The following is a 141,945-nucleotide window of genomic DNA, read 5'->3' as shown; positions in this document are numbered from 1 at the left end:
GAAACTTAAACTTTAACAGTGTAAAACCCAAGGAGCGAGACTTTTCTCATTCGAATGATGAGTGCTCTCCTCTGAGTAGAGTGCATAAACACCAGAACAATGAGGCACAAAAGACATAAAACAAAAAAACCTCTTGGAGATTATTATGACTTGAACATTTCAAGGCCCACACTCAGCATTTCACAAAGAGACGACACATTTTTCAGCTCTGACCTAATGTAAGGCTCAACAACAACAACAACAACAACAAAAACGTCTGATGGTTTAAAGCTTGGTTGGTTGTTGATTCTTTGGGGTGGCCTTGACCAGCTCGCCAATGCTCAGTCATCTTGATCTGCAGGCGATGCCTCTGCTTCCTCTGATTTGCACTCATTGTTTCAACTTCATCCAATTACTATGGTGAGTTGATGTTGCAGGAATCACCGGAGATGCCTTATTTAAATGTCCATGTCAGTTTATGTTCTGTTATATAAAGGGTCTACACATATTTCTTGTTTTAAAAAAAAAAAGTCCAATCTCGGTGACTCATGAAGCAGTTTATAGTTTCTCCATGCCTTTGGTGCATGAATACTCACTGGAAAACCCACTGGATAATGAAAAAAAAAAAAAAAAAATGCACTGTCACTCCACCAAAACAGTTTTTCTCAGGCTGTGAAAAGTTGACATTGGGGAGAAAAGGCTTTTTGTCCAGAGCAGGACGAGCCATAGAACACGTCAAGGATTAAAGTTAAAGTGTCAGAGCTGCCGTTGAGCTGTTGTCAGGGGGCCATTGGTTTGGTTTTCGAGCCTGTAACATTTGTGACATGCACCTCATTGCCAGAAGTTCCAGCCTGCAATATACAGAATCCAAAAGATGTGAAATCATCATTTTTATACTCACATTTCTGTCTCCAAGAATCTCTTCATTTGATAATGGCATTTTCCAAGTTTGTGTTGAATCTTCGCTCACCTCTCGTTTTCGTGCCACATTTCACCCGACTGTGTCACTTTTCTTGATCATGAGAAGTGACTTGACGTTTCCAGCCCGTGTCTCATGTCCCAAGCAGACAGGTAACCTTAACTGTTTAACTAGCTCGGTTTATTACACAGATGATGGCATTAAAATTTTAACATTAACGACAAGATGTGGCGGAAAAAAAAAAAAAAAAAAACTACGTAATTTCAACTTCCTAACAACATTAATTCAACTTAATGCTTCCGGAATCGTAATTTATTTGACGATCCTCCTTTGATACACATTTCAATGACAGAAAGAAAAAATACTCTAACCCGTCTACACCATTGAAAATTTGCAGTTATTCGTCACACCTGTGCAAGTTGCGCGCACACCTTAAACTGAGATTCAAAGTACAGCACCGAGAAACTTTCTGCCTTCAGGAGATGAATGTATGAACATCTCTGGTGTCAAACTCTGTGCATTAATCACTTTGCACAGTGAAGCTCAAACATCTGAGCGACGCAAAGCACATTTTTGGGTAGAGGTAGACTTTAATGTCGAATACTATGGCAATCCATGGTGAGGGTCCTGTCAGTCTGCAGAAAACCTTGCCTTGTACGCTTTGAAAGCTACTCTAATACGCTGTCATTATAGTTTAGCTTTTTTCTGAAGAATAGGTTATCGAATTTTTTGTGGAAGCATGGCATTCTTAAAATGTATTTCTGGCATCTTTTGTCTCTTTTGACAGCAGAACGCCCAATCTTTGGTGTTTTGAAAAATAAATCTCATTTCCTTCCAGTCAAGGTGCTGTTTATCTATTATACCATGCTGTTACAAGTCATTATCAGTTAGCTTAGCTTTGTAGTTGTAAAGCCTGACCTGTTGCAGGGGCCGCCGTCCCAGTCCAAACATCTGTTTCAACTTGAAACAAGCTGCAGCTGGAAGAGCTTTGTTTTCTGACGTTTCCATCTGCAGCGTGACTACAGAGCAAAATCGCTCTTTGAAATGATCAGAATTTTAACTCGCTCTGTCTTCACAGGGTGTGTGCTGACAAAGGGCATTTACAGTATCGAACAATAGCAATTAACAAAAGGCGGTAAGGAAGCAGTGCGGGCTGAGGAGGGAATGTCTTAAGGAGAGATGAGAGACCCTTTCTCCTCATCAGTAAATCCTTGCTGACGGGCAGGAAGGATTCTCTCTCTCTCTCTCTCTTTCTGTTTTAATGAGCACACACACTTTCACACACCCCCACATGCATACACACATCCTCCCTATCTCCATTCCTCTCCCCGTGTTTGTGCCTTTCTTTCTCTCTCTCTCTTTCTCACACACACACACACACACACACACACCCTGAAGAGCAGAGATTGCCTCATTCTATCATCATTGGCCTTATTTTGAGCAAAGTCTGCATGGGCATGTACTGCAGAAGAGCATAAGTCAGGAGGAGAGGCAGCGTCTGGTTTCTATCAACAAAGCATCCCATTACATTTGGAACCACCTCCTCTGTTTGGTGTTAATCTAATGGCCCATTACCCTACCTGTCATCGCGAGAAAAAAAAAAAAAATCTACCTGACGCCAATCTCCCACAGCTGAATGAGGATGAGCATCTTCCTGTCATTGATGTGTGTCTGTGGGTATTTATGCAGGCATGCGTGGTGCTGTTTCTGTGTGTGTGTGTGTGTGCAGAGAGGAGGGGATTGTTTTTTTTTTTTCCTGGCAAGCACAACTATCTAAACAGTCTAAACAATGCCACTTTAAAAAATCCCCTTGACGCACACACATGCAGGCGTACGCACTCGCACACTGTTTGTGATCTGGCATATGATCTGTGAGAACAAACCCCGGAGTGGACACTGCGACGGGGGTGATAGCTCTTGTTTATCTGCCGCTCGGGCCAAATGTTTACTGCAGTAACCTGCAGGTGCGTGCACCCATATGCAAGTGCGCGTTGTGCCAGTGACTGAGTGTGTATATGTTTGTTCATCTGGATGTATGTGCGTTGCACTTGCCTCTCATGGACCAACTCAAGGCTTTAGGTCTCCTGGCAACGAGATGGAGAAACTTGTACCTACAGTAAAGTGATGGCACTTCCATGCCGACGACACCCAAAATAACCAAACCTGAGCAAACGCACCCACCTTCGCCCACACACACACACACACACACACACACTGTACAAAGCACATTCATTATGACAACCGGGATTAACAGCATTGTGACCTTTGTTTTGATTATGTGTGTATTGTGCATGTTCGAATCCTCTGCAAGATCCAAAATAACCAAAGCTGTGCAAATACAATGACATACACAAATAGCACACACACAGATGTAAATGAAGACATCTCGATTAAGTATGCCAATTGCGAATTATATCCTGCAAAAAGCCTTTCATGGAAATGTGTGTGGCCACGCACAGCGAATGTTGCCTTTTTTGTGCATGTCGATGCTTAAAAGTGGCTTAGGATGTTTTCAGTGTCATCACTTCCTGGCACGCAGCTAAACAGACATACATACACACACACACACACACACACACACACACTACACACAAAAATTGTATGTGAAGTCTCATTTCTGCAGCCCTCCATACAATCTCGTCTGTCGCTTCGCCCGCCACCTTTTGATCCCCCGACTTCCATTGAGAAAATAAATGCAATTTATTATCATTATAGACAAGAAGAGATACAAGGACAAAGAGAATGAAATTCCTCGCATCGCTTCTTTTGACACATTCATCACAGTTGTGACGAGTAGGATAGGCAGGCAGTGTGTCTCACTTCAGCGGCTGAGACAAGACCGGGTAAGACTTGGAGACCAGAGAGGCTTGAAGTGACGCCCATGCTAATGTTCTAATCTTATTCCAGGGCCTATATTTGGAACCCACCCATGTAAATTTAGCTTCACGGATGCCTCGACACACCCAAGGCGCTGCGGTTTCTATCTCACATTTGAATAAGTCTGTTTTTCATGAGCAAATCTATTCCACGATTACACAGCGAATAATTACCTACAGCTGAATATGGAGGATGAAATCATTATTCACCGTCAGATTATTAATCACTACTCCAGACCTGATCTGGCTCCTCAGCTGTGAAATTATAGTTCTACTTTAGCAAACAACAATAATGGACTGTACTGAGTCGAACAGGGTGAGAAGGAGGGAGCGACAGAGAGAGCGAGAGAAAGACAGAGGGAGAATCCGAGAGACTGAAGAGGTGGAGGAAGACAGGGATGGTAGAGAGATATTGATGCGAGAGGGGGAGAAACTCAGGTGGAAAATGACAGCTAGATGGAGAGGCAGAGAGAAAGAACATCAGGGAAATGAACATGCTGAACAGTGTGCTGGAATCCAGAGTAATAATTACGGCACTGCTCTTTCCATTGTGTGTCCTGGGAAGCAGAATTCAGCCACAGCCAATTTCAATTCATCTTTACTGAAGCTATTGTCAGCATACTGGTTGGCAGAGAGCAAAGAGAGAGAGAGGGAAGTGGGACAGAGAGAAGACAGAGAGGGACAGTCGGTATGAAGCATGAGAGGACGTGGGGTTTTCAACACCTGACAAGTTTCCCTTCTTTTCAAACTGCCTACATGGACCCCATGACGACAGTGGCAGGTTTACTGCCCGGAACATATATTTAGCAGTGGGTCTTCAATTTTACACAGAAATAAACAACAGCAGTTGGCTTTATTGTATTTATTTATTTTGTATAGTCTGTCATTTAAAAAATAAAATAAAAAACTGCGTGGACCTGGAATGCGAACTTCCCAACACAAGGCCGGCTGTCTAGCTTATGTTAAAATGTAGCTGTCTAGCGCAGGTAGTGAGACTTTAAGCAGAAGGCAGTGAGAGTCACGGTAAGTGGAAATCATTTCCTGTGCGGGCAATAGTGTCATGGCGGCGCAAGGCAGCACGCCCGTTGGTGCTGAGTCTTCATCAGTGCGGGCATCAGAAGCTGTTTAAATCTGGACTTTATGTTTATGAGCTATGATGCAGTTCAGCGGAAACCAATCAGAGTAGAGGCGCTCTGCCGTAAAAGGACACAATCATGTAAACTTTTGTTCCAGTAAACTTCTCTCACCAATTTTACTTTCATGTGTTCTGCTTTTGTAAAAGTAATACAAACAAGGATACCACATGTCAAACTCCATAAATGTGTGACAGTTGCTGAGATGTAATTTGCGAGCTTTAGCAGAGGGTGTGTTGATGCAAGGCAGGATGGGGTGAATACGTGTGTGCCGCTCAGTGTTGTTGATCATGCGTGTGTCTAGCGTACACATATCTGCCCACATCTGTTTCTCCTCGTGTGTTTTCACTGTTGTTGTGTTATTTCTGGGAGGCTTGCTTGAAGCCATGACAAGCGATGCGTCCCAGAGCAATAATATTCAGGGGGTAGTATTTTACAAAAACCCTTCTCTGTTTGTATTGAAGCCCTTGAAACATTTCTTTGCTCATTTTCATACATATTGCCTCTTCTGTCTCCTTTGGATGCGTCTCTACCAAGATCCATCATAGAAAGAAAGTGTTTTCTTTAAGACGTATCTTACCGTAGTCAACACCGCTGAAATGCCCCTTTTGAAGCCATTTTTCACAGCGAAAGAATGTTTTCAGTGCTTTTTTAAACACACACACCTCCAGAGGAACTCAGGAGCAGTCAACCTACAACAGTAGAGGCCTTGGGAATTAGCTGTACCCACCAGCATTCAGGCTTTTAGTTCTTTTAACCCCCCCCAAACAAAGAAAACATGCCTGCTTGTTATGAATGAGCCTACACTGAAAAATTGTGCGCCCTTTTCCAGTAATATGTTTCTATCTATATATATGTATGTGTATATATATATATATATATATATAACATGTATAAATAATAATACTTCAAAGTAAAAGCAATCAAATATTGCTAATACCATTCTGCTGTGCATGACCTCCTGCAGAGATGTGTGTGCTCAAATGTGCAAAGGGAAGCAACTGACGCCAACTCGCACAAAAATAACTGCTGGCATGGAAGCGATTTAGATTCTCATCTCATGTGAAAGTCACATTTAAGAACCTCTGCTCAGACAAAATTGACAAAGAAATGTTTAAGATGATGGCTTGACTGGGTGTTGGAGTTATTAACAGGTCACATAAACAAACTTTCCTAAACGGGTTTGTGGTGTTTTGGAAAAGCGCCGAAAGGTGAAGAAAGAAACTCCACTTTTAAGGATCATTCTGTTGAGATTAAGAGGAGAAAGGTTACTGACCTTATTTTTATGTAATCCACTGGAAAGCCTCGAAGTATTGTGGAAGACGGCATATAGGAATACTCGGGTGAAGGATTATAAGGTGTTATCAGATAACCAACCCACACAAACCATGAGATGAACTACTGGAGACGACATCCCAGCCGTCAACTCTCAACCCCTCGGGCCAAATCTGTGGCTGCAGATAACAGTGCTCCCACTGCAGCCCTGCAGAGGGTAAGGGGAGAGGTTTTCACTTGTCTCGTATGAATTTAACCAGTAAAAGTAACCGTGCTGTTAGGAGATCCTTATCCCTAAATGCCCGCTCCACTTGGTGACATTCATCCGTTGGCACAGAGCCCAGCACTTGAACTGTTAGCATGTGGAGAGGACATCATTGGCCTGACCTGGCATGACACTGCAGTGGGGGGAAATAGATAAAAGGTGGGTGCGAGTCTTTGTCCAGCTAAACACTACCTTGCAGTCTGCCTGACGCTTTGGCAGCTCCCACTGTGTTTTATTTAGATGCAGCAGTTATCGCTAAAACAGAGAAAGGTATTACACTGTAGGGAGCACACTCAAATTAGACTGAGAGAAGAAAGGGAAAAAACAACAACAACAGAAAAACACAAAGCACTTAAGATCAGGCCACTAAAAACCGCAGACAGGAGGAAATTAATGAAGCTACTCTGTTTTTGGAAGTTAGCATGCTCATGTCAATCAAACAAGTCCGCCGCTGCTTTAAATGCTGACAGTGCAACTCGCTGGTGCAACACACACACAAACACACACACACACACACACACACACACACACACACACACACACACCTGCATGTTATTTTAAGTCCTAAAAAAAATAGCCGTGACAACCCCACACAGAGTAAGGAGCTGAATCTGTAGATCCATTCGGCTTTATGGAGCTACACGGCCGCCGTCATTTAGCCACGCCGTCTGGAACTTCACTGTTTCCCTCCGGTCCCCCGACTGTCATGTCATTTTGGCTTGCAGCAGGCAGCTGTTCTCAGTGAAGGAGCTCTAAAAACCCACCGTACTGTATGCTACCTACTTGGCACCAAACTGCAGGCAGAGCCAACTTGCAGCTATGCGATAAGCACTGTGTACATCTGAACAGATAGACACTTCCCTCAAGACTTGATAGAGACCAAAACTGAATTATAATGTTGTAACTGTAACTGCTAGAAGTCAATATGTAACCTCTGGCCAACAACTCTGTTACATAAACATACAGGCGGAAAGATGTTGTGTTCATCTGTTGGACTTTTTGTCCACCATTGTCTGAAGTGTATGAATATTGCATACTTTACCTTTCCTGCAGCCTTAAAGCCCAAGACAAGACATAATTTAAACTAAATCACCTACATAACCGAAATCAAATGCTATCTACTTTCACATCCGGCTATAAATACACTATTGATACAGTATATCTCCAGCCTCCCATATAAAGCAATGAAGCGGGAGAAAAAGAAGATTTACAAACTGCGCAGCTCAGATAAAAATGGGACTTCTAAAAACATTTCACCCTCTGTTAGTCTTGACTCCTGGCTCCCTGCTTCCTACGCTCTCTAAAACATGCCTTCCTTCCAATCATATCACTTAAAATTGAAAAATGGACAAAAATTTATTTTTAGAGCCGCAGACGCTGAAAAAAAGTCAATAGTAGAAGCCAAGAAGGAGAAAAAGAGCTTCAGTCAAAACACAAACTCTTTCTAATCAAATCTTTCAGGTCCCAATAAGATTTTTAGATTTTATTGACATATTTCATGGCATTCTTGCATTACAAGTTGTGCACATTGGAAAGAGGCAGAAACGGTGTGAGGAAAGGCAGTCGAAGTATACGCAGAGGGAGGATAAATTGTACTAAAGGTCAGGAAACAGATTTAAACCCACAAAATTATAGGGGCACAAGGCTTACTCCTGCTGAGCCCTCTTGATCCACCAAACTGACCTTCCATCGGTTTTGGGCAACAGGCAGGCATTTGTAAGTTGGCAGCCATCGAGGCCGAAAAATGTCTTCCAGTTCCCCGACAATCAGCCCAGCAGAGAGCTCTGACCAAAAGCACAGTGGCATGATGGGCTCGTCCGACTGTGCTGCCACCACCGGGCTGTCGGGCTGTTCGGTAATCAGTGAACTGTCTCGAACATTAGGATGCTTTGTCAGCCGGGCTGTGAACACGGGAGAGCACGGTTCCTCCGGAAATGAAGATGATTTGAAATACACGAGAAAAGCCGTGTCACTAATCCCGCCAGAGCAGGAAACACAACGAGAACTGTCATCTGAGCAGCAGAAGTACAAGATGAGATCATAGTGGCACTGAAACAACAGAGTTCACGAGGCTTTTCCGGAAATTACTGATTCACTAATGCCCACAATAAGAGAGGCCTTATTAGAAGCTCTCAAAGGCTTCGTATTTACAGTTTCTCCTTAATCTGGAGGAAAAATAAAGTGGAACATTTAACTAGTGCTCATGAGCAGGTCTATAATCCTCATCTAAATACCTCTAATTCTGGACTGTGGAGCACGTAGATTTCCTCCAACAGCCCTGAAATGAATTTACACATGCAAGAGTAAAATAAAAACCAATTATTCACTCACTAATCATTGAGGTAATAGAACAGAGAATTGAAACAAAATGTGAGTTTTGCCAAGCTTTCGAATTCTTGAGCCTCATTCCTTTTGTTTGTTGTTAAGTCTGTAATTACTGACAACAGTGCATAAAAAAATTGTTATTCTCAGGATGACAAAAGGCCTCATTATGCTGTCTTTATATTGACAAATTTGGTTGATGAGTGAGTACTTAAGATAAAGAAAAAAAAAACAAACAAACTTTTTCACAATATAAAAACAAAAACAAAACAAATACAATTACATCTGTATTATGGAAACTGAGGTTTGACTTTGTGCCACTGACTGACATATTCTTTGCCAGGCTTTGTCTTCTATACAAAATGTTACTCAAAGATGACATTCAGAGCAAAATATCAAACGCAATCTCTACATATTATTTGTGACTTGAAGGCTCAGTTTTTGTTTTTGTTTGTTTTGTTTTGCTTTTTTCTTCAGACAAGCTCATCACTGTAGACAAATAAGGCAAGGGGACATGAAGTCAAGTCTGCTTAAATATTAGGGTGCAACATATTACTTTGAATGTAACGTTACTTCCAGAATTTTGCACACAGAATAGACATATTAGATTTTTCATCGTGTTTGCACTTTGACAGGAAGAAAGCTACGAAAGAGGCAGTGCAGGAGGCATGATCAGCAACGTAGCCAGTGACATGACACGACAGAAAAACGGGAGGAGAGCATTTCATCTGATGGGCTCGGACCAACGGCAAACCCTTTCCATCATGCTGTCCGAAATGTTTTGTGCTGAAGCGGTACGGATGTGATGGTAAGGTCCCTGCATGTTCGAGCAGAGTACGCACTTATATATGGATCACAAGCATTTTCACCATGATGCCGCCCCCCCAACACAGTAATCTTGTTGCCATGTTGCCTCCCTTTACAAAGGAAGGTGCAAGTTTCCTGCAGTTCTTTACGATGGCCAGAGAAAGCCTGAAAGAGGCAAAAGGATATGGTGCTCGCCTTGATACACAGAGTCTCATGGGGCTTGACGAAGACGCACTAAATGATCAGTTTGAATTCAGAAAAATGTCGTTGTGCTTACATTTTAAATATTGGGTTAGGTATAATGAGGGAGACGGACCATCTAAGCCTCTTGTAATAATTTTAATTGCTTAGAAAGTCGTGACATTTTAGTGTTTTACAGATATTTGTCACTTGCCTATGGCTGCTGCTGCTCTCATTATCTGCTAACATCAGTGGCCTTGCATGCTTCCAGTGACAAGGCTAGCAATCCTGATGTGCAGCAGGTGATCACGCTCTCCATCTTAGTTTAGTTTGTTAGCAGGCTACGATTTGCAAATTGGAATTGTGCAGGATTAGAGCCGAAGGAAGGAAGTGTTCATTCTTCTACGAAATAAAAATCTGATCAAAATGAAGTGTGAGCCACAGACAGAATTCATCCCGAGGAGGCATCAACACACTCAGGACGTTTCAAATTCATGTCAACGTGAGATATGTTCATGGTGGCATTTCATGAAATCACAGAAGGAGCAAAGATACCAAGAACATCATCTGGAGACTCGAAACATCTTTCCACAATTTCATGGCAGCTCAGTCCAAAATGGCACAACCTCAACAAAATTCCCCAAGTGTGTTTCAAACTGTGTCTGCATGTCCCTGTTGTGCAAAGCTCCCTTATTACATGTTACACCAGTTTCACAAAGTGAAAAATGAGTTCAGCTGACACGGTCAATCGATACGTCACTTAAATTAAGAGGTCAGATCGATTTTACAAGCTGATATAATACAGTACATCCAGATATCACACAGTTGGTTTATTCCGCTCAGCTGCCGCAACGGATTGCTGATACTCTGAGGGTTTTGCAGAATTTATTATTGTTCACGCCATGTGAAATCTCAGCGTTAGCCGAGAGAATTATCACTCTGCTTGGACCTCTCTGTTCGTTTTAATTGATCTAAAGCATTTAAAGAATGAGTCGCTTTTGAGGTGTGAGTGGGTGAAAGGGGTGGAATCGTTATCAGGACCTTAAGTGGTATTCTTCTGGCATCGATCCATAGCGCAATATGACAAATGTATTCAGAGAGTCAAACAACATAACAAAATGAATGCTCACAGCGACGGCCTTTTCTCAGGCCTGGAGCAACAACAGCAATGGAAATAAGAATGTAGCTGTTAGTCAATTTGGTCGATGTCTTCCATATCGACTTCCAGCTCTGACAGCTGTGCGTGCTATTGTGCTATGTATGTTCCATATGTGAATATTGTCATCTCTGGCCACACTACAGTGGCTCCATGCCAGATGGAAACATCCCAACAACTGTGGGACAAATCCCTATGAAATTTCCTCATCACAGTTCCCAGAAGGTCGATGCGACAGATTTGCGGTTTGGTGCGATATGCACCAAGAGCTGTGTAATGGATTGCCATGAAACTGGGTGTTGACGTTCATGTTCCCCCACAGAATGAACTGTAATATCTTTTCCTATTGCACAGTAATCAACCCAAAATTTCAGCGGGCTACTGTTAATAACTGCTAATGATATCCCCATCAGGCTCAGCCGCACAGTGTTTTGTGTTAATTATTACTTTAGGATGCTGATGTGCTAAAATAAGATTGTAAACAAAATACTCATTATACCTGCTTAACATAAGCAGACTAGCATTATCACTTTTACCATCCTGACATTTAGCATCTAGCTCAAAGCTTTGCCCTCAGTGGAAACAAGAGTTACTTTTCTTTGTATGTGAGTTTACTATCTCCCTCTCAAAACCTAAACTAAATTACAAACCTTTATTCCACGATGATTACATTAGCTGAGACTTCAGTAATGTATTTTATTAATTACATTTTAACAATACCCTGTCAAGTAGCATTAATTTGTAGATGAATGGGACACTGCCATAAAAGCAAAATGCAATGATTTTTAAACAGCAGTACAAACTGCAGACTAAATCATAAACAAGTTAAAGAGCTGCCAAACCTAATTGTTAATATATATTGCTATTAATATTTGTGGATATAAAAATTGCAAACTGTGTCAAATCTGCCCTCAGGCAAGGAGGAGAGAAATGGTTTTAATGAGCACCTCTGACAGCCAGTATAGGTTTTTCTTTAGAAAAAAAAAAAGAAGAAAAAGAAATGATGTCATTTACACAGTTTCCCGTTGCCTGGAGTTATTAAACTCATTGGACACACAGAGGAGAGTGTCTCCTATCTGGAATTCTAAACATTACGGAGCATAAGCAGAGATATGTCCCTGTTATCTTCTCACTGTTATCTTCTAGCAAGTGGTATCACGACACCCGGGTTCGGATCCCACTTAGAGAAGCCGCTGGCGGGAAACAAAGCCACCAGCAACTTCTCATTCCTGTTTTAATGTTTTGGTCCAGCAACAGCCCACCAAGGCGCCTCCTGGCACCCCAGCTGGCTGCTCAGCTATTGTGCAGGAGTAATGGCCACGAGGCTCCTGTTAGCTGCACAATATACCCCGAGTTTCTCCCCGATCTGTGGACTCCCCGTGTGGCCGCTGAGCCATTTTAAATCATGGCCTCTGATACTGGAGAGGTATCAGGGAATATAAAGCAGACTGATGCTTAGGCAGGGAGACAGCGGCAGGGAGAGGCAGACGGACACAAACACGCACAGAGACTCACATATATGCAAACACGCACACACACACACACACACACACACACACACACACACAGACTCTGGCCACACTGCTGTGAGTTTGAGTGAAAGCATGACTGTGACAGTTCTGCTGTGGGGTTATCAGTGGCCAGCAGAGCAACACCACACACACACACACACACACACACACACACAATCCTGAGGGCTCTGCAGTCACTATTATGTATAGTCGGAGCCTGATGGGAGCAGAATTTGCCTTTTCCTTGCCTGTCATCATCTCTCCTCAACCTTTTTTATACACCGTCTTGTGCCACTTTGCCCCCTCCTTTCGCCTCTCATCCACACATCTGCTCCTTATCACTCAGCCTCCCACCCCTCAACCATCCCCCCAACCCCTTCTCTGCCTCCTGTACCTCTCCTTACCCCCCAAGCCATATTATCCTCTTAAGTAAAACACCCAATCGTTCTTCCCCATCATCTGCAACTTTACTGCTGAGGTCACACAGACAGACAGACGAGCTCTGTGAGCACGTGCACGAGCGTAGGTGCCCCCGCTTATGCTACCGAGGCAAATAGGGGTGTCATCATTTGAGAGATCATACCGCAAGAACAGGAGTGTCTGTCTGGCTCCCTCCCTTCGATTTTTCTCTCCCCTTTTCTCTCTGCAATAACAGTTTCACACTCTCCTCTCCTCTCCTCTCCACTGGGAGACAAACATTAAAGAGTCTTCTCATAATGAGAGGAACTACAGAGAGAAGACCTAAACTACACACACACATCCACATTTTCAGACCCCCATCCGTGCACACACACACACACACAAACAAAGGAGCGTGTACACGCACATGGAAACGTGTGCGCGTGTCCCATGGTTACGTAAAGGTTACGTAAAACACATGAATATTAAAAAAGAATGCCAGTGCTTTGGCTCCCATTAAAAATGTACATTCAGCTGTGTGTGATCGTGTGTGTGCGCACACATTCGCTCATGTGGCTAACCGTCATTAAAGCACCTAATGCTTCACGAGGGAGCTGGACGGATAAGATCCTGAAGCAATTAAATTAGAGCTGGTAATGCAGGGAAGGTAACTCCAGACAGGGGCTGATATTGTAGACAAGCCCATCCTCAACCAGCCGACAGCCGCTGATGCACTTCAGCAGGATGTGCACTCGTAATAATAATAATACATTTTATTTAGATGGCAAATAAAAACACAAAGACAGAATAGTTTGTCTTTGAAGATGGTCGGTTGCACAAGACAGGTCCAAGGAAACAATTTTGACAGCACTAACAATAAATATTAGTGCTGTCAAAATCACCCCAGCTATGAATTCTGGGCCTGGATCTTCATCCCTCCCATTTAATACGAAACGAACGAGTAGTGTACAGTGATGCTGCTCCCATGGGCGTGACTGATTTGGTGTCATGCTCCACGCCCATGAGTGAGAGTCCACCGATCAAAGGTTCACTAAAAAAAGTTTGCCTTCGGCATTAAAAGGAAGAAACTGAAAGTCTCTTTCAAGTAAATATTAATGGGATGAATTTGTCCTACACTGTTGTAAAAAGTTTTACAATGAGTAAAGTTACATATATATAAGATTTTATTATGTGAATTTCCAAATATTTATGATTTTTATACATTTTTACTGCAGACTGTAACGACTTTCAGCCTAATGCAAGGCTGCAAGGAAACCATGCTTTCAATAAAACATGAGCCCATCGTACTCCAAAAGGTAGTGATAGTATAATATTTACAGTTATTACAATGGTGCTTGCTCTCTTTAGCGATACAGAGTGCAGTCAGGGGACAGACTTCTCGTTGCCTTTTGGGAACCATGTCGACGTGTAAGATGTAATACAAACAGACACTTTGGCTGTAAAACAAACAGCAGCTTCTTTTTCAGCAGGTGTTGCTCCCACAGAGCGCTTCCTCTTACCAGACTCCTCTAGCTGCTGACGCTGACCAAAAAAAAAAAAAAAAAAAAAAAAGAGGGTTAATGAGCTTCAGGTCCTGCTCTTCATTTCTTTCTACTTCCCAGCCACAGCTCCAGCCCAGCCCTGCCCGCCACATCCACCTCGACACCGACCAAAGTTCACGCTGCAGAGAGCAGGGACTTTGCCGTGGAAGTGAAAAGAAGAGACTTCAGCATTTATCTACAATCTTAAGGAAACAAAAAAAAAAAAAAGCATGCAGGAGTTGGTGTAATATTTTATGGGTAGACATGTGGCCTCTAAATCTCGCCTTTACTGCACCTAGCCTTTTGTCCTTTGGCCGTGTTTTTGTCCAACGCTTCACTGCTTGAAGTCAAACTTAGTACGGTACAGTCTGATGTAAGATGGATCTGTTCACCGGGCTTATTTGAGGACATTGTTTGCTTTCAGGTTACACTCTGATGCATCCCAGTCATGCCAACGGCTATGTGGAGGTACGTGTTGTAGTTCCACAGGCTTTATCCTCAGGCGATCAGGAATATCTTCATAACATTTTCTGATAATCTAACCAGTAATGGTTATAATATGAACATGGGCTGACAGCACAGTTCTTTAAAGCCACACAGCTGAGAATATCAGAAATAATCGAAAAACGAAAAACTAGTCGGCACTTGTAGAGTACGGCTTCCCCAGTTTTTCACTTAAATTGTCTACTTAATGTACAATCTTAACCTCAGGATTTGGATTCAAGGTTTTACCGGTTTTGGAAATGATAATTATTTTATTGTGGACATCCCAGATATGGATTATCACCAAAATCCTATCGGTTTTTCTTGACCCAAGGCCTGCCTGTCCTGCAAATTTGATGAAAATCCTTTCATCTTTCTTTAAAGACATCCGGCTTTGGTGGGAGGTAATAAAAAGATGATTCTATTAAATATCCATGAAATATTATGCAAAAACACATTCAGACAGGTCTGTCCGTTCAGCTGTTTGCACCAAACGAGCCTTGAGCTACAGCCATTAAACTTCTTCCTGTTGTGTCAGAGATTTAAACTGCATATTAATTATTGTTCAAATGGTTGACAGGTTGTAATTTTTGTATGTTGTCAGGCAGGTTTTAAGACGGATCAGCTTGTTTGCAAAATTAAGCAGCACTGCTTTTATTCAGTGGGAGTGTGCGCTGTCACCTACTAAACACATTTAATCTGAGATATGACCAGAACATTTAACAGTCCCAGTGAAAAGTTTGATATTGAAATTAATAGGACGGTGTGTCCAAGCTTTTGACTGGTAATGTATAGAGCCAGAGTCAGAACAGTTGCTGAGAGAGATGCTCTCTCAGGCCCAGAGACTGAAACCTCCAAACCTCCAAAACTGTGCAGTTCATTTTGAAAAATAGCAAAATTGTCTGTTTATTTATTTTTTTGTTTGTTTCATATCAAGATTTTAAAATTGTTGTCCCTTTACACCATTATTAATTATTAGAACCCTCATACAGGGAATATCGCTGTGAGCCTGAGACATGAAAACAACAAAGGCCTTAACGCACTCCAGTGATGTCAGAGGTCAACGATTTTTAAGTGAAAAGAAACTTTTTTTTTTTTCCAAACTGTGGAGTAAGAGCTGATATTAGAGCTAAGATGCTCTCTGGAGACTGAACCCATATGCCTGAACAAACCAGAAGCTTCGCTGCTTTATGGATTAGCAAGGTCGGTTAGAGAAAATGAAAGCCCGGCCCAGTATGGATGGACTGAGATCACCCATGAGATCCAGTGTAGACAAACTCCAGAGTCCAGTTTAGTTTATTATTTATTTATTTTTTTAAATATATAGTGTTTGATCTTGAGTGCAAGAAAGCGCATGGCTTCAGACGTGCGCCTTAGAAAAGAAGTGAAGTAACTGAAATGAGGCGGATGGAAAGATGGAGCGTGTACGGTTCAGCGTTTCTCTGTGGCTGAAATGGGGGAAGAAGAAAGAAAACTCAGAGGCAGTCAGGTGTAATAAAGCAATAATGGAGTGAAGAAAAATACTGGTTTGACAAGTAAAACTGTGGGATCATGGAAACGGAGTAAAAGAACCTTCTGGACCTGCCTTGTTTCTTCCATGACAAGTTCTAAAACTAAACTGTGTGCGCGCGTGCTATTTGGTAACGAGCTCATTATTTGAATAGACGGGAGAGATTTGGTCTACATGCAGAGCTGTGGACGTGCTAATGCTGCATTTACATTGCAACATTTAAAAAGCCCTTCTGGGTTGGAATGAGTTGAACAGAGCAGCACATTCTGCTCTGCTGAGTCTGCTCAGCTGTGCAGTTTTCCGGCAGTTTGCTGTGTATTTATTCGATTCAACAATTGGTTATCCACAGCCTCCGAACCACTTGGAAAGACGCAGGGTAATCTTACTTATAATTGCAAATTTCGCTGCCATGAGAAGTTTTGTCAAACTTGGAAGCTGAAGAAAAGAGACTGATGCAGCATTTGGTTGAAATCTGGATGGCTTAATGCATTTTGAAATGATTTACTGCGCCCTCTTCAACTGCTGCAGCCAACATCAGCGGCGCCCCGGTCCCCCATCGTCTCTCATCATTGTGGGAATGAGTGAAATTCATTTTGCCATCAACTGTCCACATGTGGCTGGAGTAGATGAGAGCAGTTTCTATAGAGGCAGAAACAGCAGGGGGGGGGTGAGGTGCAAAAAGACTGTCCTGTGGAGTGACGAAATGAAAGTGGAAAATAAAAATGAGAGGAACAGTAGACTCTAAAAAGCATTTCCAAACAGGTTTTACACCTTCCAAAAACACCTGTGGCGTGACTCTAATTCATCTTTTCTCATTGAAACAACTGGTAAACTTAAATCCATCGCATCCTGAAATGCGCTCTCGTGCTGAAACACTTTTTCTATGAAAAGCTCCGCTAAAAATCATAGAAATTGTCAACCGTTGCAAAAATCTGTTAATTATTCAACAGATTTATTGTGCAAAAATGCCAGATGTTTGCTGGTTGCAGCTTCTCAAATCAGATGATTTGCTGATTTTCTCAGTTTTATATCAGTGTACTGACAAAAACAAAACTAAAAACTAAAACTTTTGGCACGCGGTCAGATAAAGCAATATTTAGTGAGACATTACGGTTCATTTATGTCATTGAGACCCTCAAACTTCAAGCTCTTTATGGCAATTTTTTTCAGTCAGGGTGGATTTGGTGACGCTCGTGGTTACTGTGCACGAGCAAATGCAATTTGATCCTGCAGTTGGAGCAGCTACTCTGAGTGAGATCTGTTATCTGGTTATTGTGCATTTCCCGTGGCCACTTCGCGTTAAAAGCCACCTTGTCTTTGTGCCAGTAGCCTACTTTAAATGTGAAGCAGCAGCAGCTGATGTATGGTTTTGATTGACACTAACTTTACGCGGGTCTGACACAGTGCACAGAAGGCCAGCAGTCAACAGTGAGGCTGTTATGGGTTGGATAAAATTGGGATGGATTTAATGCTGTATTATTTTCATGTGTCTCTTTTGTACTCAGACAGGCAAGCTGAGCCCAGTGCAGTTATCACTATATGGAGAGTTAATGACTGAAATGCTAAATGCACTAAATGGATAGTGCAGAAAATGCCAACCATAAATAGCATCAAATGAGGTTTACTCTCATGAAAATGTTATGAATTACTAATTTAAATTTCCACCATATACAAATAGTTGATATATTTCAAACCACTTTAGCGGCTTAATGGCCATGATTTTTTTTTTTTTTTTTTTTCCTCTGGCCTCTGAAGATGGGCATGACAGAAAACATTTAGCGTTTGCTAAAACAGACAATAAATAAATAAATAAAATGCACAGAATAATCAATACTGAAAGTGATCCTTGTGTTGCAGCGCTATGCTCGGTCATTAGGAAACCCACAAAGACAATGTCCAATACCAAGGTTTCAATATTCAGTTTCAGGATTAAATCAAGTCATCAAACTGAATCAGTCACAGATTTGTAAGGGAATTGGCAAGAAAGAGTTGCCTGAGGTGGAAATCTGCCGAGGCAGGAGCAACAACAGCAGTGAGTCAGGCAGCACACTCATGAACTGTGAAGAGTCACAGCTTCTGGGTTGTGTTTGTTATTGCAGCCCCGGATCTCATTGCCCCACCATTGTTAACGATAATGTCAGCAGTGATGGGTGTGTGTGTGTGTGTGCAGAGCGCGCTACCTCATGTGTGCACTGTGTTGGAGTGTATCAGAGCGGTGTGTTAGTGTGTGCATGTGACCAGACTTGACCCAGTGGTGTCCCTGCTGGTCCGGAGCAGGGATAACACCCTCTGGAGGCGATGCTCATTAATCATCCCATTCAAACACGGAGAATGCTATCCATCCTCCAATCCTCTCCTCCTCCTGCTCCTCCTTCACTCTCCTCCTCTTCCTCCCCCGCTCCACGGCGCCAACGCATTGTAATGGGGTCAGTGCTCCCATTTAACAGAGACACACGGAAGAGAGAGGAAGGAAAGAGGGAAAGGGATGAAGTAGGGTGGAGGGGCAGGGGCGAGGGGGGGTGATGTGAGATTAAATAACAAGTAACGAACGGGGGAAAGACAGCGAGGGAGGCAGGAATAATAAAAAGAGAGGGAGGAAGGTGGGGGGAGAGGAACAATGTAATTACAGAGGGAGGTGTTTAAAAGTAGAAGTGATTAAGAGGAGAGGGACAGTGAGGGAGAATAAGTAAAAAAGGTGGGTGGGTGGAATGTGGAGTTAAAATAATGCGCTGAAAAAAGTCTTTACCCCTGATTAATGTGGTGCAAGAGAGAAGCGAAACATTGTGTTCTCTGGAAATGTGGAGAAGAATCTGCGGAATATGCCGCTGTGGGGACCCAGCACTAATTATGTGACTGTGTGTGTGTGTGTGTGTGTGTGTGTGTGTGTGTGCGTTTCATTCTGGAGCTGGAGGACAAGCATGTGTACATAACCAGCACACACAGAGACGCACAAACGCTGGTAAGAGGCACACAGGCAGACACAAACACACGCCAGCTAGCGAGCAACGCCAGGGGACTTCGGTAGAAGTAGGTTCCTCCTCCTGCTGCATTATTCTCTTTGGAATGTTGTTTTTATTTCCTGGTTCGAAAACTGCGTGCATTGCCCCCGGTAATGCACCATAACACACACACACACACTCACACTGGAGAATTTCACTCATCCTCATCCCATAACCACTATTGAGAAAACTGCCTCTGACAGATGCCCCGAACAAAAAGACAAACTAGAGGCCAAAAAACATCTGAGCCTGACAAAAAAAAAAAAAAACCCAAAAAAACCCAACAACAACAAAAAAGAAAAAGGCTTTCTCTCCTTTCCCTGTGGCTACCACCAAAATAACAAGTTCAGTCTGTTTCCTGGTGGACTGTGGCCCCCGGAGAGGTTGGTGTCTCTCAGCACTCGCAGCAAAAGTTCAACATTTTGGGAAACAGATGACAACATCAATCCTCCTCACGCATCTGCATGGTTTATATAATCCTGTGAAGATGCTGAAGGAGGTGAAAGGCCAGAAGTGAATTGCGGTATTCTGGTAACAACAAAAAGTTGCTCATTGTAGTCTGGCCTACAGCTCCAGTCGCCGAGCAGCCGGAGCAGCTATGACACGTGCAAATAGAGGCAGTTAAAGTGCTTTAAAAAGCTTCCATGGCGCCTGATTAGCAGTGAAAAATAGCACACCTTCTCCGTTGTAACTCAAACTCAAATCTGGAGGCTCAGACGTGACGGATATTTGAATCACTGTGACTTCCAGTTTCAGGAGGATATTTTTTTCTCTTGTCGGAAACAAAATAAATCCACGAATCTGTTCAGAAGTCTTTCACAAGACTCCACAACTTGATAGAGTCATCGCAATTCTTCTTTTCTTCTTGAAGCTCTCCTCAACATGTATGTAATCCAGTGATAGCTTGTCTTTAAACCCACGAGTACACCGAACAGCTAGTCCAGCATACGTCTATTGGTGCCTGTGTGCGCACATGTAAACAAGCATAGGTTCAGAGGAATTTTATTGCATTATTTCAGATTCAGTGAGTTTGAAAATGTATAGTCCAATCTGTACAAAAATCAAGCTAAATTAAATCAAATTAAATCCTCAATTCAGGTTCAAGTGTTCAAGTCAAGCTGTGGAGAAAGTTATGGTGTCTGGCTAGGAAAAAGTTCAAAATGACCCATTAACCAGGTGAACTGTCATTTTTGCAAGCCAATCAAAAGAGGTGCAAATAGTTGATTACTTCGTCTCTTGGTAGAGGTACAAAGTTGGGCTGAGCCCATCTCGTGGTTTCAGTCAGTTTAGTTTTTGTGCTGAACCAACCAGCCGGCGTCTGTGGACCAATTTCCTGATCTCATAAATGCATTTCCCAAAATATCTAACTTGTCCGTCACCAGCAGCCCAGGAAAGCATCACGGCTGTTTCTTCGAGTTGCTGTGAATCCACCCAACTCTGAGCATAAAGGTCCTGGGCATTTGGTGTTGGCACAGAAAGCTCCGTCTGCCGGAGAGGAGGAAGCTAATTTATATAAGAATGGGATGGAGATTAAGACCTCTGCGGGTATTATGGATTTAGGGAATTAAGCATAATGGATTTCATGTTGGGCTTTCTTTTATGAGTACCCTATTGGAGAGAGGTAAATAGTCTTGAGAGCAGATCGGATTCATTCCATGACTGCAGAAATGGGCAAAACACACATGCACAGCTTCTTTGGTTTTTGTTTTTATTTTTTTTTTTAATGCCTGTATTCATATGAAGAACATCTTCCCGGGATGAGCAATGCATCCCAAACTGTCTAAACTAAAACACCTTTTGTCAACCCCAAGCATAAATTTATGAAGATTACACTTCTATTTCACACTGTGCTAGTTTTTGAAACAGGGGAAGGGAGGGAATCATCAAATCGGCAAACAAATCAAACGCACAATACGCAAGTGCTCTGTTATATGAGACAAAGAGTAGCAGGAATAAAATTAGCCAGTCTTTTTTTTTTTTTAACAGCCTTAAAACGGTCTCTCCGAGATGGATTTTGAGGACTGTTGAAAGTACAAATCCAATAAGAATGCAGAAACACCTGGATAATTTCATGCTGTCCAGTGCAAAAACATCTAAAGCCACAACTTTAGACATTGCAGTCGAAACGATTAACTGCATACTGCGGGTTCAGGTTGAGGACGGGTGTAAAATATAAATATTACTATTAAACATAAAATGTCACCATTAATTATGACTATAAAATTGCATTAAAGTTGCAATGATACAGCGTGTGCAAGCATACTGATTTTAGCCCCCGTTCTGCTTCATCTCACACATTCTGTTCTCCGTAGAGTAGACCAGATTAGGGAGAAGATGTTCTGGACATTTTGTTCTTTCTGAATTCACATGTTTTCTTGTAACCTTGTATTTTAGTTTCATCATATTCTTCAGATTTCCCCTCAAGGCTGACCTGTTAATTTTTTATTAATTTAAGAACTGATTAGATGTTGCTCGTTACTTTCTGGTTGTTTTAAAGTACCTTTTCAAGGATTAAAGATGTATTCATTAGGGTTATTTATTTATTTATTTATTTATTTATATTTATTTTTTTTTTGACAACTTGGGTGCAGTGGAATGGGCTGGAATCAGAATCACAACACCAAAGAGGCAGGCTGTAAAATTAAAACTGAAACCTACTAAACATGCTGAGTTGTACGGTTCGCCTCCCTTCCCCTTCATGAAACACATGGTAAATTGATTCATTGTCAATATAAAAGTATTGACCGGTGCAGCGTTAAACATGCTTGGTGCAGCCTTCTTAACTCTTGTTGTTGTCAATATCTGAAGTCAAGTCCCTTGTTCCTGCAGTGTGAATGATAGGTTGATTAAGAACCAAACAGCATTCAGTGCACTGAAAGCATTTTTTGTCCATCACCTGTTTTTCTGTGAATGTCTGCCAGAGACACTTTTTGATATTAAATTTCTGACTTTCATCAGAGCAGCCTATAAATCTGAGATGCGCATATGACCAGAATGTCCCAGTATCTCGCAAGTTATCTCCCACTCTGCGTACATTTCCTGTCTTCCCCTAATCTGGAGGTTATTAAAATAAAGGAGAGAGAGAGAGACGGGACTTTGGGCCCGAGAAAGCCGGGATTTGCCTTAAACGAACCCTGGTTGGTCATGTTCACAATGGCATTCAAGGAACCACCTTGAAAACTGCATGATTTATATGAAACTCATGTGTTGCCCCACCTGTTTCATCTTAACACATGTGCCATCAGAGTTTCTCAACGGCGAAAACTTTTCTGTAACTGATCGGGAAATCAAAATGTGTGAACTCTGCTTCATGGCTGGGTGAATTTAGAGATTTGACGCAATAACTCTGGTGATGAAAAAGTAAAGTTAGGGCTCAGGATTCCCCTTTGTGCACAGCACCCATAAATCTCTGTTACACCCCTGCATCCAGACACATAAACACCATCACACCCCCAGTTTCAGTGCGGCACTTGGAAGGAGAGAAGATATTCTGGGTTATCTCTGTGAACGGGTGCCTTCCCCTGGCTCCCACTCCACTTGCCTTCCCCGCCAGATAAACATGTTGTTCCAAACACTGGTTCAACACACAGCAACGGGCGGAGATCAAGCCCGACTTAAGTTTATCATAAATGAAGTGCAAAGTCGACAGCTGTGTGGCCCACTGCCTCTCAATACTGAAATCACCAGCTGGGGTATTTAGGAGGTGATGGGAACTGTGCAACAGCAGCCACCGGGCATTCCAGCGCTGGGGTAGGCTTTAATCCTCTGCTCCTGGCTGGCTCCTGACAGGGGAGGAAACAAATCGAAACAGCAGGGAGGCATGTTCGCAGATCAGAATTTACAGAACGATCAACACTGTCTTGTGTTTCAGTGAGACATTGATCCCGAGGCTTTGTGTTTTGTTTTGGGTTTTTTTTTTTTTTTGTTGTTGTTGTTGTTGTTGTTGTTTTTTGGGGGGTAGCTCTCAATCCAGTGAATAATCGGCATATAGTGAACATAAAAAAAAGTGGAAAATTGGATCAAAAGAATATGTGATGCCAATATCTGAGTGCAATCAGATTTCAAAATGCTATTTCTAGCATGAATCCCTTTTATTTCACTCATTGCCTTTTCTTTTAATTACTTTGAGGAATGCACGATCAGCAGGTCTGCAATTTTTTTCTTCTGGATTCCGATTAATGGTGATTGAGGTGAACAGCGTCTTCTTACTCCATTAAACAACCCCTTTTGGATGTTTATGGATTTAAAACGCTGGTGTGAAAATCTGTTGAAAGTGATTTACTTCCATCAAAAGTGCCCCCCCCAACCACCACCACCACCAGTGTTTTCTGTATAAATCTGAAAATCCATATTTTCCCTATTCTATCTGATCTTTCACAGAAACTGCAACACAGGAGGTGTGATGCTTTCAACGTCAGACGGGCCCCATCCCTGCCATCTTAGTGTCTCCACACCAGCTTACTGAAATGGCAGGATGACAGAGTAACAGACACATGTCAGCTTAATATAATAACACCTAGGCAACATACTGAGTAATCCGCCATTTTGCTTCACCGCACTGTAAATAAGTATTGTCATGTTACACTAGGAGGCACGGAAATCTTCATCTTCTGACCGTAGCTGCGTGGCAGACGCGTAATTGAGCTCCGAGTCTTTACAGAGATCATGTGGGTGGCGTTGTGCGCCTGAGAGCAGACACAAAGCAAAGGCAGCCAGAAATGTGTGGATTCATCACGGTGAATATGGTATCCATGTCTGTTTCACACATCTACTCAGTACTTTTTTTTCTCCCATCTTCCTTGCTGCCTTACTGTAACCCTCCACTTACGCTCAAATTAACAAGTCCTCGAGCTGCCTTAAGCCTGGAAACACCCGCTTGCTGATCTTTCTCCTTCTTTTCATCTCCTCCCATCCTCCCTCAAATCTCCCTCTGTCCTCTTTAGTCCCCCTTTCCCTCCCTACCTTCTCATCATCATCTTCCTTCCAGCATCCTCCTTACCCTCCCCTTTCTGTCCCTCTCTCTACGCCTCTCGCTCTCTCCGTAGGTATTTCCCTTGCTGATGTTGTCCATTGAGAGCCAGTGATTGTCTGTGGGTGAGAGCAGAGGAGAAAAGTGGAGCCGATTACTGCAATGCAGAGCAACCAAACATTACGGTGCTGCAGCAGGGTTGGGGTTAGGGTGTGTTTGCATGCGATCTTGTATGTACAGTCTGTGTACATATCTAAGTGGACTTTGTTTGCTTGTGCATTTGAACTTGCACGTAGGTGGAGAGCGTCCACACGTTTGCCGCGCTGAAATGTTTATGTGTGTGTATCTGTGAGCGATGACCAGCTCAACCACAACTATTTGTCATGCCCAAACACCAAAGCTTCTGCAGCTATGCACCATGACTTTTAAATAGATCTCTTTTCACTGACATCAAGCCATGCCCAACTGTGCATTTTTAATACCCTTCCATGTTTATGCAGAGAAGAATATAGTTTCATGCCTTCGCGCACACACAACACACACACACACACACTCAGGGAGGATCTGCCTATCGCAGCTCGGGCGAAATCTTTTATGCAAAATGACAGTGTTTTAATCAGGCTAATTGTCCGGCTCCTCACTATGTCTCTTCCATCTCTTCTAAACCAATGCCACAGTTGCACTGTTTTTTTTTTATTATTTTTTTTTTTTTTTACAAATGACACGGCGGTGGAGCAAGAGCGAGAGGCAATCTAAGCCACAGAGGCCCACAGGCGTTTGAAGTCTAAAGACTCTTTCATCCTCGACTCTGGGAAATGAATGATTTTTTTTCACACAGTGACAGGACAGCTCTGACAGGACCCAAACACATGAACCATGGCAAAGCTGTCAGATAGTCAAACACACACACACACACACACGCAGCTGGAGTGAGTCCAGAGCACCGAAGTTTTGCAAAAAAATCTGCCACTCTGTGTTCGTGGGCAGGGGAGTGAGAGGCAAACGTCAAAAGTGAGACAGAGAGAGAAAGAATAGGACAGAGAGAATGATGCTATAATTAGTCGTTTGTTGCTTTAACTGGCATTTAGTTTTAACTGGGCTTCTTTGTCTGGAGACACAATGGGGCTGATGTGGCATGAGTGAACTACACAGCTTAGAGGATTAAGGCTGGACTGAGGCTGTGGCGCTGCACTCGCACTCTCCGTCACGCGCAACAAACAGACACTCAACTTGCTGCACAAACACCCAGCTTCACACACATTTTCTTAAACACACAGACACCTACAAACAAAGGCAGACCCCTCCGAATACACACACAGACACACACACAAACACACCCACAGGGGGATTATCTGTGCAGCAGAGTTCTGAACAGTGAGAGTGAGGAGGCGTCTGAAGAACCACACTCATCACCGAAGGATGGAGAGAGCACAGCGGAAAGAAACAAGAAAAAAAAAAAAAACAAAAACGCACACACACGGGCACACACACACCTAGACCCACTTTAGTGTGAGCTACCTGTGTGTTGAGCAGCATATAGAACAGCATCTCTACGTGTCCGTCCTGTGAGGCTGAGCTGACAGCCAGAGCAATGAGAGGGAAAGAGAGGGAAGGGGAAATAGGGGAGGATGGAGGGAAGAACAAAAGAGGGAAGGTGAAATAAAAAGCCAGAGAAGAGAGCGAGCACATCAGATGGAGAGATGAAAGCAGAGGAGGCAAAGAAAAAAGAAGGAGAAAATCATTAAGACAGAAACAGAGCTGGAAAGAGATGGAGCGACTCACAACCTTGGCCCCTGGGGGGCCACCGGCCTTACATGTCCCCATTTCACAAATAGAGTATATTGATTTTATACCATTAATGTGGTAGATTTCGCACTATTAGCTTCTACCGCCAGTCTTTAGTGTGTGAACAATCCTGCAGGCGCTCAGCTTTGCTCAATTCTCATCTGATCTCTCTAACATGCTGTGCGGACAGGCTTACAGGCTTAGCATACCTCGAAATGTTTCTTTCATGCGTCATTACAGCAATGGAAACAGAGGGAGAGTGAGTGTGCATTTATGGGGGTCAGGGCATATGTGTGTGTGTGTGTGTGTGTGCGTGTGTGACATATTAAGTGCCATTGCAAAAGTTTTATGTAGCACCCTTTATTGTATTTTGTGGGTCGGCGGTAAGAAGGCTGAACCAGATGCAGAATCATCCTATACATTAATATAACATGATCCCTTACAGGAGAGCTTCACACGCAAAAACTAAGAATAAATATATTCACAACTGCCTCTACTATTGGTAGGAGATGAAAGCATAAAAAGGTACCTCCGTAAAAGATAATAATCGATAGTTGATAGAAGTGTCTGTCATTTTTCTCTTTTTTGACCAAAAAAACAAACAAACAGAAAAAAATGCCTTCACATCCTGGAAATTTTGTCCCTTTTCTTTTGCCCATTCCAATTTCCTCTGAGAGATACTTAAAAATCAATACAATAACCTCAGTGCCTTTGTCCAATGAAAGAAAAGGTGGAGCAGAGGTCCTTGTGGCCCCATTAAGTCTAGCTGATTAAGAAATCCAAAATGCATCCATTGTCACAGTGTCCTTCTGTACGTCGGCCTTCCTTTGTTTTGTCTTGCATTCAAAAAAAGAAGAAAACATTTCTCTATTCTTTCCATCATTAAAGCAGAAGCTTTGTTTTAAAATACTTTCAGACAGCACACTGCAAACCAACTGTTCAGGAAAAGTCCCTCATCTAGCCCTGTAGAAATTCAACTAGATAGGCAAATTAAGTTAACTGGATGAGATGAAAATGAACTGAACCGCATACAAACAACTCCTTTACTAACTGGGTATATCATTATTTTTTTGGCTCATCCAGGGAATGCAATTATTCGGCGGCTTTGATTGGTTTTTAGTCTCAGCTGTCCATCAGTGTCCCATCCGTTGGTAGTCAAACCTCTTTGTTTAGATAAATAGATCTGTATTCATAGAAAAATAAGCATTGACCACGCTGCTGGCTGTTCATTGCTAAGGCACTTGGCTGTTTTCAGTCATTGCTCTCCCTCTCACTTTGTCTCTGTCGTTTCCCCATCTTTTGCACGTCCGCCCAGCTCGCTCCGCAGTTTATGACTCTGTGTTGGATGTTGCAAAGAGCTGGTATGTTTCACCTGCACCCAGGTCCTTTCAAAGTGATAACATGAACATTAAGGCCCACCGACATGCTTTCTCCCACTCAAATGTGGCGCTGAGTGGGAAAAAGAAGAGCCTTGGTTCTTTTCGATTGTGAGGTGTAATGGGGGAAAAAATATACTGTAGCTGCAGCTGAAGTTTCGCCTCCAGGCAGAGATCTGGGATCAGCTAATCCTTGCCAAACCTATATGCCAGTAGTGGGGAAAATACAAAAACTGGCCTCAGCTCGTTATCCAGGAATAAACATAGTGTGTAGAGTAGTCCCACTCCCCCACAGGCTCCTCTCAAAGCCACGCCAGCCTCTGTACAGGAGTCATTGTTACTGGATGATTCATCACCAGAGAGGGAGATGATGAGGAGACAAGAGGGGGAGGAAGAGGGGGAGGACTGTTAGAACTGGTAAGAGCGGTCCAGCACCTCCATGTAGTCTGGTGTGGTCCTCAGTCTGGCTCTCTGCTCTCCTGCTCCCTGCTCGCTCTGGCTGCTGCTGCTACCGCCCGCTGTGGAGCTGACGGCGGTGACCACGAGCGTTTGATCAGCCCTGGCGTCCTGCTTGGAGTCCTGGGGGTGGGGGTAGCGGGGCGGCGGCCTTGCATACCTGTCTGGCAGGTCTCTGAACTCTGGGGTGGGGAGTCTGAAGAGGCAATCCACCAGTTCCACTTTCGGGGTGGGGCCCTGGCTGTCGATCACGGTGGGGCAGAGGATGCCATTCCCGTGAAGGCCGGCGAGCGGCCCGATCGCTCCTGTAACAGTGTTGATGGGCGACGAGGACACCTCCAGAGTCCACTCCCTCTCCTTCTCTGCGTTAGAGCAGTACCCTCCCTCACTGTCTTTGGAAGCTGCAAAAGTCTGCTGCTGCCGTGGTCGCTGTTTCACCGCCGTATCCTGCTCCTCTTTGTAGACGGGGTTGCTACAGATGAGCGAGGCTGCGGCGAGGTCAGGGCCTTTTGACGCAGCCTCCGGGGGGAGGATGGTGTCGTAGACGTGATTGTGTTCAGGTGGAGGCAGAGGAGGTGTCTCTGGGAGGCCGTGGTGATGATGGTGGTGGTGGTGGTGGTGTGTCTGCTCGGTGAAGATCCCACACTCCATTTGGATGCCGGCCAAGTCTACCTCTCCCTGGCGACGGAACGGCAGCTTGTCCCTCCTCCTCAGGGCGTAGGCGATTAGTGCTGCTGCTGCAAAGAATGCTGAGACAAACAGCACCAGCAGGCTGAGCACTAACACCGACAGAGGGATTGACTCCTTCCCTGGAGGGATCAGGGGCCCCACTCCTGGGTCAGGGGAGCCAACCGATACACCTCTGTCTGTAGCTGTGGAGGTAGCTGTCTGCTCCTCCTGCTCTTGGCCCTCCTGGGGCTCCAGCTCAGGGCAGAGCAGCTCCATGGAGAGGGAGCGCAGGTCTACGCCTTTGGTCTTTTCTGGAGTATGGCAGACCACCTCCCCTACCACCACCACGGCGCTGACCCCCTCTAGCCAACGCTTCAGTGGAGCTGCCTCGCAGTTGCACTCCCACGGGTTCTGCTGCAGGTCCACCTGGAGAAATACATAGCACCACAGAGCATTGTCACGGTGTAATAGCAGACTAATTACCGTTCTGCCATGCAATGCAAATACATGAATCATTTTGTGGAATGTATAAATAAATAGATCCTTTGCTGATAGGCTTGTGGTGTATATTTGTAACTTGGTAAATGTCTGTTGTCTGGAAGAATAAGCCAATACTGAACACTCTAATAAGATGACAACAAGAGAAATTGTGTTTTCACAAACACCGAGCAGGAATATATGTACAATTATAATATGCATAGTAGAATACAGCTTTTTTTTTTTTACGAAGGCCAGTGTGTCTAAATGATTTCTTGAAATATGCATGGGTTGGATAGTGCAGATTAATGTAAGGCATGCCATTAGGGGTTCATCATAACATCATAACATTGAGGTACTTAGATTTACTGAATGGCTGTGCACAGGTATGATATCTTCTAAATAATAGACAACAGTCTGAGTAGGGACCAATTCGCCTTGTTCCACCCACACGTGCTCTGTGAAAAGCTGTTCACACATGTACTACAGCAGGTTATGGGAATATTTCGGTTTACAACAGAGAGCACTCATGGTTTACATAAGTGGTTATTCACAAAACTTACCGACAGGTTTTTTGTGTGTGAGGAGTGAGAATATCACAGCACTTTGTTGTTAACAATAGACGGGATGTGATGCAACTCTCCCTTGTGCTATAATCCAATAGTTGTGCGCATAAATCCATTTTTCCCATTGCCAACTATTGATTGCGTGTCATAAGACAAACTCAAATATTCACTTTGCCACACTTTGAAATGGCTAAAGCAGATTATGCACAAAGGAAATCATTTACATGAAGCCGTTTTGTCTGCAGAACTGATCTCTTCCATATCTTTAGCAATGACTTTGGCAATGAAGGCTGATATCCTCTGTCACACTTCCAAGGAGCTTGCACAAATGTTGTCATGCTAATTTGGTTAGACCATCTCCCTGGCTTGCAGAAATAGATGGATGCTTTTTGAGATGATTCAGCATTGCTGTTATGAGAGCCGTGGCACGACTACTTCCCCATGCCTCATGCTGAACAACAGGATGCTCCTTCACTTTATTGAACTTAGCCCACTGTGGGCCATTGTGTGGCTTTGATAATGACATAAGTGCGACTGGAGGGTGAATAGAAACAACAGTCATCCGCAGTTTTAAATTGCTTCCACTATATTAAAGGGGCCGCTTGAAAAGTGCTGTTTCCAAGTTTCTGCACTATTGTGGCGTGGCTAAGATGCAGCGTGCACGAACATCAGACAAACGAGATGACTGGTCTTTGATAAACGCCGCTCTTGACTTCCACGACTACCTTCATCCAGATGGTTTGAAGTTCTTCAAGCATTTTATTTTCAGGTTTGCTTTCACAGAGATCTCAAGAGGTCTAGCCCCGTCTCGCTCACAAACATCTGTCCAAACATATCACACTTTTACAATTTCTATGCCTGGTCACCCAGTGCGCGGTTTCTTGTCAGCTTGTCATTCAAAGCGGCGGGAAATTATACACCCCCGGTGAACCTGACAGGTGCGAGTAGCAGTGAAAATGCAAACAATTACATATTCGTCAAAATGACGCTTTTAGAAAAATAATTTAAATTACAAAGTATAGTTTGTTTATGGAAACATAGATCTGAAGTTACATTTGTTGATTTGATGTTACATATTCAAAAAGAAAATGTCCCCCCCCCCCCCCCCCGAAAATATATTTAGCCTGACTTTGATAATGACTTAAATTTTGGATGAAACTGCTGCACTTCAGCCACAGAAGAGTAAATGTACTCTTGTGGGGTTTTTTATCACTATGACAAAGATCAAAGATCAGCAGTAATTGTCTAAAATTGATTTCAGAGTGATAAAGAAAATTCAGGATGTTCTCAGCGAGCAATGTGTCTTATAATTGATCACTTTGCTCAAACAGCGATATCCTGTCAGTCATTTCTCCAGTTAGTTCAGCGAAATAAAATCAATACGAGAAGGGTTTTGGTAGGTGTTGGTGCAGAGATTTTGCTGTAGTCTCTGTTGATGAGATGCCCCTAAGTGACAGCTTGCCTGGCCCTCTCCATACTGATGAATGTGTTTCATTGTGTTTTGAATAATAACACCGAGCAGAAAAGAAAAGAGTTGCATTTGAAGAAGAATCTGCAGTATGTGAGAATTTTAGTTTTTCTGAAAAGCATGCAGAGGAACTGTTGTCATGGCCACACTATATGTGATAAATTAAAAACACAAAGCAAGAGCAACTTGACACAATCGAATTCACTCATGGATTCTCTTACACTGTTTTATTCTGTGATGTTGAGTAAAATCCAGTTGTATTTTTTTTTTTTTTTTTAAGTGTTGTCATTTACTTTCATTGCATACTCCTTTTGCCTGCCTTGTCGACCTGAGATAGTGATTTCCCATATTTTCTGGAGTGACTTCAACGACCCCTTGAGAAGGGGCACGAACTTGCTCAAACCAGTAGTTTGTGTTACATGCAGGTGGAAAGAGAGCTCCAGTAATAGCAAAGAGCAAGAGTTTCTGGTCCATTGGCACTATTGTCAGCGGAGAAATTGGCATCGCTGGCTCTGTGTGATTGCTGAACATAAGTGCAACATGGTGAGTTTAGAAATAAGCTCTTCATCTTCTATTTTAAGGGGAAAACAAACACTGATTTTTTTTAACGCTGTTACATTAGATATCTGGGTTTTCTGTGTACAAGATGGTCACAAAATTTCTATGGTGGTACAGAGACATGAAATAATAGACTGTCTTAAACCTGTTATGTCTTTGCCATTTAAAAAACTGATTTGTTTTTTTTTCCCCAGAAACAGATCTTTTTGCAGTCTGCATTTTTTATGTTTGAAAGAAAGCTAATGTGTCATATAGACCAAAAATGTAATTAAATACAAATAAATACTAAAAGAAAAATAAATATTGTCCCAAAAATTATAAACATTTTACCTAGTTGGATAGAAAATGTAATCAAGTGTGTGAATGTGAATACTTAAGTGAGTTATTAACATACTGATACTGAAAAATTGATGGAATAAGTCAAACACTAATTATGTTATATCATCCGCTCTCATTGTTAACTGAATAGAGGCAGTTATTAACTTATTAAATTGCTTTTCAGTCATGAGAAAATTATACCTTTATTCTACATAGCAGCACTGGGAAATATTAAGTGAAATATTGGTTTATATTTACAAGAAAATCTGACTTGTTGCTGTGCACAGCAAAAACGTATCCTCCGGGGATAGTGGAGGAGGTTCCTCAGGGTTCCCAGCTAAAATGGGAATCGTTTACTTTCACTGTGATTCCATCCGTAAGTAACAGGACAACATTACGTGAGACTACTTTTGCCTTAGATGCCACTTTGTGCAATAAAATGTGAAATCTTATCAAATGGGGGACCCTGGGAGGAAATCTTCTCAAATGACAGTCCATGGTCTATTTGTGTGAACCTTGATGCGAACGGATATCATAACCACGTAAGGAAAAACAAGATATCTACTAAATTTGATGTAAAACAGTGAAGTGAAAATTGAGGACGTTGTATTAAATTAGATTTGATCTTGTAGGAGATTTTGGGGTTTATTATCAACTCTATTTTTGTCTCTATAACTTTCGCTCAGTTCAATTTTAGAATTAAATCAATGTTAATGCAACTCTTGGTGGCCATGATAATGTCAAAGCTAGCATCTAGCCATGTAGCTCCACTAAACTGAATCCCGCTAAGCTTAATTACGCTTTGAGTGACATGGTGGCTGTAATTGCTTTGCAACAAAATGTTTTTCATCAGTTACTACGTTCAGTAAATAATCTATTAAAAGTTATATAGTTGACCTAACCATGCCACCTACTACAGACACATCATCACTATCTGCAGCTTTCCTTCAACAAACTTTTAACATGCTGTGTATCATAGCTGAGCTGCTGAAGGCTAACGATAAAACAGATCAGTATTAGCTGTTTCCCTCTGTTTTCAGTCTTTACGCTAAGCTATGCTACGCTAAGCAAATGCTGACGCTAGCTTAATATCATGTGGAGACGTGAATAAGTGCTTCTTCCCACACTGCTGAACTGTCCTATAAATTATTTATTTGAACATGTGTCAAACTCCTTCAAGAAATGTAATCGTGGACTGAATCAAACTGTAAGGGTCAAGTAAAAATAATCAGGTGTAGCTATATTGGGCATTAAATGTGATGGTTTCTTGTCAAACCGGTCCCTGGTGAATACTGCATTGTTTTCATCAATCTTCCTGAGCGTTGTTTTTCTATCTGACATCATTCAAGGTGAAACATTCCTGTGGGCAAATTTCTTCACTGCAGTTGCCAATGATGTACAAGTTCTGCCCGACCGTACTTCTTTTTGTTGTTGTTGTTGTCACGTTTACCGAGAAAGACGTGTATTCCTGAACTGTACATATTTCTGGCAGCCGCTCAGATGTTGATTCATCGTACTTAATTTTATAATTATCTTCTAGATTAATTCCTTTAAACACCATTTTCTTTTAATGAATCAGCGATGGTTACTTCTTTTAATAACATAGACATCAAGGTGATATTTTTCAAAAATATCAGTCCGTGTGAGGGGGTGTAACTACATAATCCTGCCCTTGATGGTAACACTGACTCTAAACTATACATGCTGCTGCTTTATAATAGTCAAAATCAAGTGCTTTTTATAGCAGCTGCGAGCTTCATCCTGCTTCCATCTGCGTTGCCCTTTGATTTTACCGTGCAAGCTCTGCCTCCAAAAACACATGCAAGCACACAGAAATCCCACTAACCAAGCTCCAAAACAGGCCAGCAGTGGGTCTACAAGTGATATCATTAGCACATTATTATTATTTTATTTCTTTTTTTTTTGTAGCTCATGGGCAGCACTAATGTGGCTTTGTCAGAGTAATAACAACCTGATGAATGAATGAATTCAATTACTGTGCCACAGATTTTGAGCTCTACAATAGTGATACTGATGGGCTTTGTGAATATGGCCCACAGTGTACTTCCATTTGGTGAATGCTTTAATGCACTGGGATATCAGAGCTGTATAACAGCATAAAAAAATATAATGCACTTCTACATGGCTCCTCCAGCTCCATAAACACCATCGTCTTTCCCTTGAGCAAACATTTAGAAACAGCATGCGAACCGTGAGTCTCACCCACACTACCTAGGATCAGGAATTTTTTATGGAGCAAAGTAAAACGGAAATTCACAATGACATTTGTGGTAATCCACACCCACTGTACCTCATTCTACTCTGGATCACTGAGGAAAGCCTGGTACACTAAATTTGCTGAAGGGAGAGGAGGCAGGATGAAAAAATTGTAACGCGTCAGGCTTGGTCCTTATCGGTGCATTGTGTACAGAAATCAGCCACATAATGCTGCAGCCAAATGTGTGAGGTAAGGCCAAGCACGAACAGTGCATTTAACACATACTGTAGTTTATGCAGCCTATTTACTAAGAGGTGCATTCATTACAAGCACACTCAAAATCTTGAGAGGTGCAGCTTTCTTCAGTTGAGCTGCTGATTTATTAAGACCACTTATGCAAATCAAGTCAATTGCAATTTTCCAATTAGAATACCTGAGGCACAACCACAGTCCCACATGCCACAGCACAGCTCTGAAAAACAACAGACGACGCTAGTGATGGAGAATGCTGCAGCTGTGCCAGAGACCAGGAGATCAAGAGCTGCTCGAAGTTTTAAATGCAGGTTTGGCTCGAGCCAAGATTTCAGCTTGTTTTGTTTATTCCATCAAGCTGTGATAATATAATGCGTCTTCACAGTGACATTTGAAATAAATATACTCGGTATAATTATGCTCATTTTCGTTTAGTAAATCAACAGGGGTCATCCAATTCAATAATCTCAATTTTTCACCCAGCCCCTTCCATTCAACAAAATGTGTGTTATTCGGCCAAAATATGTCAAAAGCCTCGTGCCAGGTATCTAACTCGTTTACAAACGTGCAGATTGTGAGAGCAGTCATTTTTCTCAAGCATCCACCCACACAGAAACCACCTCAGTCATTCAGTAAATGCAGCTTTTGGTTTGCACGAACCTGCACCAGTCCCGTGAGGTGCTCGAGCACGCCTTCCATAGGTAGCTGCAGAAGGTGGTTGTTTCTCAGATTGAGCCGTGCCAGATTAACCCCCGCGAACACACCAAGGGGGAGGCTCTGCAGCAGGTTGGCGTTGAGGAACAAGAGCTGCAGGGATGGCATGGAGTCAAATGTCCCAGGATCTACTTCACGGATCTCATTGTACTCAAAATAAAGGTACCTAAAATAAAGGAGAATACACAGTGTTACTGTGTTCATGTGTCTGCAGACTGATGACTGACTGTGGAACTAAGTGGATAAATAGGACATGGTTATATTAAAAGAATGTCTCACTGCATCTTCTAATAATCAGTGATATCTGACAGTGAGGAGACATTAAATGTAGAAATGAGGTCTCCTCGGTAGAAAAACATTATTTTTATTCTTAATTAGAGTACTATGAATCTCTAAAGCAATTCATTTTGTAGTACTCTGTAGGTAATGCGCCTCTTCTGCACCTCAGCATAATTACATCAATGAATATTTATGTGTTAAAAAAGTCATAACTGAAATTTGATTTAAACTGCGTTTCCCTGTTCACAGCTGAGTAGCTGATAAGTATAAAAGGACACTGTGCCGTTTCACACTGATGACTCCTAACACATGTCACGGCACGCCTGATCATCTAGTTGAAATACGGAAACTTAGTCTTTTTACTCTTTCTCCCCCCCGATAATAGAAATGTGCAGAGACCTTCCCTTGAATGCTTGGCGTCCAATCTACTTAGATTACTGAATTAAGTAATAGATCTGGTTTAAACGACTTCTCAGTCCCTGACAAAGGCTAACGACAGGTTAAGAGGAAAAGTTTTTGAATATTCTGAGAGGATCTTTATTATGAACTAACAGTCAAATTAGCAGGTCTCCATATTTTCTGTCTTACCTTTATATAAAGTGACAATACATCTGAAAACTAAAGACTAAATTATGCTCTGAATAGGAAGATACTACAGCACCAACCCTTCCAGGCTCTTTGTAGCTTAGCATCAAAGCTGACCTGTTGTCTTAATCAAACTCTCCTGCGTTTAATACACTAAATAAATACAATTGCTGACTGAAGATATTTGCTGTATACATTATTTGTGGAGGAATTATCTTTGTAAGCTTAATCTGACAATGATACATATGCATCATTCTGACGAATCGTTTTTATAAGAAGCCTCTCTCCAAGAAGGCAAATTCCTGGCATCATCCAGACGTCTCACTGTCTTATCAACACCTCTGTATGCAAAAAGAAAAAAACAAAAACCAAACCCATTAATTTTCACATTGTCACTCATGCCAGACTCGCACCTCGGCTGAAGCATACCATCAGCCAGCGTGACTAACAAACGAAAATCCTTGGAAGAGAATGGGCACCTTTCATTTCGATCAAACTCTGGCACAATGGTTGTCAGAATGTTCTGCTCTGTGCTACGCCACTATTACAGTGAAATTAATTTCCACATACTTACAAACAAATGTCTAAATACCTAAGCTGACATGAGGTTTTAGTTTGTGATTTTGTTTGAAGTGCTGTGACAACAAAGTGGTTGAAATGCTGCAAGTGATCCAAAAGAAGAGGAAGAAGAGAAAAAGGCACCTTAGGTTTTGCAGCCCCAGAAACATGTGGGGACTGAGCCTCTCCAGGTTGTTCCCGTTCAGGTAGAGGCTCCTGAGACTCGTCAGGCTGGAGAAAGCCCCTTCCTGGAGGTACGAGATGCGGTTGTTTCCTAGGTGGAGGAGGTCAAGACTGGAAAAATTCCAGAAGTCTGTGCGGTAGATCCTCTGGATTAAATTGCCAATCAAGTATAGTTTGCGGCCATTGAGGGGTCGAGGTGTGAGCTGAGACACGTTGAGGAAGCCGCTCTCCTTGCAGTTGACGGTCAAGCCCAAGTCTGTGATGTGCAGGTTGCAAGTGCAGCCCAGGGGGCAAATGATGGGGATGGGGGGTCGAGTTTGGTAGCCAGCCACGGGGGGATTCTGGTTGGGCATCAGGCTGCGAGGAGTGGGGGATGTTCTGGAGGGTCGAGGCCTTTTAGTTGGCCTTGGATGCCTCTCTCTGTCTTTACGCTCTGCTGAGGAAGAGGATGACGAAGTGGAGGAGGTGTGAGTGTTCTGACGGGAGCCGTGGACCATAGAGGAGGGTTTAGTTGGCCTGACTCGCCCAGGATGGGAGTTGGGTTTGGAGTTGGGGGGGATATGTTGGGGCTGCGAGCCTGCTGATGGACCCCCCTCCCCTTGCAGCTCTTTATCTGGCAGATCAGCACACAGCTCCTTCCTGGGGATTTCCCTCAGGTCTTTGCCGTGAAGGTGGAAGGGATATTCACAGGTAACATCCCCAACTACAGCCGTGTAGGGGATCTGACCCAGCCACTGCTGTAACTGCACTGCCTCGCAGCCACAGTTCCAGGGATTCTCCTCCAGCTGTAGCTCCATCAGGGACCGGCCAATGTACTCCAGAGTCCCAGCATATGCCAGGCTCTTCAGACGGTTTCCCCGCAGGTCCAGATGAGTCAGAGACACAGATCTGGTGCCGGAAGAAGGAGGGGGATAGTGAGCCAGGTTAAATGAAAGGACAATGGGATAGTGAGAGAAAACACAGGTTCACACATTTCATTCTGTGAAATCAGCTTTTTATCTTATGATTAATCCTCTCTTATGATACGAAATTATATGCCACAGACACATTAATTCAGCAACGGTGCACACCAGGTAATTGTGACTGATGCTGATATTTCTGCAGATCAGTCGCAGGCAGAATGATTCAAAAGCTTTGCAGTTTAAAAAAAAAAAAAATGCAACCTGAACAGATGAGCGGGCAAGACAGGGATCAGGTTGTCATTGAGGATGAGAACCCGAAGCTTGTACAGGAACCTCAGAGCACCGCTGTCTATTCGTTTGATCACGTTGTAATCGGCCTGCAGGTAGGAAAGCGAAAATGTGATGAACATATAATTGCTGTGGTTGAAAAATAGACTGAAGTGAAAGCTGTAGCACTCTTCATTGGAGAGCAGAGAGCTACAGAAAATTTCTTTAACCAGACCAGCTGCAAACCGCTGACTATTTCTCTCACAGCTAAACATTGTGCTGTTGTGCAACTTTGTCAATAATGCTTTCAATCATGGATAATGGATAAGGATTATCATCTTGAGCCTACCTGGAGGTATTCCAGAGCCTCTAATCCAGCAAAGGTGTCATTTCTGAAGACCTCCAACTTGTTCTCGTGGAGGTACAGGCGTCTCAGTTTGGCCAGCCCATGGAAAGCTCCCACTCGGATGTCCTGGAGTGCATTGTTGCCAAGGTTTATCGACACTGCATTGCCTAGGTGCTGAAACCCGTTGCTATAGAGACGCCTTAGTGAGTTCCGCTGCAGGTTGAGTTTGAAGGGGCGGACCCATGACTGTGACACCTGGGTGATCAATTAGGGGTCTAATTACTTATCTTATTAATCGTCATGAATTTAACAGTTAAAAACACCCATAAGCCGAAAAGGATATTAGACATGGAGATACGGTATGTTATTGCTGTAAGTGACAGAGCAATAAAATGCCAAGCAGTTCTACTTGCATAAAAATAAGCAAGAGTGATACCTGGCTGACATTATTGAAGCCCCGCCCATCACAGTGCACGTGCAGCACGCCTTCTTTGACCTCGCATGTGCAAGGCTCAAAGCACGGCTCGTCCACTTCCTCCTCAGAGTTGTCCACTAGAGGGGTGTGTGTGGAGGTGGGTGTAGGGGTGGGGGTGTGCGACGCCCAGGACAGACACACACACCCCAGGGCCACTGCCAGAGTGGCCAACTGCATCCTCCTGCTTCTCCCTCTCAGCTCAGCAGCCTGGGGCTACAGCCTGACATCGGCCCTTCACCGCACTGCGTGGCAAAGGCCCGGCACATGCATGCATACATTCAGATGCACACACATATGAACATACACACACACACACACACACACACACAAACATGGTTAAAAGAGGGCAAACAGCCAGGGAAGCAACTGCAAAAGTCAGTTCAGGACGAATCAGATTGATGATACATCACAAGCATACGGAAGCAGTCAGAAAATAAAAGTTAAATCACACAGACTGGAGTGCCATGGGCAAATTAATACATTACATTGGAATAATGATGTATAGGCCAACTGGAGGCCACAGTAGCGCGCCGATATGATCTAAGCTATGGTAAGCACACAAAAGATATGCATAGAACATGAAACAATGAGGTGAATGTTTCTGAATACATTTGAAAAAAAAAACAACAAAAAAAAAACAAACCCTGATCTATCTCTCAGCATTTTTCATGTTGTTTTTGAATTAAAAATTCAAATACTGACACCGAAAACACAAAGCAAAGACAAACATGTGGGCTAGTTGACCTGTGAATTAGGTCTTATCATTCTCATAGTGGCTTTTTTGGACTAGTGGGGTGATGTTGGTGGGGAGAAGCTTGTGATGAATATATTCATCTGTATTCTCAAAAGCCCGTTGAAGCTGAAATGTCATGCATGTGTTGTTCTAATGTATGCGATATGAATATGGGTAGATGCAAATCAAACTCATAATGCTTCTGGTCTAATGAACTGCTCCATTTAATAAGATGAATGGCAATCGGAGAACAGAAGGATGAGGCACAAAATAACCCATATTATCAATCAGCAGAATATGTTAGGGTTATCAACAGCCATCAAGTCCTATCACAATTATTATTGTGATAATGACAGTGGAGTGAAAACATTGTTGTAAATCAAAACTTCAACATTTTCAAAAGGGCTTCTGTGAAGGCAATCCAGTGTACAGCAGGAATATGAATTGATGGTGATAGTGATGGGGTGGTGATGATAATGATGATGATGATGATGGTGATGATGGTGACCATAAGAGTGGAACTGCAGTAACAACAGAATGGAGTTGCAGCAGTCGTCCAGGGAACACACACACACACACACACACACACACACACACACACACACACACACACACAAAAACCCAGCTCAGATGTGAGTCTTGCATGGAGATATTTCCTCTCAAGACTTAATAAGATCTAAATTGGATAAAGCATCTCGATCTACTCATATAGTGTTGAACACTGCCATGCAAAATGCAATAATGATCATGATGGTATGGTAGCTGTAATCATACAGCAATAATCTGGCATCAGCGAGTTAGACAAGGAGGCAGCAGTGAAAACATCACCGCCCGGGAAAGGAAGAGCAATCACAGAGATGATTATGACGAGGTGGGGTTGGAAGTGGGGTGGTGAAGGGAGAGGTAGAAATGAGAGGAGGAGGAGGAGGAGGGGAGGAAGAGTAGGGAACAAGGCGAAGGACTGGAGTAAAGGGGAGACAGACAGATAAAGGAAGAGTAATGGGCAGAGAGTAGGTACAAAGGAAGAGGAAACAGGTGAGGTGGGAGAGAGAGAAGTGGGATTGCGTAAGCAGTGAGAAGTCAGTCAAGGCTGCCACTCAGGATGAGAGCTCACAGTGAAACCGCTGAAATCTGATATTGATTACATCAAAGCCCTCCTCTTGCCCTGCACACAATGTACGCCTTCATCACAGAAAAACAGCGCTGGAGCCAACTTGCATGCCTGTGTGTGTGCATCTTCCGAGAACTATGTTTGAAAGGTCAACCATATCCAAAAAGTATGCTTTAATAGCCTGCCAAGAACAGAAACAAGTACCAGACACGTGTAGATGAGCGTGGGATTTTGTAACAGTCCATTTCGTAACAGACTTTTTGGACCATCCTACTTAGTTATAAAATCATGGACAGACGGAAAATAACGTGATTTCCCTGTGAGATAGAGGTGGTAATAACTCAGCCTGTGTGCTTCATACATGGAATAAAGGGCAATCTATGCCACAGTGCTCAATAGAGTTTGACAAACTGGAATACAGTATGAAACACAACCCACTCGGGGTCTCAGTAGATCTTCATTTTCATCCAAGAAATGCATTGTTTATTGCTGGGCCCCATGCCCCCCCCCGTATAGAAGAGATCAACATTGAGTCCAGATAGACCACTGGGATCCCTCCTGTTAGATTCTGCTTTGGTGGATGGCCATCTCCCCTTAACGAGAAGAAACACAGTCAACAGTCAAGCCTCTTTCTCCAATCAGCCGAGTGGACTAGTCAGCAGTCGGCATAGCTCTGCATCGTTATGTTAACAGGCGAGGAAAGGACTTAAGTGTTGAGTGGTGACAGCACAGCAGAATTGAAAACTCTGTTTATCTGTCCATCTATCTATCGATCGATCGATCACTTCGAGTCCATCTGAAAACAGGCCTGACACAGGTGTGGCTTCCCTCCCTGTCTTTCTTGAGTCTCTCTGACACTGAGTTGTTTTTTTTTATTTTTTTTTTTTTCTCCCTTCCTCTCTCCTCCAGACCTGCACACTGACGCAAGCGGACCACAGATGACGGTCACTGCTTTTTCTTCAAAATATTATTCATGTCACATAATTCCTGTTTCTACCTCTCTGTCCGTAAGTACACACACACACACACACACACACAAACAGAACCCCACCAAGCCTCACACTGGCTTTTTACATGGGCCCCTGCTCCCCAGCACAGACCCGCACTATCAGGCAAGCAGCAGCATCAGTGATCAAATGTGTGGGGCTATGAGCCTGGATAGCCCACAGCCCTGCAAGAAAATCAATTATCCCTAAACATTACAGCCCACAAATTGCAATAGTTAGCAGAATTAAAGCATGACCAATTAAACAGCCTAGTCATTAACAGAACCTATTAATTAAGACATTTACCAGGCTATGTATGAAAATCCTTGGCAGAGTAACGCAATCCAATTGCATTCCCCATTGTCTGTCTCTCCCCACCAGCCTTTCTGATCCACACAGCGACGCTTAGCAGAGCAGGGATGCGGGTAATACTCACTCAGTCCGACGCCAAAGAATTAGGGAACGACCGAGAAAACACTTTAGAGGCTGACTGTCGACATGTCTTTCACATTCAGCCGCACTCTTCTCCCTCCCTCTCTCTCTCTCTCTCAGCTCCTGTCGCCTCTGAGGCGGGAGGGGGGACCAGAGCAAGAGGGGGGACGTGATAAGACTGCAATGAGGTGGAGGATAAAAACCAGGAGAGAGAGAGAGAGAGAGAGAGAGAGAGAGAGAAGGGGGGAGGGAGGGGAAAAAACCGATTGGCTTTAGGATGCAGGTCCGCTTCTCCACAGTGCAGCCCGGGGGAGCTGCGGCACTGGAACCGCGGACAGGAGAGACCGACGCGCGGAGTTGTAGTCTGCGTAATGATGGACAATCCTCCCTTCATCTCAAACACAACTGGCTAATTCATACAAGAGAAAGGAATTTGGGGGTGGGGGGTTGATGGGGTTGAGGGGGCGCGGACTTAATCACGCAATAAGACGGCGCGTAACTGCTGGTTTGTATCAGAGGAATAAAAGCGCGCAGGGTGGGTTCCCCCTCATCAGAGCAGCCGGTTCAGTCGCTCATCGTAAACAGATTACAGGAGACACAACAGAGTCTCAGACAATGGGCCCCATAAACTTTCCCCTCACGTTGCCCGCGTGTGCAGTCTGGCAAAAATCCCCGACTGTTCAGCTATACCGACAATAATTTATAATCTCATTAGTTTATTCATCTCTCCCCTTGTCCTTAAGCACCGACGGATTTCGTGAAAACCGGTGTGTGTGTGTGTGTGTGTGTGTGTGTGTGTGTTACCATGGCGACTCGTGCCAGCTGGCTTCGTCGCGCACGCGCACGCCCGAGAGAGTGCACGCAGGACACACGCACGCAGCATCAGTAGAGAAAACTGTGGTGACTTTCATGAGAACCCGGGAGGAGGAGGAGGAGGAGGGGGGGGGGCAGTTTACAGGGAGGCCTGGAAGTCTGCTGGGCCCGCTTCGCAATACCTGTCTCGCCAAATGGAGGCGGCGGGTGCAACAGATGCCACGGAGACTGAGATCAATGAGGCCCCCCCCCCACCACCACCCCCACCACCCCCACCACCCCCAAAGAATTTAGCTACCTACACCGACTAATCGCAGCCTGCTAGGTGGCAGCTGCTGCATCAATGATGCGAGTTAAGTGACAGCTACAGGCCCTCAGTGAAGCCTCCTCAGTGGAGCAGCAGCATGGTCCCCATCAAGGACACCATGGTGCGTGGGGCTGCTTGGTAAACAGGTGTTTTGAGGCGCTCAGATATCAGTCAGCTTCATGGCTATAGCAAAAGATTTAATAACAACATGTCTTCCACATTACTGAGCTGAAAGTTCAATTTTCGGTTCAATTTCACATTGATTTCAGCGTGCATTAAGGTGAATCACCTTGAGGAAATGGAGAGGTGCATCCCTCCCTTGCACACACTCCTCTCCTTCCTCTCCCAACAGCAGAGGAGAGGAAAGCTATCCCTGGAGATTCCTATCAGAAACAGGAACAGAGACAGTTCCAGTAATATCAGGGAGATGCAGATGATGGTTATAGATTTCATGGCTCTCAGGTGCATTAGGCTGTTTTACAGCCTCCCCACAAGGCTACTTAATGCTCACTTGCAATGGAAACAGGCTGGCAGACGCAGGTCGTGTACGCATGCAATCATGTGCATTTGTGGAGATTGTGCACAGACTGGGATCCGCACAGGCAAGTCACCTATGACACACAGGCTGCAGCTGACACATATAAATTAGCTTCAACCACACATTGGTTTTGGTGGCTGAGATGTTATTTCCATCTTGAGAAATCCAGATTCACAGTAAGGGCAAATATAATCCCAGACCTGGGGCTATATTGTCTACCTCAGAGCGCAACAATGGCCGTGACGGAGAATGTGGAGAGAGAAAAAAAAAAAATGCCCGTTTTCTGCACTGTGGTGCTGGCGTTGAACAGCGGAGTTTCCCTAAATTAAGAAAACAAACGGAGAGGAACTGAGAGAAGATGGTTATCAGGCACCATTGGATACCTGCCTGTCTGTTCTCTAGAGGCAGGAGCCGCTCTGAGCGCATAAAGCACTTTTTGGAGCATTGAAGGGGCCTCTAAAGTAGGGGATCTATTTATACTGGCCTAGTGCTGTCTGTGGAGCTGTCCAGTGCTGGCTGAAATGGATGAGGATTCATGCTGTTTCATTTCAACCACTTCTCCTTTCTTCCTTCTCCACTTTCTCCTTCTCCAAAGCCTTTCCCTCTCTCCCATCTAAATTATTTCTGTCAAATCATACTTTAGATCCCTTCTATTGCATTCCACTTTCTTTCTTTCTTTCTTCTTGCACTTCCTTCTCTCGTTCATTCACTCATGTTCTACCTCTTATCTGTTTCCACGTCATGGGGGGCTGCCGTAGCCAATCCCAGCTCACTCTGGGTGAGGGAGGGGGTTCACCCTGGACAGGTCACTAGTCCATCGCAGGTCCAACATACAGAGACAGACAGAGACCAACAAACACTCACACTCAAACTCAGACCTACAGACAATTTGGAGTCACCAATTAAACCAAACATTCATGTCTTTGGACGGTGGAGGAAACCGGAGTACCCAAAGGAAACCCATGCAGGCACAGGGAGAACATACAAACTCTGTACAGAAAGGCCCCACGCCGGAAACCGAACCCACGGCCTTCTTATTGTGGGGTAGCAGCGATAACCACTATGCAGCCATGGTGCCCTCTTTCTCTCTTTCTTCCTTATTTATATCCTAACTTTGACTCTCCTATGGGCAATGGTCAATTCGGATTGGTTTCCATAGCATGCTTTGATTTCTCCCTTTTTGTTTACCTCTCCCTGCTCATTTTTCCCCTTTCCCCCACTGGATATATGGCAGGAAGTGGTCATGTTTTTGCAGCACTCTTCAATTATACTTTTCCTCACAAGATCTCTACTGGGACTAGCCTGAATGAGGACACACTTCTGAGCTGAGGACAAGCAAACACACTGACTAGATAGTAAGAACGTGGTTTGCTCCCCTCCTCTGCCAATCAACAGGGTCACAAAAACTCCTTAAAAGCTGTATGTCGTTCACATACTGTGATGCTCTCTCTGAACACATGTTTTTGGATTCTTTGGGTTCAGCACTGCACCCAGTCTTTCATTACTCAGTGGGAAGAGGCAATCAAGGAGGCAGGCAAGGGCACCCAGTACACTGTGGGAAGAAATAAAAAGGGCGATGGGAGAGAGGAGCAGTGGTGGGAGACAGAGAAACAGAGACAATGAGCAGTGGGAATTTGGGGGTTTGAGAAGACTGGCTGAGACACGTAGTGAGGGATGGGCAGGATTTGGTGGGAGGAGGTACAGAGGGGAGAGAAACACATTTATAAAGGGGATAGATATGGGGGAGTGGGGGAGTATAGCCATGAGGGCAGGTAGTTCTGTCATTAACTCCAGATTAAAGCAAAGGGCATCTCCAGAGGACTCACCTCTGATTCACACAGTGGGACTGCAGGCAAGGACAAGCCTCCAGAGGGGCATGAAAACAGACACACATACACACAGTCACTGAAAACACTGTAGTGATTCACAGCATTACCCACAGGCTCACGAACACACACAAACCCGCAAGCACATACATATAGGCACATAACACCCCCACCTCACTGAGCATAACTACACACAAGATTCCCGGTGACTCACGAAAACATGACTCCCACACATATGCCACATACAGAGGGGTATGCGACATACTCATATATACACATGGTTGAACTAATTAATCAAATTGCCTGTTTTAATTAGGATTCAGATCAGTTGCTATGGGAACCTAGCCCCCTCTGAATCTTAAGGTAAAGACCCATTGCTGCGGCTGCTGCTGCCTCCAATGACTCTACAGCAAACTGACCGTGGGGGACAAATTCATAATACCGACAATGATTCAGCTGGCTGCTTTCTACATTGCGTTTTCTCCATCACAGACATATTTTTCTGGGGAGGCCCGAGGTGTCTGATCTGAGCTTCAATTTGGCCTCAGTCACAGAGAGGGGCACAAAGGTGGCAAAAAATGGGGGAATTATGATGGCTCCCGTTGCAGGCGCACTAATACAATATGCTTGCCATGAAAATGCCATATGTGTTGGCATTAAAAGGGAGCTTCACGGTTTAGAGAGGCCTACCCAATCAATCACTAGAGCAGCCCTGCCGTTTTTGCTCGGAAAGTTTTCCCTTGGCGAGTCACATAAAATCGCATAAAAACACTTTCAAACAGTTCTAATAGGCTGCTTATCCTCCCTATTACCACTACCCAGCAATTTCAGCCCAGCAATGGCTCTGTGCTTGCTATAGTGTATCCGCTGCCAGAACTTTTGCTCTGAAAACATCATTCATGGTATTTTCACAAGGGCGCTGTTAGAGATCAATAAGATATGTTTGAGAGTACCAGCTCAGTACTTCCACGTTATGTCCCACTGTTTTAAAGCAAGTTTGTAGAATCAGTATGCCAAGACTTGTGGCAATCTCAATCAAGCCGGGGAAATATTTATTTAGCGAGCAATCTCGGGTCTATTTTAAGCACTGTGTAGGATTTGGTGTTCATAGAGTTTCATCTCTCATTCAGATGGATGTACATATGATAAGGATGAAAATTTTCAAACTGTGAGGGAACCACAGCACCTTCTTCTTTCCCAAGTGTATTAATATTGGCTCAGGTGAAGGCTGGACTCGATGAATTAGAGGAGGAGCAGATGCCAAGCTCAGCCATTAGGATACAGGAACTCGGGGCGTGTGTCTGGCTCACCGGTTGTCATGGTTGCAGTGTTTATCACCTCTTTCTGTCGACAGAAGCCCAGGGGCAAATCAGATTGGCTTTTGAGCAGAGACAGAGAGAGTTGGTGAGTGAGGGGGAGGACATATTGGCACCGAGGAGGGGTGAAATGCTGACACTCTGCATAAGGGAGGCTGAGGAAGGGCACTGGACAAATGTCAATGTGGCTTATTCATGATAAGAGTTCTGTATTTAACTATTAGAGGTATGGAGTAGTGTATGTTATCGATCCAGTCACTGAGCCAGTCTTATCCTTATCGCAAATCTTTTTTCATTAACACACCTGTTGTTTTGTTTTTTGTTTTTTCCATTATTTGCTCCGTGTTTATTTAGTTTTTGCTAAATATTTTTTTTCATAATATGTTTTACTCCATTTTAATTTAAATATGTCTGAATGAAAAAAACAATGAGCTGGTAACCGCATAATAGCAGTATAAGAAGCATGTAATTCTTCGGCCAGCCTCAAAGATCGAGTGTAAAATTAACCCAACGTCCCTAGTGGCCTATGCCTGCCACCTAGCGGCCCATAAACCAATTATCCCGGTTTGTAGCTGTCCACAGGTGCATTTAAAGAGGAATTTTCGTGGAGCAAAGTGGAGCAAAATGTGACTATAGCTGGCAATACGTTTCATATGGTAACCTGAGGAGATTTAAAATACAAACACCCATTTGCAACATCGCTTCACAGTGAACGACGTGGAGAACACGGAATCGGTCGATGTTTGCGTTATGAGGACGACTTACTGTGTCCACTAGGTGGAGCTCGGATAGAGCGGCGACACGGTTTCGTGTTCAGGGCGGGAGTTTTATCATGCGTGGCGAATTTGGACCATATGCTGAAGTTGTGAGGACTTCTTTAGTTTATGGGGAAACCCGACGAAACAGAACCAACGTTTGTGCCGCCGTCACACCCAAACAGGAAGTACAAAAAATATTTTCACAGCTTTTTGCTTTCAAAATCTTGAGATGAACGTGAAGTCACACTGTAGAAGTTTGCTGAAGTGAAAGGAGTGGAAATGGAGGGCAGCTTCCGGTGTCGGGCAGGTGGCGCTAACGTAGTAGTGACACATGGAGGTGATCATTTGTGGCCAATTTGGGCCGGATTGGACAACATGCTGGGGGTTTGAAAACCTCAAAGTTCACCTCCCATCCCACCATTGGAGACAGGTTGTGTGTCCGCAAGAGTTCATTTGAAAATTTTTATAGGGGAAACTACGTCTGTGTACACATTTTCGATGGGCTACGCCAATCTGGAGCTCGACGTGGCTGGACCTTCTGGATTTCAACGGTGGCCATTTTGAGCCATTTTGTGACGTATTTCCTGAAACGCGTAAAATATCAATTTTTTCAACAGACCTGATAACGTTGATCAAAACGTTTTTGGGGACATGTTTTGGACTTCCCCCCATTTAAAAAATTAAAAGAAAGAAAGAAAAACCTTTAATTGAATAAAAAAAACGAGTATCCGGTAAAGATGCGCACTGACGAGTGTTCGATGTCGCAAGAAGGGGAATTATGGCATTTACCAGCTCTGACATGTGGCCGGTGGGCCGGTGGCTCGGTGGGCCGGTGGCCGGTGGGCTGGTGGCACACCGGCAGCCGGCCATCGCCGCCTGTCTCCTCCCTGCAGCGTGTTACACTGTGACCACTCCTGCCTGCACACAGCGCATGTGTTGAAGACGAACAGCCACGCCCCTTTCTGTGCCGGCCAACCAGACGTCGCCATGATGAAGGGGTTTATCATTTTCAGCCAATCATGGCGCTCCTTGTTAAGGAAGGAAGGGGGGGGGGGGGGGGACTCACGCGGCCACATCTCGCCGAGACCCTTCAGCAGGGAGCAGTGAGGAAGGTACGGATACATTGTTGTCACGCCGGCCTCTTGAACTGGCCCTGAAAGTTTCTTTGCTCCCTTTTCTGCTTTGACACGAAACAAACTCTTACCGTAGTCTGCCAAAGATTAATTTTATTTTTTTTTAAGAATGTTGTCACGAAAATTCAGCCTCTAATTTGTAGCTTCCATTTATATTCACTTCTCTTCGAGTGAGAAGGAAACTGTAGTCATTCCTTCACAGGGGGTGTGTTGTGGTCCTTTGGTTGTTTGTGTTAGTGTGTCTGCACGGCTGAGGGGCTCAGGTTTAGGTTGGGGTGGTCAGCTTGGTTTGTAATTTAGCTGACATCCAACTGAATAGGGCGAAACCACCAGACAGCTTGTCTGAATAGCTGTATTGTGGGCGCTGGCCTGTGTGTGTGTGTGTGTGTGTGTGTGTGTGTGTGTGTGTGTGTGTGTGTGTGTGTGTGTGTCAGGTTCAAACCTAAAGGCCTCTGCCATAGAGAAGGTTTTTGGTTAATGTGTGTTGCTTTGGTCTCCTTGGTTTCTCTCTACACTCCTCTGTCAGGGTCTTCATCATAGCTCTGTTCAGGCTGACACAGTGCGTTGCCCTGCTGAGGAGGAAACTACCGGTGACAGCAAGCCGTCCTGTAGTTTATGGTCGCACATTACTGCCAGCCTGCAGTGCCAAAGACTCATCATCTCTGCCCAGGATGCCGCAGACGAACAAATCCAGAAACGCCCTGGCGCCTGAATCTACAGGCCCGGTCCAAGTGGGAACCTCGGCAGAAGATCTGGAGCAGGTGTCACGGGAAGTGTGCCTGGCTGCAGGGGATTCAGGAGGAGGAGAGGACAATGTTGGAGATAGTGAGATCGTCAAGTCTCCAAGTGACCCCAAGCAGTACAGGTAAAGACTCCCCTAATGCACGGTTTTAAATAACAACATTCAAACTAATACTTTCATACCAGACGCTGAATATTTCAATTAAGCATTACACTATAATCCTGTTACACGATTAATCTCCTCTATTTAGTTTGTTCTCGGTCATTGTTACTAAAGTGATTTCTTGTGGCAATGATATTCATCAGGGGATACTATTTTCTGTATTCATGAATTTAAAAGTGCTGAGAAAATGACCCAGATCCACTAACCCAGATCCAAAAGTGATATTGAGCCTCTATTCAAGTTGGATCTGTGCGGTATTACTGTAGTTTGTTGGGATGATTTCATGCTCTGAGCGCACACCAGTGCTTTCGGCCTCCAAGGGACACACACGGAAAATTTGCTGTGAAAAAGCACAGAGAGCAAGGGACTCTCAAAGGGTCGAAGATGCAAACTGCAAAGAGACGTTTGATTTAACAGCCTGTTCAAAATAAGAACAAAACAATGAGAGCTGTAAAACATGATGGTACAACACTGTTTCTCACAGCTCTCTTTGCTGTTTCACCTTTGACTTTACTCCCTTTAGGTACATCATGTTAGAAAATGGACTGCGCGCTCTGCTCATATCAGACTACAGCAGAATGGCGGCATCAGAAGACGAGGACTTGGATGGAGAGGATGAAGAAGAAGAAGAGGAGGAGGATGAAGAATCTGGAGATGAAACAGAGGATGATTCTGACGAAGATGATGATGATGATGAGGGCAATGACAACGATGATGATGATGATGATGATGATGATGAAAAGGAGGGGAAAAAGAAGAAGGGGAATGCAGAAAAACAGGTACCGTTTGACATTACCTCAAGTTACCGCACATTCATTGTAATCAGGGATTGTTTGAGGTCCCCCCCCCCCCCTCTTAAAAAAATGACTCGACTCCTGTGTGTTTCAGTCAGCAGCTGCTCTGTGTGTTGGAGTGGGCAGCTTCAGTGATCCCAGTGACCTCCCCGGTCTCGCCCACTTTCTGGAGCACAGTGAGTAAACAAACATCTGAGATGCAAGTTCTTTCTTTCCAAAACAAATTCTCATCCTTTGTTTGATTCAATGTATCACTAACCATTCATTCGTCTTCACTTCATCATCTACCGCTTATCCGTTTCTGGGTTGGGGGTGGTGCTGGAGCTAATTCCAGCTATGGGCCGGGTACACCCTGGACAGGTTGACTCTCACCAGTCCATAACAGGGCTACCATACAGAGACAGACAGAGACCAACAACTGCTCACACTCACAAGCAGACCTACGGGCAATTTAGACTCACCATTTAACCCAAACATGATGTCTTTGGATGGTGGGAGGAAACCCACGCAGGCACGGAGGAGAACATGCAAACTCTGCACAGAAAGGCCCCAGGCCCCACAGAATTAACCATGATGCCGCCGTGCTGCCTGTGTCACTAACCATGATTTTAAAATCACACCAGATGTTGTTTTTTGTTTGAGTTTTTTTAGTGTGCCCTCTTTGCCTCTTTTTTTTTTTTCATTTGCTTTAATAATATGTGACATTTCTCAGAATGCCCTTCTCCTAGGGCCAGATTAGCCCAGGCTGTAGGGAAAAAATTAGCTTTTGGGCTTCTTTTGACCCACTTTTCCTTCTGCTCCTCTCTGTAATTTATCTAACCAAACACCTCCAAATACCCATTTAGTGCGTACAATACATTGCACAACTACCAGCAAATGCAAAGGATTTGCTGTCAGTTTTGGTCATTTTAAAGCTTTGGGTTTTTTTGATAATGTTCACAGCATTGCCATGAAAATCATTTTTCTAAGAAAAAGATAAGTTAGTATTGGACTGTAGAGGCAGACAACAAAATTTGCAGAGCAAACAAATAATTAACTGACTAACTACCGAATTACATACAAAAACCTGGGGCTTTTAGCAGGCCTCTCAGAGTGCACACTTTGCCTGGGTGATAATGCACTCTTTAATCCGCCAGAAAGAGCGTGCTGTAGTAGGTGTTTGCACAACAGCAAAGACATTTTCAGGTCAAAAAAGGCCAGACTTAGTCACATCCCTCTGAAATCTGAGTTGCATTCCACTATATTGACGCGCTGTCAGTGGAGAAATTGTTATATCTGTCTCCTCCACTGATGTGATTGTTGAACATTGTCCCTGAATGGCCAGTCTGTAAAGGAACCCTTTTCCTTCTTACCGACACATCATCAAAACTGTCACCAAATGCTTGAAAGCAATATCTAGAGCTATGGGTGCAGTTATATCTGAAAAAGAAATGCTATCAAATTCTGATGTGGCTCAGCTAGAAAATAACATCAAGATGGGTTTGGCCAGCTCTACTCATAAATAAGATTGCAAATGCAAGGCAAGTCACCAAGTAGCTTTGGTAGATTTTCTTTTAAATTTCCTACATGCTTGATTTACTGTGTGTCTGCTACTCTCCTCCCTTCTCCTCATCTCTTCTCTTTTCTCCCAGTGGTGTTCATGGGCAGTGAGAAGTACCCCTCAGAAAATGGCTTTGATGCCTTCCTGAAGAAGCATGGAGGAAGCGACAATGCCTCCACCGATTGCGAGCGGACCATCTTCCAGTTTGACGTTCAGAGGAAAAGCTTCAAAGAGGCTCTTGACAGGTGAGGAAACATGTGAGGTTTCTGTTTCCAGAGCAGTTGCTCTTAAGAAGCTCTTCTGAAATGACTTCTAGGGTTAATTTTACACTGAACTGACTTCTAGGAGAGACAAACATTAAAATAACCATCCACAATATGATCACTCTGGTTTCACAGTGACGCATAAGTCTGTCCCAGGATATTTGTACATACAGAGAAGAGGCGCTGTCACATCCTTAAGTCCTCCTCTGTCGGACATGGGTAGTTCTACTCTCCACTGTGACTCATCATATTCTGTGACCTAATTGTGAATTTCATCTAGATTGTCACTACTGATGTTTTTCTTATGCTTTACTGCATGATTTATTTTGATTAAATGTTACCAAACTCAGGGCCTCCATAGTATTTGAATAAGTAATTTCAGTTCCTGTCTAAATAGTGTCCCTATGAGTGCACCATTACCTATCAAGATAAAATATGCAATAAAGCATACATAATATATGTAATAAAATCCTTATAGTGGCAAAATGGCGGTCTTAAGATATGTGCTAACGGATCTGGGCAGTCCCTCTGGTATGCAGCTTCACATTATGGCTTGTTTGTCCCTTCCCCCTCCTAGGTGGGCTCAGTTCTTCATCTGCCCCCTCATGATCCGTGATGCCATTGATAGGGAGGTGGAGGCTGTTGACAGTGGTGAGTCTCTGTGCCAAGTTTGATCTTGGGATCAAATTTGTCACCATCCGTGTTGTTATGCTCTCCTCACGCAGCTTATTTGCAAATCATCGATCGCCGGCTTTCCCTGTCGTCTTAAGTTTTTTTTTTTTTTTTGTCTCTCCGTCTGTCTGTCAGAGTACCAGCTGGCTAAGCCATCAGACTCCCACAGGAAGGAGATGTTGTTTGGCAGTCTGGCCAAACCCGGACACCCTATGGGCAAGTTCTGCTGGGGTGAGTTGGCAAACACAACCGCTGGGACACATTTTATACACGAGGGCATCCTTCGGGTATGATCAGCAATAACAAACTGAAGGCCGAAACTGCAACCAAATTTCCCTTCTTGCCGATATCCTTACAGTTGTAAACCGTTTTCCTTACCTTGAGCTAATTACTTATTTGTGATGACACCAGGGAATGCCCAGACACTGAAGCAGGAGCCAAAGAAGAAGAAGATCAATGTGTATAAGCGGTTGCGTGCCTTCTGGAAGAAACACTACTCTTCCCACTACATGACTCTGGCTGTGCAGTCCAAAGGTTAGAAAAATCTGTCATGCTCATTATACGCACATCAGGAATAGGCCATTGGGCAAAAATGTAATCGATTTTGTTAATTTCTAACACTAAATTAATCTAATGATTGAGAAATCAATCTGTAGATTAATAAAGTATTACAACAATCATTAGTCACAACTCTGTTCATGGTTCAGTTCATCTGTGTTCAGTCAACTGTAGCTAAGTATTCTCTGAATCAGCTTTCTCAAAACAAACTCAAATGCACATCTTTTCAGCATTTCACTGAAAATATCACAAGGCTAATTAACCATTATGTAAAATGATGAGTGCAGGAAAAAGCCATGCTCATAAAACAGCTGAATCTAACTGCTATATACATCAAGTTTAATCAATCATGAGAGAAAGAAATTAGATTACAAACAAGCCCTTGTTGAAGGCAAAGATTTGGACTCATTTTGGTTTTTACCTAGAGCTCAATAAAATCTGTTTTATTTTTTTCCCAAAACCTGTTTAAATTTTTCCCATATTCTTTTTTTAATATATTTTTTTAATTAAAATTTTTGAGAAATCCGTTTTTAGCATTTTACGCAAATGTAACCCTGAGACAATGTTTTAAGTAATGAAATATAGAGAGTTTCTTCAGTTATACCTGAAAACTTTAATGGTTTCACACATTTAAGCAAAAACATAACAATAAAACAATGAAACATACGTTCCACAACTGGTGGAAATATCAAATTCACTGTAATTTTTAAAATTTCTTCTGTCCCCATGCCAGTGTCTCGTCTAGTCTGGTCTGATTTGGTCTAGTCTACTCTCCGCAAGGGTCCGGTCTCTAGTCTCTGCAGGGGTCCGGCCTCTGGTCTGGTCTAATTTCTGGAGGGGTCCCCTCTCTGGTCTAGTCTGGTCTGGTCCAGACGCCCACACCGGGCATCGAACCATGCCCACTATGCTCAAGCCACCACATTTATTTATTTATTAATTAATTCATTTATTTATTTATTCAGGGATAGGGGTGTGTGCATTATTAGTGACCACCTCGGTGCTTTTTCCCAACAGATACGTTCATTTTTATTCCGGGGGGAAAAAAAAAATCTTTTTTTTTTTCTTGATCGCAGATTTTATAGGGCCCTGAGGTTTGCAAAATGAGGATTAAGCACTTCAGGAACCCATGTTTATGTGCTATTTATTTATTTTTTTTATAAAGAGACACTTTTATTTTTGTTACTTAAGCAATATATGATATTGCTTTGATGCAACAATTCCATCTTAGCATGGATAAAACTTGAAGATCCTTTGCACACATATAGATTGAAGCAGAAATCATTATGAATCAAATTGTTTTGAATCGAAAATTGATTTTGAATTGAATCGCAGCCCCAAAAATTTCAATCGAATTGAATTGTGAGATAGTAAAAGATTCCCACCCCAATGTGTATTTACACCTGTGTTATCTTTGTTCAGTAAACAAGGAGGTTTCTATCAGTCATTTTAAACTATAATCTTTGAACAACACGACTGCATCTTCTTGTGACTTATTTTTCTGTTTAATTTAAATTCTTTGTGGGAAAGACCGACTCTTCCAGTCACAATGGCAGATTGTGAACATATTGAATAGCAGAATGTATACAGAACACATTTGACATTTATTGCAGAAACATTGCCCAATCAGAAATTTATATCCAAATGCCATATGTTTGAATCTTAATACATGTGTAAATATATATCTATGATTTACAGGGTAATTTATAGGGCCTTATAAGGATTTAGTTTTAACTCCTTTAAAACAAAACCCCTGCATTGCATCAATTTCTTTCCCAGACCCAAGAAGATTTCGGCCCAAATTATTGAGACACACTTCAACTCTAATTTATCCTCCTTCACTTGGTGTGTCCTTTAGAGAAGCTGGACACTCTGGAGGAGTGGGTGAGAGAAATCTTCAGCAAGGTACCTAACAAGTGAGTATTGAAGGAGGCTCTCAGGCACTGTGATGAGATGATTCAGGATTCAGTGTTTAATGTCATATGTACAGAAAGAAACACTTTTCCCTGAATAATGAAATTCTTTTTTTGGTTGTCCACAATGAATGTGTGCATATAAAGAAAGAATAAAAAAAAAAAAGATTTAGAAAAATGTAATAAAAACAGCAATAGAAGTAGATAAATAGAACAAGCTGACATATAAACTAGCTCTGTGTGCAAAATGAAACATCCAAGATTATGGTGTGTAAAAAGTTGTGTTGCTTGACTGTTACATGAGGTAGTCAATGCAATTATTGACTTTTGTTCATGAGTCTGGTGTCAGTGAGAAAGAAAGAGTTCTTTAGTCTGGTAGTCCTAAATTTCACACGTCTGTACCCCCAGCCTGAGGGCAGAAATGTGAACAGTCCGTGCTGGGGATGGGTGGGGTCCTTCAGGATGGAGTCAGCTCTCCTGTGGACTCTGCAGTGGTGGATGCTCTGCAGAGAAGGCAGTGGAGTAACTGGTGATCCTTTCAGCAGTCCTCACTACTCTCTGCAGGCGTCTGCGGTCCATGTCAGTAGTGCTTCCGCACAACACGCTGATGCAGCTGGTCAATATGCTCTTGACAATGCAGCTTTAGAAGTTAAAGAAGTTGAAGTAGAAGGTGCTGGTGTGATATTGATTCGGTCTAAAAATCCTCTGAGATGCTCAAATGTAAATGTCAAGCTTTCCTCCTTCTCTGGTCTTTAAAAAAAAAAAAAAAAAAAAAAAAAAATCTTCTCCTCTTCTCAGTTCGGATGTTTGTTTGTTTGTTTTTTTTTTTTTTTTGTTTTAAACAACATACATCTGAAAAGGATATATATTTTTTTTAAACAGAGATCTTTTTCTGTTTACCTTCTTAGCTGCTGCACTTTTTTTTTTTTTTTTTTTCTGTAGAGAATCAACATACATATTATTATTATTATTATTATTATTATTATTTGGGAAGCATAATAGTGCTTTGCAGCTTTTATTTCACTTAACAGATTACAGGCTCCTGTATTACTTGATAAAATTCTTCATATCTTCAATAATCCAACAACTTAAACGTCCATAAATGAACAAACAACAAGGGGTTGTTTTTGTTTATGGAAATAACTGTCGGAAATACCCATCCCCAAACTTGTTCAGGATACTTTTTTCTTTTTTTTTTTTTTATATATATTTGGAGAAAATGTCTAGAGCAAATACATTGTAACAAATGTTTTCCTACAAACCTTTGAAAATTGAAGGCATGTGTAGCCATGTGTGGTAATATTCTGCCACAGTCTAACTGTTGTTGCTTGTCTTAATTCTGGTTTTGTTTCCACAGTGGATTGCCCAAGCCGGATTTCTCTGATTTGCTGAACCCCTTTGAGACACCAGCCTTCAACAAACTGTACAGAGGTACTGGTCCATTTGACTGCTTTTGTATTAACACATAGTGGCTTACAGTTGTGTGGAGCAGTGGTTTCCAACCTCTAAATAAGTCTTGAGTTTTTCAGGAGATGATTTAAAAGATATGCTTTGCAAAATTTGGTTTTTTGTCATCAGTTAATGTTTGGTTTTTTGCCCTTTTAAAGCCCTTTAGAGGTGTTCCACTCAATCTGTGAAGGGGAAAATTATTCCGCAGTTCAGATGCCCTGTGAACATTTGCAAACAGATAAGATTCTGCAAGGTCACAGAGCCTTGTCATAATGGATCAAAAGTGAAAAAAGGTCGCTGTAGAGGAAATATAATCCAGCAACTGGCTCTCTTCTTATCATGATATCTTTTACACTGTTTCTGTGTTTGCAGTTGTTCCAGTTCGGAAAGTTCATGCTTTGAATATAACTTGGGCTCTTCCTCCTCAGGAAAAACACTACAGGTAAGGTACACCTTTTCACATCCAACACCTTCTGTTATTGCATGATGCTGAAACCATAATTAATCCATTCATTTGCATATTCCAGACTTAATTTTTGCCCATCTCTCTGGAATTGATGAATTAGTTACCAGTGGAAGCTAGAGCTTTTTAACTTTTAACAAGACCTTGCATGAACTCCCATGACCTTGATTATCTGAGTTAATTATAGCATATACACATGCATGCCCTTTTAGTTCCCTTGATGCCAGGTTCCTCATTACTTCAGTCCACAAAAAATCTGTTGGCTTTGGAGCATTTTCCCACTGCACCAGTCCCCCCTTGTCCAATTTAAAGTCAAGACTTAAAACCAATCTTTATTCATCTCATTACAGCCTACTCCAACATCCAGCAGCTTTCCAAACACTCCTTTAACACAGATTCTTGTAATGTGGTTGTTTTTATTTTCAGTACTTGTATTTTTTTCTCACCTTATTGTATGCTTTGTAATTTGCTTATTGAGACCTGATGCATGGTGGTTGTGCAGTGATAGATATAAAATACATAGTGCAGAGCACACTAATGGAGAGTTTGACAACAGATGATGCTTTCCTCTAACTTAAGAGGAATTGCATCAATGTGTTTGTTTCTTTTTCTTTTTTTTCTCGTGTCGCTGTCTGCTTTCTGCAGTGCCCCTTCATATAAACATAGAATTAGACCAACCAAAAGATGCTTTGCACTGATTGTTGAGGGATTGCATCAATGTTTTTTGTTTCGCCTTTTCATTTTCTTCCCTCCTCTTTTCAGAGTGAAGCCTCTCCACTACATCTCTTGGCTGATTGGCCATGAAGGCACAGGAAGCATCCTCTCAGTGCTCAGGAGGAAGTGAGTGTTATGGCATCTGTCTGTTTGTTTTTTCCTTTTTCGAGGGCACTCTAGAAACCTTGTTAAAAGGTATTCAATTTACTGGGTATACATAAGCTTTTTCATGCTCCAAGCAAGCTGCCAGTGTTTGAGCCTAATCTTCAAACTATACATTTCATTTGTCCGCTTGACGGTGTGATTCATACATTCTCATCCCTGGATACAGTTGTATGAGAGCGTTTCAGCCTCTTGTTGCTAAGTGGCAAAGTGATTCACCAAATAGTCGTCCAATAGTCCCTTTACAACCAACAGCACTTGGAGCATATCATAGAATGCTCCTATTTAGTGTTTGTGATGCTTTCACTTTTTGATAAATAACAGTAAAATTTGGGTGTGCTGGCACTGAAATCCCAGTTGAAACAAACCTGCCAAGGCAGTGGAGTGGTTGTTTTATTCAGTTCTGACAATCAGTTTAAGGGCTCAGAGTTTGGTTGGATATTTGGTCATTGTTGTCACCTTCACTGAAAGTGGGGAATGACCTTGTCTGTCTTTGTATTGTTAGGGATATTGAGCAGATGTCTGAACATTAAAATTTTAATTTAAAAGTTTTTTCCAGGCCATTTTTGAAAAAGTACAATCATGATTTTTTCCCCTTTATTTTTCCCACCACTGACGAAAAGCTTTAAAATTTAAAACCTGCTTGGTGCGATCCATCACAGTGAACATCTCTTCTACTTCTGTATTAATGCAATGCAGACTTATATAATCTTTAAAGCTAAGTTTTATTTTAAGTGTATTTTCACACATCTAGAACATTTCATTATACAGTTACAAGACTGCCCAGTTTGAAGTTGTATTCCTGTTTGAAAGAAATAACAGACATATGTGACACATTCCTTGCTTGCTGTTCTCGTGTGCTTGTGTTTGTGAAATCAGTGTTACCTAACTGGTGTATGTGTGTGTGTTTGTAGGTGCTGGGCTTTGGCTTTGTTTGGAGGAAACAGTGAAACTGGCTTTGATCAAAACACCACATACTCAATCTTCTCCATCTCTATCACCCTTACTGATGAAGGTTTCCAAAACTTCTATGAGGTAAAGGATGCTCTCATTTATATTTCTCTTCTTTTTAATCTGCATTCAATGCAGCACAAACACTCAGGCCTGAGCAAATGAAATCAGACAAAAACAAGCAGTGGATGACACATCCATCACCAGTCCGTCATTTATCGTCAATAACATCTGTTGTCAGATAACATAGAATCGTTGTTCTTCTTGTTTTTGTTGCTATGTATGTTCGACGTACTCTGCATGCACCCAGTCTATTTATCTTATTGTCACTAATACAACAGATAATTTCAAAGAAGCAATCAGTGTCATCTGTTGCTATGACAACTGTAGAGTTAAACAGAGAAGCGATTGCCGATTAATCTGCAGGAGTCCAGTTTTCTAATTTTATATGTTTAGTGAAAAAAATGTTTCAATCAACCAGCATCTATTGAAAACAGCTGTATAGATCATGCAGCAACCTTGTGGACGTTGTTCACTGTGATGAAAAACACTTCGTCCACTCTTCCATCTGGAGAGGAAGGCCCTGGGGTGGTTTTTTCATCAGAGGGTGCTTGTTTTTAGAATCATAATTCAAGGTGCAAATGCAGTCAACTGTGGCCTCATAAGGTGCCACTAGTAAATATTGTACTATTTGTAAATGGTACACACAAGACTCGTTTACTAACAGCATGAAGTATGGAAGATGAGTCGGCACACTGCACTGTTGGTTGCGTTAAGGTCAGCAAACAATTAAGGTGCGATCATTCTAGGTCAGTGTTGTTTGATAAACTGAGCCGAAGGACCAGAGAGCTGAAGGTACAGCAGACCAAGGATGTGTGTGATTGGTAGACTTAACAATTTAATCTTGCTACCCCCATTAGTCATCCCTTCTACTCATTTAGAAGAGCTATTTGTAGATTTTGCTGCTAAAAAGGCAGTGGCAGTGCTCATGATCATTTTAACAGATGTTTACTTGCTAGTTTGGCTAAGAGCTCCAGCTTGCACAGAACTCATTTAAACTGATTGTTCATATTTTATTTATGTACAGTGCCTTCTAACTGTCTCATTTAGATGATCTGCGGACAATTGTTCCGTCGTGAAGAAAGCTGGGACAGAAAACATCATGTAAAACAAGTGCTATTTTATGGGGTTTTATTTTTATTTATTTTTTTTTTAATGTTTATCTAGAAAATCAAAATTATGTTGTATATAGGCTCTGTCACAATATTAAAATGGCATATAACCACTTCACCAGCACATTATGTAACAATATTCCAGGTAACAAGGCTGCTGATGTTAGCACTGCAAGCATTAGCAAATCCTGCAAGCGCTGTAAATTTAATTAAATTGTGCCTGTTTGACTGCATTCTGCTTGCTTTATAATTAAATAATGCCTTTTATTTCTGTTTAGTTGACAGATAGCTTAGCAGCACAGACGGTACTAAGATCTGACAGTCCTGACTTTGACAAGTAGCAGTTTAGGGAGAACATTTAACACATTCTACAAAATCAACCCACCGTGTAATTTAAATGTCTAAATACACAAAGTATAATGAGCATGACCTGGAGAGAAAATCACTGCACTGTTTCATGAATGGACTCATTTGGACTTACTTTCAAGGGGAACAGACTTTGGGCACAAGACAAGGATCACTAACCTTTCTGGAGTTTCCCCTGGTTGCCTGGAAACTGATCTTGGCAAAGACAAAGCTTTGCTCCAAAAATGGCACACTATTCCTTGTAAAGTGCTCAGGGTTTGCAGTTCACGAGTTGAAGAACCTTAACCTGTTAAAATACACAAAATAATGCAAGTAATTACAAAAAAAAAAACAAAAAAACTAACCATTAGCAGAAAAGACAATGTACCTTTAAGTGCTAAAGGTTTACTTCTCAAAAGTTGATTAGCCTCAGGGAATGTACCTCTTTTTTCAAATTGCTCAGGTTTAGAACAGTTTCCTCTCTTCTCTGGTATGAAAGTCATACTTCTCCTGTGTTCTCCTCTTACAAACATTGGTCAGAACTTTGAATGCTTTTGTTCACAGTTAATAATTATTACTCTTCAGACGGAGTTGACATTTTCATTTACACGTTTGAGCCTCTAAAAGGGAGCACAATTAATACACAGTCATTACTTTCTGTTTAGTATTTAAATATAATTGCTTTTTTCAAATGGCAGTCGTAGCTTGTTCCAGTGACTGTAATAGTAGAACCGCAGTCGGTGAGATTGGCAGTCTCTTTCTTACGTTAATGTGACTGTTATAGTTCATCAACTGTAGCACTGCATTTCACTTAAGCCCTAATGTTCAGGGTGACTAAGAGGGATTTACAGCATTTTAACAACAAATTAATGTGGTAATTGTTTTGTTACGCTGAAACACTTTGAGTTATGACGTCTCATGCTTGACTCTGGGCTTTCACAGGTGACTCACCTGGTTTTCCAGTACCTGAAGATGCTCCAGACACTCGGACCACAGCAAAGGCACTATACCTCTCAAACACACACACACAAACTTTTCCAATAGAGTTGTTAAAAACAACACAACAAATGCACAAAATCTGCCTTTATCCTTAAACGCAACTTTATTGTCTCACTTCGGGGCACATTGTAGAATACGAGGTTGTAAATACTGTACTATTGCATATGGTGACAGGCTAATGTGTTTGGCTGGCTGTTTGTTCATTTATATATTTCTGCAGTTTATTATTTTTGTTTTTGTTGTGTTCAATAATTTGTTCCAAGTAATACTGATGTTTAGACTTTTGTGATTTTTGTCTGGTATGACTAAAGATGATAATTCTGTCTACGTCGATGTTTGTTCGTGTTTTCAGAGTATACAATGAGATTCAGAAGATTGAAGCCAATGAGTTTCATTATCAGGAGCAGGTAAGAAGCCAAACCATCATATGCTGGTGTCGTGGATGTTTTGTTGTTGTTGGGTTTTTCTTGTTTGTTTGTTTTTTTGATAGTGGGGGGGCAAACTGCACTGCAATACTTAGTATTATGTCATTCCCACTGAGATTAATTTTCCTTTTTGCCAGATTGACCCTATTGAATATGTGGAGGACATTTGTGAGAACATGCAGCTGTTCCCTAAAGAGGATTTTCTAACAGGAGATCAGCTAATGTTTGAGTTCAATCCAGAAGTAAGTAGTTCAGTAATTCAGGGAGTGAACCATTTCTGCTTTATTATGTTAAAGAAACAAGTCATTCACACATAAAGGCATTTCTCCTGTCTACTATATGTTAATCATTCTCCAGCGAACACCTTTTGTTTGACAAAAATAGATTTTCAAGAGGTTTTTTTTTGTGCTGTCTTTGATTGCCAGATATTATTTTGCATCAAAAGTTAGTCTAATTGTAGCTTTGCATATTTTCTGTGATGGCAGTAAGGTCTTTAAAGTTTCCCTTCTTCTTATTGTGATTGACAGCTGAAATAGTTCTCACATAAGTAAGCAATCTAGAAATGGAGGGAAAAAACATTTTAGCCTGCTCTTTGCTGAAAATGACTTTTTTTCTTTTTTTGTGTGTGTATGTTTGTGTGTATGTCTCTTTTTATGTATGTGTGTCTGTGTGTAGGTGATCAGTTCTGCTCTATCCCTCCTCACCCCTGAGAAAGCCAACCTGATGCTGTTGTCACCAGAACATGAGGGCCAGTGTCCCCTCAGGGAGAAGTGGTTTGGCACGCAGTACAGCGTGGAGGGTGTGTGTGCTTTGTTCTGTTAGGTTTTTTTTTTTTGGTCTTTGTCTGTGTGTGCCTGCTTGTTTACTGTCAGCACTACAGCTCCTTCCCACAATGTAGGGATTCATTGAATACATTGTCTTTTTTCCCCTTGTGCAGTGATATAATGCAGAGAGCCTGCAGTAGAAATGCCAGCATTTATCTCTGTCTTGTAGAGGGGAACAATAGTGTTGGAGTACAAAACCAGTATTTCACATTTGTTGCAATGGTCTTAAGATCACTCAACTCAAAAGACAAATATAAACTGCAGATACATCTTGCATGTTAATAGAAGTTTTTTTTTTTTTTTTTTTGGTTGTTTTTTTTTCTCCCAGACATCCAGCAGGAGTGGATGGAGAGTTGGACAGGACACCTGGAGCTGAACAGTGACCTCCACCTGCCCGCTGAGAACAAGTTCATTGGTGGGTGATTATTTATTTCAGCAGCATGGGCAGAGATATATCTTTCTTCAGCCAAAAGCAAGTATCCGAGAAGTTTCCAACAAGATGCAGTTTGCTCTTTTTCTCTCCGCTTTTCTGTCCAACCAATAATCAGATTTATTGACCGAACGGTGCATTTCGGTGAATTCTGTCATTTGTTCCACTCCTTTGCGAGACATTGAAACCTGCTCACACAAGCTCAAAACTTGTAAACTCATACTGAAATAAATTTGAATAGGACTTGTTTCTCTGTAGAAGAGGTCAAGGGATTTCAATGTTTCTTGTCAGTGATTTTTAACCCTGTTAATGTCTGTAACATTAACAGCTATTACTGGCTTTTTCATTAGGTCAGCCCCCAATTTGATAGCTGAGATAAAAGAAAAGGATTTTGCTGGGCTGATAAATCACTGGTCAGATTGGTCAATTCAGAACATGAAAGAAAAAGTAAAGAAAAAGCATTTACAAACAGATAATAAATAAGTGATGTATGCATGCAGCCATGCTGACTTCACGTGTAATGACTTCAGAATAAGACATTTTAACTATCTCTGTCAACAATTGATATATACTAAAAATGCTGTTTTGGAAATGCAGCATTGTTTCATTGTTCAAACAAAAACCCAAGGAAGCAGGAGCAGACATTTTATCTCTTCTTTTTCTTATTGCATGCATATCTACAGGCTGTATTACTTGCAACTTGACCCACTATAGTTCCATTTGAGATTCGGATGTGTCATGCTAGTGATAACTAATGTAGCCTGAAGCCACTTGTTGAAAGCTGATTTCATTTATTTTATTTTACTTTCACTTTTGATCATGAAGTAATAGATTTGGCTTCACATAGCTCCCTGCAGTATGTAGCAGCAAAAGCCTTCACAAAACCCTTTTCACAAATATAGTTCTCCTTGTGACTTTGCTCCTTCCCATTTTGAAGTCCATTGGTGATGATGCTCAAGTGATTTCTCTACAGAACTGACTAAAACATCTTTTAGCAGCTGTCCCAACTGCTGAGTGTTCCTGTGTCAGTGAAACTTTCAACAGCAGGGCGATTGATCTATGGGGACCAAATATTTACATATTCCAACTTTCACCATCAGTCTGACTGACAGAAAAAAAATCTAGTCATTTAAAAATATCCATCTGGGTTCGAGCTTTTTAACTTTCACATGGTAAACAAAGCCACCGTGGTACAGTTCAAACTAAACATGAAGGGCTGATGTATTTTAGTGGGCCACAGCGCCACATGGCAAATTCTGATCAACTAAGAAGATGCATCTTCACTTATCAGCCAAAGGGTTCCTGAATCATTTATTATTGGGGGGGCGACATGTCTCTCTGTGTTGACAAGTTGCTGCATGTTTGTCCCCAAACTGTACACACTGAATTGTCGAAAAGCTCACACATTATTTATGAGACTGTACCAAGTGGAATAATGCTGCTGTATTGTTTATGTGCATTTGTTCAGCCACTGACTTCACCCTGAAGCCCTCTGACTGTCCAGACACAGAGTTCCCTGTCCAGATAGCCCAGAGTGACAGGGGATGCCTGTGGTACAAGAAGGACAACAAATTCAAAATCCCAAAAGGTGAGATGTGTGTGCATCTGTCTGTGCAATTTTATACTGTGTACATCGTTTGGTATGCAAGAGTTTTCTTTTTAAGACATTTAATGTCACCAGAGAGGTGTTGATACACATTTGTCTTTTCTCCTGCTGCAGCCTATATCAGATTCCACTTAATCTCTCCTCTAATCCAGCAATCTGCTAAGAAGTAAGTTCAGGCTCAGATATAACCTTGTGAAAATAGTATTTGGGTTTTTTATTTATTTATTTTTTTTATAGATTTCATTAACATCTACTACTTTTCTGTCTCCTTCTCTCCATCTCTCTCTTTTTTGATTATCTTGCTTTGGCCTTCAATTTCATTCAATTGTTTCATCACGTTAACTGTCGTTTTAATTTTTCTCGTCTTTCTTGTTATTGTTCGCCCCTCTTTCTAACCTAATCCCCCCCCCCCCCCCCCCCACCTCCTCTTTCCTGCTCCCCATCTTTTCATTCTCTCCATCCTCACTCCTGAATCTCCCTCTCATTTAAGTGTGGTCTTGTTTGACCTGCTGGTCAACATATTAGGCCATACCTTGGCAGAGCCGGCCTATGAGGCAGAAGTGGCGCAGCTGGAATATAAACTGGTGGCTGGTGAACACGGCCTGGTCATCAAGGTCAAAGGATTTAACCACAAACTGTCTGTGAGTGTTGTATCAGGAGGACTGTGCTGTTTTGGCTCAATTCCCTGAATAAGGAATTATGCACATTTTTGGGTGAACAAGTTTAAGATTACTTCATTTGATATTTTTCACAAATTGGCAACTAACCCTGTCAATACGACATTAATGGAGTGTGTTGTTATTTTGAGAGATGTACTCATTAACTGTCTTGCTGAGAGATAAAATCATTAAAACCGCTCTTGCGTCTGCATGTTAAATAGAGCCAGGTTCTGGTTAGCCTGGTTTAGAATTAAGACTGAAACTAAATTGAAACGGTCTAACACCACCTGTAAAGCTCATTAAAAACAGCTGCTGGTTGAGGCTTAATATTTGCTGTACAAACTGTTCATCTTAATGTCTTTCAGATTCATTTACAGCTACAGGTGTACATCAATCTGTGTGCGACTGATTTTCTTTTTTCTTTTTTTTTTTTTTAAATAAACAGATGATCACTGTACAATATGGTCAAATTAACTCCACACACAAAGCAGGCACATGCAGATGTTTTTTTTGGATCATTCGCATTTGTGATTATATCAGTTGGTCTGTCTTCTGTCATTTCTGTGCCCAGCTACTGTTCCACCTGATCATTGACCACCTGGCTGATTTCTCTGCCTCCCCCGACGTCTTCAGCATGTTCTCTGAGCAGCTCAAAAAAACTTACTTCAACATCCTCATTAAACCTGAGAAACTTGGCAAGTGAGTTGACTAAGTCCTGTTTCTTTCTTGCTCTGGTATTTTACAGTCTGATTCATCACCAAGTCTGTGATGCCTTCTAGTGGTGAAATACATGGAAACCCTAAACAGATTAGCCTCCCCCTGCTGTCCACCCCCACCCCACCACCCCACTCCTCCCTCCCCCTGTCCACCTCCTCCCCTTTCTCAGGGACGTTCGTTTGTTGATCTTAGAGCACTCTCGCTGGTCCATGGTAGAGAAGTATCAGGCTCTCACGGCGGGTCTGACCAGTGATGAGCTGATGGAGTTCAGCCGGAGTTTCCGAGGGGAGCTGTATGCAGAGGGACTGGTGCAGGGCAACTTCAGCAGCACAGTAAGTGGATAACAGTCAATACACAGACAAGTAAATCTTTCTTAACAATAGCATTAGCCCTTGCATCAACTGATTCTCGTTGTACTCGGGTGTTGGTGATTCCCTCTCTGTCTTATCTCTACCTGTTCATTATCCTTTTATTGTGTTTCCTCCACAGGAGTCAATGGAGTTCCTGCAGTATGTCACAGAGTAAGTCAGCTCTTGAACTGAATGAACCCCCTAATGAGAACACTAATGCAATACAATCAGATAGATTTGTTTGGTGCCTTACACAGTAATTTGCATCAACTTTAGTTGTTCAATCCATTATTCCCTTTTCATTCTCTTCTCTTATGCCTTTTTATTTATTTGGTTCAAACTTTGTTCGTACTTTCTTTAGTCTTCTAACGTCCTAAAGTATTTAATTCTCTCTCTCCTGTTTCCCTCAAACCCACCACACCGCCCTCCTGTTGTCCTCCTTTTCCCTCCTCTGGCAGTAAGTTGCAGTTTTCCAAGTTGTCTGCAGAGGTGCCGGTGATGTTCAGAGTGGTGGAGCTTCCTCTAAAAGACCACATCTGTAAAGTCAAATCGCTCAATAAGGGAGATGCCAACTCTGAGGTCACTGTTTACTACCAGGTACATCACACGTTTAGTATCTGAAGTACATTCAAGTTTCTGACGTAACTACTTGCCCATAAATTTTAGCATCATTATCTGTCATGCTCACTCTTTACGTTCCATTTTACTTTCCCCTGTTCTTCTTCTAGTCTGGCCCCAAGGCCTTACGGGAGCACACGCTGATGGAACTGTTAGTGGTTAGTATTTTTTAACTTCAGTTTTTTATTTTTTTTTTTTTTCCATCATTCATTATGTCAGACCACCAGGTTATCCCGCTGGGCATCTTTGAATGAGTTTTTGGTTTTCAGATGCACATGGAGGAACCCTGCTTCGACTTCCTCAGGACCAAAGAGACCCTAGGGTGAGTTTCACAGCAAGGATTTTTACTTTAAAAAACGAAGTCATGCTTTTCACATTTACCCGCATTTCAGACTGCCCCTTCAGTCAACCCATATATGATTAAATTCCAGCTCTTGCTTTCCGGACTGGTAATATTATAGATTGCAAAGTAGAGGAAGGTCAAGGCAGGTGGGATGCTAACTTTTGAAAAATATAATGTATTTTCTGGTTATTTTGATGTGTGCCTGCTTCTCCTAATCCTAAACCTAGCTGTCTGTTTTCGTATCTCCTACTGCAGCTACCATGTCTACCCCACTTGCAGAAACACCTCAGGCGTACTGGGTTTCTCTGTCACCGTGGAAACACAGGCCACCAAGTTCAAGTAAGTCTACAACACTATTGTAACCTTTCATTTGCCCAAAAGCAAGATACAATTTATCTCAACCGCCTTTCCAAAACCATGGTGTAATCTATTTTACTGTTCACCGAAACCCAAGCTACAATTTATCTTTGTGACCCTGGAAAGAGAAGCAAGGGGAACTGATGAATGACTAAAGGAATCAAATACACCCCAAAGCCTATAATATATCTCTCTCTCCTCTTGAACTTTTTTTCTCTCAGTACAGAGCTGGTGGAGTTTAAGATTGAAGAGTTCTTGTCTTCATTTGGGGAGAAGCTCAATGCCCTGACCGAGGAGGCCTTCAATACACAGGTGTGCTTGATAGCTTCACATGGTTATGAAAAGTTTGAGCAAATTATGCACATCCAAAAAGTTATAGAAAAGTTTTTATGTTTTGTTTTGTTTTTTTTTTTTTTTCTTCAAGTTATTGTGGATTAATATAACATTTTCTAACTGTGTGAGACCCACTTGTATAAGTAGAAGAAGAACAGTGTGTGGGGAAACCTTGTGCACCGTGTGTCTGTCTGGGTTTTGTATAGGTGACTGCTTTGGTGAAGCTGAAGGAGTGCGAGGACACACACCTCGGGGAGGAAGTAGACAGGAACTGGGCTGAGGTGGTTACACAGCAGTATGTGTTTAACAGGCTCCATAGAGAGGTGAGGATAACAGACACACACATACAAACACATATTTAAACATCCTACTTGCATCCATGATTTTATTCCTGACCATACTACTAAAATGACAGTAAGACCTTTAATGATGATTACGTGAATATATTCCATTCCATATAATTTTCCAGTTTATGCAAAAACAAAAAATATTTCAAAGCCTCATTAATTAGATTAGACCTCTAGTGGCAAGAAGGAAACAACATGACAAACACATGCTTCTATGTTCCTTCTAGATCTATAAATTGCCAGTTGCTTACTAACGATGCCTATTAGGTAGCTATGCACTTTTTGTAATGATCCTCCTGAGGGAAATATCTGGCTGTTTGGTGCTGGGCAGTCTGTGTAGATTTTTTATCCACTGGTTTAATGACAGCGATGGGACCGCACAAAACACTTAATGAGCCATTTAAAAAAAACAAATTGAGCTAAAAGATGCTTAAGATTTGGGTGACAATGTGTGTTTTTTTTGTTTTTTTTTTGGGTGTGTGGGTTTTTGTTTTGTTCTGTTTTTTTTTTTCCATTACCAATAGCTCCTTTCAGATGCCACATAGAATAGTTTTATTCAGTGGTGACAAAAAATTCAGATAAAAACAGGTTTGAGCTGTCTATGAATGTCACATGTCCTGTTTCTGTGTGTTTAGATCGCCGCTCTGAAACAAATGACCAGAGCTGAGCTGGTCTCCTGGTTCCACGAACACCGAGGACAGAACAGCCGCAAACTTAGCATGCATGTAAGCAACACCTGTTTTTTTTTTTTTAGTGCATGTTTCACAGAGAAAACGATGGCTGCTTGTCTTTAAGCTTTTATTAAAACATTAAATTCAACTCTCTCCTCAAGGTGGTGGGATTTGGTGCAGAAGAGAATGATGAGGAGGGTGAAGGTAAAAAACAAGGAGAACAGAGCAAAGCCGAAGAATTAAGTGGCTCCACCTATGGTGAGGTATCTAAGCTCACCTTCCTTCCTGCCTCGCCCAAAATGACAGGCTCCATTGCCATTATGGACATCCCTGCTTTCACTGAATCCCTGCCTCTCTTCCCTTACCACAAGATACTCGAATAAACTCGCTCTCAGTCTGTGTGAGACAGGCTGGCTGAGCTTTGCCTCTTACTGAGCCACGTTTGGGGACACTGCCTCATTAGAGATGCAAGCACCTAATATGTAGAGGTGAAAGAAGGTTGAAACAGCTTCGGCTCCTGAATTCTGTCTCTGGAGCCCAGCTGTAGATTTTACTTACACTGTGTGCATAAGCAAAGACCCTGGAAGTGATGATAGAGTTTTCTTTTAGCTAAGTGATAATCTATTCTGTTTTCTCACACTCAATTATTTTATATCCTTAGACACCACGATTGTGGGAGTGCTCTATTTCTTCCTCCATCCCACACTGACTGGAAATCAAATCAAATTTTTAGTTATTTGGTTCTGTCAGCTCTGCTGCTCTAACAACACTGAATCCTTGTCTGTTTGTGTTGGAGCCCAGACTCAGCTAAATGCAATTTTAAAACACAAATCAACTGTAAAAACTGTGGAAGTGGTGAGTCCTGTGAAATCCAGATGTATGTATTTGATTGATTGTGTGCTGGGTTTCAAGCTCTGCTGTGCAGTATTGTTTCTAGCTGCCTTAGATGGTCCCATGATATGAAGCTGTGCAAAGAAATAAATCTGTGAGTGATGAATGAGTGATTGGAGGAAAACGCACAGTATTTATGAAGGTGTCTTTATGGTAGAAGTGTTATCATGCTATCACTTCATACAAAAGAATGAATTTACTTGAACTATAATGTTATTGCTGTGCATTTTGGTGGCACAACTGCAATTTTATTTGCATACAAACCACACTAAATAACACAAATACAACAATCCACTGTCCTAAAAGTCTCTTGAAGAAGTCAGAAGCGATGGTGGTGACTCAATATGGCGTCAGCTATTTCTTTTAAGCAGCTTTGATATGTTAAATTTGCACATTACTCAGCCGCACATCAAAAACCTTTTTCTCAAGGAGAAGTTCTGAGAGTTTGTGTAGGCTTGTAGCTGGTGACACTCTGCACTGTTGAATGTAATTAAAAAGTAATCAGAGCCCAGAGCAGCAGAGCGTGTTAACAGAATTGACTAATATGCCCACAGGAAGGTCTCATACTGTTGCAAAGCCTTCACCTGCAGTTACCTCACATGCTGTTCTCACAATATTGACCTTACCTGAGCGATGGATGCCAAACCAGTGTGCAAAGCATGCAAAGCACAAGCTTCATGTGTATGTGTACTGCATGTAAATATTAAGCATTTCATTCCAAAACCACAGCAATTAAAGAACTGCTCTGATAGCCAATGCCATCCACAAAGTTTCCAGCTGCAGCAATTTTCCCCCTTTCAGTGATAACAGCAGTAGTAAATATGGGCTGAGCAGAAAAGTCAAGTTCTTCTTGTTGTTGTTTTATTTTGCATTGTCCATGTCTGTAGTTTAGTGTGGCATTTTTAGTTGTATAACTCTCTAAACAAGGCGTCTTCCAACAGTTGTCACAAAGTTGTACCCGCACTATTGTCTAAAATGTCATAACAAACAGCAGCAAGAATACTTCCTTTAAACCTGTACTGTTTCTGGCCAGTGCTCCGATTTGAATGACTTATTGAGCTGAGCTGGTAGTTGTAAAGTTGTGGGGCTACATTGGCGCCCTGAAATATGCCTCACTTCTATTGCCGCGTTGATGGTGTCAATAAGCAGCCAAACTACATCTGACCTCTCTTTTCAGAACACCAGCATCTACCTGTCACTTTCACTTCACACAGTATATTTATCAGGTCTCTCCTCCTGTGCCTTCCTCACAGTTTAGCCAAAATATTTGTTGGGGGGGGGGGGGACAACACACAAATGGCACAAAAAGTAGTTTAAACCCAAGGCAAAGAAAGGTTTGCCTGCCTATTTAAAGAGTGTGAAGCCTATAGTTTGGTTTAGGATAAGACTGGGTTTTGGATTAAACACTACAGAAGAGAATTTGTTGGGGTTAAGATTAAGATTGGATTAAAGTAAGTAGAAACAAATAGACTAGCATCGGTTCCCAAAATGAAAACTAAGGCCACAGACGGGAAGGTTCATCATCTACAAGCAACCCATTTTATTAGCTTAATTTAGCCTATGTTCACAGCAGACATTTTGACAGCAAAGGAGGTAAAGGATGAGTCTATTTTGTTTTCTCACTCGTCCCAGAGAGGTGATGCAGGTTTGCTGGAGAGGCTTTATTGGACATATACAAAACAATGCTATGGTTAGTGGCTCCATCTGGGCTTTTGCTGCAATAAGTAGAACTGTGAAAAAGAATTCTGCCTAACCTCATGGAAAGTATGTATTAAGGTTTAAATTTTATATTTTAGTAAGGTAGTCTGCTTCAGGGTGTCACTGGACTTTTAATGTGCTTTAAATATGTTTCTGCATTAATGCAATACAGCAATAAAGAAACATAAAAAGCAGCCCAGCTAAAAAAAAAAAAAAAAGAAAGGGAAAAAGTAAAACCTCACCTGCGGGAGACTCTGTGTTATTAGATTCATTTTTTAAAAATAGTACAACGTGGAATTCACTTGACAAGTTCTTGGGTAGAAACACGTATTCCTGTAAAGCCCCACAGAGCATGCCTGATGATGACAAACAGATGTAATTAGCTTTCAGTGTTTTGTGATCTGAACCGTGCCTCCCTGGTTGATCAGCTGCCTTGATCTCTTCAGTTGGGGAGTACAGGATATTAAACATAGGACACTTGTCCTACATAACACCAAATCAAACACACTGTAGCTTTGATGGACAAAACTGCCTCTGTGGATATGACCTGTGCCAGCAAATAACAGAGGCCCTCTTTTTCACTTTAGAAAGCTGCAGGCCTACTTGTACTGTGATAACTCCTGAACTGTGTAAGACAGCAACGAATTTCTGTTTTCCCATTTAACATCTCCAGTATCTCACTATAAGGTGAACTCAGAAACCACAGGTCAGGCTTGACTTCATGAAAGCACTTTAAAATACAATTTTGGCCTCTTGAAGAGAGGTGGCTGTTGGAACTAGGTGCACCAGTGTACCAGATAGTCAGCTTAATACCTTCACATTGTTTGAGCTTTCCATTCTCATGTGGTATTTCTAATCTCTACTAATGTAGAGGCAGGTGTTGTATATAAGAAAAGCTTTATTGAAACATAAATCAGTTGGGCTTCTTTTACTAGTATAGCAAGATTTACTGTAGCTGTATTCTCCTTGTCATCATATCTCACTATAATGCAGCAGACCATTTTACTGACTGTAAAAGGTTCAATCTCAGATTTGCAGTAAAAAGGTACGCTTTAAAATGATTTGTTACTTACAGGGGACACTTTATTGACCTCACAGTAACATGTCTACAACTCTACATCTATGTTAGTGGCTCTGTGAGGTTTTACTTAGCTGCAGTGGTGTTTCGAGTTCATGTTGCTATGGTTCATCCCGAGGGGAGCATGAAATGGTCTCAACATATTCAGTGGATGTTGAACCATGTGGTGATGCCAATCAAAAGAAACAGGATCAGAGAAGTGGACCAAAGTGATGGACCCATTAACATTGTCATAGAATCAGTTGGCTGCTCTATTTGCTAAAAAATAAACTCATCATCCCATATCGCAAATCATACACAAGAAGAAAAACTTTCAAGCAACTTATTTTAAAGATAAACCTGGAATACTCAGCAAACACGTGAAGTTTTTCAAACAGAGGCTATATGAAGCTGTTCATCTATACATTCTGTGCTTTTGAGGAAAAATTAGATTTGCCACTCCCTGGTGTCTGCCTGTGCAGCAGAGGACAGCAGTGTCTCAGCACTTCTGTAGATCAGGAAGTCATAATTCAGCCTTCAGGGAGTGGAACCGTGTCACAAGAAGTATTGCTAGTAAATGAACTCAGCCTGCACTGTCAACAGTAACTGGTGGTCCTGCTAAGAAAGGCTTTGTGACTTTGTCCCAGGGAGTTGTGCTCACGCTGCGTTCTACTGTCAGAAGCCATTCTGTCTCATTCGCTCTCAGCCTCCATCTCTTAGACTGAGTACATACGCAAAAGAGGAAGCATGTCACAAATGCATGTGGACAAGCTTGCCTATGAATCAGAGAAAATTAGATTTGTTCAGCGTGCACACACACATACACACACGCTCTCCACTTCACCCTTAGTAAACTTTCCACTGCTACACTCTGTGTCATTCCTGTTTTCATTGTAATTTCATCTAAGGAACCCTGCCAAGCCAATAATGAACTCAAGTCATGAGGCCGGGGCCATGCTGAGCAGCTGTGTGTGTGTGTGTGTGTGTGTGTGTGTCTGTCTGTCTGTCTGTCTGTCTGTCTGTCTGTCTGATGCAGGGAGAAAATGAGAGGGAAGGAAAACGGAGGAAAAGGCAGTGTCAAAGGGAGGGGTTGGCCATATTTGCGTGTTGTTTGCTTGCTCCTGTGTTTACGTGTGTGTCTGTGGGCTGTGTATAACACTGTGCTGGTTTTAAATGAATCAGTGCAGTGGGGTGTATCATCTAAGCCGCTGTAATGTGTCGACTCCGTTATTCAATTTGAGCAGTAATCTTAGAAGTCCCTGCTGGCCTGCCTTCATCAGCCCCCTACTACAAAGCTAGCTTAACTTGGCCGCAGACACACAGAGGCGCCGAAATGCTAAAGTGATAATATCAAGATTGTATTTAAACAAGTGGCGCTTGGCCAAATCCCCCCCATCATGTGGGTATCATGGTCAAAGTGAAGCTTATTTGTTGCAGATGAATGGTTTCATATGAAGATTTACAAATACCCCCGGAGCTAAATGTGTCTGGGGTAAAATGAAGACTGGCCTTGTCTCACAGATTGAACTTCAGCACCATGGACAGCAGCTTTCAGTCAGTTTTCCTTTGACACTTTTCTCCGCTCGTCTTTTTTGGCTGGAGACTGTCTCCCTTTGAGGCCAGTGACCCAAAGTTATCTCGGACAAACACACCTGGTCCGAGGTAATCCAACACAAGATTTCAGTTTCTGGTTTCAACAGCAGGACTGGTACAGTGCTGCAACTACATTTATTCACTACTGAAAGCCATCCCAAATTTTCCTCAGAATGCTAATTTATTTAGTCATTTTAATATATTTGAAAATGAATGGCTTTGTAAATGGTTAGAATTCATTTACTTGTGTTACGGATCACATACCATTCATAGTATGGGTTTTTTTTTTTTTTGTAATTCTGGGTCAGGTGGCTATCAGAGCAGGAGTTTTTGCTTTCGAAGTTTTCATAAATACCAATGACCACAATGTTCTTTTAAATAAAAGGAAATTAAGCTTATTATTATCAGTATTATTTCTATTTTCAGTTGCATATCATTGGTAAAGAGCTTTCAAAATATCTTTGTCAGCTTTGTTTTATATTAATATAATATCCTGCAGCTCCTTATAGAAGGTGAAGACTGGTTAGCCTGATATTTTTCACAACTTGGGGACACAACATTTTTTTCCTTCTGTGGAAGGCAACAAGAGAAAAATCACTTATTAAGGAACTCTTAGTTAGAAAACCATTTATAAAGACTGACTTGTCATAAGAACTAATTTGTCAGTGGGTAGTAGTGATGGTGTTGCCTTTAAGGCCAATTAGGACAAAACATTTCTACAGAATGGCGTTTCTGCTGTATTGTTCTCTTTGGTATTCTGTGCCCAGTGCTTCCCCAAAAGCTTTTTTCTTTTTTTGTTTTCTGAACAAGTTTTCTCAATAAACAGTTTCCGTTGTGGGTTTGGGGGTCACTGCAGTAAACGATAAATCACATGAGCGGGCAACAAGGTTAGACAGGAGCTTAAATTCTAGAACAAGAGGAAAAATCACAGTGTGGAAAGTGAAATCTCTAAAAAGCCAAGTGCCCACTGAGCAAGGCACTTAACAGATGTGACCCGGGATGATGAAGGTTTAAGTCTGGATATATTTCTGGTTGGGGGGGGGGGAATACTGTGGTTTTAACTTTTATAGTCAGTTTTTTCTCTTAAAACAACGGTGCTGTTCAGTTTAAGTGACTGGAATACCTTTTTGAAAGCTATTTTGTGATACTCATTTAAAAAGAAGAGCTTTTGACCTTCAGCACGGAGGCTGTTCTTATGTGTGAGAATGTAGGTTATGAGGTTTCACCCTGATGGAGCAGAGTGAAGGAACACTCCACCATCTTTACGCCTTCATCCCAGCATGTGACCGTCTCCTGCCCATCCTGGAAAAGTGATATCACTCACACACACACACAAAAACACGCTGTTTCTCCCACCCCGCCCACCAGCAGCAGTGTGTGTACCCCCCCCCCCCAGGACGCAGCCATGCCGAGCGCTGACTGCCAGCAGCCGGACCGCCGCCTCGTCTCGTCCGTCTCCAGCGTTTCACAGAAGGGGGGGCTGCCATGAGATTTCCCACAGGCCCTCAGCGGCACCTGGCTGTGAGTGAACCGGGGGGGACGCGGCGATAACCGACGGCGCATCATGACGCGATGGTTCCGGTTGTAGAGCGAGCTGAGGGGGGCACCTGGCGGCTCTAACGGCGCCGGAGAGGAACCCACCGGACTCTGAGTGTGTGTGTGTGTGTGTGTGGAGCCGCCAACCGAAGGGGACCGACCGCAGTCAGAAGAACAGAAGCGGGCTCTCAAACAGGTTGCTGAGATTTGCATCCATCGGAAAGGTGAGCCGCGCTGGATGTACCGCTTATCTACTTCATTGACGAAAAATGAGGCCAATCAGTGATGTAACATCTGGCGAATCGACCTCCAGCCTCAACTTGAGTCAAGCATGAGATCTGTTTGTGTCAGCAAAGTGTTGATTTGACGTTTTGATCCGTCAGAGAGGTCGCGTGTTCTGCAGTTTGACATGTAGCTCCTGCATGAACAGCAGAAATGTGAGTGGAAGCGATTTTCACCCTCAATGCAATTCTTCCTTGTAATAATTCAATATACAGAAGCCTGTTTGGATGAGACTGTCATTTCATTTGTAACCGAACTTGGATTTTTATTTTATTTTTGACACAACTCTGGCCACTTTCATGCAGGTTTCATGTGATTTTTTTTTTTTTTTTGTCTTTTATTTTCTTTTATTTTATTTTAGGTTTGAGACAAAAAGGCCAGGAGGGTCAGAAACGGCAGAGATCCATCTGACTGCCAACAAACAGGCTCATTTGCTGTAGCTGCAGTGCTGACCACATCACTGCTGGGGCCCGAGGCGTCCACACATCATGGTTATTACTGATGTCATGTCTTTCTTTCTTTTCTTTTCTTTTTTTTTTTTTTTTTCCCAGGGGGCTTTGCAGCACTGTCGAGAATGCTATCCCCCAGATGGTGGCTTCTACAGGTAAGGTGTGTGTCAGTGCATACTGAACAGTATCAGGAGCTTTTTCAGAGGACCATGTATAAACCTTCTGGTTGTTACTGTGGCGGCTCCGATCTCTGCTCTGCACCTCTGGGATCTTGCCCTGTGGCCAAGTGCGCTCAATTGTTTTTTCAGCTCTTTTCTTATATTTATGCTTTGCCGTTTTCTGCACAGAATTGAAGCTCTGCTTGACCCCGTTCCTCTGCATTCAACCGTGAGTGCTCCAAAGTAAATAACACTGATGTAGTTATGAACCCCAAAGACCAACGTGCGAGTGCACGCGTTGTCAGTCATGCAGGGGGGAGGGACGGATCACTGAATTCTGTTTAGACTGTTTGAAAATGAAATCATCCACTTTTCCTCCTCCTCCCCCTCCCCCTGCTTTTCCACTCCTTTGCTGCCTTTGTCCCCCCCACCCCCTGCCGCCGCCGCCACCGCCGCCCCGCTTTGGGTGTCTCTGTCCTAGATGTAGATGTGTTCCTCTCCTCACACGCTGAGATGAGTGCTTTCAGAGGCAGACAAGGCAGAAAAGTCCCGATTTTACTACCTGGCTAAATTGCCCTGTGATGGAAAAATATTGTTAAAGGAATGATACTTGAATAATTGAAGCCCCAGGGCTTTAAAATTGCAGGGACTCGCCATGATTTCCAGTGCAAAGTTAGAGGCCACCTCAACGAAATATTCATATCATTATTTAAGAATGGATATATCAAGGAGCCACTCAGGTACTGGCACCCTCTCGCTCCATCTCTGCCCCTGACTTCCCTTCATCCCCATTATCTCTCAGCTTCTCTATTTCCTGTCTCTGCAAGTAAATTAAAGTCATCCACACAAAGACTTTGTTTGAACCATATTTATCAAATGGAACCTGTTTTAAAAATGACATACTGTCTCGTCCTGGCTCCTTCCTATTCCAAACCAAACATGTTTGGGTTTTAAACTGTTGATCAGACAAAATAAGTAGACTTCTTTTTGGTCTTGGGAAACTTGCAAGTTTCCTTCGTCATTATTTTTAGACATGTTTTAGCAGGAGATAATTTAGAAACCAGTGGGAAGCGCCTGACTGGCTCTGTTCAAAGTTAAGAAAATCTGCGATTTACAGGGAGCAGCCATTCTTGGACTATTATTTGACTGCCTGCCAGTTGGCAAAGACTCTGGGAAGTCACTGCTCCAAGCCAAAAGCATAATTCGGCAAAAAAAAAACTATGTGAAACGACTGTCTGACATTTCTTTCTTTCTTTCTTCGCCTTTTTTTTTTTTTTTTTTTTTATCTTGTGTGAATTGCAGACACAAGATGCCGAGTGTTCGTCAGCGGGCTTTAGATGTGGTGGCAGGAGGATTTTGATTTTGTTGTTTCACCTTGTTTCAAACCTTTGTGTGAAGCCAATGAGCTGCTGGAAGTGGTGTCTTCTCATCAGCGAGAAAGCAAACGAGCACATCTCCCAAAATGCAGAGTTATTCTTTTAACTAGCAGACGATATGGGTTTTTTTTCTAATGACTTTCTTTGGAGAGCTAGTCTGATTTCTGTGGTTCAGTCCTCACAGCAACACGAGGGAGAAAAAGCTCCAATTTTCAAGAACACAAATCATCATCACGTCATCCCACTCGAAACTTCTGAGGGAAGCAGAGGTTTTATCTCTCCAGGTTTCAATTAGGGATAAAGGATGGGGTGTTTGTGTGCCGTGTGTGTTTGTGCATTAGCTGACTGCAAGGATTGTTTCATTTCCAACAGAGAAAAGAAATTAAAATGTCGCACCTCCCTCAGCTGCCTCCCTCCTGCTTTTCTCTGAGTCAAGAGACGACAATACTGCTAAATATAGTTCGGCAGGTGGAGTTAGGAACTTCTCCACCCTCACCAAGCCCGTAACGAGATGTTGCTTTGGTGGCTTTAACAGAGGTTCAGTTATCTCACCAGTGTCGTGTATTATTGGAAGAGATGGAACTGGAAGCAAGAGAAGGAAATATAGATTAGTTTATTCGCAGGGTGATTTGACTGGAAAGAAGATCATAATTCATTTTAAAACAATTATATCCTGTCAAGGAAATAACATGGAGCGTCACATCGGTCAAAGTGATATTCAGTGGAATGAGTTGTGTTAAAACTATGATAGCCACAAGTTTCAACTTCAGCTGTGTCATATTCAGCCTACAGCCGCCAGCCATTATTTAATATTAAGCCATAATGCAAAAGCGAAATGACTCCGTTTGCTAAATCCAGCTATAGCAAAGTGTTTGTGTTCAGGTTAGGTTCAGCCGACAGCCGCCGCTGGTGATGCAGTAGATTTACTGATGTTGTAACGTGCTCATGCTTATAACATTAACCTTTTTTGTAAGCCAAGAACAAGATATTTTCTCATGGAAGAGGCAATATTTTGGTTATTTCAACCCCCCGCCCCCCTCCCATTAGCTGTGCTGAGAAGTCCTGTCAACATCAGGAGACAAGGTGCCGGCATTAAGATGGTGTGAGCCGACCACTTGGACGTAATCCACGGCACAGTTACGTTCGCCTTAAAACATTCTTCTTTTTTTTTATGCTTACAGCTATTTTCGAATATAACAACCCAACATGCTGATAGAATGACTGTGCGGTTTAAGTCGATAATTATTTTTTGAAGTATCATTCTTATCAGTGTGTTGCGGTCTGACTCTCAGACACACATATTGCTTTCCCAGTTCCTTTTGTCTCTCTCTTAAATCCCTGCAAATCGCAGGGATACAGATTTTCTCCAGGCCTCTTCTTGTGCAGTGGGGAAAAGTGGAGCCTTTACTTACTGACTGAAGCCTGTTTGACAGATACACGGCATAGCTGGAGCCTGCTGGTCACCTGGGACTTGTAGGCTTAATGATTTTGAGGAGGTTTTTTTTTTTTTTTTGTGTCGCGGTAATCAGATGCCTGTTGGCTCCTCTGAGTCCTCCTCATCCCTCTTCATCCTTGTCACTTCTCCAAGTCAGCCACTGACAGGATTTCTGGCAGATGCGCAAACTCCTTTTAGGGCAGAGTTAAATCTAAAGATGGTTTGTGTGTGTTTGCTTGGGTTTGTATTTGTGCGTGTCTCCCGGTTGAATCAGACAGCTCTGAACCCACCGAGAGTCATACATGAACTGCTTTGGTTAAGATACTCTGACAGCGTTAGAGTTGAGTCCCCCAACCTCTGTCACTTGGCGTCTGTGTCTCTCCAGTCTGTTGGAAACTCTCTAATCTGAGGCTTTATCCCAACACTCCCTTTTCGAGCGTAATTTGGTTGCATGTTAGTCAAAATCGCTTATTTTCTCATCGAGAAAGAGTCCCTTGCTTTGTCTGTGCTGATATATATCAGAGAGGAGCCCAAATTTCTGCATAAATGTGCCACAGTGGCTTCAGCAGGTGAAGGCAGGTCTTACACTGACATGATATCATAGGCCAGAAGGGGAAATGGTGTGAAAGAGCTGGATGTGAGTTTAAGAGTGAATGGGAGACAAAGAGTGTAAAGAAGAGACAAGGGACACGAAGAGGGCCGAGGAGACAGCGATAGTGAACCGGAGAGGGGAGGAGATGGAGAAATGTGGAGCAAGAAAGACTTGGCATCGCTTTTAACGACATTAACGTGGCCCATGGTGTATATAATTTAGTACAGTGACGCAATGGAAGATGCTGCACCGAGCGAGCTCAGAGCGGAGGCTCAGATGTGCACTCCAACTCACATTTCTCTCCGTGGTTGTGTTGAATTTGTCCGATTTATTTCCACTCAAGTGTTCACTGTTACGATTTATCATCCTCACCTTGAATTTTGGTCTCAATTCAGATACTTGCATGGAAGGATACTCAGGAAAAAAAAAAAAAAAAAAAAAGAAACCTCTGAATGGATCTGACTGCAGATAAGCTGACCAAAACCAGCCAGCCCCAAACTAACATTTGTTCTAATCTTCTGGCTGAGCTTCTCCAGTTATGACAACACAACAAGTGCCAGAACATTTAAACCATTTTATTAGGCTCCAAGACAAAAAATCGCTGCGAATTACAGCCTTGGGAGCTTTGAAGTTTTTAGAAAATTACATTAATATACCAGTAATGAGAAAGGAAAAAATTTGAGTTTTTTTTTTATCAATTTAATTTGGATAATTAAATGTTGTTCTCCCACTGAGACATATCTGGATGTTTCAGCTAATCAGCTTGCACAGTAGATAAATAAAAGTCGACTAGTGTTGTAATTACTTTAATGGCGGTGCTTAAAACAAATCATTCTGCCGGCGCTTAAACATAGAAATTAGTCTAAATTAACGTCAAAGTCATGCATTTTACTCACTGATATAAAAGGCCATTCTGCCAGAGTGTTAATATTTAGATTAAGTGCTATATTTGGTATTTGAACGCGACGTCTCCCAGTATTCCACACTTGTTTCAATTTCTGTCATTCAGAGAGAGACGTTAATAAGAAGGTCTGTTTAAATACATTTACTGTGTGCAGGCGTCTTGGATTTATCAAATCTAAGCAAATCAAATTTATTTACCTGGCACCGAATCATAACAAAGGTACATCAGGGCACTCCACCAAAGTCTTTATGGAGTTGTTAAAGAGGTTGGGGGGGGGGGGGGGGCAGGAGGGACTATGAGAAAAAACAAAGTTAGAGATAATTGTAATATACGTACATGGTGGAGAGAGAGGTGCTCACAGGCCTGAAGAAGCACAACTGAAAGAAAAAGAGTAATCAATTTTTAACTGTAGGCTTTAAGGCTGACTGTGAAAGCTGTGACAGAGCCCCCCCCCCCCATAGATGAGGATAACTGAAAGATCTGATGTACTCTGAGACTCTATGAACCAAAGTAAACCTACATCCAGAGTGCGAAGTGACCTCCTGGGACAGTAAGGAACTATGAGATGTGATTGAGTTTGATCATTAAGAGCTTTTTATGTTTGGAGAAGGATTTTGAACTCTATTCTGAATCTTACTGGGAGCCAATGAAGAGAAGCTAACACAGGAGCCATGTTAATATTCATCCAGCAATTTTATGTCAGTGAGAGCATTTTTTTTTTTTTGCCCTGTGTTAGCAGAGCTGCTTGTTAAAATTATCTAGGAATTTAGGAATCCAAAAGTTCAACAATTAGAAGATGCCTAATGAACCTTACATTTTTCAAGCAAAACACAGAATTGCATGTTGTTGGTTTTTTTTTTTTTTTATTTTATTCATCAGTGCGTTAATGAATGTATCAGTATGCAGCCAATTCCACCCACAAGATGACAATTAAACCTGCGACTCTGAGAGGCACTCTGGAATCAGTGGCAGCCAAACGAAACGAGGGGACGTGCACGTACGCATCAGATTTAGTATGCTGAAACTGTAATGCCCTTGTGCACATATCTGGCCATATGGCTGGCGTGCGCAGCTCGAAGGCTGCTGCGTGCACCATACTAATTCATCCACTTCTTAAGTGTCTTTTTCTCATCCAGAGCTGTCCTGTTGCAATGCTGATGGATCTCCACTTCTGAAGAGTTTGTGTTTATATGGCATTAGACCAGATTCCAAGCCATACGATGATCAGTTAGTCAAACGTGTCAAAATCCCAAATGTCGCCTGTCTCTCTCCCAAGTCATTGTACGATGAATATTTACTGGTTTTATTTTGGACTGTTGAAAATAAGCATCACGTCAGGCACGTCAATGTCAGATTTTAAAGTTAACTCACCGATGAAAGGTGCATAGAAATGACCAGCGACAGTATTCATTCACTGCAGCTCTGTATCGTTCTCCAGTTCACCATTTCCTGTCTCTCCTCTTGCAGGAGTCCCAGTGAGAGGAGGTTTTGAGAGTGATACTCCAAAGGCCTGTCATGGTTTCCTACCTTCTCACGCTCCTCCATCTCTGCATCTCCCGCTGTCTTCTAATGTGAGTGTTATTTCTTTGGGAGCTCAGATGTTTCTGCGCCTATTAGGTTCGTTACTTGTCTTTCCAGATGATCTCGCTCTTCTGTCGCACACGGGGTTCAAGTTGGGGTCGATGCAAAGTTCAACTTAGCATAAAGCCTTGAAGTAAGAGTAAAACATCAAGTCTGTATCAAAACTTAAAAAATAAAAAATAACTATCACGATTAAGTCTGTCACAGTTTGTACAGTTAAAAGTTTCTGTATCTCCACGATATTAAACGCAGCATTGCTGCAATGACAGAAAATAATGGTGTACATTGCAGGGAGAGGCAAAGTTTTATTTTTTTTAAAGCCTCCAGCAAGGTGACAAAAACATACGAGAAACAACGAAGCTGCCCAAAGATGATTGGACTCTATTAAAATATACACATAATGCAACAAAAAAAAACAGCCATGGCAATGAACACAAAATGGGCAAAAATGTCACAATGTGAGTTCACATCCGTGGAGCAGCAGCGATAATGCATGTCAATATTAGTGAAACACATAAAACGGTAATACCTGTGAAAAAATGTGTTCTTTAAAGAGAGCCAGTTTGTCGCCAAATAGAGAAAGTCATTCCATAAATCTGGCCCATGAGTTTGCTTTGAAACGAGTATTGACATGCTTGGAAATATCCCCCTCAACTGAATCCATTTATATCTTATGAATAAAAACACATATAAAAAAGTATTGAGATCATAAATAGTGGGACTCTATTTTGAGTGCTTCATTGACCAGTGGACACGAAGGAGCTAAATTCATATTGGAGTTATTCATTTATGGTACGTTATTATTGTGCCGACAAAAGAGCGGTATCAGTCATCTCATGTCGCTCTCAGAAATTAGGTGAATACGTGTAGAAACACAACGAGTCTGCAGGCCATGACGACTCCACGCTTGATGAGAAGGAAAATAATGTGAACCCAACACAATGCGTTTGGGAGATTTTAAAGCAAAGTGATGAATAGATCTCTCCCCACCACTTCTTATTTAATGTGCGCTCATGCAGTTTTGGATTTCAGAGTTTGATTATTTACTTTCTCTCTTTTTTCCCCCTCAAACATAACACTAATGAAATAATAATAATTTGTATTGTTATTAATCATTTGAACACTGTCCCTCAGAACCCTGGCATGAATCCTGCCGTATCACGAGCCTTGCTTGTCCTTTCTGTACAGATTGAGACTTGCAGAACTGATGAAAAAGTCGTGCAGGTTTGTCGAGGCCAAACATTTCTAACGTTTTGGTTTTTCCCTCGCTTTATCGCCCTCCACGTCTGGGAGGCCTGAAACAGCCCCAGCTGTTTGATAACCAGCTACTTACAGCACGTTTCATCAGTCGCAGTTACATCACGATGGTACATGAATATACTCATTTAGCCCGCACCGGCTATCAGAGCAAGCATTATAGAAATCTTTGTTGGACTTAAGTATGCAGAATATTCTGCGGTGGAACTAAAGCCCAGATGTCTAATGGTGTCATTCACAGTCTTCATTTCAATTCAAATTTCCATCTCTGCTGGTCTCCATCTTACTATATCTCTCTTTCTCTGGCTTTCATGTCTTTGTCTCACTCTGAAGGGTTTGATGGAGAGCTGGTCGAATGTCAGCGGGAACTATTGTTATAACCGGAGGAATTCTCGCCGGAGTGATACTGCTGTGCATTGTCGCAGTGCTCTGTTACTGTAGACTCCAGGTATCAAATTTGCTGCTTTGTATGCATGAATTTTAAATCTGACAGGAGACGTTAAAAACTTTTCTATGATAAAACTTGAGATGGATATCAAGAAGCCGACCCCAGTGATCTGTAAATCTCATGAGATGAGTGGCGTTAGATGAAAGATATGAATTAATCCTAATCCTGTTATGAATGCACGGTTTAGTTTTGTTTTTTTTTTTTCTGCTTTCGCTTTGGTTTCAAGTGGTTCTTTTTCATGTAACGATGTGACTTCAGTTTTCATGATGAAGCTTTTAAATGGGTTCTGTGTCATATCTATATATGGACCCAGACTCGTGTACGTGCTCACTGTAGATTTGTTTAAAATGCAGTATAACCACTGAAGGTAAACCTCCTGATCCTCCCTGTTCAGTATTACTGCTGTAAGAAGAATGATTCTGAGGTGGACATGGGCTCTGTGGTGGGAGCAGACCCTCTCTCTCACTTTCCCTGCAACGCCTGCAACGCTCTGGCGATGGACGGCACGGCGATCACCCCCGTCTCTCTGGATCAGCTGGACACGGGCTCCCACCACAACCACTGCCCCACGTGCTCGCCGCACCCCCTCCGCTCTGGACTCACAGACGACATGCGCAACGGAGGGGAGCGGCTGGGGTTCCACACCTACTACGAGAACCCGTCCGTCTCTCTTCCCCTGTCGGCCAACCCGCAGGGCTCCTCTCCTCTGAGTTACTACGGTCCCACGGACATGTTTCCTCCCCCGCCACGCCCCTACAGCACCCAGGTCTGACCTCTGCTGTGCCCCGACAACCCCCGTCACCACACAAAAGACTTTACTGTCACACACCTGACACTTACAGTACACATCAACTAAATTCCACTAAATTCAGGTGATGGATTACAGCACAACACAATTACACTCAAATACACACATTACTGCGCACGCTCACCTCAGCCACAGATTTACTGGCCTCAGTGCGGGCAACAAATCTGCTGACCGCAGACAGCAGCGTAACACAATGTCAGATCAGCAGGGATGTGCCTCATTTTGTTTGGCATAAAGGCCGCATCACGTGCACGGCTCAAACGTGTTTTGGGTATTTAGACTATTCCAGGTGTGAACGCCGCTGCACCGGTGCAGTCATACAAAACACAACTGAAGGCAGTCAGGGACACAAGACCATGCATGGACTGTTAGTGAGCACAACACAAAAGCGGCCAAGTCATTTTTCTTGTTTAGGTGCTAGGGATGAAAATTTTAACTCGCTCCCGGCAAATAATCCCGACAATATTTCATAATTTGCATACAAATAATGAAATCTGCTGTTTTTTTTTTTTTTTTTTTTTTTTTCATGACAGCTCATTTGTTTCCCAAACCCAAACAAATAATAATACATAATAAGTTAGATTCCCCATAACTGTGTTTGGTTACACACTACATTATTAATTTTCTTAATCATTTGCAAATAATTTAATCAATGATGTAACAATTTATTTTGTGAATAACTTGTAGGTGAGTATGAATTTATTTTCCATTTATCATTAGTCACTTTCACTGATACAATATCCAAAATTGTTCATTCACATTTTCTGTTCAGTTGATTTTCTGGCACGGACTGACAAAAAAAAGAATTTGTGTTAGAAACTCACAAGAGTGTTTTCTTGAACACAGTGATCTCTATTTTTGGTAAATGACACCAAATGGCTTCAACCTATTAGGGAACTTAGCAGGGAAGTATCTGGAAATTGTTTGGAAATTACACAGCTATATAAGGAAGCAAATGTCACAGACACAGCAATTCTTGCTTTTCTTCCCGTTACTCACAAATTGAAATGACAACATTAAAAAGTTAAGAGACATTCATTCTACAGGAGTTCAGTTAAATGGGATTAAACCTGCAGAGCGCTTAAAAACTAAGAATGGCGAATATAGTTGTCGAATCACGTAAAATACCACAGACTGCCGTTTTCAAGGACTAATTTCTTTTTTTGCTGATTAAATATTACTGGCCGCGGTAGCCACAGAAAGGCCACTTTCTTTGCTTTCTCAGAAATGTAATCGAACGTAAAGTCAAGTTAAATCTTTGTTTCATATCACAAATCCCAAATTTGCCCCAAGGGGCTTCATACGTGAGGCAACATGACTGAAACAGCGTGGTGGCAGGAATTCGCTCCAGCTTCACTCTGTAGTGTGAACACAGACGATCTGGGTCACCTGTGTCTCTTTGGTTTCTATTGCTCCCCACCCCCCCAACTCCTTGCTAGTGTTAGGTGAAAGGCTCAAAAGTCAGTCCCAACCCCCCACCCTTCCCAGTTTACATGAGGGCTAACAGTTTTTCTATTAGGCGTACTTGTTTGCCAGCTATAGAAACCACTACTTGTAGAAAAAAATTCCAGTTCTGAAGCATTTCTGCGCATCTTGCAGTTATTTGATGACTCTAGTGTCAGTCAGAAATTCTTCCATTTTCACAATGGAGCCGGACCTTTCATATGAGCTGATGTATTGATAGTTGGAGTGTTTACACATTAGGTGTGTATGAAAAGAAAGAAACTGATTTTAAGAACATTTTAGATGGCCGTTAGACACTCGGATCATGTACCCTATTCTGCTGATCCTGAAGTTTCACTTCTTGTATCTACAAGCCATTACATCTGCTTTACAGTACAGTAACAAGATGCAGTATATGCCTGAATCTATATTTCTAAGGAATATCGTAGTTTTTGTGAAGGATGTCAGGGTTTACCTGTGTTTTAGAGTGTGTGTAACAAATGTGAGTTTTTCCAGACTCTTCAGTTGTTATTCCATCTTGATTTTAATTTGAGTTTCTGGCTGTTTTGATACAACAGAAGACGCATTAGGAAGAGAATGGTGATTTACATTTGGAACTGGAGGTTGCCGACATGAAAAAAAATAAAATAAAATTAGCCGTAGTTTTAAGAATAGCAGGTCAAAGACGATCTGTTCAAAGATATGTTTATTCTCATATCACAGATTTTCCACTGAGCTGTGAGCTTATTTGTCACATCTCCTGACTTTCTTCTCCTTGCATCTCTTTGCTGTTCGTGCTACATTATGTATAAAATGGCTTTTTGTTATTCGAGATGTTCACTCAGCATCGGTGTTCACAGCCACGCAGCAATAGACTCACTCGCACATATGATCCCCATGATGTGGTGTAAGAGATTTCTTTTTCGTGGGCCACTGGTTCTGTGTTTTTGCACTGACGAGCACTGTAGCAATGTGACAACTGATCTGTGCGCCTTTTTATTTCTAGGTTCCCGTTTTCTTGTTCTGATTGGTAAAAATAATAGTATTTTTCAGATTGTTCAGTATGAATACATTTTGGTATACCCCGATACAGTAAGATAATATATATATTTTTTTTGTTTCTGTTTTTGTTTTTGTTTTGTTTTTTCAGGAAGAATAAATGTTTATACGTTTGCCTGGATTTATTTTCGGTCTGTCTTCACTTACAGTAAGTAGCAGTGGATGTTGAAATCTTAGTTTGTGGTTATTAAAAGAATGTAGGAAGAAGTGCCCAAAAAAATCACAGAGGGAGAGTTAAAAAAAAAAAAAGTTCTATGAATCACTATGAACAGTGATTAATAGAGCATCAAAGGGAGGGAAATGAAACCTGGGAAAGACAGTGATACTGATGTGTCGTGTCAAATATATGTGAGATTACAGGATAGAGGGGGAAAAACTTGGAGGAACTTCATTTTGAAATGCAACTGAAAATATGAGTAAAGGGAGGGAAGGGGAGGCGCTGAAACTTCTTTGTTATTCTGCGTCCATGCTTTGGTATCCTGTCGCTTTACCTGCTGGACCCGTTTGCTCTCTTGAGGCTGCTCAGCCTCATTACAATAATAGAGCGACGGGCCCGTGTCACACCAACACCCGAGGGTGAAATTTGACAAATACCACATCACTTACTCCTTACTGCCTTCGTCAACAGGCAGTCCGACAGCTTCACACGCTCTTTCTGCCAGCTGGGTTTCACAGAGTGCACGATAGGAACAGTGGAAAGTAAAAAAAAAAAAAAGAAATCCTTGTAGGAGCTCACCATCAGAAAATCGATCATACGCAGGTGGTGTTGGAGAGTGTGTGAGAGGTAGGTGATAAGAAAGGTGAGCTCTGCAGTGGGTGTGTCCCACTGTTGTTCTTTCAAACACTGTCAAGTCTCATATAAACCCTGTTGAACCTGTTACTGCCCATACACCTGTAACACACACAGACACACACACTCCACCAGACGAGGTGGGATAGTGGTTCTGACCGCTTCTTTTTAGGTGGCAGCGTGTCCAAGCGTAGCTGTGTCTCACCTGTTGGAGTATCCCTTTCTGTTCTCCACCTTTGGACTGTAAACTGAGCCTCCTTGTTTCATCACTACTTGGACTTTGTCCCTTTTTACACTCTCGTTTTCCTGGTTAAACTCTCACGCTGAACGGATCACTTGCCTGCATCGAACCAAGTAGAAACCAACCAGGACAACTTCATCTTTGGAAGGGTTAAAATCTACTCGTCGTCTTGGTGGATTTTCCTTTGGAGGGTTCACCTGCAAAGTCTGTGACTCTTGGTGTGTGTGTGTGTGTGTGTGTGTGTGTGTGTTTGTGTCCTGGGGTTGCACATTTGGGCAAGATGATGGAGGAAGTGTCTATGATGATGGCGTATGATGCCCAAGTTATGGAGCAGATGAGCGAGGAGGAGATCTTGGCTTGCCTGGTGGCTGAAACTGGACCTAAGTTCACAGTAAGACTCACTTTTGCATTCAGTCTAATGACATCATGATTTACCTTCACTACCTTACCTACCTATGACTGACCTGTCACCACATCAAAAAGCCAAAACCATGCCAGGATGCCAAGTATGAGTGAGGCTATGAAAAGTTGACAGGTTTTCGACTTAACTTTGGAGTCGATAAATGACTTCTCATACATGAAGAGATGAACATCCTGTGAGTCCACTTCCCATTCAAACTGGCAGCCAAACACAAACACAATCCTCTGCATGACAGATTCATAAGTCAGGGGAGAGGGAAATGAGTGCCGATTGTTCATTTTAGATATTTACGATATGGAAATTGTCATTTCGGGCTTTAAAAAAAACATTGCCCGCTCTGTTATTTTCTCCCCCATGCCCTCAGCCCTATCTTATCTTGGTTGTATCCTTATCTGGATCCGTTTTTCTGAGACTCTCGTTGATTTGTTGCTCTCAGACGGCATCTGGCATCAGCTCTGTTGGCAGATAACACTGAGTCAACAGTTCAGTCAAATGTTACAGTTTAATTAGACTTGACTCTTTCTTCCCTCAGGTCCCAACAAAGAAAGCTAAACTGGGGGAAAGCCGGCTTCAAATAATGGATGATGAAGAACAAGAAGACCCTTTGGACAAATACCTGGTCAGAAATCCGTTACTTCCTCCAGCAGTACAGACATTTAAGTCACTCTTCTGATAAGAGCACAGTCCTGACAACTCAGCCAGTGCTTTTCCTAGCTGAGCTCCTTCTTTTTCTCAAATCACCTGATTTCAACTCCTTAGGTTTTTCTGAAAGCTGGAGTTTGTGGCTGCAGAACCCTGATGGCGTTTTCTCTGTTTTTCAGAAGGAAAATCGTCGGCTCCAGCAGGCCAGCCTCCGTCTCGAGCAGGAAAACGACAACCTAGCCCAGAGGCTCATCACCAGCAAGGTCGCTCTGAGGAATGCTCTGGACAAGGTGCGATCAACCACAGCCCTTCACAAAAAGGGGAAAAGAGTTTCGGTCTAAAATTACAAAAGCACCTGGTCACTACTGAGAAGCTACTTTTTAGGACTGCAGCTGAAAATGTCCACCACAGTCTCAGTGTGAGCCTGCTGTCAATTTATCTGCAAAAAACTAACCCGTGATGATGGATTTCATTGGGTTTAAACTCTTCAGTGTCAGTTATGTGGCCTGTATTTTAATTTAACAGGCTAATTTTGTGTATTTGTCATTCCTTTGTAATCATTTTTAAATGGCTTTCTGGCTTTAGTGTCTAGTAGGATGGGTCACAACTTTTTATTTGCTCACATTTACTTTATTTAGTTTTTTTTTTTTTTTTACTGAATCTCCTGGTGAATTCTGCCGGATTACTGGAATTGTGTGTTGAGCTGTTTGTGCTCTGCTGGCAGGCGGAGGACAGAGTGGACGAACTCACCAAAGACCTTCTGCAGACCAGACATCGGCTGCAGGCCACAGAGGAGGAGAAAAGGGGGAAGGAAGAAGAAGCCGCCATGGCAAGAACAAAGATTTTCATCTGTTTGGTGGCTGTAACAACGAGAGCATGCATGAATAAAGGGTTTCTTCTCTTACAGCTGAAGGAAGTGTTTCGGCGAGAGCTGGAGAAAGCTGAGCAGGAAAACAGGAGGTCGTCGGGCATTATCGCAGATTACAAACAGGTAAAGAAATCAGAAAAATGAAAACGAGATTGCGAGGAATTAAGGAGCTCACTGTGTAAATGATAAAAGAGTTCGCTTGTGTTTTGCTTAATGATGTTAACATCAGTTGCTCTTTCTCTCAGATCTGCTCTCAGCTGACAAACCGTCTGGAGAGGCAGCAGGCCACCCACGAAGATGAGTTGGATTCACTGAAGGTGACGACACATACTTTCATCTCTGCTTTTATCTCTGTCAGCCTTCATTTCCACCACCACGTTGTTGGAAGTCGTTTTCAGAAATTGCTACGTCCTCGGTTGCTTAACCCGCTCATTAAAGACCATTTGTTTTTTTTTTTTTTTGTATTGTTGGATGTCAAGTTTGGGGACAGAAAAGTAATAGAATCTAAAATCTTTCTTTCTCTCTGTGCCTGCAGAGCGCGGTGATGGGCTGTGCTCGCTGTCAGCGCATCATAGAAAGACATGAACCGGCGACTTCAGGTCAGGCCTGTCCGACAGAAGCTCTGACAGACGAATCAGACCAGGAGGAGGACAGTGAAGGTCTTGAAAAGGCAGAGCAGTGGAGGAAGGAGCGGGAAAAGGAGTCCCTCAAGGCTCAGATCAGGGAGCTGGAGCAGGAGCTGGCACAGACCAAACTCCAGATGGTGGAGGCCAAGTGTAAAATCCAGGTACATTTCGATAATAATGACACCCTCACTTATTGAAATAACAGCTACGGGAATGTTTAAGAAACTGTACTTATTGGGACTTTCCAGGGTTTCTCACATTTGCATTTGTTTCCTGAGCTCATACCGAAGAACCTAATTGTCGCAAGTTCAATTTACGGCAGAGCAGTTTGAGATGTACGCCATAATAGTTCAGCTATTACACCCCGCTGATGTAAATCATTTTCATGCAGCCCACTGAAAGTCTCATATAGGACAGGATCCCCCAAAGTGCTGAAGTAAAGCACATTTGACAGGACTAGAAAGCAAAAGTGACACAAAAATTTAGAGTGAGATGAGACAACGGAAATGCATTCAAAGGGAACTGAGCTTCATTTCTGACCTAAACTAATTCCAGTTTCAAAATAGAGCCAACCCTCATTCTCAACAGGCTCTTTGGAAATGTGCACACTTTTTGTTATCATTTCCTCCAATAGGACTATAGCTGTAACGAGTTACTGGGACACATTATTAGAAAACATAAATATCAGTGTGTGCAGCGCTACATAAGCACTCTGTACCCTCTAATGCTAACATGAAGTGTGCATGAAAAGAAACCTATATCAAATTATGTTTCAACATAACACTGTGAAGTCGTTTCACTGTGCTTTACATTGTTGTATTTCTCCCTAAATAGACAACAAAACAATACATAACTGCGTCCACTGGATTATTACAGTACGAGTTGAATAACTACGATGGAGCTTCATGCCGTACGGTGGTGTTGTAATCAGTGAAGAAAGTCATACTGATTTCATGTTTTAAAAGTTGAAGGCCATTTTTGTCGGGGCCATTCATGTGGAACTGAACCAAGGTTACTAATTCGAACATATAAAAAGCTCAGCAGTAATGCAGTGTACCATTAATCGATCCAAAGTGGATGTTAGGCTTATACCTTAAACTTCATTTCATTCTAATATACTATGTTTAGTTTTGTTTTGTTTTTTTTTGCTGAAGTTGCGAAGGGAACTCCACTTGTGACAGAGTACGCGTCACACTTTTGACCTGTGTCATTTTGGAACAGGACCTGGAGCACAAGAGGGGAGTCCTGGCCAACGATCTGCAGGAGGCGAAGAACAGCTGGATCAGCAAGGCCTTCACTTCCCTGCGGACATCCAGCGGAGGGCCTCACGGTCTCGGCACACACAGGGAGGGTTCACCGGGGCTGGGCTGGAACCTCCACGGCGGCTCCCTGACTGGATGGAGCGGCAAGAAGTTGTCATGGCCACACAGAGACAACCGAGATAACGTGTGACCGCTGGGACTGTGGGTGCTGATCACCTAAAACTGGACTCTGGGGGCCGATCAAGCCTCTTTAAAAGGGACACTACGTATGATATACGCAATGTATTCAGTACAGTAGCTGCTATTTTTGATTTTGTGCACTAGAGGGCAGACTACAGCACAGAAGCACCCGAGGAGAGTACCTGACAGCACAGCTTCCTGAGAACTGTGGTCACTGACGACGCTCCACTGTGTACATCTACAACTAACGCATGTGCCATGTGAGCATCTGTGTGTATCATTATGAAATTTGCAAACTGCCAATTCAATACAATATTAAAAACCAGGACAAGAGTCATTTTGTCATGACATAGTGAAACTTAGCACCTAAAGTGAGAAATGAGGGTTCTCCCTGAAGGAGGTTTTGCTGTGATATACCGCACTCGCTGTTCCTCTTTCACTCTGACCATCTCTGCTTTTAAAGTGCTGATCAGCAGCTGCTGCTCAGACACGCAGAAGAGACACCAGCAGCCGTCTGATAGTTATCAGTGAACTTTGACATCTGAACGTAAAGGAACAGAACAAGCAACAAACCAAGTTTACTTTCAGGGCTGTCTGGAGTATTTATAGAAGTGTTTAGAGAAGCTGCACTCAGGCAGTAATTACTATTCTTGAAGACTGATGGCTGCTGTATTTGGCCGCGTTTCTGTTATTGTGACTCTCCTGGTGTGTTTTCATGGAGGACAAGCTCAACACCTGCTGACAGGTGATGCAACATCAGACTGTGAGTACACATTTACCACATGAACTCAGCGTGTCCAGTTTTAGTGTATGTTCAGTGTTTGTGTCTAATGTTCAGTTTTGTTGTGTAGTCACATGTTTCTTTTATTTTGCTTAATGAATTTATTTGAAGTGAAGCAATCAATGACAACAAATACAGACAATTCAGCACAATAAATAGATAGTGTAGAGCTCAATCACAGTAGCAAACATGAAAAAAGGGAATAAGAATGTTTTATATCTTTTATCTTCTACTCGTGGAGCACATTCTCTGACCAGATGTGATCTCTTTCAGTGGATTCTGCACCCACTCCCGCAGTGCATTGCTGGTGTGCGACCTATCCAAATGTGACTTTATGCTCCTGGCCTGAACCTCCCCAGTCCCCGCCGACACACTACGTTGCAACCTACAGGTAAATCTGAAAAAAACAATCATTCCCTTTCTCCTGCCGCTGCTCGTCCTCCTCCGCCTCTTCCTTCCTCTTCTTCCTGATTTGGCTGTCGTCGAGCGGTTCATTTGTATGTGTGTACTTGTGTTTGCATTTCATCAGTGAGAGACACAATCAATCGGTCACCAAGCAGTGCCATCTCATCCCACCTGCTCATAACCCGTCATGGCCGACATCATCATCATCATCATCATCATCAATCCCATCTGAAAAGGTGCCAGTTTAATTACCACTCTATCTGCAGACAGACTGTGTCCACTGAGGAGGGGGCTTTTGCAGACTAAACCCAAAATGAACATAAGATTGAATAGAAGAATAGAAGATGTTATTAAAAAAAAAAAAAAAAAAAAGCATAAATAGGAAATGCATGTAGTAATACTGTTCCTAAAACTCTCAGCTCCATTTTTAAACCAGTCATGGTAGACTGGCTGATTTTCGGAAACCCCCCTCATATTACTTGCTACAACAGACAGCAAATCAGTTCCAGGTTTGACACATAGTCTGCCAGTAAGATAAGAAAAAAAAGGGGCTAGGATGTTTGCTTGCTCATAATCATCTGTCCATTTAATGTTAAACCCCAAAAGGCTCCAACATAGGCTACTGCTACATTCAAATGTTTTGTATGTAATAAAAACATAATACAGAATATTTGTGCAGTATGTTACCGAGTTACTTCCATTCACAGAGCATTTTAACCTACCAAAGTATAGAACGTAAAAAAAACGGCGTATATACTGTATAAAAAAATAATCTGTTCCTCCGTTTTAGCTCTGGTACTGCAGACTGCCCAATCTGAAGCTGCTTACCGACTACATCATCAATGTCACAGCAGTTTATTCTGGCAAAAGCAGCTCCCATCTCGCAAGTTTTATGTTGGAGGAAATTGGTGAGAACAGAAACTGTATGATGATAATATGAGTGTAGGATTTGCTACCAAAAGTGATTTAAATGCGGTTTTACGTCTCAGCTTCATTCGGCTTTTCTGTTGTGCAGTGAAACCAGACCCCCCCGAAGACGTGCGGGTTTACTCTCATGACATCAGGGACTTGGTGGTGGAGTGGTCTACCCCCTCCACCTGGGCCAACCTGGACATCTTCCCCCTAAAATACCATATTAAGTATCAGTGGGAAAACAGGGGCACACTTAAAATTGTCAATGTGAGTATCAATTTCATCACGGCCTGCTGGGTCAGTCATTCACCAACTAAAGCTGACTCACAACAAAAACCCCTCGTCCTCCATGCAAACTGATTTCTCCTTTTGATCAAAACAATTATTTACAGGAAGTAAAGTATTTAATTATATTTTCTGTTGTTTCTAAAAATAAATGCTTGTTTTCTGAAGTACACAATATCATACATACAAAAACAACAACAACCACCTTGTCCTTTAAAATTGATTTCTTTGCTGTTACTGATGCCCTTTATTCATAGTTAATAAGTCATTCATTCAGCTTTAGTGAGAAATTATAAATCATTAATAAGAGCAATTTTTCTGAACATCTGGAATGGATGTTCATGTCCCAGATCTTTGGCTTCATCGTGATCAAAGTGAACAATTTTTGACCATGTCTCCTTTGAAACATCAGCGCTTCTCAAAAATTGTGAAACCCAAAAGTACATACTTTTTCTTTTTCTAACTGCATTATTGCTAGAAGGAGAAGGGAATGGAGAAGATAAACTTCAAATGCCACAACCTGGCAACCCACAAGCTGTTTTTATTAAAGGATAATATCTGCTCTGTTAGTATTAATAAATAAAGCATTTAAAACTAATAAAGCCGTGATTCACCACTTAGACTTTGACATTTTTTAAGTAAAACTAACACTAACACGTATTCTCCCCCAGCTGGGTCCGTTGGAGAATACCAGAGTCGTGCTGAAGCAGTTCATCCCAGGAAAGACGTACCTGTTCCAGGTGTGTGCCATGGAGCTGCTGGGCCTCGGCAAGTGCAGCAACTGGAGCTCCGCTGTAAATGTGACCGTACCAGTGATGAAGCCCTAAACACATTCATTTACCTCTCACCTTTTAAGCTATGTGCTGCATCAATCTGAAGAACTGCACACTTCATGCATCTTTGTTTTCACTGCATATATATTTATATATATACATATTTGTTATTATTTATAAAGGAAAGCACTTCCATTGAACTTCCTGTTTTGCTGTCTGTTTTGGTTGTCGTTTGCCCTCAGGGAAATTGATATTTAAGTAACATTGGGTGAAAAAACTGAATAAAAATAAAAGTATTTGAAAGTTCAAAGTGTGGTCAGTCAGCTACATCCACCACAAGCGGGCAGACAAACTCAGAGTGCCTAATCCCCATAGAGAAGGATGGGGGTCTGGGAAGATGCACGTGGAATTTCTCCGGGCTGTATGCACCCGGGCCGGGAACAGCAGAGGAGTTATTGGGCCTCTTAGTCCGCTTCTGCATGGAGAAGGAGGGCTGACGATGGCGGTAAATGTCTGGGTTTGTACTGTTGTACTTTCCCGGTCCGGGGCTCATGGAGAGATCTTCAGAGGGCGCGCCGACCTTCCTTCGACTTGAGAAGCTGTAGCTCGGACTGCAGGGCTTGTTTGGAACCTGGCAGCCCAGCAGATTAGGGAGACTGTACCTGGTGGAGTGAGGTAAGCGACACTTAAGCGGAGATGTCTCCTTAAAGATTTGAAACACTTTCTCTGTGAATGTAATCTGTCTGCCATCACCTGTTGGGTGGTGGTACAGCATCCACAGGGCGGTATCTGGTGCGGCCACCAATGGTGTAGGAAGGCGGTCGGCGCTGAGCGTTGAGAGGTGGCGCCCTTTCTGGGCTGTAGGCCCCTGGCCCAGGAGTGTGGAACAGCTCACCTGTCAACATAAACGCAAAAACTGGTATGTCTGCTCCTTTTTCTTCTTGCCTTTAGAAAACAAAAAGCCCTTACCCTAACTCATATCATCTGACCTGCTGCTGGGGTATGAGTCTGTATTTTTGGTATAAGGAAACAGGCTGAGTCACGACGAATGGTGGTTAGTCCTCAGTTAGCATGAATGTTAATGTTATTAATGTTTCGTTGGGCAAATTGAACTAATTTCTGCTGTCTTCTCTTTGGATGATTTTCATAGTATTTATATTCAGTACATAAATGGAGCCGCTGTGAACAGATTTTGGCCCAGCAGCCATAAACAACTGAGTTTATATCACCTTTAGTCCCTGCATTCCTTCCTCTGCCCAAAATAGAGTAGGCTGGCGTCTCCATTCGGCCAAATCGGGTCACCCTGTCACCAATATGATACCTTGGTCCCGGGCTGGAGTCCAAAGGGAGCACTACAGAAAACACAATGACAAATCATCCACAGACAGATTTTGACCCAATCAAGAGGAATAAAACCAATTCCAGCCAGATATTTGTCGAATAAAGGTGAGATTAGGGAGTACAAGCTGGGCTACGGCAGACCAGATGAGAACTCACTGCTCACGCGGCTGTGGATAGTGTATGCAGGGCTGCTGGGTTTGGTGAAGTCATGGTTGATGTATCCAACTGTAGGGGGCAGAGCATAGCGGGCAGGTCCCGGGCCTGACAGCGAGGGAGGAGGAGGGGGAGGACAGTGATGAAAATGATGCAACAGATTCAGTTCCAAGCAGCAGTATAGCACACCCACCACGATTCAGCTCAGGCTGTGTTTTGATGATTCCCATATGGAGCTCTTTGACTTATTTTCTATGGTTATGCATTTTAACGTCCTTCCTCGGCTTATTTGGGAATGGATTCTAAACAAAGTAGAAAGCTCAAACAAGTACTGAGCCATGACTCTATAATACTGTGAGATATTGAACCAAAGCCAAATCAGTTATAATACAATCCATGTGGATGAATAACCCCCCCCCACACACACACTACAACCAACCCCCCATACACGTCATATAAACTGACCTCTTTCTCGAGCAGAGATTATCGGCCGTTTCTTCGCCACCTCCTCCATACTACAACGTCTTTCTCCTTTCTTCTTCTTCTTCCTCTTCGGGTCCTCTGTCACTGCAGACACATCCTGTCTTTGTGTGGCTCTCACCTGGTGATCGGCGGCCTCCCAGGCTGAATTATACATGACCACCATGTGAAGAAACCTTATATTGACCGAGGCCCTGGCTACGCCCTCTCCACCTCCTCTTCGCCAAAGTCCCCACGGGCAAAAAAGTTTCACATCTGTCAACCCTGTCAGGGAGGAGCATTGATTGTGCGGAACTAAAAACGTCTTGGCCGTGTCTTTGGTGGTTGAATGTCGGACAAAAGCAGCACCGAAGCTGCTCCTGTGCTGCTAATCGAGCTGCGCAGATACAGATCCAAGGAGAAAGCACGGCGACATTAACCGTGTCAGGAAGACGTAATGTATGTTCATCTGTCATCCAATTCCAAAACATTAGGTTACTGTAGTACTCCTGTATTACAGCTCCTGCATCGTGTAAGTAACAGCATCTCGGATACATGTTATTAAAAATGAAAGGACTTAAACTGATACTCTGTTGCTGAACATCGCTGTAATGAAAACCCATCGGCTGGCGCATATTTATGTGTGACCCTTTTTTTTTTTTTTTCCTCTTTAAATCCGTGTAAGATCTCTAATTGATTCCAAGGTCTTCTTCCATCTCATGCTGTTTTTTGCTTCGAGTACACTGTGTTGCAGAGATTCCCCTTCCAATTTTTCAAATGGTTTCATTTAAATAACAGTTTGAGGCCAAAACTTAAAATGGCCAAAAATCTAAAGGGGTTAAAAAAAAAATGGGAGGGGGGGGCCAGTAATTATACAAAAAAGAAAAAGCATGTTCACCCAAGAAGAATTGTTATGGCAGGAATTCAGATATTATTTGGTCCTAATAAATATTCAAATAAAGAAATGTTGAAATATATAACAAAGCATTTTATCCATGAAATTGGATGTTCAGTAGAAAAACACTTAGGCCTAACACCCCAATTATAAAACTAACTTCTGGGTTTGTTCCTAGCCACCATCTGAAAAGTGTCAAAGGTGACAGAAAATCCTTGAGGAGGATTTATCTTTGGCTGAGGAAACATTGTGCGACAGTGCGACAAACTCAGGTAAAGGAAATTCACCTTCCTGCTCTAACAGTGTCTCCCAGAGCACAGAGGTAACTAAAGCCTTAAGTGCGGAGCCATGACAAAGAAAAACCCCACAGTAGTTAAATATTAAGCACCAATGACTCTTGAATGGTCACAGACTCAGTAACCAGTAACGAGACTCTGCAGTGTCACTTGCAGGACGCGAACTCTGCCGCATCAAGTTTCCCTGACAGACTGTGAGGCAATGCAGCAAACGTTATTAGATGACTCTCTGAAGTGAGGCCAGGATGAGACGTAGTTGAGATTCATTATGTGTTCTATTTGCCAGAGACTTCAGCCTGATATGTTTTTCAATTTGTCAGCAAAAGCTCAGTCGCAGATCTGATGGGAAGTTAAATCAGGGGATTCATAGCTCCACCATGTGGCATTTTTATGTTTGTACTCATAAAACTTGAACGGAGTGCACGCCTAATTTAATATCTCATGTGGTTCCACATTTCTTTGGCTGCTAAAAAGGTGCAGGTTTGGGATTTGCTGACTGCAATCAAACCATTTTAAGAATTGCATGGCGTGTCAAATAGCTCATAAAGAAGAACAATGACGGATGTACATTTTCGGGTGACATGGACGAGGCTCTAAACTGATTTTGCTCACTTTGCCATCTCAGGCTAAACTCCAGGGGAATAACATGCAGGAATGGTAACGACAAAATCCAACAACCAATGCTGATGTGTTAAAATAAGCATTTTCAGTGAGGACGTGTCGGGCTACAAAAGACAAAAAAATAATATAAACAATATAAATACACAGTCCTTTAGTGGTTTTACTACACTAAACAAAGACTTAACACAGAATATTGAATACAGCAGAATTACTGAGTAAATCTTTCTCTTCTTTGTGGTGTGGCTAATGCTACCAGTCTTGACCACACATATTGTATCATGCGTTTTGCTTATTGCGTGGGATGAAATGTTATTTTGTGTCGACATCGCATTCAGTATTTTCAGCCACTCACATTGTCTTGTTTGGATGATACACAAGTCTGTCTCACAGCACACTTTCTCTGGCATCCTCCAAAAACAACACTATAGATCGGCAACAGCTTCAGTCATTGATATTTCTTTACTAACTAAACATAACTTAAGAAATAAAACATAACTTTATACAGTTTTAAATATGCTGGTACGATTCAGTACAAAAATAAAGGCAGTGAAATGCTTCCATACACAAACACCGTCAGGTTTGTCAGTCACATACTGGGTGAACCAGTTTGGCACATGATCCATGTCTATAACAACGCACAAATTAGAAATACTGAAAGATGATTAGTTGTTTTTTTTTTTTCTCTTTTTACACGGGGACCACAGTGAAAGCTTGATTGATTGGAGTCTCCGTGGATGCTGAACAGCCACTAGATGGTGCTTTGAATCCACAGGAACCTGGAAAGGTCACAGACTACTTCTAGATGCCGATCTGTATTGACCCCCTCGGTGCGCATGTAGAGCGGGCACACCTTTACCGCGTGGTACTGGGATGTCCGTCGTGAACTCACCCCTCTTGGTTCTTCCCATTTGCAACTTTACTCGGTTGCAACCTTCAGGCAGTGCTCACGTCGGCTGGAAAAGATGCATAAATTCCATTGTTTTTCTTTGGATGTCCTCTCATGTCCGCTGCCAGTATCCACACAAACTGTCTTTATAATTCCCATATATGAATACAGTCTCTTTCTCATTTCTTATACACACATAGACAAAAACACAAATCACACTCAGTTCTTTTGGTGACTTGTTTTCTGCCTGTAAAGGCAGCATGTGCTAGGATTTATCCCCTTGGAGAACCTGAATTGAAAGACAAAGTCTGTTACAAATTAAATTATGTAAAAATAAATAAATAAAAGTGTGTGCAGCACATGTCTGCATGCGTGCCGGTGTTTCAGCGTCGCATTAGTGATGCTTACCTACCTGGTTGCGAGTTTTGTGGGATTTCTGCATCAGCACTCGCCACTGGTCGTACAGCTTCATGGACATGCTGCTGCAGCCATAGGCATGTTTCCGCACCCAGCCGAAGAACTGCTTCAGCTCCCTGCGCAGGGTGGAGTTGGAGTCCCCGCTGGACTTGGAGTCACAGGAGCCCGACATTAATCGTTCTGCAGGAAGAAGAGCAGGCAAAATAAAGCAGGCTTCAAGTGACACGAAGGGTTAGAATGAGAACATCGACTTTTTGGTTGCCAGTTTTGAGCCATGGGAGAGAACTCCAGGGTATGTGGTACACCATGACACAAAACAAATGTTTGTGACACTGGTGACTTTTTAAAGCTCTGAAAAAGACATCCAGCGTGTGTGTGTGTGTGTGTGTGTGTGTGTGTGTGTGTGTGTGTGCTCTCACCACTGTGGGGTGTGGATGCAGCAGTGGGATGGCTCCACTCGCTCCAGATTCCAGCTTTGCGAGAGCCGTATATGCCTACAGGGTTGCAGCGGACCTGCAAATAAAACGACATTTTAAGCTGTGACACACAGACAGAACTCGGAGGACTAACGCAACGTAACGCACACATCCAGCGCTCACTGTACCTGGACAAAATACACAGTTCCAGGTCTTAGTCCAGCCAGTCTGCATGAGGTCTGGTTCCCGACATCATCCATCACCTACACAATAATACAAAATAACAAAAAAGAAACATACAGTCACAAACACGGAGCACTGGAGGTCTGACCGCAGTATTAAATACCAACGGGCATAAACTTAAACTCAGGGCAGGATCAAGAAAATTTTACCACAAACCATGTACAGACCTAAATACGCATGCACCCCACATTGTTTGGTGGCTCCTGATCAGCATGTTTATGAAAATATTTTAATGTAATTGTGCACTCCGGGTAAAATCTTCTCTCTATTATGTTTTTCAGAGCTGGATACAATGGGACACCCACACAGGACAGTACACAGGTACTCACACAAACACACAGCAAAATAGATGGAGACAGAAACGCACACACACACACACACACACACACACACACACACTGCACTTAATAAACTTGGGGACTAAACAGTCCCCACTTTCTCTCTGGCATTCAGTCTGTAAACACTTGTTAGGGGCGAGTCGAACAGAAAACAGAACACGGAAATTACAGGCATCACAGGCCTAATGATGTGGCGTGGGGAGGCCAAATGGGCCAAAGTCACCACTGAGCGGTTTTTACGGCCATATTGAAGACATTAACAGTTGAGATGTATCTCTCCATTCCTCAGCATGACCTCATGATTAAGGCTGGTTACAGCGCTCTGTTTTCACCACCAAACACTTAAAGCCACTTGGATTTTTTTAAGTCTCCTCTCCCCTCCTTTCAAGAATGGCCCCATCCCTCCGCCGCCTCTCCACTCCCCTTTACTTTTCTTTCTCCACTTTGCGAGCAAAGACTTGCTTATATTACATCTGTGTAATTCCCCCTTAATTATTGGAGAATCTTCATGCTTACCCAGAGGACTCAAGTGAAATCTGGAAAGCACCATCTGCATAGCTGGAGGTTTTTTACACTGTATTTTTCATTCATTAAAAGCTTAAATAGAAGTACACACGATGTCTCTGGTCTGTGTTTTTCTCTCCATCAGAACTTGACTTCTAGATTTATGACTTATGAGAGTTTTTGACTGGCCCAACTATTAACTCATCTGGCAGAGTAGGCCTCAATCAGACTAGATTAGAGGTGATTACAGCATGAGGATGAGAAACAGCTGGAACAGCGCTGCAGTCATATGCATCAGTTTGAGTGCAAAACAATAGGAACAGTTGAATCGGTGTAATCTGTCCCATGTCCTTGTCCTTTACCTTCCAGTCTTGGCTGTCCTCCAGTCTGTAGCGGATCTGGTATTTGGCCTGAAACAGGAAGTCTTTGAGCGCAGGCGGGGCCTCCCAGCGAACGCTCAGCTGGTCTTCCAGCTGCCCGACACGGCTCACCGTCACACCTGACGGAGGATCTGTGGTCACTGGGAAGAAGAGGAGACGGATGTTGCTGTTGAGAAAATGGTTGCAGGCTTTGTGTACGGTCAGGAGCAGGAGGTGCTGTTTGTTTTTGGACTTCGAATTTCGGACATTGTTGCGTTTACAAGACAAAAGGTTATAATAGGCAGGTCGGCTGCAGTGACTCCTTATCGGAAAGTGGTGGGACGAACCCAAACTGCCTGACCAGCATGATAACAGGGTAGATAAGTGTTGCTTTCCACCACTGGAGACAGCTTTTGGGGAGTGAAGGAATCCAATTCCCAACAAGCTCAGTGTCGCTTTCATCGAATGAAATGTATTCCTTTGCACAAAATCTGAAATGTACAATGACTTCATGAGTAATTTATTACATATAACAAGTTCAATGTGACCACTTCTGGTGATTCCAGCCGAAGCTGCAAAAATCAAGAGCCATCTACATCCTAAGTTTATGTTTGCAGAGTCAATAAATCCATTCAATTTAGATTTAAAATGGTGGAAATCATGTCTTCATGTGTTCCAGCGCATTGAAGGACTGCTGGTCATTGGCAGAGGTTTGCGGTCACTAAGAGCCATCCAGTTTCTGAAAACTTGACGTATGTGAACTGGGGGTGTTTTTTTTTTTTTTTTTTTTCATCTGACAATGATTATCTTTTCAACAAACAAACATGTGTTGACAGACAATTACTTCAACTTTTGTCACATTTGGTTTTGGGTATTTGAGATTGTTTCAATTGCAACTTCAGTTCCTTTTCATAATGTCATCCCTCGCTAGTAAACAAACAAGAGGACCCAGGGGAAAGAAGAAGATGAGAAAGAATCAGGGGATGGAAAAAAATGGGAGTAGGCACGTAAGTTTTGGAGGATTCGTTTCATGGTTGCCAGGAACGGAATCTGTGTAAAGTAAAAAGGGTTAGTTCAAACAGTCCTCCGTGGCAGTTTTAAGCCCGACGTTGGTGGTCAGTGCTCTTACAAAAACATTTATTTTTAATACAAAAGCTTTTGAAGCTTTGGCAAAACATCTTGGTACATCAGTGAAGATCGTGGACCGATTATGAGAAAAGGGTGCCCTCACGCACGGGCAAATAAAAGCCCCCACACCCACAGTTACCTCCAGCAGTGTGGGTGTGGGGGCTTTTGTGACGCAACTGCTTGTGGTGGTTTTCCATTTTGATTTGGTTTTTTTTTTTATTTTTATTTTTATTTTTATCTTCCTCCAGTTTCCTTATGTCTCTTTGTGGTAGTTTTCATTTCTCTGTGATAGTTTTGAGTCACGTTATGGTATTTTCGTATATTTTCTGGGTATTTTGACGACCTTTTTATATGCCTTTATAGTCATTTAATGCCTTTTAGCTGACTGTTATGGCTTTCGAACAGGAAATGTTAAGTCATTTCAGGCAGAATCTGTGCCCCCCCACCCTTAACAAACTCTTGGGCCCCTGGGTCTACATCTGGTTGGTCCATCAATTATCCAGCCTTGGTGGAGACGCTAATTCCTCAAACCAGTGATGTTCTTTGACCTGTGGTTCGTCTTTCAGGCTCAAACAGGCTACTGACCTGCCCTCTGAATTTTGTTTGTATCTATCCCTCGCAGACTGTGTGTTAGTAAAAAGCACGCGACTGAAGCAAAACTTTTTGATATTTAGAAGTGAACATCATTCAAAAATAAGGCACTATAGAACATCGCTCGTTGTAGAAAAGCCCCATTATTTAACAAGGAACTAATTCTGATTAGCTTTAATTTGGAAAGTTAGACATCAGGTTTAATTCTGATCATATGTTTCATTATAATTAGGAGATACTGCGGTCGTTTTATGAGAATTATCCAGTTAACATGTTGCATTGGCCTCCGTAGAATTACCTGTAATAAAGAATGAGATCATTCCTATACGCCATGTGTATTTAGCAATAAACGTCAATGAAGCATGACGGATTACAAAACCAGTCAGTGTTTACATATGTCATCATTCCTAACACATCCTCATTGCCAGAGTGAGGCACCAATCGTGTTGCCTCTAGTCTCTCAGTTCAGAGGACTCCCCATGACTGAGGAATGCAGAGAAAACTGTAGGTGTTTCTGCCTCGCCTTCATAACTGATTGGACATGACCGTAGACGTGAGTCACAGCGGTGCGAGCACGCGGGCGTGGTTGCTGTGTTTTACAGCATGCTGCTGCTGCTGCTGTGGAAACAACCTGACTGGAGAGAACGGCGAGGGCAACCTCAGCGAAACAAAGCACGAGAAGTCCAGAAACCGCCTACACTCTGTCTCTATACTGTTACCAGGCCCTGCCCTGCCCTCGGGGTGTGTAAACAGGTGTGTGCGCGTGTGCGTGCATACATCAGGGAATGGAAAGGGATTACTGCTTGATTGCCAGTGACGTGTTCGCCTCTGAAACTCTATATGCTTTTCTCTCGGCACGATTTCCCAAACACCGCGAGGAGCGTGCAAGGGGTGAACCAGGTAAAGAGTTCCAAGCTAATCAGGTTGTATTATGTCAGGTCCAAGTCTCAAAGCCTCAAAGCTCTAACTCTTCAGGCCTCGGGAGATTTCAGCCAGTTCTGAGATGGGATTAGGTTTGAGGATCAGACTGGAACATTCCTGTGCTTCATAAAAGGGGCTCAGCAAGTGTTAATATATGTGTGTGTGTTTCTGTGGATGTGTCCAATGGGCACGAGTAAAGAGAAATTGAGCTCATCAAAGGAAAGGGCGTTTCCATTTGTCACACACCTATGTGTGACCAGGTGTAGGCATGCGTGTGTGTTTTTGTGGGGTGAGAGTGGGAGAGGAGAAGAATTTGGTGCCGTTTCATGCTCCGTTTGCTTAAAGCGCACTAAGCTAAGCTAAGCAACGAGCCACATAACATAGCTTTAAAAGGGAACACTGCTCAGCGAAGCTGGATGAGAACATGTGAGAAATTTTCTTCAAAAGACAGAAGCCACAGAACTCAAGCCAATGAGCTGTCTGTAAGAATCAAAGAAACACAGATTTATCTGTTCGAGAGAAATAAAATGTCTGATGGTTGCCTGTTAACCTCGCAGCGATGACTCTTAGATTTTCACCGTCTGTCAAGGGTTAGCTTAGATTGATATCCCTGCATATGTGCCTGTTCAGTATGAAGCTACAGACCAACCTGACACACTCAGCTCAGCTCAGCTCAGCATGAAGGCTGGAAATGTGAATCAGTCGCTGCTGCCACCAAGAAAAAAAGGGTGCATCACCACCTGCCAAACTGCTAAGTTGAATTATTTTAGTTTAAAAAGCTAAACATATTCATTAATATGTTTAGCGTTGGACACGGCGCATTTTTATGTGTAGTCGTTTACTTTTGTTTATAGATTTAATGTTGAACTAATCACCTCCCTGGTCCAGCTCCAAAGTCAATACAAAGTGGTCTTGATTTTCTCATTTAATTTGGCGAAGGAGGCGACCAAGTGGCAAACAAACCCCTCTAAATTAACTACTACTAACGTGAACAAATCAAATTTTAAACTTTGTTTGAAAGCCCAGTCATGTTGGCAAGCTATCATCATGCTGGCCTGGAACAGTTAGGAGGAAAAACATCAGCCATTTGCCCCTGCAGATGAATTTTACATAGATGTTGTTTGCTTCAGTTATTGTCCAGTCCAATAAATACTGCTTTTGTATGACATACTCTGATTTCTAATGTCGAACTGTTTCGTGTGCCTTTCCCTGTTTTGTGAGCTAATCGGGGTCAATCAAGACTCACAAGCCTGAAAGTTTGGGATCCACTGTCCTAGATTATAGCCTGGGGGTTCATCGACACAGGGATCTAAGCTATAGAAGAACAGTAGTTAAAAGAAAGAGGGTCGAATTGCTCTATTTCTCACACTTACCGACATCTAGGATGTCAAGAGTGATGACGTCAGAGGTAGCCCGGCCCAGCTGGTTGGAGGCCTCCACCCAGATCTCATAGGGCGTGAAGAGGTGCAGGTCCCGGGTGATGCTGCAGGAGTAAGGCTGAGCATGTGTGTAATCTTCACACTCCTTCTCCTTACCATACCACCTAGAGGGAAAAAATAAAAATATTGAATACCCATATCTGATATCCAAGCCTAATCTGAAATGTCTGTGTTGCGCTGCCCTGCATTTCAGGCCATTTCCCCTTCAGATCCTTTATGTCTCATCTGAAGATTATTTTCATTTTTTTAAAGTGAGATGGGCCAGAAAGATAAGGTATTTGTCTTGTTTCCAGCTTGAAACTTTAGCCAGTTTCTCGGGCTTTTTGAGGCGTGCCAGTATCATAAAAAAAAATCTTGTTTTTGAGTAGAAACATTTGCAACGTGCGCACCAAGCTGGATCTTTAACCTGTTGGAACGTACGGCAGTTTTTTCTCGGTTTTCCCTCCTTTTATTTACAGTCATGTGACAAAGTCACTGCATGTCTCCACATGTTGTAATCCTTTTCTCCCTGACCGTCCCGTCACTGCAGTTATTGTCAATCATTAGCATGTGCAGCTATCTGACTACTAACCGAGTACGACCGTAACTCAAATATTTTGAGAAAAAAAAAAAACAAAAACTCAAACATGACACACTTTAACATAAACAGTGATTTTCAAACTCCGCTGTGGATAAATTTACTTTTAGTGTACCTGAGTTTGTACTTCAGTGTGTACTGGGTGCTGATGTTGGTCTCTCCTCTTCCGCCTGGCACCCAGCTGCACGTCAGGTCTTTGGTGTTCCTGGACCAGCAGGTCAGGTTGACCGGCTTCTCTGGAGGCACTGAGACAGAGTGAGGGAGAGATGGAAATGTTGGAGAAAGAGGTGGAGGGCACAAAGAAAAATGAGTTAGAGAAGAACATCACAGGACGAAGAGAAAGGGAGTTGAAAGAGAAGGTGAAACAGACACATGAGGACAGCGAGCCATTACGTCAGGTCCTTCCTCTTGGTGTAATTCACTCAATAGAGATGTTCTTTAGAAAATTGTGTGTTTTTTTCCTAATTGGTGTGTATATGTGTCTATGTGTGTGTGTTTGTGTATTTCGTGTGTGTGTGTGTGTGTGTACTGTCTGATTTGGTCAGACTCAGGAACCCTGCCAACATTCCTCCTCTCTCAGAACACTGCTCAACACCAGTGTTGTGCAGAGATTAAGATCCGTGTGTGTGTGTTTATGCACATAGGCACTACATCACTGAGATTACTATTTAAAAAATTTTTGATCCTGAGAGTGAGAACATTAAAACATGAGGACGTGTTTTGGGTGGTCCTCGTTCCTCCGCAGTGCTGTTTAAAGATTAAAGGATGCTTCCACTTTATTTTAACGGCATAGCCTCAGCCATTCCTATATTCATTATTTCTACTGACAACAAAAAGATGGATGGAGCTGCAATAAAGCTTGATGGGCCAAAAAACATACTTGTCATGCGAGGTATTTATGCTAAAATAATTTCAATTAGAGCTGCACGTTGTTATTCGTCTTTTTATCGTCTGCCACGCAGAAAGCACTCTATTCCGCAAAAATGTAAAACAATTTTCTGAATAACTGAAATAATGTTAAATAAATCCCCACCTTTACAAGCTCAGCCAGTTAAGTTCACTGTAAAAAAAAAAAAGAAGGGGGGGTATTCGGTAGGTAAAGAAGTAGAGGCTGATCTTCATGTGTGTAGAAGCACCATCATGTATGTTCGTGTGTGTTTGTACAAAATGTCAGACATACTCTGAGTGATAGTGCGAGTAATGGACCACACAGGTGGTTAAAGCATCAGTGACAGACCGTCCTGGAGGCCTCTCACTGGGCCTGAACGCAGGAATATTTCGAAAATACAGCCACAACCGTGGAAGGACAAAATCCGCACACTGCATTGTTGGTTTCCTTTTCCTTTCTAACTCCTCTCCTGCACTTTCTTTTTTAAGGTCACCAAGTTACTTCAGTGTCTCTTCACCGTGACGCTGAGAAGCAAAAGCAGACACATCGTCCTCCCACGGATAAACACAATCAAAAGGTACGTTGGATACCTGAATGAAGTCAAATATAAAGTAAACTTCTACTTCACAGAAGATTCAAACCAAACTAAAACTTTCTGTGCAGCTTCACAACCACGGACAGATGTCCACTTACTCCCAACGTAGAGGCAGGAACCAGCCAAGATGTGTCCCTTATGATTGTGACAAACCAGGTTGTCTCCGGACGTCTGCCTGGAGGCGTTGAGGCCAGCCAGCGTCACGCTGAGGTTGGTAGGGCTCAGCACTCTGTAGAGCGACGGCGGCAGCTGTTGACCATTCAGCGTCCAGTAGAGAGAGCCGGCATGGACCCCGAGGTCGGGGTGGACCCAGCAGCTGGCGGTCAGGTTGGACCCCATGCGAAGGACGGGGTCCTGGGGGTAAATGATGGCCACATCTGGATGGAAGAGGTTAGGAGGAGACGGATGAGACATACTGATGTGGCGTGGTGATGTCAGGTAAGCCTTTACAAACTGGAGACTGACATTGGGAAGATGTGCATATTTACTGCATCCGACGGGTGCTGTGGAGTTGCATCATGGGAAATATAGGATTTATGAGCAGGAGGTTAGATTCATCTCAGGTATAGCATTCATGAGCTGCAATAATGGTGAAGTATGACATGAACATCATCCTCATATAAAAAAAAAACAACAACACAAATGTACATTTAGTCATCGACATAAATATGTCATCAAATGGCCCTGAACGCTCCAGCAAGCACTTCAAAAATGCCGCCTGCTTCATGATACAATCACAGCTGAATTCTAATTGTCGAAATGTTGTCGAAATGTTTAGCTGTAAGGTTTTGTGTTTCCGCAGGCTGATTTTCAGGCTGTAGTAAAACAAAATGTGCGGAAAGGTTAGAAAAAAAACAAATCAAAACCCAAAACAAAAGCAAAAACGTGGGACACGCTGTCAGTGATGTAAAAATGCTGAAACCTTTTAAGTTTTCCTGATTTGTGTGTCATTATTTATCGTCTCTCTCTCTCTCTGCTTCTCATTTGCTCTTTTTTCTTTTTTAATTTTGCTTCTCTCACTTTTCTTTTCTTTCAGTAATTCTCTTCAGCTGTTCCCTTATTTTTCTTTGGCTTTTATTCTTCATCATGTAAAACATTTGGTTAACTCCCGATACAAGTGGTCAAATAATTAAACCATGTTTCATTTGTTGTAGCAGAATATCAAGTTCTAGTTGGAGATTTTCTTTTCTCCGAGAGGCCTCTACTTATTTCTTATATTTCTTCATTGTGCGATGGCTGATGACTGAATCGCCTTGTTGTGATGTTTTGTATGCAATTCGTTGACGTGACTAAACTGCAAAAACAATCTCTTTGAATAAATAAAGCTTATTGAAGGTCTTTGCTCCCACTGCAGGTGAACGAAGCAGAGCAGAGAAGAAAAGAGAAAAATGTATATTCATCAGCGCCAACACTTTGCCAGACCACTACAAATCTGTGCCTCGGGCAACATTATTCAGCTGCCAGCCACCTTACGCTGACATTGTGTGGTCCTTCATGAAGAAGGTCATTCAACCGTGAGTCCAAACTTATATAAATACAGCACCATAAACATGCCCGTCTCCAACCCACAAAACAACATCTCCACACATTTATGCACACACACTCAGAAAGCAAACAAACACACGTAGAGAGGCTGGATGTCTCTGTCACTGGATACAGTGGTGGAGTCAAGGTGGCCGTGATTAGCCAATAATGTGCGGATCCAGCTGAATAACAATCAGTGTTTATGTATTCCGTGCGCTGAGGATGGGACCGTGCCCTGGAGCGGGGTGTAAAGGCCTCCAACACCCGTCACTCCGCTCTTCAAACACGGCCGAGTGAGACACAATTACTGCTGTTTATTGTCTCTGCTCGACACACTCGCTGGAGGAAATGACTTGTAAAATCTTATTTGTTTGGAGAGGCCGTGTCTGCTCGAAGCACAGCTGTCTTATCGGGGCAGTGAATGAGTTCACCCCCCCGGGACTGTAAAAGATGGAGTCACCGGGCAACATAAGGTCGCCAACGAATTTAGGAGATGGACTGAGAACACCCTCTTATTTAAGCTGTCAGTCTGTCAAAGGTGGGCCACATGACATCCCCCTCCTGTTTCTAAAGAGGTGTTTACTGTCCGCTCAAAGGCAGCCTGCACTGCCCCATCTGCCCTCCAACACACGGTCATGTGGAACATTTTGACGGTCCGGCGCAGGCTCGCCAGGAAGTAGTAGTCACGCAACATTTAGTGACAATGAGGCATGCAACGCCATCTGAAAAGAGACTGAGGAGACAGCAGTGTGTGTGTGTGTGTGTGTGTTTTTGAAGTTTTACATTTTAGGTATTTAACTGATGCTCCTATCTGGAAAGAAGAAAGATTATCGTGAGACAAGATAATCTCTCCTCTCTCCAGATATATCAAATTAGGGCAAGCACAGACAGGAGAGATGGGAAATTTGGACATTAGGAGTTAGTTTCATTTTAAAGGCTGTTGCCATTCTTTTCTCCTTATTTTCCAGTTTTTTTTAATTATTATTATAATTAAATTTTTTTTTGGAGGTGGGGGTGTGTATGTAGATTTTGAAGTCGAGAATTTGCTTGTTAAATGATTGTCTTCCACATTATTGCCTCTTCTTATCCTTAACAAGACACTTAAATTTTATGGGATTATGAGCTGCACTAAAAACTAATTATATGTCAGTGAGAAAGTCCCACATTTAAGCTGTTCTATTTTAGTGGCATCTGTAAACCACAGCACACTGAGCTTGGGGGGGGGGGGTACCAGCTACTATTGCAGTGAGTAAAACACTAATGACCAATTAGGCTTTATAATAAACAGCAGAACAGCTCGTGATCAAAGCCCATTGTTTCCTTTAAGCCCCTGCAACTACACTTTCTTTTATTAGCGCCTTTCAAACTGGATGAATAACAGAAGATCCTCTGTGAAGAGTTGTTCTGTGCCAGTGAGCTCACCATAAAAACTAATCCAGCCACTTAACGGGGGAAGCGGACATAACTTTGATTTATTTACCTTACTGTGCATTAAGCTGCCAGTTAACATTCTCCAAAACCCGAGCAAATGATGTCACTGTTTTGTTGCGGCTCATAAAGCCTCCTTGCTCTCCATGTGTTAAAGGAATTATGGCCTGACTTGTTGAAATTCAGCCTCCTGGGAGATGAGTTCTCTCTGCAGGGATACAACCAATATACTTAGGCCGAAGCACATCAATAACAGGAGCTGTCAAGTGGACAAAGTGGCGTTTGTCCTTTTGAATGTGTCCAGAGATCGGCCTTGGTGGATCCAGTGAGTCTTGAGCAAGTGGTCCCTTATTATGTAAGCAAGCTTTGGAAAGAATCTGCGGAGTTATTTTGCATGGGAAAGCCAGTGAATTATCCCTGTTGTTTGTATATGTCTCCCTATAGAGAACTTAAATCATGTCAGTTTGGTCCTGTCCACTTAGTGTGATTTTTGTCCTCTTGGAGTTTTCTCATTTCAGACACTCAACAGGGCCTGCAGTTGATATGTAATGTTTGCATTACGAAATAGTTCAATATGATGTCACACACCACCTTAAGAACTTTAAATAATATCTTTAAGAAAGCTTTTAGTTACTCTGGACTGTTTGCCATGTCATAAAAAACACCTTCACCCAGTGTTGTGCTTTAGTTGAAATCCATTTTTGCACCAGTTTCATCTTTACAGTCGCCTTCAGCCGAGCAGGACAGTGTCACACAGCGGTGTTTACACTAAGATCTCTGGGTGACACATGGGTTAAACTGATCTTAGCGGACCTAAAAAAAAAAAAAAGAACAGCCTCCCCCCAAAAAAATCCAAAACACTTTCCTCAGGCAAGACCACGACTTTGCGCATCGATGGACATCTGTGTGCAACTTACGTGTGGACAAGGACAGCACGCCGGGAGTCTGCAGCGTGAGGAAAACCAAGCAGAAATCCAACACGGTTTTCATTTTCCCCCCACTTGGTTTGATCCCGGATCCTGATCCTGATCCTGATCCTGATCCTGATCCCTCGTCCTCCGTGTTGTTGTGATGTCGCCCTCTTTTCGATCCTGGACTGAAATTACGCACAGGAACAAAAAAAAAAAAAAAAAAAAAAACAGCTCGGGGGTTCAAGCTGAATGGCTCAGATTTCTTATTTATTTCTTTAATATTTTTCTTTTAAATTAAGACAAGTCTCAGGAGTGAAGGAGAGCACTAGAAAAAGAATGAGCCAGTGGAAAAAGTGTGAGTGTGAGAAGCCATGAGGCAACTCGGTCCACAGTAAAAGCCCAAAAAACTGAGAGTCCCTCGTCCTGCAGTCTTTCCCTTCTTAATGCTTCCTGCAGCTAAATCATACACAAGTTCATACTTTGTAAGCCCCTCCTCTCTCTCCCTCTCTCCTTTCTCTCTCTTCCCACACAGTCGCCAGTCATTTCCCCCCTTTTTTCCGTCCTTTCCTTTTGCTCCCTTTTTTTTTCCAACCTCTCCCCCCCCCCCCCTCAGTGATGGGTATGAGAGTCACAGCCATTCACTTTCACTGAATCACTGTGTCTTCTGTTTCTTTCCACGCCTCAGGTCTCTCCTCTACACTTTTTTTTTTCCACCTTTGAGTCACAGTGCTACAGGAAAGGTTGCCAAATCCTGAAGTGTCTTTTTCTCTATTGTGCCCCCTTCTCTGTGACCCCCCCACCCACCTCAGCTCTTTAACTTTGTACCCATTTCAACCACACATTTCCTTCAGTTTTTCCAGCTCCTTATCTGATGTCCTGAATCCTTAATCCTCCTTATCACGTGTCCAACATGTCTTATACCGTCTCTTATTATTCTTCAATATTTCCCCACATGTCCAACAAGAATTGTTTTGAATTGTAGCAATTCAAAATAAAATAAATAAATAAGCTCATTCATTCATTATCGTTGTTTTAAAGATTGTATCAACGTTTACACGAAACGACTGAATATTATTTACATAATAGAAATATATTTAAGTAATATAATAATACCATAACATTGATACATATCAAAGATGACAGAACATATTAATTCGATGAACGTGTTCCTCTTACAAAGGAAAGGTCGACCACACTGGCCGTGAAACTCATTCATGCTCAGTTCAGTGGAGTCAGCTGTTCTGTTGTTGCCTCACCTGGTGTAGTTTGATCCGAAGCTTTGCCGTGGCTGACGTAAAAAAAAGCTGTAGTGAAAAAGTGAAACTTTTGGCTGCTTTGACCTTTATGTGGTCTTTGGGATTTTTTTTGACCAGAGGGGGGGTGCTGGGTTCACTAACAGACATGGAGGAGGTCTAAATAATTCATCTGTCACACAGAGCTTTTTAGTTGACATGTCATAAGTGGGTGTAATTTATCATGACTTCTGGATAAATTAGTTTCTTTTCCCAAATTTAAAAATGAACTGAATCAAGATGCTCAGCTTCAGTTCAGTCCAGAAGAAAATGTTTTCCCTCTGGAAGAACTTGACAGTTAAAAAAAAAAAAAAAAAAAAATTGAGCCAAAGGTGTAACAGCGCTCAAAAACACTTTGAATAGCATCAAATCTCAGAGAAGTGCCAACTTCATGTTATGTCTTCTTAATATGACACAGCTGAGTGCTTCTGCTGACCGGTCTGTTTGGCTCAGGAGAGTTTTACTAGACGAACAAAAACAACCTTCTCATTGCTGCAGATTTTCATCGGGGTACTGCGATCTCCCCAAAGTCTCACCTTTCTCAGTACTTTCTCAACACCGACCCACTTTTTTTTTTTTTTTTTTTTTTTGGTCACTGGTCAGCAGCTATCACTGGCTGTTACTCTGGACATGTTGGCCTTAGTTGAATATAACCTTTGACACTTCACAGAAGTCACTTGATTTTTGTCAAAATTGCCCCAGTGTAATAAAATGTAGAGGTGTGACCTGGCTTCGTGGAAAAGTTTTACTTCAAATCTGACCCTGTGGTTTATTCTAAGAGAAACCACGGAACAAAAAGCGAATATGTGTAAAACTGCCACCATTAGAAGAGAAATGACGTCTCAGCCTGTCAATGCCGAGCTTTCAGTGAAGCTTTAGATTTAATTCTCCTTTTCTGAAGATGAAGAAAAATTTACTTTACTCCACCTTATTTTCCAAAGAACCTTTTTTTTTCCCCAACAGAGGAAGCGTTGCCCCCTGGAACAGTTTGGGTATCAGCTGAGTGGATTAGCAAGTGAGGAACTTGGTGGGAGTCTTCTGAAGCGGGAATCCAGCAAGTCTGCCATCTAATAGAGACACGGAGATAAGCGGGGAGCAGGGACACACAGCAGGGAGAGGAAATACACTCATATCAAGTCACACTGGGATTGAGAAATCCACATTTGGGCCTCATGTTCATCACCTAAATGGGCGCTTTGATTAATGTTTGACTAATGGTGGCCGAAGACATGCACAAGTTAGTTCATGGCTAGAGCCGCAGTGAGTCAGCAGGAGTCCAGGCCGAGTGCGAGCCTAACAGCCATGATGACCTTTGGGTCCCGGGCCTACAATGTTCCCCTGTCTCCTCACTCAGAGGAGACTGTTGTTCGAGGGGCAGTTCCCGTATGTGCCCCACGGTTACCGTCCAGGAAATGTGAAAAGAAATTCTGAGACACTGCGGAGGCCGTTGTGTCACTTTCCGGTCACTGTGCCCTGATGCCCATTCACAGTGTCATAGTTAGAATAGCTGATTTATGACAGGCAGTCAACACCGCCTTCCCCTGACAGAGAAAATATTGGGTCACTGTCTCTCAGCTTGTGTGTTTCGAACTGCTGCTGTCTTCCATTTTAATGCCTCCTCCACACACACACACACACACACACGGTGCCATTTAAATAACGCATATTCCAACCAGACAGTCCTTAATCTGAAACACAACAGGCCGAGAGCAGAAGACAAACTGTTGAGAGGCAGTGAAACAGAAAAGATGGTGAGATGGTGAGAGAGTGAGAGAGACAATAGACGAGAAAGGCAGATCTCTAATGAGCCCAGTCGTGTGAGGACAATAGGCTTTTACATCTCTTTGGCCAGAATCGTAGCATGAGAACACAAGCTCCGTGTAAACCAATGGCACATGTCTGCCAGGACCAGTGTGCTCAGAGTGACTGGTGGTCATTATAGGATAGCACAGTTTTTTTAGCTTTAAAATTTGTAAAATAATAATAAAAAAAAGAGTTGACTTTATTTAATTTATTGAAATTTTCTTACATTTTTGTGAGGGCTTGTAGTTGTTAAGAATTTCATGCGTGAAAATCAATGCATAATATACAAGACACATTCAAATAGCTTGCCGGTACCAAGTTGAATTGGAAATTCTTATTGTGTATTTAATTTATTAAGAACAGTAATAAAAAACAACATAATATGTATTTTAACGGCCTACCTCAGGTTTTGGTTTAAGGATTTGTTGAATTTGGTATAAAAGTGGTTAAACATCTCATCATCGAGAAAAAAACCTCGACATGGCAAAGGGAATAATCAGAAGGATGGGAGTAGATGACACGAGAAAGAAAACACAATGAGTAGACAGACCGAGACAGGAAAGAAAAGTTCGAGATTGGGTTAGAGACAACCGGAGAGAGCCAGAAGCCACTGAGACACAGATATTTGGAGAAAGAGAGCGGGGGCAGAGAGAGGGGGGAATAAAGAGAGAGACAGACAGAAAGAGAGAGGGAGTAATCAAGGAGAATCAGGACGTTTCCTCTGTAATACCCACAGGCCCCGGCTGAGCCCCAGCTCCACAATCCTCGCTGATTGGAGGGAAGGGTTTGTTTGAAGAGGAGGTCAAGACCATCAGTACCTTGTTAAGGAAAAGTTGTGTCCAGAGGAATGAAGAAGCCTGACTCCTTCCTGAGGAATTCATAGGGGATAGTGTGTGTGTGTGTGTGTGTTGTGTGTGTTTGTGACTGAATGAAGGCACTGATGTTGAAGGAAGAGACAATGTTTTTAAATGTGTGTGTGTGTCTGTGTGTTGATATAGACGCTAAAAGAGAGCAGGAGGGAGGAGGAGGAATCGGATTGTGATTTAAAGAGGACCCATCAGCCCCCACCTCACATAGTTTCTAAGGCCAGGATAACAGTGCTGGCATTCGCCGCAATAATGCATGACAGATGTACATCAACCATGCTCTCTCTGTCTCTCTCTCTTTCCCTCCCTCTGGATATCCCTCTCTTCTTCTTCTTCTTCTTCTTCTTCTTCTTCTGCCTCCTCCCATCTGGGCCCAATGTGTTGTTGGTGATGGGCATCGTGCATCTAAACATAAACCGCAATTTTAAAAAACAGGGAAAAGAAGAAGATTATGGTCTCATCTGGTCCTTCAGTTTTAGTGGTTGAACGCCGGGATTTGTGTTGCTTTGTGTTGTCTGTGTTGTCGGATAATCCCGTCATTATTTGACAGTTTGAAATACACACAAAACCTCGTTAATTATGAGTTTAGATTTTTTTGCAACTCTACGATTTCTTTAAAGTCTTTAAAATGCTGCTTATCTTCGTTTGAAATGAATTATCCCCGAATGAAAGTTTCAGTAATTACTGTGAGTTAAAAAAAAAAAAAAAGTTTATTCATGAATATTGCATGAGACATAGAAAGGTTAATGTTTCATCAATGGAATCACATTTCTTTGGTTTGAAAATATGAATGATTCAGCAGCATTTTTTGATTTAAATGCACTGCTGAATTATAAATTTTGATTTGCCCATATTTTGTGACAAAAACATTTTGGCATGTCAAAATTAATTCCTCAAAAATGTTACTCTTGATACGCTTGAAAAAGTTTATTTACTCTCTCTTACTTACCTTTCCAAAGCTTTGCACTGCTACCCCAAATATCCATAAATGGTTCAAGCGGTGATCTGTTATATATCAACATGTAAAACATAGTGGTTCGAGTCCAAAATGCATTGTGCATTTGGTTTAAAGTCAGATGTTTTCAATATTTTATTCAGCACTATGTGTTCCCTCGAGAACCATAAATGAATAAACTTATTTTTGCATTGTATAATAACAAGGGAAGGCAACTGAACATCTCCAGTCTTGCAAAATGTGTCTGTGAACGTCCCGGTTGCACAAGAATCACCCGTGTGTTGCCGTTTTCTTGTATTTCAGTGTTAAAACAGCAGAGGGCAACATATTCACAGTGCGTGATGGCAAGTTTCCCTCCCCTGACATTATCACTCTGTGACAAAGGTCTATAAAATCCTGCTGTTCATCCACCAGACACAACGGGCCTTGATAGGAACCCAGCAGCATTTTCCCATCAAGCCTTAATTCAAAAAGTGTGTTCACAAACAAACAAGGTCTTTTTGTTGGAGTCAGACATGGATGGGCTTGTTTATGCGAAGAAGTAAAATCTGATGACAAGATGACGCTAAACTATGTCATTCCCAGAGCGAAGGAGAGGAGAGGGGAACATTTAAGTAATAATCTGCAAACGTAAACGCTCATTATATAAACATATCAGGAGCAAGAAAGACCAACATTAAGGGGAGGGGAGATAGATGAAGCAGAGGATGGAGTGCTGAGACAGACATGTGGTGAATGATATGATAGAAACTTGGTCAGTCATTGTGCTGTGTCATCCTGTCATTGGACCTTTTTATATTACTTCCTTATAGCAGTAAATAGCCTCGAGCACAAGGCCTAGGCAATAGGCAGCAAGCCAAGTATGGGTTCACCTTAAAGAAACAAATGTTCTGCAAAGAAACAACAACAAAAAAAAAAAAAAAAGATGATGCAATCTATAATTGCTCCAACCAAAACATTGCTCCTCTGTTTCTGACTGTGGAGGCTTTTTGTCACAGACACGTCTCCTGGTTTTGTGGCGTGTGTTACTGGTGCACGCATTTAAACTAGGCTGGCGTTTCCGTATCATGCCACTTTTTATAACTTGTCTTTGGACGTCCGTTGCAGACAGGGCAGCTTCTAATGGACCAAATATTTTCTGGTGTTCCACTGTCAAAGACAAAGGAGAGGCTTTACAGGGGAAAGGAGTCGCTCACACTGAAATAGAACGGTTTAAACTTTGACAGAAAATGTTCAGTTGTTGAAGGATCCCGCTGCTCTCAGGAAGAAGCTGATTGAGAAAATATGTTTCCAGGGCCTTTAAAGCACCAGCAACACTGGTCCAATGGTGAAACGTGCACATGGGCGTTTCTTTTTTCTTTTTTTAAATTAGGTAATAATTTAGGAGAACTAAAGTATTTTCTAAGGAAAGGTATAATGGAGTCACACCCCATTTCTGTTTGTTGTAACTTGAGCTTCTCTGTTACATGTTTTAGTATCTGAGATGGCTCCCACTTTTTTTAAAGACAAAACCAGCCAGATGGCTTTAGGTGAGCGTGATTATGTGAATTTTCTCCACATATCTTAGCCTTAAAAGGCCTCTGACAAAGACAGAGATGAGACCACAACACAGCTGGTCCAGCCATGAGGACAACCAGCTCAAACCCGGTAGATGGCAGAAGGGACAGCGGGACACTGGCTGTCTCGTACAACGTCTAGTGTCAGAGACGATCACGGGACCTTTAAGTGTACTAACTTCCTCTATTTTTACTTGAACGTGATTCTTAATGTAAGACTTGGAGTTTCAAGGTTTTTCTTTTTCCTGGTGTACTAGAGCTGAGAACCATCAGTATCAGCATCTTCTGGCAACGTCCAATTCACATAAAACCAAAATTTATTGCCTCTGAATGATATGAGTACGTTTTAAAGTCAGCTCAGTGTTTTGTTTATGTGCCATCCAAGTCATAAAGCACAGACAATAAAATTCCAATTAAAGACCTGGAGGTTTTCCACTCAGGCAGTGGACCACACCTCTGAATATTTGTGCATCGCAGTGAATCATGGGGGACGATTGAGCTGAGTCACATTGACATACTGTGGTCAGAAAAAGGACTTCACTATAATGGAACTCATCCGTAATTTGAGATGAGATATTTATGTCTTTACTCCACCAGGAAGAAATGCAGCTTTAAGAGTACTTGCAGATCAAATAAGCACGGAAAAATACAATCCAGTGAGACTATCCAGAGTAAAAGCTGCAAAAGGGTTGAAGAGGTGAAGGATTTTTACTCTATGAATATAAATGTATATATATGTCATCCATCCCCCCACAATCGGTCGCCAGTCCATCAAAGGGTCGACAAGTAGGGACATAAAGCGGCAAATAACCATTCACACCTGAAATCATGACCATTTAGTCCAAACTGTGGGAGTCCCCAGGCTGGGCGTTTGAACCCAGAACCTTCTTGCTGCTGACAGGCCCACTGCCACCCTGTGCCAGCCACGGCTGTTTCCATGCTGGTGATTTTGGTGGATCTGACGTGACAGTTGCAGGAGATAATACAGAGCATGCAGACCTGGCCCGACACCTCCAAGCTGGCACTGCTGAAAATATGTTGCAGTGCAATAACACACCCATTTCTAAATTCTCAAGAGATGAGGCAAGCGCATCAATAGCAGCCCGTTCCAGGGAGACTGCAGAATCATCCTGTCGCCTATGAGGATGATTTAAAGCCGAACTACAAACATCTTGTCCAGAATAAACTGACAGTTTAACTTGACATAAATTCAAATATTAACCCAAATTCTATTTATCATCTTATCACTTGTTATGAGGGATCAAAGTGAAAAAAAAAAAAAACAAAAACAAACAAACAAAACGAAACAAACATCGTCTGGTTATAATCGACACATCCTCTTTTGATACAGATGATCAAGAGAGCCGAAGGAGCCGTTCAACGAGTCAACACAGGGACATGACAGAGAGCACTGTTTGTTAAGGCAAGCACACAGCCAGCGGCCATGTGCAAAGGGTGTGTCTTTGACACCTGCGCTGTTGTTTGAGATCTCCATGGACGGGATATCAAGATGCATCTGAAGTCCTGATGAATTATGAATTATGTCATGAGGATGAGCACGAACATGCAGAACACTGTGGTCCTCTCCTGGGAAAAGGTAAGCCAGGTGAGGAGAAAGGGAAACACACCAGACCTCAAAGGAAATTAGGCTTTAAGCTTGTTTTCTTTTTAATAATCTCTTTGAATTGCTTTTTCAGCTTAAGGACCGTGAACGAAGACTTAACGGGACAAAAAGGGATGTAAAAGTTGACATCCTCTGTTTGATAAATCCATTATGCCTCAGGTTCCACTAATCAGCTCGGCTCTGGGGCTTTCCACTATCATTTTAATCAGATCGAGTTTTTTGTTGTTAGATTGAATTTTGGAACAGTCAAGATGTTACAAAACTGCTCAGGAAACAAATGAGACTTGGCCTTGACGCACCTTGGACTGTGGGGATCCCTCTTTACCGTCTTATGGGACCTGGATAATGTTAAAAGACTGATAAAATCTTACTGTGGCTTCTAAACACGTTCTTTTAGAACTGCAGCGGAGAAATAAATGACACATGCGTGACTCAACACCCAACAAACGAAAAAAATAAAAGAAATGGGAGGTCATCTCCCTTCTCTCAGTTTAATTTCATTCTGATATTTCACCGTTTTGGGGAAAGAATAATTTATGAAGTATTGGAGAGTGGTTTTAGAAATCAATAGCATGTTTGGTGAGAAACATTTTTCCTGAAGGTGGGTCCAGGATTTCAGGTCAGGACAGTGCTCCCTTTGAGACTGCACAGAAATCATCTCTCTCTCTTATTTTTGGATCATGATGTTTAGTTGTAGTCACAATGTTTGCATCCACAAAAAGCCTGTGGATGTTCCGGTCACAAAGAAAGTATGTACTTATTAATATTTCCACGATTGTAGTTTGGACTTGCTGTGTCTTGCTTTGGGTGGGTCCGGAGCTGAGGATTTTTGTTTGTTTGTTTAGTTTGTTGTTTTTCTTCATGCTGCTGCAGCCTGCGGTAGCTCCTGACTCTGAACCGGAGGTGGGGGGGTCACTTTCAGTTTTGAGGATTGCTGTCTCTCACTTCGGTTTCTGAACATGCGCACCCCCCCTCTGACAGTGTCTGGAGTTTACTCCAGAGTTGCAGAGTCATGTCGGTGCAGTAATCCCCCCCCCTCTCCTCCTCCTCCTCCTCCTCCTCCTCCAGCCCCACGGCCTTTGAACGTCTCGCGGCGGCGGCGCAGAAGCCGCACGGTCTCCGGCGGCGTCGCTTGCAGCTCCCGGTGAGTTGGCGGAAGACGCGTGTGCCGGTCACCCGACCAGGACCAGCACCAGGACCAGGACCCGGACCCGGACCCTCAGCGTCAGACAGAGCCCCTGCTGGGACCGGACCGGTCCCGGTCTGAACCCTGCCCGGTTGCCTGTGTGTTTGTTTGGACTCTCTCAGTTTGTCGGTGAGTAAATGAGCAGCTGCTGAAATGTTCAGCGCGCCGAGCGGACGCACCCATTTTCAGTTTCTTTTTTTATTATTATTGTTGTTCGGAAAATCACTGTAGCACCAAAAACGCGGCTCTGTCGCGGATATGATCCTCCAGTCGCACTTGTGACTTGTTATTTTAGCACCAACATTAAATACATTTACTTATTGTGTGTCGGCCGCTCACTTTATTTCCCCGCCACAATGCGCAGACTCCCGGCAGGGAAATGAAACTTCAGCTGAGCTGCGGTTTGCCATATTTTAGCTGCTATTTCTAAACAATGCACCAACATAAATAAATAAATAAAACTGTAAATGCACCCTGATTTATCTTTGAAATGATCTCTTCGGCCAAACTTTATCTGCTTCCAGTATTTCCTGGCTTTCCCTCCTGCAGGTTAGATTTGATATAATGTGGCCTGTAAACAAGATATTTAAAGACTGTCACTTCGTGTTTCGGACTGTTTGTAAAAGGTCTTTTTCTTTCAGTTGCATTTGGTGGATTAGAATATATTTAACATTTTAAATGAAGCCAACATTGATGCCATTAGCAATGAATCTGTTGGTTGTTTGCTTTACTATTCAGTTGGTCTAAAATGGGATAAAACGTTGAGAAAGACCTGATGGGCTCTTTGATTTGCTCAACAAACGGTCACAAATCCAGAGTTTGACTGTTAAAAAAACAAACTATAATAATAAAACATATAATTATTTCTACTATTGATCCACCCTCCAGTTTTTTTTCCTGGTTGGTTGAATAATCTTTTTGTTGAACCTTTTTTTTTTTTTTTTTTTTTAAAGATGAGAAAAGCAGAAAAATCTCTCATTTTTGAGGTTTGAACCACCAAACGTTGGAACTTTTGCTCTTGACTTATAGATTTATTGATTATCAGCACAGCTCCAGATCAAATTTAGTTGCAGGTCAGTTAACTAGTCAAAAGCTGCTATCACCTGATGAATAATGTCAGTCATCATTCAGCAAGAAGACTTTATAGCTTCTGGGTTTGTCGATGAAATATTTCTAGGTTTGTGGCTCCCAGTCCAGCCAGTGGCACAGCTACCTGATTCATGTAAAAAGTAATCAGTAATGATCGTGAACATTAGTTGCAGATGTAGAATGAACGCACCGCTACGCAAAACTCACTGCAGCTTCCAAAAGAGACAAATAATAATCAGAACATTTTTTCTGCAGTGCATAGGACTGATCATTTCCGTCTGTTTCTGTGCACACACTTTTTTTTTTCTACCACAGACGAGGAAGTGTTTCTTTATGAAGTGATAAATCAGCATTCTATATTCACAACTTCTGGTATGGGTAAGTGTGTGTGCAGGAGGCGGCATTGGCTATTTGCTTGCTTGTGTTATTTTAGACTGCGAACAGTGCAGCACTTTGCTGGAATTTCAATTTCATTTTCAAACTCCCCAGATTTAATGTTTTTAAAATATGAGGATCTTCAGGGTTTGTCACTGACTTGCGTGCCGTTGTGATTCTTAATAATGCAGAGCTTCTTTTTAGGAAGTAAATACCAGAGCATCTCTGTCACCAGCAACCTTTGACCCCCTGTCAGCTATTACGGCAGCTGAACGATGATATGGCAGAAAAGCTTGTGTCACTGCTGATTTACAGCACAGTAGTTGGGCTGTATGTCATTTTATAATGATTCATTCTTTAGGTTTTAAAGCAAAAATGTCTACCAACGAATATCACAAATTAGTCAACCGATGACTCACAGCTTGGTTCGCTTTCTAAATGTGAGCCAATCATCTGCTCGCTCCTCTTCTCACTTGCAAACAGCCATTTGAGAAGTAAACACTTCTTCCACCTGAAGCGTTACTGGTCAGGACCTCGGTCAAACAGCGATTGCAAAACCAAACCGAAATCAATGACCAGAATTTGTCGCTGTGTTCTCACAGAGTTCCAGCAGGCTTGAGCAATGCTTTATATAGTAGTCAACCTCTGCACACTGTGTTTACACAGTAGCTCACTGTTAACCCTCTTAAAGCCTGATCAGGAGAGTAGGACAGGCTGATATATCCGGGCACAATGGCCCTTTATGGAAAACTGAGAAGCTCACTGTGTTAATTTCCCTCACTTCCTGTCTTTTATTCCATTCTTGTACTTCCTTCAGCTTAATCGTGGCTTTTTTCTTTTCTTTTCTTTTTTTTTTTTTTAACTGCCATCAAACTCTCCTCTCTGATTTTTGTTACTCTCCCTCCTGCTCACTGTAGATTGTCCTCAAAATGTCTGCCCCCCCTCTCCTCCCCCAACCCCCAACCCCTCCGTCACAATTTTGGTCATATGACCAGCAAACAGGCTGAACAGATTTGATTGTGCAACCACGCAAAGCTGCAGTCTACCAGAACAACTCAGCAATAAACTTTCTATGTGGTTTGCTCAGTAAAGTAGAGAAAAAGACTACGTGAAAACAGTATGTGACAGAAAACAGGTGTATTCGTGTTTTGTTTTTTTTTTTTGGGGGTCACTGTGGTTTTTCTTACAGGTTGCGGGCTCAGTGTTTGCTAAAGCCGATCTACTGCTGTTGGTTCAGAGGGTCTTTGCACAGATCGATGCGCTGTCTTTAATAGGCAGCAGAGCTCCAGAGCTCATTTGTTCGGCTTCTTGCTGTGGCACTCTGTGGAAGGCAGAGATTTCCCTGTTGCTCCTCTGCAGTGTAAAGTGACGTATTAAAAGCATTTTACCGCCATACGTTTGAGCATTTTCAGAATAACAGCTAAGTAGTATGTTGCTGTTGCTTATTAAGTGGATCAGATGCTGGCTGTGACATGACCAGTCCTCACTGATCACACTTTCTTTGTGAATGAGATCCTGACAGTCAAATAACTCACTAATTGAATCACAGTGAGCCGCCTGCTCAGCTACCGCTGGTCTCATATCGCACAAAAAAAAAATTAGCCCAGAAAATTCTAGACATTACATCTATATTTGATCAGTATTTTATATCAGCCGGTTAAATATGGTGAAATAAAAGAAAAAGCCTGGATTCCGTCATAGCTGTTGCTGAACCGATTCTACCAAATGCAGCATTTCTTAAACTTTACATGTTGCATCTGTCCTTTTCATTCGGACTTCCACTTTTCTGGAGACAATTCTTGTGCTCGTACTCTTCTCATAGCAGTGAGGCTAAGTCACACTTCTGTAATGAAGGATCTCAGCGTCCTTTGAAGTCTCTCTAATATCACTCTCATATCTGTGTCATATCAGACGCCTCAGTCAGGAGATGGTTAACATATTCTCACATAGCTTTGTCCAAAGATTCTTGCCAAGATGTAATGAACTGTGAAACCATAAGTTGTTGATAGTGCACTGGTAGGTTTCGCAGGGTGGGGTACAACCTTGTCCATCACAGGTCCAACACACAGAGACCAACAATCACACACACTGTCACTCAGACCTACAGACAATTTCAGAATCACCAATTAACCCAAACATGATGCCTTTAGAGAAAGGCCCCAGGCCGGGAACCAAACCCGTGACCACAAACCACCCTGTCATTCAGTCATCTTTAGTTAAATTTAATGGAAATGACGGTGGCCCCTTTTTGGCACCTGTATGTGAAACTGTAATTCTTTTGTTTTGTTATGTAACTGCCTCCCGAGAAGAGCTGAACTGCTGAATTATGCAGCAAACTGGTTTGATCTGCATGACATATTGGCAAGATCTGCAGAGGGTCACAGTCACTCAGCGTTCCAGCTGTATATACTACTTCCTGTTTTCAGGCTGCGTTCCCAATCCTGTGTAAATCTCAGCTGAAATATATATATAAACACGTTATGCAAGTTAACCTCTCAGATGAGTTGTACAGGCCTCACAGATCCAGAACGGTTAGACTTAATTTGTCTCCATGCTAACTACCTAGAGTCTTCCACTTAAAGCAGGGGCTTATTAAATGGCAAGAATCTAATGAGACTCTTAATTAGTGCTTGACTGGAGACAGATGCACCACTTACACCCTTATTATTATGTTACACTGAACCACAGTGCTTACATCATGTCAGGAAACTGTAAAAAAAAACAAAACTCAAGCTTTACATTCCCTAATCCAGGTTATTGACAATGACTGTAGAAAGGCAGATTCACCTTAACATGCAAAGACCAGGGATGATAACATGCTGTCCTCTTAAGTGGATGATTGTTTTCACACGCATGTTTTTTTTTTTTTGTTTGTTTGTTTGTTTTCGAGCATGACTATGCAAAAAGTAGTGAACTAACCTAAACCAAATTCCGTGGACAGATGGGCCACGGGCCAAGGAAAATCTAGTTGGATGGGACGGATCTAGCCAATGTATCTAATGAGATTTGCTAAGAAAAGCGCGGTTGCCCAACAGGTTTCTGAAAATACAGAGATGAAGCTCCTCTGACATTAGGAAGCAATCACACTACTTCTCTGTATGTACATTTAAGTTTACTTTGGCTGCCATTCATGCCATCTGTGGCTTTAAACTTTAGAAATGTGTGTCCTTTCTGTTTATCAGTTGACTGCTTTCTGCAGAATCTGTCACTTCTCTGTGACTCATACGCAGTGTATTAACAGTTTAGTGCTTGGTTGATCAGTTCAAAATGAAAAAAATGAGGATGGACCAGCTCTTTTAGGGCCCTGTGATCTTGCAAAAGTTGACATCTGGAACACTTTGACTTATTGGATATCATTTTCTCAAATGTGAGGATTTGTTGTTTCTTGTTTTATTCAAAACCTAATTTTGATTAAGGTTTTAAACTATTACTGCATGTCTGGTATATTAAAAATGTCATGAATGGACACTAGATGCAAGTGAGTCGTACAGTATTTTGAGGTTCAGTGATTATTATTAAAATGTTAGATTTTGCCAGAGTTCAGCCTACACTGGGTAAATGCTTTCTCCACCTCGAGGGCCCACTCCAAAATAAATTTATGTCCATTTAGTAGTTAATAATAAATGAAACTACATATGAATGACAGTGCTTTTATTTGAAATGGTCCTTTTTGCGGACTGAATGGGATGATCTTTTGAGCCAAAACGTTGCCCAAAGCAACCATTAAGCAGCTAACCAGAAGACATCTTTTCTGTTGCAGTTGTAAGGAAGTGAAACTATGTGTGTGTGACTAAAAACTTACGCAAATACAAGAAGGAAGCGCATGAGATTTTGATTCCATTAGCTCCTTTTCATGCCACTGAAAGTCTATTTTAAAAATCCTCCTTGACTGACCCCGTTCTTTCCATCTTCTATGCAGGATAAGCATTGCAGCGGACGCGGTCCTGGCAGCTGCACATATTTCCCAAAAGAATCTCCTCTCCATCTTCCTGTGGGACCAAATTTCAGAGGACTTCCTGGAAAGTCAGAATGGGTTACTTCCAAAAACCTGAAACCTGTAAAATGTGGGCCAACAGCATTTTAATTATGATGATTTGACTTGTGCTTTGGAAGCTGTCTGGTCGTGACACAAAGGCTGTCAGTCATGTTGGAGCCAAGACCCGTGGATGAGGGAACATTATGTGGTTCACCATCAGCCTGCAAGTTTGTTTACCCATCATATTTGTGCAGAAAAACATATGACCTCAAATTGTTTTTATGCAGCAAGCGTTTTCTCCTGCGGACTGCTCGCTCTGCCTGCTGACTCTTGCTGGGATCACCAATGGATAGCACCATCACATAGTTCTCTACCCTACTTTCTTTGGAAATGTCTCCTCTCTGAATGGATTTTTGTGTTGCGTAAAAATGCAGAAACTAAAGACATCTGCTCACTGGAGTCTTCACATGGATGAAATAAAGGCCATAAAAATTTCCAATCTGACCCCAGTGGGATAAGAACTCAAGAACTAGTGAAGGTTTTGAGACTGAAAAAGTAATAACTCTGGAGCGCACCTCATATTTTCTCCCATAATGCATTGCCCAATGAGGAAGAAACGTCCCACGCGTGACTCTGATTTCTCGGCCATCGTTGTCCCCTCCATGCACGGGTCTGGGTACCTTGATTACACGGTCGAGACCCACGCTTCCCGATCCATGAGGGTCATGGATGAGTTCAGAAGGCAGGAAATGCTGTGTGACCTGGTTCTGCACGTCACGTACAAGGAAAAAACTGTGGACTTCAAGGTGGGACATCCTCTAAATGAAAACACTAGCCGAGAAGTAGCTAACTTAACTATGTTAATGTTCCTTAACATTTTAATGAAATGTTAAGGAACTGTAACTGTTTTGGCAAAGATTGAATGAATGGTTAAATAACTTTGAAGCAAAAATATATGTAATATGGCAATGAATGTTTTAAGCCACCAGTCACTCTACTGGTTATTTAATTACATTTCATGGGAGTTAATGACCCCCCCCCCCCCTCTCCCTTCAGGTGCACAGGGTTGTTCTGGCCTCCTGCAGCCCTTACTTCAGAGCCATGTTCACCAGCAGCTTTAAAGAGTGTCAAGCTTCGGAGATCACCTTACGTGACGTTTGCCCCCAGGTGGTGGGGAGACTCATTGACTTCGCCTACACCTCCCACATCACAGTGGGAGAGAAATGTGTATTGCACCTTCTTTTGGCTGCTATGAGGTAAACAAACATAAGCAGTAGCGCATGTTGTAGGAATGATAATCCTGATCATTAGAAAAAGACACACAGTCTTAGATGTCTGTATTCTGTCGCTCTGCTTCTCTTTCAGTATTATCACCAGCTAAATACATTCTACACACACGATGTTTAGGCACAAATAATGGTTTCCTTCTTTTCACTTCTTTTCTACAAGGTACCAGATGGAGGATGTCGCCAAGGCGTGCTGCGATTTCCTTACTAAGCATCTGGAGCCAGCCAATGTCATTGGCATCGCCCGCTTCGCCGAGGAGATTGGCTGCACAGAACTGCACCAAAGAAGCCGAGAGTATATCAACACACACTTCAATGAGGTGAGAGGCAGATATAGTAGACGTGTGTGCGTGTAATTCCTAGTCGGGTTATGCAATGCTGCACCCATGTGGTGGTTTTTCTGGTCCTGTATGACAGATCCCTCTGAGTAGGACTGTGAAGAAATCTGCATTGTATCATGAAAGAAAAGATGGACAGTTTCTGTAATGTTGTGATACCCTCTGAATAGTTTGCCCCAATGGCTCACCGGATAAAGCACATACGGTTAAAGCCTCATCCTGCTGCACTGAATCCAACCTGTCCTCTCTCTCTTTTTCCTTGCATAAAGAAGCTTTACGAATGATCCAACACCACCTATAACCATGTGTTAAATTGTGTGCATCTACCTAGACACATACCTGTGTAGACACCATGCTGATTCAGTGTATTTTAGCATTGTCACAGTGATGGCCTCATTTGGTCCATCTCTGAAAAAGCGCACATGCTCGCACCAGGTGAAAGTTGTGCCATCTTTTTCTCCAGCCGCTCCGTTTGTACTGGAGTAATCGCTCTTAGTTACATCCAGCTCTTGTAGTTTTCCTGAGCTTGCACTTTGTTGCCGGTCTGCTCTTCATGGACCTCAGCTACTCCACTGTGGCTCTCAGCTCGATGCTGAGGTCAGACTGAAGCATTCTCTGTCTGAACGGAAAGCCCCTGGCAGGCACCGGGTCAGCAGCAAAGCCGTACTGCTTTGTTCTGATAAATCTGGAGCAGTGCAGCCTTGGTTGTCTCAAACCAAAGACTGGCCCCTTTGCTTGTAGCACAGTGCCCATACTTTATATTTACATTACATTTGTATATGTTCTTTCTTCCCATGTGGCTGATCTTGAAGTGATGGATGTTGCCTGTGTAACCAACGTGTCAATGCACTTTAACTATCTCATCTGTAATTCATGACAATAACACTTATGATCAAGAAAAATTCCCATGACCTGATGTTTTTGTGTCCCTCAGGTGACTAAGGAGGACGAGTTTTTCAGCCTGTCTCACTGCCAGCTGCTGGAGCTCATCAGTCAGGACAGTCTCAAGGTGCTCTGTGAGTCCGAGGTGTGTGACATTAAAGCAGTGGTTTCTGTTAGCCCCTCCCCTAAAGCAATTAAAAATTACTATAAGTATTGCAGTATAGTATTAGTATACTATTAATCCTACAGTGTTGTGTTTGTCTATAAAATTGTTGCAAGTACACCTCTCCCTAACACTGAATGCTTATTCAAATCAAAGAAAACTAAAAAAAAAACAAAACAGATCCACTTATAAAATGATTAACTTTATTAACCCTGTTTTTCAATCTGTTTTCACATTGTGACCCACCATCTTTTTCTCCAGCCGCTCCGTTTGTACTGGAGTAATCGCTCTTAGTTACATCCAGCTCTTCTTGTAGTTTTCCTGAGCTTGCACTTTGTTGCCGGTCTGCTCTTCATGGACCTCAGCTACTCCACTGTGGCTCTCAGCTCGATTCTGAGGTCAGACTGAAGCCGTCTCTGTCTGAACGGAAAGCCCCTGGCAGGCACCGGGTCAGCAGCAAATACATTTTCACAAATGATTAAAAGCGCATCAATTTGCATTAACTTCAACAAGGTTCAAGTCCTGCTGAACCTCAAACGCTTTTCAACCAACACAGTGAATGCCACGGCTGCATCAGTCTCCAGGAAATAAGTTATAGTACAAACTTACACAACAGCAACTGCTTGAACCAATTATCACTGCAAAATAAACTAAAATAAAATCAATGAATAGAATCATTACCTCAGGAGCGCAATAAATTAAAATACTTTAACCGTTTTTCTTTCTGTCTTTCCCCCTCTTGGCTTTTTTCCCTGTTGGAGGTCACCACATCAATTCAGCTTCATGACTTGATTTGGTTGCGGTTTTTATGCTGGATGCAAATAAAACAGTTTAACCTACAAAAAGAAAACGAATAAAAGAAATTTTGCAGATAGCTTTTTATTTTTGTGTGTGTGTTTATTCATCGCCCAACATTTAATGGCACGCCACATGAAAGCTCCACTGCCACCGACTGTCGCGGGTGTGCAATTACACTTTGATTTGGTGCGGCAATAAAAAAGTTAAGACATCAGCTAAAGCCTGTTCGCCAGGGTCACACGTGCCCCACCGTTTGAGAAACACTTCATTAAAGGACCAAATGAAAACATGACAAACAGACGTGCGTCATTTACTTCATTTGTATTCATTTTGTATTGGTTGTTTGATTGTATTGGCACAGTGCAAGCTCAGATGGAGCTTTTATTTTGAAAGATGTTTCCGTTCTGCATGTCTGTTGGTGTAACCATCATTTAGATCTGTGACTCTGATCACATATGAATATGTGTGATATTATCCCCGTTAGGTTTATAAGGCCTGTACTGACTGGGTTGGCTGGGACATGGAGGGGAGAGCCCAGTATCTACATGCCCTGCTGAATGCAGTTCACATCTACGCTCTGCCTCCTAAGTTCCTGAAAAACCAGCTCCTGTCCTGCCCCATCCTCAGTAAGGTAACTCCAGCCTCAGACAATGACTAAATCTTTTTATCTTTCTAAAGAATCAATTATACAAACTGTAGTAAACATGCCAATAAAAAAAAAAAGAGACCCGGGCAGAACAACAAATTAGTTTGTTGAAACTATACTGGTATATAAACTAAGAAATGACTTCGTTACAAACTCTTTCTGTCCTTTATTTTGCCCCCAGGCCAATTCCTGTAAGGACTTCCTGTCTAAAATATTCCAGGATATGACACTCAGGAAGTTGCCTCCTGCACCGAACCGTGGAACTCAGCTCATCTATGTGGCTGGCGGGTAGGTAACGTATATGCTTTTACTTTCCTGTAAATCTTCACTAAGACACATGACAGGCTATCACAAACATTTTGGTGATTCATTTCTCACATTGATAAACATGAACTGATTATGATCAATATGATTTGATGACAGCTTACAATACCACAAGTTTGTGTGTGCTTGTTTTGCGCTGACATTTGGATCCAGATGGTGTCTAAGTCTGCCACCCTGTGGCTGTTCGTTTTTTTTTTTTTCCCCCATCCTCCTCTCTCCAGAGGTGCTGTATATAAATCCATGTAGAAATCCTCCTTGTTTTGTTTTTTTGGAAGCCCCTCATGTATTGTGGCGTTCTTCACGTTGGTACACTTTTGCCCCCGCAGTACGGGGCGTTCTTCAGTTCTTCGTTGAGATAAAACCATCTGTAATCCATCTTTGTTTTTCATAAATCGGATTTGGACTTGGACCATGCCTATTAAACTGATCTCAGCTATTTAACAGCTAATCTGGTTTTTATCTCTAAACAAAGCAACATAAACTTCAATTGTTTGTCATAAATTCTGTTGTAGAAGCACAGGAAAAATGGGAGAATGACTGATGTATTAGCAAATTAAGTGACTTGCCTTTTCTCCCAAACTGTGGTTTTTATTTAATTTTTTTTAGAAAGCATACATAAGCAAGGTATTATCGTACGCAACTTCTACATTATATGGCATATACCCAGTAAAAATTCTTATTTTACGATGCTCATTTGTGCAATTATTTCCACACTCTTTATTTCCTTTCTCTTTAGATACCGGCAGCATTCGCTGGCCTCCATGGAGGCTTATGATCCCAGGAGGAATGTCTGGTTAAAACTAGCTGACATGGCCACTCCATGCAGTGGCTTGGGAGCCTGCACGCTGTTTGGACTGCTATACACTGTAGGTAGCACGATGTCATAACTTTTTTTTTCCCTGTTCAGCAGCTGGGCCAGGCGGTATGAAGGCTCCTGGTGTCTTGTTGTGCTGAAATAGTTTTACTCTGCAAAGGAGGCATCTGACATACTCCTCCTGGGGGGGCACAGCAACAACAGCAACACCAATACCAATATCAACAGAAACGATGAGAGCATTGGTCGCAGGATTTCCAGTGTTTAATATAATTTAAAATGAATGTATGAGTGTGTATATGCTACAGTTTGTCATTGGATGCTGTGGGTAGCTAGCTCTAGCTGATGTGGGGGGCCGAAACAACACGCCCCCAGCCCAGGAAAGTAGGCAATTCAGGACCGAGCCATCAGAGCACAGAGAGCCCCCCCCCCAGACAGCCACAGGCCCAGCCCACAGGAAAGCACCGGAGCAGCAACCCCCGACTGGAGGCAGCCCACAGAGACACAGGAGGGACAAAGGACCCCAGGCCCGCTGAGCACACCCCCCCCCCTGCAAGCTAGAGACTCTGCAAGGCCCCCAACAGGGGCCCCCATGGCCAGATGGGGCGAGCCACAGCCCACCACAATGGCCAGGCCCACTGCCCCCAGACATCCATCCCCTGTTCTCCCTCCACCCCCCTCCACCCAAACCGGGGCCGAGCTCTCCACAGGTGCAGATGTAGCCCGATGTCATTCTACCGGATCAGAAGATACAACCTCATACACTTATCTATAATTAGTGTGAAGTGGAAATAGTTTAAACAGGGTTTTTTTTTGTGATATTTAATTCCAATTTCTAACTTTTCTGATTATGCCCCTTGGTTCCAAAATGACTGTTGTTTGTAAAAACCCACAGTCTCTTTCCCTAATCCATCTTTTCATGAATCCAGGTTGGGGGCAGGAACTTGTCACTTCAAAACAATACAGAGTCCAGTGCCCTGTGCTGCTATAACCCAATGACCAACCAGTGGAGCCAGCGAGCCTCACTCAACATCCCCAGGAACAGAGTCGGGGTGGGCATGGTGGACGGCTGCATCTACGCCGTCGGAGGCTCCCAGGGCTCGACGCATCACAACACGGTGGAAAGGTTAGGCAGCTCCAACATGCTCACCGTTTGTGTGTATTTGTTCCGCCAAGCACTCAAGATGTAATTTGATTTTAATGACACCTTATTTACTAGAGATGAACATAATGAGCGCAAATTTCGTTCCTCATATGTACGCGTTTGAAGATTAAGTGCAGTTACCTCAGAGTAAGTATGGATAATGGCACGAGAGACTTCAAATGAATAGCTGCCATTCAACCTGAAGAGAAGTTCTCAGGTATCCTTCTTAGCCTAATTAGACCATGACATAGACTGTTTCAAAACATGTCGAGGCACACTTCCCAGGAATGTTGATTGCATTGGGAACCCTTTACATCTTGTTGCCTCCACTGCAGAGCAGGGAGGAGTTCTTATTCTGCTATAAATCAGTTTGAATCAATTACTAAAAAAAAAAAAAAAAAAAAACGACAAAAAAAAAAACTGGTGAGGCTGAGAATGACAGCATCTCTTGATACCATTAGCTTTCATTTCCATATCTAAAGAACCCTTCTTCAAAGGTAGCTTTAATGCATTTTTATATTGAACAGGTATAGATTTCTAAAACATGCCAGTCACAAGAGAATTATTAGAACTCATCACACGCCACTTTGGAAGCCTTTTCATGAGAAGCTGCTGAATATAATGGAAGCTGATAAAACTATTGAAATGAAAATCCATTGCAAGACACATCAAAGCAGATTAGAACAGTCATTGGAAAAGGGGGCGCTGCTCTTAAGGATGTTTCCCAAATGAATCCAAGCAACAGGCGGCGGCGGGGGGGCATTATGCCAGATGCATTATGCAACAACATCAGGGCTCAGAGCACAGGGTCATTAGCAGTTCAGTGGTTTTTTTTTGGTGGCTTTTGTTGTTGATGTTGAAGAAGCTGCTTTTTGCAATATCATTTTGGCCATGGATAGAAAAGCTTTGTCTGTCAAACTACACAGAGCTGCAGAGTGACTTGCCTCGTCTGCTCATGGTGGTTACAGCCTCTTTGGATTCAAATAATGCTCGTCAATAGTTGCCAAACATGGTTGGCAGCTTAAACTAATCCACTTAAAATTGACAGGCTTGTGTAGATTGAGAGGGTTAAAGCTCACAGCCATCTGAATGCTTAAAAGTTTTACAGCACTGACAGTATGTGTTGGGATCAGAAGTTGTCAACACATTTTTGAATACTGTTGATTACAAGCTCTGTGCAACCGCCCATTGACTTGCAGGTGGGATCCAGAATCAAACTGCTGGTCCTTTGTTTGCCCGATGACGGTGGCTCGTCTAGGGGCTGGTGTGGCAGCGTGTGGGGGGGCCCTCTATGTGGTAGGCGGGTATGATGGACAGAACCGGTGGAACACTGCTGAGAAATACCAGCCTGACACCAACACCTGGCACCAACTGGCTCCCATGAGCACTTTACGCAGCGGACTAGGTGAGTGTGGGCTTCAGTCCAACCAATGGTGTCATTTTAATTGTCTGCGTGTACGTTGGCGGTTCATAGGAATAGTTTTGACGTTTTGGGAAATACCCTTATCACATTCTTGCAGAGTTAGAGAAGATGATTGATATCCCTCTCATATATGTACATTCAAAGTTAGATTATTACCAGCAGCTAGGTAACTTATTATAAATACATCTAAAGCTTAGATCACATTTTCTTCAGTCAGAGCCAAGCTAGCCGGCTTCACATTTTCAGGTTTAATGCTAAGCTAAGCCCACCTTCTGGTTTCACCAACATATTTGCAGTACAAATGTAAGGATGGCATCAATGTATTTCTCAGGGAAGGAAATGAGCCTTCCTTTCATTCCCCTCCCTGTTTTTACAGGGCTGGTGTGTGTGAACTCGTACCTATACGCTATAGGTGGCTACGACGGGAGGAACCAGTTGGCATCTGTGGAGCGTTACAATATAGCCAGGAATGTTTGGGAGCCGAGGGCGTCCATGCAATACTGCCGCAGCGCACACGGAGTGACGGTCCACCAGAGATGCATCTTTGTCCTTGGTCAGTTACATCTTCAAAACTAGGGATGCACCGATGCCACTTTTTTCCATTTTACATTTGAGTACTCACTGATACTGATACAAAGTACTTACAACATTACACTTAAAATATATATTTTTTTTATTATTGCCGTAGAGCATACTGTGGAATCCTCAGTATAATTTTTTTTTGTACATGGTATTGTGGTGAAATTTGTGACACACACAAATTTAACAAAATTGTCATATACTGATATTCAACATTAGTGCTTTTATAAACATGGCACTGCCACAAATACTGCAAGATGTCAGTAAAACTTTGTCATATACTGCGTACTGACATTTAACAAAAATGCTTTAAACGTGGCACTAACCCTTTTTGTCGCTCTCATTTACCTGAAAGTAGTTCCACACTGTTGACATGAATTGTCGCTTCCTGCCTTGCGAGTACTCGTACCCAGTATCAGTGCATCCCTAATCAAAACACATCGATAAAATTCTTTTTTCGTCTCCTGGTTGTCCAAAGTCAAGTCCTTTTCATATTTTCATTACTAACTAGTACATAAACTATTTCATGTGTTCAGGGCCTTTGTAGTCTGATGAAATGTTGAATGAAATATGTTGATATCAGCCTCTCTGATCACTTTAAATATATTTTTCGGGCTCATGCAAATAGAAAAATCCTGAATATCACAACTTCATGTTGAGACACTTGGAATGGAAAATAATAATAATAATATTTTTCATAAATCAGAATCATTAGTAGACTGTCAGGTCAAGAGGTGACCAGAGAAATGTTGTTACTTCAGTGTAGAGAGCATTATTTTATCTCCAATGTGGCTCGATGACTCTGTATTGTTTAATTAAATCGAGGAAGGTGTGGTTCCACTGTCAATGGTAAACAGACATACAGCAGGCAAATGACATATCACATCAAGAAGTAATAACCAACCATATTGTTTAATTATATGAATGTAAAATCAAAAGGTAATAATTGCCTTTAAAAAAAATAATTTCATGAATCCATCTATGAGGGGAATATAAATTGTAAAATAATTGAATTTAATTATTCATTGACACAACTGGTGAACAGTCCCTAATTGCTCCATCAACAGCTTCATTAAACACGTGCCTGTTATCATTCAGGGGGCTTCAATCAGCACGGCTTCCTGTCCAGCATCGAGTGTTACTGTCCAGAAAGAAATGAATGGACGTGTGTGACCGAGATGCCCGTTGGACGCAGCGGCATGGGCATCGCTGTTACCATGGAGCCCTGTCCTGGCAGCCTGCCAGAGCCAGAGGACGAGGAGGATGGAGCCACGTAGGATGAGGACAAAAACTGCTGGAGCCTCAAGTACTGAACACAGTTTGAAGTGGTGCTGCTTTTTCAAGAGAGGGTTAAGTGCATTAAATGGGAAAAAAAACACTGCAACGTGAAAACTCCTCATATATCCCTGCTGTCGTGGGTCCTGCTCCTGGTATTGAATGGAAATGTTGAGGAAGAACTATATCTGTACATCTACTGGGGAACAAGTGAGACAGAAAACCTATTGGCATGACAGTGACTCCTGCAATAATAAGGTGCTACACGTATATTGTCAAGTAATCTGTATTTAATTAAATGTCGTCATTCCTTCTATGTTTTTATACTCTTCAGTATTCATTTACAAAATGGCCTTTCAAGTGGCTTTCAGAGTCCCAATTTCTAATTCCTCTTTGTTTCATTTAAATCTACCTCTGTCTGCATCTCTGTACTAATGAGCCCTATTTTATTTTTCTTCCATTTGGTGCCAATGAGGTTTCAACTGCCATTTAAATATATATATATATAGTAAAGAATTTTTTCATTGTCTATATTTTATTTTGTGTTTTTCAAAAGTGAAGTTAATCAGATATGTGATGATGAGCATCTCTCATCTGTACAGTTTATTCAGCATTGTATTTCCCATTTTCTCACTGATGCACTGGTGTTACTAAAGACAAATGTGTTTTACTGACCTCTTGTGATCTCTGTTATTAGGACGCATCCTCGGTGTCCAACTGTAGTGTGTTACAGCACGTGCTTTGCCACTAGATGGTGGAATAGGTCCAAAAACAGCTGCACAATGCAACAAAATAGATTTTTTTTCTAGTGTTTCTTTGCTTTTTTTTTTTTTCTTTTTCTTTTTGCCCCCTTTCCATGTCAAAGAACTCCCATGTCAGTGACATCTTAAAAATAACAAAGCAAAAGAGTAAGCGCTCTACATCTGTTTACATCTTGGCAAACCCTGACACGTTCCCAAATTAATCTAAATCTGGCTTGTGCACACAGGGAGCAGTGATATCCTGTTTGGATAAAGAATATTTGTCCATGTTTTATGGCTCAGTGAGAATGATTAGAGTTAACCAACAGAGCTCTCACAGCAACCTTTATTCCAGCAGCTCTGAAGAAACACTGAGGGAACTGGAGTCACTACAGTGTTAGTCATCAACTGCAGACGTCAGTTGTGTGTTTACTTATCTCTTTCTGTGCTGCTGTTCTCAATCTCCTCCAAGGCTCACCTGCAATTATCCCAGCAGGCCTCCAAAGAAGACAGTTCTGGACTGAGCTATTAATCAAATACAGCCTCCGTCGTCTCATCGCGTTGAGATTTCTGACAGAGAAGAGACACCAACAAAGGAGGAGGGGAGTAATTCTTGTTTGTTTTATTGCTCTTCTAGAATAATAGGAAAGCAGGTGATTGTGGCCACATGTTTGTCTCCCATTTAGCCTGTCTCCCATTTCAGGCTCATGGACATGCAGTACATTGTGAGCATTCATTATTGACAAAGCAACCTGTTGGACGGACGAAAGGCAGAGGAGGAAGCTCTGGTTGTGCGTCCGGGCCCCAGAGAGCGAGAGTGGAGACGGGAGAGGGAGTAGAGCGCTTTTACTCACTACTTAAAGCCCCACACAGGAGCAAGTGACTCACATGTCGAACGTATGACGCAGGCATCTAGCTCACATTTGCACATCGATACACAAATCTGTGTGTGCTTGTACACAAACACATTTGTTCTTTATCTGTCGCACACGAGCACACAAATATTTGTATGATGTGCACACTCGTGCAAAACAAAGCTGGCTGTCTCTTATTCGCAGGCTGTGGAAACAAATTTGCCTCAATGTGTTCATTGTCTCAGGAGGGGAGAGGAATACAGAAAGATGTAGCTCTGTACAACAGGAAGGATCTGCCCTCAGTGGAGAGAAATTGGTACACATTCATCAATTGGACATCTCTTGCACACTTGCTACACTAATGCTAAACTGTTGCGCAACCTCAAGATGATCGGAAAAGGCTGAGGCTCTGAATCCTGCTGCTGCATCTTTGACAACTGCCGTAATTTATTCTTCTTAATTGGTCCACAAACTAAAAAAATAAATAATAATAATGATTGGTGAATAGAGACTCTGGTGCATAGTGCTGTACGGTCTCAGGGTGTGTTCGTTTTGCATACGTTTTCCTGAATTGATCTATGTACGTGGTGAAATGATGGACTGATTATCAGTCATTGCATCACGATGCTCGGAACTATGCAGCGTGTTGATGTGTTTGTGTGAGAATGAAGAAGTCTATAGGAGCTTAGAAACAGTGTAAGTAATGTAACGGAGCTATCAGTCTCAGGTTGAAGAAAGCCTGAAGTGGCCAAAGCTTGTACGCTCACTGCGAAGGCTTATCCTGTTGGATGTGGGTTATTTGGCCTTATTTAGATGTGCACGCAGCCAAGAGGCAGAATCAACCTGTGTAGTATCTGAAGGGGTGGGGGGGCTTTAATGCGCGTGGGCCTATAGCTAGATGTGTGTAGGTGTGACCTTGGGAAGTGATGACCTCATCAACATCCCTGCCTGCAAAGCTAATCTGTTATATTCTGAAGGATGCTCCTACGATGGATCCACCCATGAAGGTGACATTGGTGAGTGGGCCGGTGGCGTGGAAGCACACCCCTCAGTGAGGCACGCGCACACCAATTCAAATCAGGATTACATGCACACAGATGCGCGCGAGTACCGTACGTGCGTGATAATACTGTAGCCACATCAGTCATTTGACATGGACATAAAGATGCACGTGCACTGTCATGATGAAACCCCTGTCACCCAGACGCCTGCAGCAGGTGTTGCAGCATGGTGGTGGTTAAAGGGTCAGAGCGGTTACTCTGATTTGACCCCAGATTTTGCACGTTTTCTCCCCTGTTGGCAACACACAACTCAACCCCCCCCTTTTTTTTATATTTTTTATGAACCTTTATCCTTCCAGGAAACGTTTGACTAAACAACTTTCTCATTCATATTCAGGAGTTTTACTCATACACCAGATGCACAATGCACTCTGGTTGAGAGCCCAGTTGAAGCAGCCAAGGTTTGAATGCCTTCTTTTTCAACCTCAGATTGTCTGGTATTAATATGAATGACGGCATCAGCCAGTAGTTGATACTACTCCCATCAACAGATGCCCTTGAGCAAGGCACGTCCGTTTAATGCCACGAGTCTGCTCGGTGAGGAGCAGCGGCGGTCTGGTGGACTCCACTGTTCTAGATGTCTATGAGCAATGAGTGTGAGGATGAGCATATGTGCAAATGAACTGAGTCACTGTATCGCTGCATGACTTTTACATGCAGCTGCACGTTTCAACTAGAGACTTTATGGCACACACGGATGACCGTCCAGGTACTCACAGGTACCGACTGGAGCTCTGCGCCCTGAGCCCCGCTTCATCTGGTGCAGGCTGATAGTGACATGCCTTGAGAACATCTGTGAGAGGCAAGATAGTACAGAAGAGCCTACGAATAAGACTCCCTGAAAACAGAGAGCCACACTGTGTCCATACAATAAGTCACGTAGAGCTTCACATTTCCCTCTGAGTATATTTATATATAATATACGCGCCCGTGTGTTGCACGCCAGCATGAGTTCTCACACGCAGTGACCTCTGACCTTACACTTTAAAGACGAGCCAGTAGCACAGTGAAATGTCTCACCACCCTCCAGCGAACATATAGTTGTTGTTGTTTTTTGTTTGTTTTGTTGTTTATCTTTTTGCCCCCCCCCCCTCTCGTCCTTAAACCTTCGCAGAGCTTGGTGTGGTGGTGTTGTAATGATATGGGAGCCGGCCTGTTGTGAGCCTGTAGTGCGGCCGACTGGTCTGTGTGTTCACTTCGACTGTGTTCCTCTCAGACTCGGAGGAAAGCATGAGTGGACGGTTTCAAGCTCCCCTCTCGCTGAATTGATTCTACTATGGGTCCTCTAGAAACGCGGCTCTGAAACGCGGGGGTGGCTAACTTAGATGTGTCCCTTACTTCGACTTCTTTCGACCTTTTTGACGAGACCTAATTTACGAATTCAACTTCGCAGCACGGCGGTGGCGTGTTGTGGCGCGGATAAAATGCGCGCGCGCGCCGACGACGCCTGCTTTGTCGAAAATGCACGTTCCCAGCTCCCCCCCTGTACCCAAAGGTGGTATAATCCACAATTTATTCCAGGGAAAGACTGACAGTTTTTTGGGTCATGAAGCAGCTGTTCAAGTCAGCGGTCCGCCCTCCCTCCGCAAGAATAAGGAATTAGTACATTTCAAATTAGATAACGACAAATGTTGGTGCAAGAGGAGAAAAAGTATGACAATGTGTCCGCCGCTCAAAATAAACCATTTCAACACGGCTCAAAAAAATAAATAATATCTTTTTTAAATTGTTAAATAAAAACATTTTTTAATCACAGCTGTTTTTTTTTTTTTTTTTTTTTTTTTTTTGGGGGGGGGGGGGTACAGCACGTAAATATGAATACGTTTGTGTGTTACATTTTGCAGTTGTGTTGAGGCGAGAGAGTGAACAAGTGGAGCAAACTCCCTTTTGAAATGCATGTGATATTA

The 141,945-nt window shown here is 42.5% G+C and overlaps 8 protein-coding genes across 14 annotated transcripts; 5 read left to right on the top strand and 3 right to left on the bottom strand.

Annotated features, from left to right (window-relative positions):
* Positions 1 to 26,473: 26,473 nt before the first annotated feature.
* LOC115036385 (SLIT and NTRK-like protein 3) lies at positions 26,474 to 42,170 on the bottom strand. 2 transcript variants are annotated; one of them, XM_029494563.1, is made up of 7 exons: positions 42,043 to 42,170; positions 38,738 to 39,018; positions 38,305 to 38,556; positions 37,950 to 38,065; positions 36,748 to 37,674; positions 35,128 to 35,347; positions 26,474 to 29,036 (listed from the first exon to the last, which is right to left on the bottom strand). In XM_029494563.1, exons 2-7 carry the CDS (start codon positions 38,951 to 38,953, stop codon positions 27,894 to 27,896), a joined length of 2,874 nt encoding a protein of 957 aa, XP_029350423.1. In that variant the 5' UTR covers positions 38,954 to 39,018; positions 42,043 to 42,170; the 3' UTR covers positions 26,474 to 27,893. The 2 variants fall into 2 exon arrangements, with proteins under 2 accessions (XP_029350423.1, XP_029350422.1); XM_029494562.1 differs by having other exon boundaries at positions 41,913 to 42,151.
* A 6,480-nt stretch (positions 42,171 to 48,650) lies between these two features.
* Positions 48,651 to 71,087, top strand: LOC115036382 (nardilysin-like). The gene is made up of 32 exons (XM_029494559.1): positions 48,651 to 48,708; positions 49,256 to 49,594; positions 50,157 to 50,412; positions 50,522 to 50,603; positions 52,059 to 52,212; positions 52,808 to 52,881; positions 53,038 to 53,133; positions 53,314 to 53,436; positions 55,316 to 55,373; positions 56,728 to 56,801; positions 57,192 to 57,261; positions 58,045 to 58,122; positions 59,073 to 59,193; positions 61,569 to 61,627; positions 61,978 to 62,032; positions 62,188 to 62,292; positions 62,726 to 62,849; positions 63,203 to 63,289; positions 64,773 to 64,892; positions 65,025 to 65,076; positions 65,401 to 65,551; positions 66,141 to 66,268; positions 66,456 to 66,618; positions 66,776 to 66,807; positions 67,095 to 67,233; positions 67,365 to 67,412; positions 67,524 to 67,576; positions 67,853 to 67,936; positions 68,176 to 68,266; positions 68,494 to 68,610; positions 69,270 to 69,359; positions 69,467 to 71,087. The coding sequence occupies exons 2-32, from the start codon at positions 49,401 to 49,403 to the stop codon at positions 69,686 to 69,688; spliced, it is 3,300 nt and encodes a 1,099-aa protein (XP_029350419.1). The 5' UTR covers positions 48,651 to 48,708; positions 49,256 to 49,400; the 3' UTR covers positions 69,689 to 71,087.
* A 13,356-nt stretch (positions 71,088 to 84,443) lies between these two features.
* On the top strand, positions 84,444 to 85,605 carry LOC115036426 (protein FAM163A-like). Its single transcript, XM_029494624.1, has 2 exons — positions 84,444 to 84,562; positions 84,957 to 85,605. The coding sequence occupies exons 1-2, from the start codon at positions 84,470 to 84,472 to the stop codon at positions 85,332 to 85,334; spliced, it is 471 nt and encodes a 156-aa protein (XP_029350484.1). The 5' UTR covers positions 84,444 to 84,469; the 3' UTR covers positions 85,335 to 85,605.
* Positions 85,606 to 88,613: 3,008 nt separating this feature from the next.
* LOC115036411 (rab GTPase-activating protein 1-like) lies at positions 88,614 to 93,388 on the top strand. Of its 2 annotated transcripts, XM_029494602.1 has the most exons (8): positions 88,619 to 89,294; positions 89,857 to 89,943; positions 90,146 to 90,256; positions 90,691 to 90,795; positions 90,874 to 90,957; positions 91,080 to 91,151; positions 91,370 to 91,621; positions 92,682 to 93,300. In XM_029494602.1, the coding sequence occupies exons 1-8, from the start codon at positions 89,184 to 89,186 to the stop codon at positions 92,910 to 92,912; spliced, it is 1,053 nt and encodes a 350-aa protein (XP_029350462.1). In that variant the 5' UTR covers positions 88,619 to 89,183; the 3' UTR covers positions 92,913 to 93,300. The 2 variants fall into 2 exon arrangements, with proteins under 2 accessions (XP_029350463.1, XP_029350462.1); XM_029494603.1 differs by lacking the exon at positions 91,370 to 91,621 and having other exon boundaries at positions 88,614 to 89,294; positions 92,682 to 93,388.
* A 19-nt stretch (positions 93,389 to 93,407) lies between these two features.
* Positions 93,408 to 96,323, top strand: ebi3 (Epstein-Barr virus induced 3). Its single transcript, XM_029494615.1, has 6 exons — positions 93,408 to 93,665; positions 93,957 to 94,074; positions 94,213 to 94,324; positions 94,879 to 94,996; positions 95,104 to 95,267; positions 95,957 to 96,323. The coding sequence occupies exons 1-6, from the start codon at positions 93,563 to 93,565 to the stop codon at positions 96,110 to 96,112; spliced, it is 771 nt and encodes a 256-aa protein (XP_029350475.1). The 5' UTR covers positions 93,408 to 93,562; the 3' UTR covers positions 96,113 to 96,323.
* A 51-nt stretch (positions 96,324 to 96,374) lies between these two features.
* On the bottom strand, positions 96,375 to 98,066 carry odf3l2a (outer dense fiber of sperm tails 3-like 2a). Its single transcript, XM_029494617.1, has 6 exons — positions 98,018 to 98,066; positions 97,556 to 97,660; positions 97,522 to 97,524; positions 97,288 to 97,410; positions 96,812 to 96,953; positions 96,375 to 96,720 (listed from the first exon to the last, which is right to left on the bottom strand). The coding sequence occupies exons 1-6, from the start codon at positions 98,064 to 98,066 to the stop codon at positions 96,375 to 96,377; spliced, it is 768 nt and encodes a 255-aa protein (XP_029350477.1).
* A 2,197-nt stretch (positions 98,067 to 100,263) lies between these two features.
* On the bottom strand, positions 100,264 to 113,420 carry crlf1a (cytokine receptor-like factor 1a). 5 transcript variants are annotated; one of them, XM_029494586.1, is made up of 9 exons: positions 112,996 to 113,420; positions 109,225 to 109,503; positions 107,758 to 107,887; positions 107,000 to 107,169; positions 102,990 to 103,147; positions 101,731 to 101,805; positions 101,546 to 101,639; positions 101,118 to 101,306; positions 100,264 to 100,998 (listed from the first exon to the last, which is right to left on the bottom strand). In XM_029494586.1, the coding sequence occupies exons 1-9, from the start codon at positions 113,066 to 113,068 to the stop codon at positions 100,982 to 100,984; spliced, it is 1,185 nt and encodes a 394-aa protein (XP_029350446.1). In that variant the 5' UTR covers positions 113,069 to 113,420; the 3' UTR covers positions 100,264 to 100,981. The 5 variants fall into 5 exon arrangements, with proteins under 5 accessions (XP_029350446.1, XP_029350445.1, XP_029350443.1 ...); XM_029494585.1 differs by having other exon boundaries at positions 100,264 to 100,776; XM_029494583.1 differs by having other exon boundaries at positions 100,264 to 101,017; positions 101,122 to 101,306.
* An 8,664-nt stretch (positions 113,421 to 122,084) lies between these two features.
* keap1a (kelch-like ECH-associated protein 1a) lies at positions 122,085 to 138,052 on the top strand. Its single transcript, XM_029494570.1, has 12 exons — positions 122,085 to 122,400; positions 127,655 to 128,517; positions 128,768 to 128,967; positions 129,161 to 129,317; positions 130,270 to 130,362; positions 131,663 to 131,809; positions 132,006 to 132,112; positions 132,885 to 133,014; positions 133,892 to 134,088; positions 135,306 to 135,511; positions 135,906 to 136,082; positions 137,207 to 138,052. Exons 2-12 carry the CDS (start codon positions 128,305 to 128,307, stop codon positions 137,383 to 137,385), a joined length of 1,806 nt encoding a protein of 601 aa, XP_029350430.1. The 5' UTR covers positions 122,085 to 122,400; positions 127,655 to 128,304; the 3' UTR covers positions 137,386 to 138,052.
* Positions 138,053 to 141,945: the final 3,893 nt, after the last annotated feature.

This window comes from Echeneis naucrates, chromosome 22, assembly GCF_900963305.1.
Source record: "Echeneis naucrates chromosome 22, fEcheNa1.1, whole genome shotgun sequence".
Lineage (NCBI taxonomy): Eukaryota > Metazoa > Chordata > Actinopteri > Carangiformes > Echeneidae > Echeneis > Echeneis naucrates.
This window is presented reverse-complemented; position numbering and strand designations above follow the sequence as displayed.

Excerpts from the sequence above, each read along its gene's own strand:
- LOC115036426 (XM_029494624.1), top strand. The coding sequence starts at position 84,470 with ATGTCAGCGGGAACTATTGTTATAACCGGAGGAATTCTCGCCGGAGTG. Across the intron at positions 84,563-84,956 it reads TCTGTTACTGTAGACTCCAG|TATTACTGCTGTAAGAAGAA; the intron begins GTATCAAATTTG and ends CTCCCTGTTCAG.
- odf3l2a (XM_029494617.1), bottom strand. The coding sequence starts at position 98,066 with ATGGAGGAGGTGGCGAAGAAACGGCCGATAATCTCTGCTCGAGAAAGA. Across the intron at positions 97,661-98,017 it reads AATCTCTGCTCGAGAAAGAG|GCCCGGGACCTGCCCGCTAT; the intron begins GTCAGTTTATAT and ends CCTCGCTGTCAG. Across the intron at positions 96,954-97,287 it reads AAGGAATGCAGGGACTAAAG|GTGAGCTGTTCCACACTCCT; the intron begins GTGATATAAACT and ends TTATGTTGACAG.
- ebi3 (XM_029494615.1), top strand. The coding sequence starts at position 93,563 with ATGGCTGCTGTATTTGGCCGCGTTTCTGTTATTGTGACTCTCCTGGTG. Across the intron at positions 94,075-94,212 it reads CACTACGTTGCAACCTACAG|TGAGAGACACAATCAATCGG; the intron begins GTAAATCTGAAA and ends GCATTTCATCAG. Across the intron at positions 95,268-95,956 it reads GCACACTTAAAATTGTCAAT|CTGGGTCCGTTGGAGAATAC; the intron begins GTGAGTATCAAT and ends ATTCTCCCCCAG.
- LOC115036411 (XM_029494602.1), top strand. The coding sequence starts at position 89,184 with ATGATGGAGGAAGTGTCTATGATGATGGCGTATGATGCCCAAGTTATG. Across the intron at positions 90,796-90,873 it reads AGGAAGAAGAAGCCGCCATG|CTGAAGGAAGTGTTTCGGCG; the intron begins GCAAGAACAAAG and ends CTTCTCTTACAG. Across the intron at positions 90,958-91,079 it reads TTATCGCAGATTACAAACAG|ATCTGCTCTCAGCTGACAAA; the intron begins GTAAAGAAATCA and ends TCTTTCTCTCAG.
- LOC115036385 (XM_029494563.1), bottom strand. The coding sequence starts at position 38,953 with ATGCAGTTGGCCACTCTGGCAGTGGCCCTGGGGTGTGTGTGTCTGTCC. Across the intron at positions 38,557-38,737 it reads GCTTCAATAATGTCAGCCAG|GTGTCACAGTCATGGGTCCG; the intron begins GTATCACTCTTG and ends TTGATCACCCAG. Across the intron at positions 38,066-38,304 it reads AGGCTCTGGAATACCTCCAG|GCCGATTACAACGTGATCAA; the intron begins GTAGGCTCAAGA and ends TCCTACCTGCAG.
- LOC115036382 (XM_029494559.1), top strand. The coding sequence starts at position 49,401 with ATGCCGCAGACGAACAAATCCAGAAACGCCCTGGCGCCTGAATCTACA. Across the intron at positions 63,290-64,772 it reads CGCTGAGAACAAGTTCATTG|CCACTGACTTCACCCTGAAG; the intron begins GTGGGTGATTAT and ends GCATTTGTTCAG. Across the intron at positions 65,552-66,140 it reads GATTTAACCACAAACTGTCT|CTACTGTTCCACCTGATCAT; the intron begins GTGAGTGTTGTA and ends TTCTGTGCCCAG.
- crlf1a (XM_029494583.1), bottom strand. The coding sequence starts at position 113,068 with ATGAAAACCGTGTTGGATTTCTGCTTGGTTTTCCTCACGCTGCAGACT. Across the intron at positions 101,307-101,545 it reads TGCATCCACACCCCACAGTG|AACGATTAATGTCGGGCTCC; the intron begins GTGAGAGCACAC and ends TTCTTCCTGCAG. Across the intron at positions 101,018-101,121 it reads CCCACAAAACTCGCAACCAG|ACTTTGTCTTTCAATTCAGG; the intron begins GTAGGTAAGCAT and ends AATTTGTAACAG.
- keap1a (XM_029494570.1), top strand. The coding sequence starts at position 128,305 with ATGCATTGCCCAATGAGGAAGAAACGTCCCACGCGTGACTCTGATTTC. Across the intron at positions 128,518-128,767 it reads AAAAAACTGTGGACTTCAAG|GTGCACAGGGTTGTTCTGGC; the intron begins GTGGGACATCCT and ends CTCTCCCTTCAG. Across the intron at positions 130,363-131,662 it reads AGGTGCTCTGTGAGTCCGAG|GTTTATAAGGCCTGTACTGA; the intron begins GTGTGTGACATT and ends TATCCCCGTTAG.